This window comes from Triplophysa dalaica, chromosome 1 (assembly GCF_015846415.1).
Source record: "Triplophysa dalaica isolate WHDGS20190420 chromosome 1, ASM1584641v1, whole genome shotgun sequence".
NCBI lineage: Eukaryota > Metazoa > Chordata > Actinopteri > Cypriniformes > Nemacheilidae > Triplophysa > Triplophysa dalaica.
Genome location: NC_079542.1, coordinates 7,351,428 through 7,495,606, shown reverse-complemented (window position 1 = coordinate 7,495,606; position 144,179 = coordinate 7,351,428). Strand labels below are relative to the sequence as shown.

General features: G+C 38.7%; 4 protein-coding genes across 6 annotated transcripts; 3 read left to right on the top strand and 1 right to left on the bottom strand.

Annotated features, from left to right (window-relative positions):
- The first annotated feature begins 4,283 nt into the window (after positions 1-4,283).
- fgf4 (fibroblast growth factor 4) lies at positions 4,284-7,948 on the top strand. Its single transcript, XM_056749116.1, has 3 exons — positions 4,284-4,924; positions 5,902-6,005; positions 6,654-7,948. Exons 1-3 carry the CDS (start codon positions 4,618-4,620, stop codon positions 6,828-6,830), a joined length of 588 nt encoding a protein of 195 aa, XP_056605094.1. The 5' UTR covers positions 4,284-4,617; the 3' UTR covers positions 6,831-7,948.
- An 8,648-nt stretch (positions 7,949-16,596) lies between these two features.
- Positions 16,597-19,737, top strand: fgf19 (fibroblast growth factor 19). The gene is made up of 3 exons (XM_056749558.1): positions 16,597-16,882; positions 17,243-17,346; positions 18,290-19,737. The coding sequence occupies exons 1-3, from the start codon at positions 16,681-16,683 to the stop codon at positions 18,608-18,610; spliced, it is 627 nt and encodes a 208-aa protein (XP_056605536.1). The 5' UTR covers positions 16,597-16,680; the 3' UTR covers positions 18,611-19,737.
- Positions 19,738-19,951: 214 nt separating this feature from the next.
- Positions 19,952-21,857, top strand: lto1 (LTO1 maturation factor of ABCE1). Its single transcript, XM_056751203.1, has 5 exons — positions 19,952-20,084; positions 20,185-20,290; positions 20,785-20,855; positions 20,932-21,049; positions 21,165-21,857. Exons 1-5 carry the CDS (start codon positions 20,026-20,028, stop codon positions 21,234-21,236), a joined length of 426 nt encoding a protein of 141 aa, XP_056607181.1. The 5' UTR covers positions 19,952-20,025; the 3' UTR covers positions 21,237-21,857.
- A 3,183-nt stretch (positions 21,858-25,040) lies between these two features.
- On the bottom strand, positions 25,041-129,791 carry ccnd1 (cyclin D1). Of its 3 annotated transcripts, none has more exons than XM_056750795.1 (6): positions 129,597-129,791; positions 123,534-123,617; positions 30,441-30,656; positions 29,903-30,062; positions 28,334-28,482; positions 25,041-28,256 (listed from the first exon to the last, which is right to left on the bottom strand). In XM_056750795.1, exons 2-6 carry the CDS (start codon positions 123,564-123,566, stop codon positions 28,101-28,103), a joined length of 714 nt encoding a protein of 237 aa, XP_056606773.1. In that variant the 5' UTR covers positions 123,567-123,617; positions 129,597-129,791; the 3' UTR covers positions 25,041-28,100. The 3 variants fall into 3 exon arrangements, with proteins under 3 accessions (XP_056606773.1, XP_056606781.1, XP_056606763.1); XM_056750803.1 differs by lacking the exon at positions 129,597-129,791 and adding an exon at positions 129,100-129,442; XM_056750785.1 differs by lacking the exons at positions 123,534-123,617; positions 129,597-129,791 and adding an exon at positions 31,962-32,390.
- Positions 129,792-144,179: the final 14,388 nt, after the last annotated feature.

Below are 144,179 nucleotides of genomic sequence, written 5' to 3'. Positions count from 1 at the left end.
AATGTACGCATATAAAACCTAATCTTCGTGTATTAAGTCTAATCTTACATAACGAGAGTAAATTATTGAAGCAAGAAGAGACAGAGCCGCGCTTTTGAAATCTATAGGAGAAAGAAGACGTGTTATTCAATACTTCGCAGGTTTGAGAGCTTCCTGGCGGCCACAAAGGCATTTCTCTGGGGGAACCTGGGAAGCCATGTCGCTTGAGACATGCTTCTTCCTTTTTCAAAACGGCGAGAGCCTGAGATCTAAAACAGGCAATCCCCGATGAAAAAAAGTGACTTAGAAATTGTAACGCGTTGTGTAGTTTATGAATGCCAAACTCTAATATTACTCAACAGGAATGCAGCACTCAAGATTAATGGCACTGTTTGAATAACCCTTTGTGCTCACCGCCTGGTAGACTACCTTATTTTTTCACACAGCCATTCAAATATGCACACTCTATTCTAGCGACTATTCTATAATCGCACATCAAAATACTGCTTCATTTTGAGATCAATTAACAGCTGCATTGTAATAATACTTGCCACAAATAATACAAATCAAATACAAAATAAAGCCTAAAAACGCACGTATTCCACAGAAACACTGCTTATTTTACCCACGGAAATGTATGTTTAACCTGCGCGCAAAGTTTTTCTTGTTCTTTGGGCCTCGTTCTAAGTACCTATTCAGGCACACGACGCCCCTATTAGTTCAGTGGCATATAACAAGTAAACAGAGACCCAGGGGTTAGGGTTCAGCGTCCCGATCGAGCGACTTCTGATGACCTGCCTTCAACAATGATGCGTCTGCCGCCATGTCAAGGGGATATGTAGCGCTCATTAAGGCTGCCAAGAAACTCTTCAGCATCTGGGTTTCTTACAAATACAAACTTCGATTATTTGATTTGAATGGAGACATGTCTGGAAGTGCACAAAACAAGAAACATAAGGAAAATTTGATTTGAACAATGACTGATTTTAAGCCTTTTGACAGGTGAATTACTCAACGAGTGGTTTTCTCAGAATTTACTTAAAGCCCCGCGCTTGTAAAAACTGCTCCAATTAAAACCACTGAGATTCAGTCCCTTATTCTTCTCTGGCCTGAGGGCCTCAAAGGGTTGTTCCTCGTGCCCATCTAATTTGTATCGTTAGGAATTCCTCAAGTATTGACCCAGCAAAGCCTGGGGGGCTTTGTTCGTACAGACAGGCCTCCTACCGGCCATCTTTGTAGACCTTGTAGAGTCGCTGACCTCTGAACTAACATCCCACAATATTGCTTCCAGCGTTACCGTTTTATTAAGGGAAACTTTTAGGAACGAATGATAACCATATATGGAAAAATAACATACAAAATGTAGACAAAATGTGACACGTATTAGAGGTAGTAAAAAATACAGTTATTTAGGACACGACCATGGAAGAATTCGAGAAAAAAACCTGTGACTGACCACCAAATGGCCAAACACATGTTGTTATGCACGGGTTTTCATGATAAAGCAGAGAAAATCTATTTAAAAGCTCATCAAAGTAAAAACATTTGAAATAGCATTTTTTCCTTTATTTATTGTAAATAGGTTTGTATATATTTGTCTCTATTCAGTCATTTCCATTATTAATCAAACCTCAAATGTTTTATTATGCTTAAGATTAGACTACATAAAAATAGACCTCACTTAAAAGTTATGAGTGAGGTTTAACGTCATATCGTTTTTAAGTGATCAAAATTTGTAAGCGCTTAACTGCAATTTCCAAGACCATCCTATAGATGGAAGCACTGACTTCTAACGAGTCTCTGTGAATTGAAGAGAACATTACCATAGGCTTGTCAGAGCCACTTGTTTCAGCAATAAATCTAGAACTTGACTGTCGCCTCATGGGTTTTATAGCATTGTCTGCTTTGAGGTTCAGAAAAAGACTGGTCATCGTCTTTACTAGCAAATTGCTCTTTGGACAATTTGCTCTTTGGACACATGTGCTGTGGCAGGGCTAAATTGAGAAAAGACTTCCCAAACAATTATATCGTAAAACAAATATAGCCTAAATTGTGATAATTTCAGTGTATTACTTTGAGATATAAAAGGTAAACCCATTAATCAAACTGCAATCAACAATTGTTGAAGCGAATCCAACTAGGCTAATTCAGTATGCGTTGAAGAACAGAATAAGTTTGTAATACATGTCATTTAATACAAATATATGAACCTTGTTTTATTGTTTAAACAAGAAAACAACTCCTAAGTCTCACTTTTTATTCTATAACTAAAAAAGTTAGGGTTAGGCCTGTATTTCAGCAGAATCATTCAGTTACTTCGCCAGCATAAATGTTATTATATTAATGTAAATGTCATAGTTGTCATTAGAGACACCTTAAAAAGAATAACCTAAAACTATTTATGTACACCATTTCAGTAAACAGTAGAGGATATTAAAATAGGCGGAACTCATGCGATCGAGCGCAACTGCAGCACCATGGAGAGCGGCTGAGCGCCCCGTTAATAAAAAATTCAATTCATTCCTCTGCATGCATTCACAACATTGGTCTGTCATTTAATTGAGCACAAGTTGGGTGCTAGTTCTGTAAAAATGAGCTGTTTTTGGAAATCGAGTCCTGGTTACTGGTCCTCTACCAGTTAAATTATCCCTATTGCAATTACGAGTATCCATATGCGTCTTAAAAGTTGCAATTCTAGTTCACATTTTTAACAAAGACAATTTTTTCTCATTACAATTTAACAATGACTGTTTGCAAAGTGTCTGTGCTTTCAGCATATAAACCTATACAAATCCAGCCCACACTTAGATCCAGTGAACCGCTTGACAAACGATCAATTCTTGTGTGCACGATTACTGAACCGTCAGAAATGGAATGGAAGGGATCGCCTAGCTACAGGATGAGCAATTTGGGTAACAGGTTCATGGGGTGTTCTCTCTTCTTTGAAGTGAGAAGACGGACAGACAGAAGTGATTTATATTATAAAATGTTCTGTATATAAACTGTTCCTAGGAAATGCAAATTCAAATTTTAATTAATAAGATCTTAGGGACTTTGAAACAGATCACAAATGTGTATTTTCCATATTGCATAGGCTTTTTTAATCTCAATTACGTTTCTTTAATTTTAAACTAAATATGTAAACAAATTATGCAAATGTAGTAACCGCAGAGAAATGCTCAGGGCATAGAGTTAGAACGTCTGAATTTAAGAACGCTTTTCTCTTAAAACAGATGTGTAATTAAGCCCTCAATCTGCTCCAATTTAGTAAAAACACCCTCAACTGTCACTTAAGATAGACACTGAGCATTGCAGGCGGAGAGTTGGAGAGGTGTTAGTTTTTTGAGCATGATGATTTCCAAGCACTTAGCATCTTCAAAGGAGGAAAACTAGATGTCGTACTTTAATGTTGATAAGTGTTTTACCATCCCCCGTTGTCTTTCCGTTTTTCGTGGCATCCTCGACACAAGCAGCAGGGAGCGCGCATTACCCGGGGCCGCGGAGAAAGCTTGACTCACAGTTTGATGTTTCCAGCGGTTTACATTTTTCTCCCCCACAATGCAATGACGCACAACATTCACTACTGTACACTCGTAAGAAGTCAGCTACTGAATTGGCAGGCTGAATTATCTCAAAGCATTTAAGATGACAGTTGGATATCCAAGGCTTAAAACTTCATCTCAAGTGTGATGTGATATAGGCCTATACTTCTGCAAATTAACAATCATCATGTCATTTTGCTTAGAGTTTAATCTCAATTTGTATGTCTACAACATAGATATATACATCTCGTTTTCCTATAGCTTTTTCACAGAAGCTATTGTTCTTTCGGAGAACATGCTGCATTTTCTTTTTAAACCCCTCTTCAATCAATATTTGCAATTCGTTGAATTCGCCTTTTGTTGTTTTCCTGTTATTGTTCATTCATAGACATGTCTCCTGTCATACACTGAAGTCTGTTAACTTTGCGATTTCCTATTTAACATCCTTCCATACATAAATTACTTTATTTCTGTCCGATTATGAAGGAAGCTTTACACAAAGAAATGGCAACCATGGCCAGTCTATTTCTGAGCAGCAGCCCCTGCGCTGATCGGAGATTGATAAGGGCATTACTCGCTCAGACGATACTCTTATAATGTTAACGAATGTTGTTTAAATGTTGTGGGGGATAAGTCATGACGTTTGTCGCACCATCTCCCTCTCACACGCGCGCACACAGGCGCGCACTGCCCCACGGCATGGACGTGAGCACATTATAAGGAATCAGTGTGTTCGGAGTGGCGCAGTGGTGCATGGTGCTCCGTCATGCACAAGGTAGTGTGTGATGTAATTTCACTGCAGATATAAATATCGTCGACAAGGGAAAAGAAGCATGGCTGAGCGGGGCTAGCATTCACGGTCAACATTTTTTAACTTTTGTGAAAAAGAAAAACAGCTTGGACACAAGTCTGAAGTGTGGTCTCTAGAGAGGAAACCCACTGAGCGCGACTTAATGCAGCTCACTGGGGCTGACAGTAGCTCTTTCCGCGCGTAAGCTATTTTGGCATTTGTGCGTCTTTTTGGCTGAGGGCATAAATATAGAAAAAGCCGGTATTTTTAGTCTTCAACTCCTTCAGACACTCACCCGTGTCCATAATGGTCAGAAGGATGAGTATTCAGTCGGCCCTCTTACCAATGCTGGTGTTGGGACTTATGACAAGCTCAGTGCGCTGTGCTCCGCTGCCCGGCAGGCAGAGCAGCCCCGTGGAGCGACACTGGGAGACACTCTACTCTCGTTCCTTTTCTCGAATCCCTGGGGAAAAGAGGGACATCAGCAGGGACAGTGATTATCTCACGGGCATTAAAAGACTCCGGCGTCTCTACTGCAATGTTGGCATTGGGTTTCATCTCCAAGTATTACCGGACGGTAAAATTACCGGCGTGCACAACGAAAACCACTACAGTAAGTTTTTTCGGTCATTTAACCTTGCACGTTGAGTTGTCTGTTGGATAGTTGACAACATATAAAAAAATGAATGTAAGAAACACAATTTAGCCTACAAAATCAGTGAACTGTAAAATATTGATGTTATTGTTAATAATTGCATAACCTCACCATTATGTTGACACGTATGGATAAATAATTTTGTTAATGACACCGTAATTGCAAACAGCATCATTCCGTTCTGGAAACAGCGACAATGCAAACCCTGCTGTGAAGCCTTTTCATTTACATTTCTCCGAGCAAGGCAGGTGTGGTTGTGGGCCAGCATCTGGCATCCATGTATTATAATACGCACGCAACAGGTCTCAGTAACAAGAGCAGGCTCGGAACCGAGCCAAAATCCCATGCCTAAAGTTAGGAGTGAGATAAACTCATCCTTTACGGTACATTAACCCTTTGGCAGTGCGTTCAAATGCTTGTAACCAGCAATCGCTTTAAATGTCTATTTCCATTGACGCGCTTTTTTAGAACAATGTGCAGGGCAGTTTCCCTGTTTGTTGATATTCCATTTCATTTAATAGAATAAATATATTTAGTTCAATACATAATGACCGAACTTCTGAACACTTTATTAGAGAGGAAAACATCAAAACACAATATCAAGCACTAACAAAAATATTTCCAAAGTAGGCCTAATGATAAAAAATTGTTTTATTGATTTATTTTTCATTTTTCGATTTAGTATTGAAAATACAAAAGCATTTATTGAAATACTGGTGGTTAGCTACACAGTTTAAATAAACAAAATAACTAAAGAATAAATGCAATGGGAAATTTGAAGAGGCGGAGGGTGTCATTTCCTTAAAAAAGGATGCTCTGGCAAGCTGAACGTAAACACTTAGAATTTTTAGAAAGCCAGTCATCATTGGGAGTTGCCTGACAGAGCTAAAGATATAAGCCAAACAAGGTCATTTATTTCTTTTGTTGTGTTTCAGGTCTTCTTGAGATATCTCCGGTGGAGAGGGGAGTTGTGACACTGTTTGGCGTCCGGAGCAGGCTATTCGTGGCAATGAACAGCAAAGGGAAGCTTTACGGATCTGTGAGTGTATGAAATGATTTACAACAAGTTTCCGCCTGTGAATGTTCTTATCAGAGCTCGATGACATATCCCCCTGTACTTGAGATGTACCCCCCACACCAACACACACCGCCCCTTCCTAAAGTCTCCGACAGCGTAATATCGTTGGCCTCAGTTATGGCGTTTGGTGGTGCAGTGGTGTTTTCATTGTGGGCATGACAAACCTAGAACCGTAGCGCAGTAGATCATTGAGACTACGCATTCCATTCTTAGCATTGCCAGCCAACACATGCACCTACTGTTCTTCCAATATGAACTGGCCAAAGAGGACCACCCAAACTGTATGCTGCTTATCCTTAATTCCTTTACGCACAGACCAAACCACAGAAAACTTCATTTTCATCAATCTTCATTTACCTAAGCATCATACTACGCGTAATTTGACTATCGATTTCATTTTAACCCGATCTGAGCCTCTTGAGTTCTCAAATAAAACGTTTTATGGCTGACCATTATTTTCACTGTGTTTAATAAATGAGATTCAAGCCAATGGCAATGATTTGGTTCCAAATAATGTACCTCCATTTGTTACGCTATGAAAGGAAATTTCCAAATTAACGAAAATAAATGTCAACTGTAATAGTAATTGCTGTTTTCCTTTATGTTTAGGCGCACTTCACGAGCGAGTGCAAATTCAAAGAAAAGCTCCTTGCAAACAATTACAACGCGTACGAATCGATGGCACATCCTGGGATGTACATTGGACTGAGCAAGACGGGCAAAACAAAAAAAGGAAATCGAGTAACAACTGCCATGACGGTGACACATTTCTTGCCTAGAATTTGAGCCCATTTGGAGAGGGGCAAATCTCAGAGCGAGCTGGGGAAACTCCGGGACGATGCACTTTCTGCAGAAGTTACATATGAGGTTGTGTGTATCGTGTCATGTATGTATATATTAGACTATTTATAACTGTTGTTTTTAATTTCAACGTCCTCTTCACCGAGATGGAAAAAACAATTTATTTATTTGTTATTAAGTTATCCTCGTTGCTGCTACCACGTGTTTCTATACAAGTGAAATTCCTCCGATATGTACAATATGTTTTTGCACTGTTTGTGTTGTTCTACAACCGTTTTGGAGAGGTGACATTTGTCCCTCATTGAAAAGTAATATAAAAAGTCTTAGGTCAACTCGTTAAGGTGTATCAACCCCCATAGTATTAGCACTGGAGCAATTGTCCAATGTCTGGGCTCCTTTGTGCAGAGCTCGGGCCTAACTGAAGCAGTATCGGCTTACTCTAGCTTACTGAAGTTCTACCCCTTCAAATCTGTTTTTAGCTCTGCTGGGGGTTGAACTTTGAACTTATCCGCAGTCAATCTCTGTCACATCTCTAGGGCTCCGTATAGAGTGAGACGATTTCTTGAACATACAGAAAAGAATTTAAAAATTCAAAGGCATGGCTGTGCGCTGCAATGCAGGCAATGCAGATCCTGTACCCCGAGCCCCTTTAAAAAGACATACCTTACATCGCCAAGTTCAAATAAGTCTTTTACTGCATACGTCAGGGGATATCAGTCATGTCGAATATCAGTGTTCTTCTACATTGTGGCAACACAAAAGACAGTACAGTGTTGTGGTTTGCGAGTAACCTTAGAGTTCACGTAAAAGAAAAATGCCACAACCTCCACAGCGAGTTTTACTGCTCCTTTTCTACCTCATGCCGTTTCCAACTGATAGTTTCCAACTCAGCTGACACCAAAGGTTTAGCTCGACGTTCTTTTTTTCCGAGGCTACTGACACACTGAAGTTCTGGCGGCCACTGCGTCCTAGTTGCGCCTTATCACGTTTGAGATATTTTACCCTGTGATTTACTTTTAGAAAGGATAATCATGTTGGAAATATTTGCAGACAGCTGTTACACTATACTATATGCTAAGTAACCCTATATTTTTCTTTATATATTTTGTAAATATCATGTGGTGCAAAACTGAGAAGCTGCTTTTAAATCTGGTATGTCATGTAGGTAAAATAAATATTAAAATATACATTCATGCAGGGAAAATAAGCCTTCCACATTAAACTTTTCAAATATATATATATATATCGTATATACATATATATATATATATATATACTGTATATTTGAGATATTATCTTTAAAAGCATTCCTTATTGTCATCATCTTGGGAAGAGGACTGTAGGTACATTAAATTGAGAGAATCTGAAACTGTACCTCAGATGAGTCTTTCTATGTCAATGTCAATGCGTGTAAAACAAGACTGGAACATGGATTGCCTCGTGGCCTGGGTAAAAAAATTGAGAAGCAGGTTAAGTTTACACAAGATTGCTATTTTTTTATTTTACATACGTTATTCTCAAAGCTATTGTCTTTAAGCTATAACATGCCTGACTTTGATACATTAAATGTGTCCTGCCTGGATGTGCAGATCAATTAGTTTCACTTCATGACTGTGAGCAAAGCAGGAGGAGGGTTACTCTGTGATTCTTTCCTTTTCACAGCTGTGCCAAACCTCTTTACAAATGGACATGATTTGCATCAGTGTGGATGTTGTTTACAATAGACCCAATGGCCACTGAAGGCAAATTATTCCTCTGACCCTCATTTCACTGTAGAACTGACACAAATCACTGACCTTGATTTGTTTAACCAGAAAATGCAATATCAACAGACTTGAGCCGGTAGCCTGAGAATAGTGAAAACAGAACTTCATCATCTTTCGCACGAAACGCTCCAAAACAACAACAGCAAAAACGTGATGTACCACAATAAAACACTCTACTATTGTCTGTTATTCCCATTAAGGCTGTATCATCCATTAACTGCCTGTCGTTTGCTCTGAATCCTGTTGACATTTACCAAATATTGTCTGTAGTTTTATACAGGTCCTGTTGCATTCTGTGTATGTGCTGTGCACATGATAATACCCTAACTTAAATGGAAGTTAATAAATATGTAAATCACACTTGTTTTCTTGTTATTAATACCTCTCAGCAGCTAAAAACGGACCAAAAATGGCAAAACTAGAATATCTCCTAACATAACTATAGAATGGGGCCTTTCCCTGGCGACGCTAAAAATACGCCCAGATACTTGTGCCACTAGACAGCGAGGACCCGCCTGGAGCACCGTGGCTAATTTTCTTACAAGGCCAGGCCTGCCAAGACAATTTCCTGCTGTTGTTTACTTTTTCAAGGCCTAGCATACATATTGGGTGGTTTTGCCGGCCACGCCGAGAAAAGAGGTCACTTCTGGAAGTGGATTCCTCTCATTTACTTCTGTGAACTGCAGCACTAAAGGTTCAAAGGAGGACTCCTTTCCAGCCCTTACAGGCCTTCAGTTCCCATGAAAGGGGAACCCGTTTTAAAGTGGTACGGGCCCGTCCTTTCTCTGTGTGCTGACTAATGAGGACACACTGTATGTCGGAGTGGCTTTTGTGACACACCAAGCCGATCACGGCGTCACAAAAGCCAGTGTGACATACAGATCCGATTTCTAGATCAGCGGCCAATGCTATTGTCTCTCTCGTATACAATCCGCAAACTGACATTTTATGCAAACAGAGTTATGCATTTCCATGTTATCCTGGCACGTAAGCTTTGGATTACAAAAGATGACGCGAATGACAAAAGCTGCGCTGACATCCACGACTCGATCACTCCTTTGGTCAGAATGGTTTTAGTTGTTGCAATAAACTTCTGTCATTAATGATGAAGGAACATTATTTTGTTTTGTTTTAGTCAGATATATAATTTAAGATGATCGAATGGACCTGTCTACATCAAGTTCTACAATTAAGTGTAATTGTAGGGGTTAGATCAAGGAACAGAGCGATATGTAAAGGCTTTGATCTACTAAAAATGCTTGTAAAGAATACTACGCATAACCTTAACAGTTAAAGAGCTCATTCACATAATACACAGGTGAATGTCTGGCAGCATGCCCTCCTCCCACCCCCTAAAGAGTCTCTCATTCAAACTTGACAATACACTGCAGTACACACTCAGTCTATTCAAATAAAGCTCACAGTGAAACACAGGACAGGCGAAGTGAGACAGGTGTGGTCACTTAATACACATTTATTCCTGGCCTTGAGCTCGGGCTAAATGGGGCCCTATCATTGCCTAAAATAATGACAACTTTCTGCTCCAATAAACTCTGCATGCCATGCATGAGGGTTGCAACGGCCCCCTAAAAATAGTTTTGTTGCACCACCTATCTGCGTCACTTTCATTGTCTGTCAACCAAATAAACATCCATGCTCAAGTGCCTCTTTACCATTAAGTTGTTTGGCCTAAAACTGTCTTTCTCTCATAACAGGCCTTTCAAGTTCTTGTGAGCACAAAAGCTTCACAGGGTAAGCCAACAGTCTCACAACAGTGTGTTCGCTAACAGAAAGTATATTGTGAGTAATTCACTGGCGGATGCTCTGGCAGCCATGTGCTGGTTTTAAAGTGGAAGGGAGGGACAGTAGGCAGAGGCGGAAGGTGTAACGCGGCATGACTCTCATACAGCCGCCTGTGGTCACAAACGTGGCTCATAAAGACTCTGTGATACATGTTAAGCAATGCAAAGGCAGGTCAAGATCACAGCAGGCTCACAAATCATTTCAACACAGTACATGAACTCAGGCATTTATGCTCATAGGATTTCCTACAGTATAAATAAAAGAGACAGCATTCTTATATATCGATGCTGTCTTTTGGGAACCCCGGATGTCCAAATTTGTTGTTTTTCAGAATTTCATTCTGTATGACAAGGTTGTCAACCGGAAAGCTTATTGATATCTGAATCTTTTGAGACATACTTTTTAAATGATTTAATATTGTGTTGTCAAAGTTGACAAGAACTTTTAAATACTTTTTAATGATAAAATATTTGCAAAACCCAGCGACAACACAAAGTGTGACTAATGATATTTGATTTATGTCAAAAATAACAATAAAAATATGGAGGTACGTGGTTTCAGAAGGACAACAGTGATTTATTTTATTATTTATGTAAGTAACAACTATAATATTATAATATTAAAAAAAGGGCATATAACTGTCTAGAAAAGTTTCACAAAAGCTTGTAAAACTGAACAGACTATGCTATATTTCAAAGCGTGGAGTCAATGACATTTTAGTTTTCTCTATAAAAATGAAAGGCCAATAAGTATATAAATGTCAAAACTCAATACAACCATAATAAGATCAATGTTTAAATTATCTATTTGCATCACAGTCAGTTGTTGTAATGAATAATCAATTCAATTATAATTAAAATTTTAATGTAATAGTAAATATAAATATAAAATCATATTTCAATAATAAATTCAATACCACTTTCCCAAAACTCAAATTCTCCTTTAGTATTTTTAATATAGTAATTCTTCCAGGCCCTCTCTTACAAATACTGGTGTTTCTGTAGCCGAAAGCACTTTAGCATCAATTTGATTCTCACATTTGGACACGCATCCTTATAAAATGTATAAACTGTAATGCATTGTGAATTTGCTTTCGTTAAAAGCATCGGCCAAAAGTATTAACAACAAATACAAATTGGCCGGAGCGTATGCCAACAAGCCTTAGGAGGATGGGCTCGGTAAAGCAAATAAGATGCATAAAATTCAAATTCCTACACCTGGTTTGAACCGCAAGCAACCACCTGAATGCATCTGCTTCAACCTCCACTGACAATCACTGTTACACTAACACACACCTGCTATCAGACATTTACCAAAAGAGAACACGCAGGGATACAGTTGTTAAAAACAAAAGAAATATCTCCAATAAACTCTCATGAGTTATTAAAGAGCCATATTTTCAGGTTTCTAATCATTATGTGCATTTTTCCAAGCATGTGTAAATATGATCACCGGATGATATTTTGCTGTGTTTTTGCATGTTTCTGGAGAGCATAGATAGACGGCCTGAGGCTGTTTGCCTGAGAGGGGTGTTTAGTTAGGGTGTCTGTGCCTTGTGCCATTTTTGTAAAGCCAGCTGTAAGTGGTCTGTTTGGGGTACTCCAGATGTTGCCTATAAACACAAGGCACTTCAAACAGCTGCGAACAACATCCTATATCCCCCCGCTCCGTACACCATGTTTAGAGGTGTACGCTTGTGCATTAGCAGAGGGGAAATGACTCGAACTCTTACCCTGTAATCATGAAGCAGGCTGGCCAGAGTGGGGGGGTTAACCTATTCCGCCAGTCACTTTCTATTCCGCATCTTATAGCATTGAAGGAAAGCCCAGAGACTCCCTGAAACCACCAGTTTCTCACTTTTCCCTTGGGAACTTGAACTTGAATCAATGCGTTCTTGTCTGGGAACATACATGTGCGGGCGAAACAAACAAAAAAGTGATAGAACTGGCAGATCTAACAAAGACATCCAAGTCAAAAGAGTCAAAACGTTTTTAGACGTAACATTACAGGTTCTTCAGTTCAGCACAACTAATAGACAGTTTGCAAAAAAAAAACGTTATTTCTAACACATTTAGTTGTAATTGTTCCTCACATGCTAACTCATATCGTGCCAGTATTGTGATTGACTCACAGATTTAGAAATGAAAAACATACTTATTTATAAGGTTGGCCTTTTATAATTCCAAAGATGTTAACATGAAGTTCCAGAGTTATGGATAATCGGAATCAAAGAATGAAAGGCAAAGTAAAGCTCTCGGATCTTTACAGCTTTTAGGAGACAGAATCCAAGAGGATTTCACGTAGCTTTAATTAAAGCAACACCAACAAAGTGACTCATGTTGGCACAACAAGGAACAAGACACACAGTCAAAACATACTAACAGACCTTCAAAGCGAATGATGACTACAGCACTGATAGGACAGCAACATACTGACATGCAAATACTTCAGGCCTGTTTCATCGACATAAGCACAACAATCTACCTGGGTCTAGCCACAATAATTTACACATGGATACATTTCAGACAAAGGTGAAAAACAGTGCGAACTAGATTGTTTTTAATGTAAAAAAGCCAAAGCCATTGAAAGAATGTGCGAAAGTGTCCCACACAACATGAAATGTAGGAGAATAAGATATTTAGGGACTGGAGTCTCTGTCTGTTCTGCAGCATGAACTTATAAATACGGATGCACCGATATGTAAATTGTTGGCCGATAACTATAACCGATAATTCTTGAACATCGGAAGCCGATAACCGATATATAGCCGATATACAGTCTCTAGATATTAATATAAAATTCCCTCAGACTGAAACAAAAGGCAAAAAGTAGACAACTGCTTTTAATTGAAAACATTGACTGCAGAAAACAAGGTGACCATTAGTTCTCTTTTTTCCCCTGAAAATCATGTACCAAGCATATTTTACACTCGTTAACTATTCTTAAACCTTCAAACTTTTCTGGTATATTTTTTATGTAATAAACAAATTATAGATGTTCTTCCAGAGCAACCCAGAAAATGTTTCTTTATAGGCACATGTATAACAGGTCTCAAAACAGACAGCATTCAGACAACAGATAAATTCAGACAATATGCTTTTGTTCCTATAATTTACACATTTATAAATACTTTATCTACATACCGTACCTACATTTTGCGAATAGCAGTAAGGGAATGATCACAACAGAAAGACAGTACAATGCTGTATTTTAACTGTGAGCAGCGTGCAGCTGAAGAAGTTTAACCAGAGGAAATTATTTAGGATTTATCGGGTATAATATATTGGTATAAATTGTATTATTTTTAGTAACTTATTAAGTATGGATGCAATGTGAATTATCGGCTATATTGGTATCGGCCGATAAATGGTGATTTTTAATGGTATCGGCCGATACCGATATGGCAGACAATTTATCGTGCACCCCTCCATATAAAATTACTATAGGACAGTTAAACCAAAAATGAAAATTCTGTCATGAATTACTCAACCTCAAGTTGTTCCAAAATTGTATACATTACTTTGCTCTGTTAAAAGATAATTGAAAAAAATGTGAGCAACTGAGATTACTGGAGCATCATTTAGGTCATAATTTTTTTCCGTAATTCTTCAAGAAATTTTCTTTTGTGTTCAACAGAATTAAACAAAAACTATGGTAGTCAATGATGCCTAAAAATCTCAGTTACTAACATTCTTTCAAATATCTTTCTTCATGTTCAACCAAACAAAGAAATTTGAACAGGTTTGGTACAACTTGTGGGGGAATAATTTGTGGTGGACTATCCCTTTAAGGGTTTAGCTTTGTGTTTCCACAAGAGGGCAACAGATAGGCCAAGTAAAAATGTGTGTGTACAGATGTCAAAAACATGGCAAACAAAACTAAAACACACATTTACCACTACCTTAGATAACACTATATGAGTTCAACCAAAAGATTACAAGCTTCCACATTTACACATTCACTATATTATTGTAGTAACGCAACTGTAACAGTTCCTTAGAAACAAAGAATCTTAAGTTCCTCAAGAATCTGCAACTCCCAATATTATTCTCCAAGTATGATTCTTAACAATTCAAATGTCTGAAGCATTCCACTCACATAACATTTTGCTGCTGTCCTTCTGAAACCTCCTATCTCCTTTATTTTTATGTTTATTTTTTGCTAAACATCGTTAATATTCACCCTTTATGTTTTTCCCTACGTTGTGCAAATATCCAACCAACAAAAACTATTAAAAAGTGCTTTTCAACTTTGACAATCATTTTAAAGTGTACAGTGATTTTCCATTTACAATTTACAAGGCAATTTTTGATATACAAGGTTTCAGAAGGACAGCGACGATTTAACAGATCACAAACAAAATGTGATTAAAGATTGAAAATAAACACAATAAGGGACCATCGCGTACAATGTGTTTGCCTTCAGAACTGTTACATTCAACTTGAAATTGACTTCAAACAGAGCTGCTGGAGTAAGGTTAAACTGTGTAAACCAATGGCAATATGTATTTTCTTTGGCTGTGCGTCATGAAGCAGTATCGACCCAAAGGTAAACACTCCATGTCATTATCACCGTTTAGTTTACAGGGGATATCCCCACGTAGCTCACACACTAGTCTAATGTATGTATGAGCGTGCACATTTGTGCAGAAAAAATGCTTCTCTCAAAATGTTAAAAGAGATCACAAGATTGCAATCTTGTCTACTCAGAATAGAGTTTATTAACAGGCAATGTGATGCATTACAAAATACATCCAGACAAAGACCTTTGCTCCATTGGGTCTGCATTACATTACATAATCATTTTCTCTAAATATGTTGATTTGCAGAGTCCATTGATTGGCTGGAAGCTGTCATCTCTCATTCATGAAAAAAAACAGGGACAGGCCATGAATGAACTTGCTGCATACATGTAAGTTTTCCTTCACACTGTTGAACTGCAGTAGTGTTTTTTTCCTAAATGGAGACCTTAGGTGTCCAAGTGACCACAATGGGTAGCAATGGGTAACTAAAATACCGAAATGCAAAACTGCTTCAAAAAATGAATAAATCATCATTAAATGAATATATATAAACATTTTGTCAGACAGTTCATAATACTGTTCAAATGCTTACTTTAGATGTAGCCAACTTAGTGTCAATTGATTGTGTCAATCTATTTTGTAAATTCTCAACACCTTGCCATTTCTAAAATTAATGTATGAAAGAAATTGATACAATTATATCATTAGGAGTTTTTTAACATTATTATTAAAGACTCTGTGCAATCGTACTTCTAGGCTATTTGAAATATGGCCCAAAATCTAATCAAGCTACGATATGTTTTGATAACGAGAATTAAGAATTAGATTACGAGCGCCATCTTCTGTTAACCAGTATGATTGCAAGAGTCTTTTGAACTTACTAAAACCTTGTCACATCTCTTATCTAGAGGACCTTATGATCATAAAATAAAATTGCATACAACTTCTACTAGCCTATATGAGCATTAGACAAATTAGATACCTTGCCCGTATTATAAGGCTAATTTAAAGAAAAATACAGACCCTTCCACAGCCAGCGCATTTTCATGAATGAGAATATTTACACAAAATTACTCTTTAACTCTGAGTAAATGCAGTGAGTATCATTTGGTTTCGTTGATTCACAAATGGTCCACACTGTGTAAATAAGTATAAACACAGAGAACGTGTGTTATAGCTCATATTGACCCCAGATTAATTCCTAGAGGGTAAATTGAATTTAGGAAAATAAAGGAAATAATAATTTGAATATAGAAAATGTTTGGATTTTAAATGCATATTTTTTTGCGTGTAATGATATAACTAAAGAGAAGACAAACTTCTTTTTTTAATAAATGTCACTGTTAAAGCGCAATAAAAATGTTTAAGAAAGCATCACCATGAGCAATGTGCATTTCAAGTTCAGATTGAGTGTTCGATGTAAACACGATTATACAGAATCCTCATAATACTTCGTTTTACGAACGTTAATAATGTCAATGCAGCAACAATACCAGCCAAATAAAATATTCCATATCAACGATTTTGTTTTCATCATCTGCTGGATGTCCATTGAGGTGTGTTATGAACCTGTTCTCAGAACTGCCAAAGGGGGAAAAGGGTTATCGATTGATCTGATAAGAGAAGTCTTTAAAGGCCAGTGGAGGTTTACGCCAAAACACAGAAAGAAACGGGAACGATAGTGTGCGCAGGCGTAATATATGTATACAAGAGAGGGTTAACCTATTTCAGTTAATACTCAACAATGCTCCTCTTATTCGTAGTCACCGTATTGGGATGCAGCATCGGCGCGAGGAGCATCCCGGTGCCCGACTCTGGGCCACATTTGGCAAACGACTGGGGACAACCTGTCCGGCACCGACATCTGTACGCAACTAGACGCGGTTTACATCTGCAAATAAACACAAACGGGAAAATAACTGGATCGCACGTGCAAAGTCTTCACAGTAAGTGATCACTTCAAAGCTCAGATTGGTGTCGCGCGTTGATTACCGTCGTACTTGCGTTGACACACTTTAGGCTACTTATAATTCACAGCAACATATTTCATACATCATGATGTTTTATCGTCCTATGTTCACTACATTATCCACTTGCTCGACTGGTCCCTAAATGAACCTCGTGCGCATTTTCCATATGCAGCCTCCGCGTAATAACATTCCCATCACTGTAAATGCATATGAATTCAAAGCTAAATACTGCAACTTTTGAGTCGTCATGAAGTCTGCTAAGTCTCGTTTAAAACCTATATTTTAATTGTAGGCTATAATGTTTCATGACACATCTCACTTTATTTTCCCCTGAAGGTTTGGTTGAGATATGGCCGGTGGACACCGGCTGTGTTGCCATCAAAGGTGTTGCAAGCTCTCGGTTTCTCTGTATGGAGAGGCATGGAAAATTATATGGATCGGTAGGTTTTACTCTACAAAATGTTTCTTAAAATGTTATTTAGTGATATTTCACTTCAATTTAAGAATTATTTTGTGGTTTAAATGTCATTACTTTTGCGCTTAATTTTACCACTTATTTTAAAAAAATATTCATTATTTATAATTATTCACCAATAATTCCTATAGTCCTTACTACCTGATGATAAGTTAATTTGAATTGTAACAAGATTAAAGGGTACATATTTTACTTTTACTCATTTTAACTCTGAGGCATAAGCTTCTAACATCCAAATGTTTTATCAATGATTTTAATCTTAAACAAGGAACTCTGACAACAATTATAACAGAACTCCACATGTTCATCATGCTAACCTTGTAAAGGTAAGGTCACCTAGTGATGTCCTTTATAACTGGGAAAGTGTAGACAAGTTGATTTCGCCACCAACATCTGCCTTTATTGACATATGCTCTAAGTTCATTCCTCTCAGCCAAAGTTACAAGTCAATTCATAATTTTAGGGCAAGACCAACGATGGGTTATAAGAGTTTAAATACATAAACACGTAAATAAAAATCATTTTCCATTATGCACTGCACTGAAAAATGCCCCATGTATGGCAATTGAAAATTAATAGCACAAAATGAATAAAAAAATCTTACAGCGGTCGAGTGCTTGATTTGGCTGTTGAGCATAGTTGGAATAAAAGTAATTCCTCAAATATGCAGATTTGAGTGATGTCATAACAGCAACCTTTGGCCATGGCGGGGTATGTTTGCACAGCTAAAACCTCAGCAGAAAGAAACAGCAATGACAACCTTGGCCCCTGTATGTGGTTTGCAAACAGCTATCAAGGAAACACAGGCAGGGCAGGTGAACCTGGGCAACGATGTCCACACTGTGACTCAATACATAAATTTGTTTCTTTGCGAGTTTTCACAATTATTTCTTTGGCTTCTCTAATAGGATATCTACACGCAAGAGGATTGCTCTTTCATAGAACGAATTCTGCCAGATGGCTACAGCATCTATATCTCAGGCAAACATGGAGCTCTGGTAAAATTGGGTGGTGGAAAAAACAATAAAGATGGGACTTCTGTATCCCAGTTTCTACCCATGGTGAACACACTATCTCAGGAACCTAACAAAAACCATCAATCAGGGGAACAGCACTCTCTCATTGACCCTGAACACGACCTTCGGCTAGGCCTTCAGATTGACAGCATGGACCCTTTTGGAAAGATCTCCCAAATAGTGATCCAAAGTCCCAGTTTTAACAAAAGATGAGCAGTCAACCATCATTTGTGGATGTTCTGAGGAAGCGACCCAGAGAAAGGTCTAGTTTCTAATGCAGAAACAGAAGACTGTGTGAAATCATTCCGGCCATTAACCAGAGCACGGGGAAAGACTTTCAAGACCTCTGTTATGGCTAACTTTGCGTATGGTCATGGAATCGTGGAAGACGCAGCGCCACAGATTACAGACACACAAAGAACTAGCACTCCACATGTTGAGGGTCAGTAATATCAGCCATAATGCTATCAAAAGCAGATTGGGTTTATTTATTTTTTTAATGTCTCTGTAATGGCCCTGCTCTTTGTATATTGTTTAAAACTGTATTTACTATGTCATTTAATTAAATGGAATGTGACAACAGAGACATCTTACCTTTATTTTTTATATATATATATTTTCTTTTTTATTAATATGTCATTAGTCCATGCAGTGGTCTTAAGTTTTTACCCTCTCTTTTCCAAGACTACACAAAATGGTAATATTTATTTTCTTACTGCCCTTGGCTGAAGGTGATTTATGGAATATTAATAAAATGAAGAATAAATTAATAAATCAATCAATAGATTATTAGTAAGAGGATGTTAGTAGATAAAAGAACATGACTGTGTGTACAGTTCTCTCTAAATGGGCAAACTGATAATGCCATCTCTAATGCAAATAATGCTTTTACAAATAACCAACGTTGACAGGAATGTTTTTGCAGTGTTGTGGCTCCCTCTACTGGTTTAGAAATGAATTGCATCCTCAGAAGGTCCCGTTAAATCATTACAATGTCCATTAGAAAAAAAAGTTCCTTTCTGTTTGTATCGTGTTTTAGGATTATAAAACGTCACCTTTATTTTAACTTAAAATAGAGACAGTTATTTTGAAGGTTTTATTTTCATTTATAATTTAAAAAAGCCAGTACAGAAAGACCTAGATTAAACTACAAGAAAATAACAAAATGTTATTTTGTTATTTTTGTTAAGTGTATTAATGCATTTCATAGTTGCATTACAATGCTTTTAGTTTCTATTTTGTATGTATTTGTACTGCAATTTTCAATATTTCTCTTTTCATCGCATGTTTCTTTTTACCCGTTCCTCATTCTTACACAGCCATCTTTTCCGAGTTTAAATAAAGGCTGAAAACATTAAAACCGACAACTGTGAACCTGTTTAAATGGTGATGAAATGGAAGGTACGGAAAATGAAAACAAAACATTTAAAGACAAAGCAACCCCTGGATTTTAATAAAGTATAAAGCCCTTAAAATGTAGTCATAGAGTGACATTATCTTTCTAGCAGGATCTGTAAGCGCCAGAAGGTGGCGGTGTAGCTCAAGCACCTCGATGTTACAATCAACACGAAGAAGAAACATCAGCTAGCAAAACATTTTGACTGAAAGATAAACCGTTTTATATAACAATGGCTAATTTCTCTAATAACGATGATTTGTTTGACTCGATTATAATGGCGGATAACAGGTAAAACCAGCTACTTACACTCATATGTCGCATGTGTTTGCCCTGGTATAGTTCAGTCGATACTGTACAGTCCCATATTTTAGATTCTCCTTTGTTTTAGATTTCATAATGAAGCTTATCAAGAAGGATTTGATGAGGGAATTCGACAAGGAACTATCGAGGGCAAAAACCACGGGCGTCTGCACGGAGCAAAACTCAGTGCAGAGGTGAAATATACTCAGTGATATATTCTTTACCTTTATATTTAAGACGGACCAGTTATCATTTCTCGTGGACAATAGTGGGAGAAGTCTTCGTAAATTTGACATATTTTCGTTGGCTGTACGTGGTGCCCACGACATCTGCCTAATTATCAATGCGAGTAACTTCTGAAAATCTACCGGCAGGTTTGTGATCTGCAGCTATGAGTTCTGAAAGATGGCGTGTAAAGGTTGTCCTCTCAAAAACGTAAATATTTATTTAAGAACACATTTGTGTGTGTGTCTGAGTTGTTGAAATATCAAATAACTAAGTTTAGAAATGGATTAATATCGATGAGGGAAAAAATAGCATGAGACATGCCAATATATATTATAAAACGTGTACACAGAACATGGCACAATTTTAAATGTATTTATTTTTTACCTTTATTTTTTTAATTGAATCTAAAGTGAATGTATGATGTTCCATGTCTTCAACCATGCCTGCCATCTTTCTTCAGGTTTCCTTTTATTATGGATTTGCGTTTGCATGGAAGTGTCTCCTTCAAGACAGTAGTGATATTAAAGCAAGGTATGTTCTACCAAATGTAATATTAAAAAAACTTATTTTTAATTAACCCATAACTTACTTACTGGGTATCTTCCAGGAAGAGGCTAAAAGCTGTGGAGTCTTTGGTTAAAGTGATTCAGAAGTATCCATATGAAGACCCACAGTATGAAAAACTTCAAGAGGACATGACAACAGTGCGGGCCAAGTTTAGACAGGTATCCTATTAACAATATCCAGTCATCTCTGTGTAAGGTGACCATAGATGCTTTAAGCCTTATCATTAGTAATTTAATACAGGAACATCTGATAACCTAACATGTTTCTCTCCAGGTTTGCTCTGTACTGAATGTTACAACAGACTTCAGAGAATACGTGAATGGATCAACAGACATGTCCTTCTGAGACTCCAAGAGCTTTTCAAAATCTTTGGAAGAAAACTCTTTGGGGCCTCGAGTACACAAAGGTTACCTGCTGACCGCCAGTATTGGGGATGTACTGGGTGTAGATGTGGATGAGTAGACACATCATTCGTGTCGGCCGTGTTTCTGAATGGTTAATTAAGCAGAGTGATTGGATGGAATGGAAAAGTTTGAGTGTCCTAACTCAGGATTTTAATAATGGCGAGGAATTTTAAAGTTATATGTTTTTAGGAAAAATGGCACAAATCTGATTTGTTGCTCAGTTTGAGTAATAGACGACAACTTAGAAAGATATTAAATATTTAGCCTTTTCCTAAATTACTATGATGGTGAAATTAATTGCCTGTACAAGAATGCTGTAGTGCCATCTTGTGGTGAAATTAAAGAATACTTCAAATTAAGTGGCGCCGCCTGCTGGCTTGACGCAAGTACTGCGGGGTTCTCTCTTCATGAGACATCCAAAATGTATGAGCATAGGTGTGGGATATTTTAAAAAGAAATGTTTAATCCGTTGTACTAATTATTTTCATACATTTAATAGAGTTTTTTTACTTTTTGGTATAGCTGATAGACATTTCATAATAAAATGACATTCGTCCCTAAATGTCTGAATTCATTTTATTTATGCCTAAATTAGTTTATTATTGGTAGTAGTATTATTTGAACATTTAATACATCTTCTCCCCTTGTTAGTTGTTTTACAATTCAAAGTAAATAATATAATGCTAGAAAGCAATGTACATGAAGCAACTTGTCCCCTTTCTTAATGTATTAAAGTGATTTCATATTATAAATACAAACACCTGCTGAAATCCCAGTTACCTTTTGTTATTAATAGTTAACAAGCCCTAAATCATAAGAAATTCCTCTGCCGAGGTCCTCAGTGTTGTTTCACGGGTGGTCAGTGGTGACAGATAATGCTCCTCCCCTCTCCCGGGCCCAGAATGGGGACAGTTGCTGTGGACACAACAATGCTGCAATGGGGCCCGAACGAAAGACAGAGGGCTGTGCGACAGGCTCCGGTTTTGTTCCGCTCCCCGTGTTTTTTAAGTCTGAGGTGCAGATCAGAATTCAGGCGGACAAGTGTTGGCAGCATATTAGAGGATGGTTTTGGAGATGGCAGCTGGTCTACGCCGTGGGCAGCAGCAGGTAAACACTAGGCCCACTGGCGGCACCTTTAGAGGCTTGACAGATAAAACCTCACTCCTCCCTGAAGACCTCCAGCCGGACACTGCAGGGCCCTGCTGCTACAGCACATATTTTCTCAGATTTATGAAATAGTATTATGGGTTTCCGTCAAAGACTGTAGAGACAAATTTTCAAATTGATAAGAACCACTGATATCCATTTAAAGTGTGACCAAACTGTATTTGTACACATGAGCCACTGATAGTTGACCAAGTTGGAAGACTTTTTCTTAGAGGTCAAAATGTAAAAAAGTTTTTTGAGCTATTTTTGTTCATTCGGTGTCAAACAGAGCAACCACAGGTGTAGCTCATCACATTAACCATAGACATACTGACGTCCAAAAAGTGTACAAATACATTTGTTTTGTCTCTAAAGCTTGAATCTAATACATTTCTTTGTGGGAAAACATGAATAGATGATAATTTTATCTGAAAGCTGATTGGGTGTCTTGATTGTAGAATGATACATAAAAAAACAGAACAAAGCAGGATTTCAGAGTCAGGTGTTTCTATTCATTCCACGATCTTTAAATGATACATCATCTATCTGAGAGATTGTGCATCTGCGAGCGAGCGGGAGAGAGGCTAATTCCACATGCAGAACAGAAGAACATGAACTTGGGGGGTGTAAGACAGAGGGCTGGGTCTGTGAAAGAGTTAGAGGAGCCGTGTTTCTTTGGTTTCCTTTCACTCGTGGAACAGAGTGTATGGGGCCAGCGAAAGGGGAGGGGACAAGAAAATGAAGCAGGACGAGGGAAGGTTTCAAAAAATGTTCAGGAATTTCAGGAGCAGGTGGCGAGTGGTGACATGAAAGAGGAACGTGACAAATGTAACCGACGGGCACTCGAAAAAAGGCCTCAAGTTGAATGGTGGCATAGTATCTCCCTTTTTTGCCCCGGTGCCTCATACCCCCCTCTCGTTCCCCTACACACACTCGCACAAGCTGCAATCTCAGCTTTGAGCCGCTCGCTTCCTCGCATGGTTCATGATGTGGATGATAAATGCGCAATTCCTATTCACAGCACAGACAAGAAAGCTTCGAGCACTTCAGTCAGATGAGGGTGGGGGCTGTGTGTGGCCGCGAGGGAGGCTGTTCCAGTTTTGGCAAGCCGTCACAGACTGTATACGTCTACTGTATACATACTCTTTGGCGTCTGCCAAATGAATAAATGTATACTGTAATATAATGTTTTGCTTCTAATGTTATGTGCTGCAAAGAACTCACTGAATATGGTAACAATAAAACAACATTGTTTGGGTAAAAATTCTGTTCAGAGGCATCGTAGGCTTGTATGTCAGAAATAGGACCATGCAGTTTTTGAAAAATTCAACAAGATCTGATTTATATAAAGGTTAGTTTAAGAGTTTAATGGTTAGTGTGATGAACCTCACGTACTCATACGGCTAGGACACCTGTTTGTAGTTTTAACAACAATTTGTGCCCAAATGTCTTCATTTACTCATCCTCTTGTCATTTCAAATCTGCATGACTTTTTCTTCCGCGGAACACAAGGGTCAAGATTTTTTGAAGAATGTTGGTAACCGGGCAACGGTGGTACCCATTCACTTGCATTGGTTTAGCGGCTGTACAATAGAAGTGAATGGGTTCTTCGAGATTCTTCGAAATATCTACTTTTGTGTTATGCAGAAGAAAAAAGTCAGACAGGTTTGAAATGACAAAGGGTGATGACAGAATTTGGGTAAATTATCCCCTTAAATAGCATTTGAACCTGCAACCTTTCAGTAACCATCCCAGATCTTTAATCACAATGCCACACAACCCCATGACCAAGAATCATTTATTTTTCTATGCGTAAAATGTCAGGTGTTGAAAAGGCAAACACTTAGTAGGTCTTGGAAAGATAACACATCTCAAGCAGACTTCAGACTTCAGAACAGCGTGTATGAGGAGAGCAATGTTGCTTCTCACTCTGAAACCACAAACACCAAGATGCCAAAAGCCAAAGACACAGTATTATCTCAAACCTCAGTCAGTCGCAGAGGTGCGTGAAATAGTCAGAGTTCCTTCTGCCTAGCAGTCTCATCGCTGATACCTGGTGGCCTGTCTGTGGCAAAACAAAACATCAAAGACTGTCTGTTATGAAGACATATCATACTTTGACAATAAGAGTATCACCCTCATGATACATGAGAGCACACTGCATTTATTTTATCAAGCACCCACACAGCCATTTCTCACTTCTGCTGTTCAATGTTTACTTCCTTACATTTCAAACATGCAGAACACAAAAGAGGATATTTTGAAGAAAGTTGGTAACCGAACAGTGCTGGCCCCCATTGACTTTTCTTGTATGGACATAAAACCAATGCAAGTGAATGGGGGCCAGCCAACGACATTCTTCAAAATATCTTCTTTTGTGTTATGGGGAAGAAAGAAAGTCATACAGGTTTGAAATGACAGTCATGAAATCATTTTGATTTATATGTGCACTATCACTTTAAGTATTGAGGTTTCTTTTAATATTCTATTGAACACCAAAGCATTTGTACTAAAGCATTTTTATTCCAGATACGGTTATTTCAGCAAATGGATTTGATCAAAACCATCATCACAAAAAATACAAATCAGACGAGACAAGTGTTTTTTTGAAGTTTTATTCTAGGTAACCTCATGGCTAAGATGGGTCAGCAAGGAAAGATTGTGCATTTCAGTGACCAGTTTGTGAAAATAAAAACACAAAACTCAAACAATGACATTGTGTTTCAGGATCAACGCCACATTTTAGTTTGATCCTTGCAAATGAATACCATATTAAACAAACAGACTCTACGGGTCTGTTTATAACAGAATTAAGACATGAGGATACAATTTTTATACTGAGGGGATGCATTCTCTTCTCTGTTCCCCCTAAACATTCAAGAGTGAAGACCCCTCACAAACATCATTTCATTGATTGCAAGAAAGTCTCTTGGTTTGTGTGTTTGTATCGCACCAATACATGCTGGATTTCATCGTTCAATTAATTTTGTCTTGAGGTAAAAAAAACTTTCCTGATACTACAGAGGATAATATAATTGTTTCCCCTGGGTCCTGAATCACCTCCACCACCATAACTAGCTTATAGCCACATCTCTTCCAGAAACTCTAGTCTCAATGCAAACATATAGCAGCACCATGTTATAGACCAATGTACAGAAAAGTAAAGATAAAGGTGGCTTTTCAGGTTCCTCTCTATTCAACAAACATCCAGGTAAAGAACTCCGGAGGAACTGTAGATCCATAGGCACAAAGTCAATTGGGCTAATAAAAAAAATCAGGTCAAGCGTTAATGATGATTGTAGCCGAGTCACATTTATTAAGACGTCTCGAAGCAGACATTTTTGTCTGCGCTGTGTTAAATTACTACAGGACAATACTATGGCTTTGTAAGTATACATGGCAGTCACAAACTCACAATGGTGACGTTTTAAACAAAAGCTTCATTAACTCATTAAGATGGGCTAGAAGAGGCTTTAGTGGGTATATAGTCTCCTTTAATGAAACTGTGAAAATAAACTCACAAGAGTCAATGTTTATGGCACCAATTCCATTCAATGTGCTTTTCTACTCGCTCGCATCAGGACCCAGTAGGTTGATGATGATTTACATGATGATTTGCAGTTTACAACAGGACTAACAGGCACGGTACAACCACAAAATAAAACATAACAAATAGCACTAAAGAAAAGTCCCAGACTAAATCAATGCTAAATCACTGTAGTTTGAGGTATCGTGGGTACAACAGAAACGTTTGTCTATTTTTTAAATCTGCTTTTATGTGTTTTTTGTCTTTTTTGTTTTGGGAATAGCATAGCGTAGAAATCACATTAACAAAAATTGATCACATTAAAAAAAAAACTACCAAAAGAACCAAAGTTGTCAATAATATCATAATTTTCTATGAGAAAATTAAAACCTATTACATGGCATCGTATTGACATTTTATATAAACAAACAAAAACAATAGCAGCAAAACAAGACAAGAGAAAGAAGCATGTCTTTTTCATTTTTTTTTCGTTTTCTCATTTGAAAGTTTCATTCTTGCTGGAAATCCCTCCATAGCAGCTAAATATGAGGAGTGTCTTCCCGCAGCTTCTCCTCTGTTTTTTTTTTGTTTTTTGTTTCATACATCTTCTCAGTTCTGCTTTAACTCTTTGATGTCCAGCCATCGCCCTTTTTGCCTCCCTCTGCCGTCTAACATCCCTCTTCATCTTTCTCCCCTTCCAGAGATCCATTAGGAAACTGACATCTCTGGGTTTGTGCAAAATCTACTTTGTTGTTTGCTTTCCATACAAATTCTAGACCAGAGTACATCAACTTTAACTATGGTGTTTCTCTGTCAATCTTATTTTAATATACATACCACAAACATAGGTACACTTGGGCATCCACGCATACTGGCCTTACGGGGGAACAGATAGGAATAAATAGTTTTCAATAGTGTTTCTAGCGCTCTGAATGCATCTGAAGCTAGAAGGTGCCCGAGCTTCTGTGGGATTGCACTTTGAAACGTTCTCTAGCATCCGTCCATTCAGGCGGTAGGCGATTAACCCTTCAAAGAATAGATATCTTCTCAATGTCCCCCCCTCACGCTTACTCTTTCAGACCATTAACACAATAGATAAAGAGACCTGCTCCATGCTGCAGACGACACGAGTCTATTCCACCATTCCATATTTTCCCCCCTATTGTTTTAACAACTGCGGATTTCTTTCTTTTTTCAGTTTTTTTGTAAAAGTCAGCCTCGAACGACGGACTAAAAGTGCTTTTTCTTTTTTTTAAATGGAATGGTTTTAGATAATACATGAATCTAAAGAAAAAGGCAGACTGTGGACTGCACCGCAAGGTAGAAGATAAGCTTATTGTGTCACGGCAGTAATAGCATTATACATTAATGGCAGTGAAGGCAACGATTCGTAGGAATGGTTGTGTCTGGACTTAATTCAGATCCCGGGCAATCCACAGCCGTCTAAATCATAACAAAAATACATGCTTAAAAAATATCCTAACGTTACATAAACCATTTTGGAAGAGAAGAGAGAATCTTGTTAGGGAATCTGTCTAGGAATTATAATAAAGTGACTAGACGCATAGCAAGCGGGGATATATTTACAACGACTACACTGCAGAAAAAGCAGGGCTCCTAGCAAGTGTAACAACGTACTATCTATGAGAGAAAGAAATCAAACATAACAAATAACGTCTCTTCTCTTTCAAAAATAGTTTTTGACACACTTTAAAAATAAAAAAATACCCCGCGTTGTCTGCGCAAAGACAAGTTAAGGCAGGTCTACAACAACTACTGTCGTTGTTATTTGCAATTTAAAAATCCTAGATAGCCTATGTTTCTGTATTTTTTATTTTTGACTCGAGGCATAAAAAAGAGAGGGATCAATATAGAGAAAACTTCCATTCGATCCCCGTCCTCCGCTGGTGATCCTGGTGGGCCAGAGCCCGGTCATCAAAACCGCAGGGATGCCGCTCAAGCGGTCAACAGTCAGGGCACGCTGAGGGGCAAGTTGCGATTGGTCGAGGTATTGGTCGGATGGAGGGGTGCAGGGGGGAGACTGTTTTCCCTCTTTTCCCATAAAGCTTTTGGCCAAAGCCCATACCCAACAAAAACAAAGATGAGGAGATTCATCGGTGGAATGCCATCCGCTCAGATGTTAATGTCCCTGACGTCAGTGGGTGTGCAAGACAGGTCCTCGTCTTCCTCCACCCGTTTGGTCTCTGTGGAGATGCTGTGTTGCTGAGCTTGTCTGAGACTAGATTCCAGCAGGGACTCGATCTGTTCCTGACACGACCGCAGGCAGTCCTGTAAGGGAAGATGGAGGTTAGCACGATGCAAATGGAAGGTACATAGTGATTTACTCGAAAAGGTGGCACACTTACAGGGTCGCTCCTGATGACCTTCGAGAGAAAGTGGGTGAGGTTCTGCGACGAAAGGGAACTGTCGCTGCTCTTCAGGTACAACCCCTGCACTGCCGCCACCACACTGCCCGCCGCGATCATGGAGGGAGGGCATGCGATGAAGTTAACATCTGAGAGATAAAACAGCTCTTATTAGTTCACACATGGACAATGAAACACAGAAAAAACAATAAAGCTGCAGTACAACTAGTGGGTTAAGGAATATCGGAATATCGGAAGAGAGGCAGTGGGTGGTGACTGAGCTCATAATAAAGCATAGCATGACTAAACTATAATGAGAGCAGGGTTGGTAGGGGACAGTCTGTGATATTTGGGGCCGACACCATGGCTTTAAGCCTCTGGGTATTCGGGGGGAGGCAAAAACTTTGCTGTAGGTCCCGGGCCTGCTCCAACTACCCCCTACGGTAGCTCTCTCACCCTCGCACACCAAACATCCAATAAATCAAGCTTTTATACACCCACACTCAAGGGTAAGGGCAAGTGCACAAAAATCCTGGGGTTTCTGTGACTTGAATGTCTTCTGCAACACGCTCTGCCACTTCAAAACTCTCTCAAGACATATGTTGACGTTTGTTTTAAATTGACTTCAGCTCGCATTGGCCATAAGAGGAGATTATAAATCAAAGCTGCCTCTCTGCCTTATATTCTGCTTTGCCCACACATGGTGAATAGAGACACACACACAACTGCCTTTCTTATAGGAAGTTGTCTACCATCGCTAGCCCGCAGATGAGAGGGCAATTGTCAAGACAAATTGAGCATAAAGGCACAGGAGCCGTCACCCCGACCCATTCATTTCATTCAGCGGCGCCCACCCCCCTTTCCAGGATCCGTCCAACCACACTCTCCCTGGCTCGCGTCCCAGGCTACTTCCCAAAGAAATGCAGGTCATAAACATAAAAGGGGAGCGAGCTTTAGTGATACCCACCATGTAAATGGGGAGGGGGTCGGGGGGACAAAAAGAGAGGAATATACAGCGCCAGATCCTTCCTGAGACTATACAACAGGTGATAAAGCGATTGTCATAGGTCCCTTTACAATGAGCTGCAGAAGAGAAGATTTTCTGCCCATCACGAACATCTGAGCACATGCTCTTAATCAGACAGACCTGGACATCTAGACATCTAGGGAAAATATCAGGTTACAAAGGCCCTTTCACAAGGAAAATGTCAGCAAACAGCTTCCTCTTCTGGTTCACACGCACGGCATGCGCAGAAATACTGCGTGATGCAGGCAGGGCTCCTCAGGAGCCACGTTGCAGTCATAGCAATCGCCACAAAAGGACACAGACTTCCTCTCTCTCTCATGCAGAGGCTCAAAGTGGTTTACAATAACTCTGAGTGAGGAATTAGGACAAGAAAGATGACTCTTTCCATTGCAATAAAAGTCAGGCCGATAGCAGCACTCGGTTGAGGTAAATCAGTACTTTTTGCACAGCCTTCTGTCCTGAGCAGACGTACTCAGAGCGCATAAATAAAAACAAGGCACAAGTGTACAGCTGCAGGTTGAAATATTTATGTAGGCACATACCTGTTGCACAGAGGGCCACAAATGTCTGGGCGTGCTTGCGCAGTATCTGCTTGCTGCTCTGATGTATGGGCAGTTTGGCGAGAAAGTGTTCAATGAAATCGTGCGGTGTGACGGAGGCTAGATCCCACTTCAGTTTATTTAAGGCCAGCAGTTCCATTTGCTGCGAGGAAGATAGAAAAAGGCGTACGTTTATAAAAAGCCCAGACGACTTTTTCCAAACGTTGCACTCTTTGACCGCTAGATGGAGATGACGAACAGTTGCACACTCTCGCAAGGCCTACATTCAATTAACGGGTAACCTACTTAAAATGTTAAAACTTTATAAAATTGATGTAATTGTTTCAAATGCACGAGAACGCCATTAGGCTTCACTGTACAATGGACTAACACAGGCTATCATAAATATCAAAGCAAGCATATAACCTACTTCCTTTGCAACAATTTTACATGACATTTATTGGATTATTAAATACTGTAACATGTGACTTTAATATCGTTTCTTTAAACAAGAAGGCTATATGGAATATTGAATAATTACCAATAATTCGCCGGGGCGGATGGAGTTGTCCGTGTATATGCACAACTTTTCTGCTGTTAGTGGCACAGTCTCTTTCATTTTAGAGGCCAAAAACATACAAGTGGCTCCTAGCAGCTGTAACCTAGTCTTTCTGGTGGGCTCCACCGATAAAAATCTGTCCAGGTAATTCATAGCCAATGGGAAAACCTCCTCTTCACATTTCTGCTCTTCACAGACCTGTAGACAAAAGAAAGTGCATCATTTATACAGCTAACACACATTTGGCTCTATGAATTCGCAAACTGTATAATCAACAAACTAACGCGACGCTTTGATCTAATCGAGTTATCCCACGTGTTTAGCATCTGCCAGATAGCTGCACGTGCAATTCGAAAGGGTTAAATTATAATCGAATAAAATGCGACTGCTAAAAATAACATTTATTCAATAATTGGATCTCAAGATAAGAGTTTTGGAAAATGGAGGAATATTATTGAAATTATCTGTTGATGCTAGTGGTCGTTGCTTCCCGAGGCAAAAAGGTGGCGTCTAAGCTAGGCTCAGGAAACAATTTCCTAGTTCGTCATCTTTTCAAAAAATATTTAAAAATATAATAAAATTGTTTTGCTGTGATTTACACACCTGTAAATGTGTCAGAACTTGTGTTTTATTCAATAAAAGTAAAACATGTCGAATTTAGTGATTATAACGGCGTGAAATTAACTGAATTCTATAGCCTCTATATACAGCTAGGCGCATGCGGCATTTAATGGTAGTGGGTATTTCAAAAATTAATATAAATTATTCCGATCCATCAATTCTAATGTTAAACATCTGTAAATCCAAATTAATCGATCTAGAATATAATCCGACCATTTAGAACACGATATTGACTTTATAAAGTTGAAAAATATCTTATTTTTATACCGCCGTGCAGGCGCTATGGCAAACTGAAACAAACTTTTAAGCCTACAAATATTACGTTTACATGTACAATTTTGATTTAAATGATAGTTGTGAATTATAGGTCCACTAACGAGCGCCTTAACTGACGTAATGTCAAAAATGTTTCCATTGTAGAATTTAGAAATATAAAAAACTTAAACTAACGACAACAAAGATGGCGTATAACTACTGGCACGAGTGAGAATGCATACGTGTACATTGGTATTAAATTGAAATAAATTCTAAAATTATTTATATTTTCTTTAGTTAGCTGGTCAACGAAATATATAGGCCGAATGGGAAAAAATAAGCGATATAAAACGATACGAAAGTAGGAAGTACAGAAAACCACGTCTGGCATTATTACTTTTGTCATTTCATTTTTACTTCAATATTTTAGTAGAAAATACTTGTTGTTGCGTATTCCTGTGAGATGGCTTTAGGGTGAGCGACAATGCTGTTGCACTCGGGTTACATTTAAATATATTTACGTTAATAAAACATTTCTTCGGGTCCAAAGAGCATGAGCAAAACCATCATGAGGCAAACTTGTGTAATACACGCACACATACACAAACAAAAAGATCCGAAACAAACCTCGAGCATCCACGTTGCGACGATTTTCCTCATTTTAGGCACAATTTCTTTCTGAACGCACTTGAAATAATTTGGTGACGGAAGATAGTTTTCCTCAGCTTTGAGCATTGTCTGTAAAACTCGATCATTCAACAGGTTGGAATCGTGGTAAGCTCTTTTAATGGTATCCACTTCGCAGCAAAACAGCTGGTGCTCCATGTCTTCGGTGTTGCCCGACTTTTGCGGATGACAAAGTAAGAGAATTGGATCTAAGTTCGGACACGGCTTCCGTGGATGCTGCGCTGCCTCTGCTGAGCTCTCTAACTCTCGCTCCGATTAACAAAAGTCCCCTATGACGTGACTGTTGTTAAGGGCAGATCAAAGCTGCAGCGAGCCTGTGAGAGAGAGCGAGGGGGAGTCTGCTTAGGGCGGAGGAAAAACCTTAAAGAACTATGGGCTCTTGCGTTTTGGGTCCTTCCTTTAGCAGGATGAAAATAGGAGGTCCTATTCCGAGTTACGATTGACCAAGGAGAATCAGTAGGGGGTAGGCTGGGGGTGTAGGTTTTTTTCGGGAGTGGGCAAGCTGCTGGTGTTGTGGTCATGGAGGGGGGGTCTTGGTGGAAAGACAGGGCAGTGCGGTCCGGTGTATGTGTATTGGTTAAGTATTGGTAGGGGGCGGCATAATAGCCCAAATCAAGGTGCATGCTGTCCCATTATGAAACTCAGCTGCCCAGTGTAACTATGAGCGTACATTAAGTCAACCTATTAGAACCACAGATCTCTCTATAGGCAATTTTAAACTTGGTTGTTTCACGTCTGTGGTCATCGAATAGTATAAACTGTTAAGAAAGAGTTAAAGAGGTTTTAGGTCAGTCTCACAAGACAAAATAAATGTTTATGGTGGTTGTAAAAGTTAGACAGGAGTTATCAAAGCTCCGCGTCGCACGTGCGTAAAGGTTAAAACTGGAGTGCGTTTTCCGTAAATCCGAATTGAAATTGTAGTTTGCAGTGTTTAATGGAAACATCGAAACTTCTTTGTGTACCCCAAAAGTAGGAAGCAGAAATTAGCCTGAGCCAATGAGCGAGAAGTGCAGTTGCCAGGCAGAACTGCGGTACGAGCTTTCATCTCGTCTCTTGAAAATGTATAAGAAGCATTACAATTGTAAACTATTTATACAAATTGTAACATACACAAATCGAACAAAAAACATTCGCAATAAGCAAAGGCAATCTCTCAATATTGTCAATAAAAAGGTTACAAAGAAAAAGTACATAAATGTAATGAAAATGCATAAGAAATTTAATCTTACGACTTCATCTCTTAAATATTGATTTTAGTTTTTTAGAGAGTGTGTTACTGGAATTGGACACATAATATCCACGTAGTTTAAAAGTCAACTTGGTAATGGTTTGATACAGGTTTGATCGAACAGGGGCGCTCTCTCTTTAAACACCTCGCTGCATCACTGCTGTCGCTTCAGGATGAATTGGAGCTTTGCAAATTCTTCACATTCTTGTCTCGACACTTCCACTACCGTAAAACAAGTAATGTGGCTGTGTCGAACAACTTTACTGTAAAGTTGCATATCTAGAATAAAGGAAAGATTAAAAGTCATTTAAATTACATTTAATAGCCTATTTATCAAAAAGGTTTGAACATATTGGTACATGCTGAGACCTGAAGTATTTAATGCATGTATATTGTTTAAAGTGTTTACAGAACAGTATCTATGTCTAGTATAAAACCAAATATAACTTAAATTATTATTTTGTACAACAATACAGAGCTCTTTAACATGTCATTCAGAACATGCTCCAGATACAAAACAATTTATGTGTTTAAAAAAACAAATGTGAGATTTTAGAATATCTTGTATTATATTTGTATTTCAAATAATCGTGTTGAATACTGTTAAATACTGGTTCAAGAAAATAGCACGAGGACTTTGTAACATGCTACTTTTTATTAATAAAATAAAGAACAATTTATTGACAAAACAGATTTTTTACTTTTTTCGACATGATGTTTAAAATTAAACTATCAATAACAATTTGCAAAAGTCGTCCCTTCAAAGTTGTCTCTTTAAACAAAGCCTATAGTACATAAACACTAAATAATGACTTCAATATGGCAGAAACGTTTCTTGGGCTACAAAAGTGACTGAAGTGTTGCTAACAATGAAGGCCCGACCATGTGAGTTTTTGACTGTACTTCTATTACCATGAATACGGTAGACGACTAGGAAGTTGTAGTGATTCTGGCCAATCGGAAATCCTTCTGTTCTGTAGGAGCTCTACAACAGTGTATGGACATTTAAAGTTCGGTTTATATTTTACTACACAACTTCTAAGTTACTTATACAAAATCAGAATTCAAGGCTTACTTCTCAGATTTTATATTATAGATTAACAGATAATAGATAGTACAAATAGATTGTAATTTATAGTTTTAAATGATTAAAAAGAATTGTATAAATAGTAGTGGGCATCAAATAAACTCTTTCACTTGGTACACTTTAACCTAGTGTACCTCATGTTTAAATGACAGTCATTTGATTTAGGCAGAATTACTGTCATACAACACCATAAATATTGTGAATATCCTCAGCTTCAGTCAGAGAAAAAATTATAAAATACCTTTTCCAGAAATATGGAATTATTGGCAATGTTTTAGAGATGCATTGACCAGAATGTGCATGTCAATGGATGCACTTTAGTCAGTTTAAAATACATTAAATGACTTTTAAACAACACTCTCATACTCTCATATAGAGCTATGTTCATATTGGGTGCTTAAAGCTGCTTTTGGATCCTGCAGACATACTGTATTTATATATTATTCATATTTTAAAATATAGATACTTTCAATTTATGTAAAAATATAGAATCAGAATCAGAAAGAGCTTTATGCCAAGTGCATTTGCTTCCAGTGCACATACAGGTTAAACAAAGGTAACAAAACTTTAAAATAAATATCTAAGAGACAATACACATTTGACAAAGATACAATATAAGACAATCAAATAAATACCAATATAGATCAAATACACTATTCTCTTGATTTATGTACATTTGCCGAAGAATGAAGGAATTCTGAATATCACAAAGCAGCTGACTTGTCTCCATTCGGTAACAGTCAGGTGGAGTGTTAATCGCACTTCCCATCAGGGAGGTTTTCAGGTGAATGTGGATGTCTGCGTATGAATGTATGGATTAGGGCACAATAAATAACTCTCTCTGGCGAACCAGAGGCAAACGACTCAGACCTGGTGAGCACTGAGATTAAGAAACAAAAGTTTTGGAACAAAAGCACTGTCCTACTGTGAGGATTAAAATGGGGTGTTGGCCTAATTGCCAATGAGGGCCCATCCCCTTCCCCTAACTGTGGATCATTTATACCTTTATACCTGTGCATACATACCCTTTGTGTGTCATCCACACTATTATCACCATGATATCACACACAATCCTTGATGCAACACGCAGATGTCACACTTTAAGAACATAAAAGTGATAGGTCTCCCAAAAATAAAATGCTATCATAATTTGATCAATTTTGCGTCATTCAAAACTTGTATGTGACTCTTTCTGGCAGAACGCAAAATATATTAAAAAAAACTGTGTCGGTTATTATGTGTCCATACAATGAAATTCAATGACTTCCAATTTTGCTTACTAACTTTCTTTAAAAATCCAACAGGTTTGAGGGTGAGCAAATGATGCCAGAATTATATTTTTTGGTGAACCATCCCTTTAATGCAGGAATGATCAGTTAATGATTTTTTCTTTTTTCTATATTTAAAAAACAGCTTTTGAAACATTTCTCTGTTGTAGGGGATGTCATGCATCATAAGCAGGTATGCTGCTTTATAAATCCATACTATAGCACCCTGCAATGTCTTGGTCATGTGAGTAACATGAACAAATTTACAGTATATGTAATGCTCTTATGTTAGTAGGGGAGCTGTGTCTGCATGATGAACAAATTAGTTGTCATCAATCACATCCACCACCATCACTTTTACCTGCAGGCTCTCCCCCCTTATGTACTCTTCATCCTTCCTTACTTTGTATGACCTCTCATTAGGCTCTGTCTGTTTATGCCCTTAGGTGTACAAGTACTCATCTTGTTAATCCTGCAGCCAGCAGCACGAAACAAGCCAGTCATTTCTGTTTACCTGAACACTGGTACTCCCGAAAAATGGTTTTATTGTATCTCAATTAATTCTTTTTTAACAGCAGTGAGCTCGTAAATGTAAACTTTCAGAAGAGATCTCAATGATGTCACAAACTTCCAAATGAAATATTTGTCATCAAATTTGACACCATATTTGTGTGTGTTTATATTTTTCCCTAAAGAAAGAAATCTTTGAGACAAACCTTAAATTAAACATTTGAAAATTCTATAATTCCTGAGCAGCGGAAGAGCGACCTCTGAGCCATAAAATGTGTCTCTTAAACATCATGTTTTAGAGGAAAGTTCTCAATGAGAATCAACAATGTTGAAAGACAGAAATGTGCAGGACTTTGTTCACGAGGCCTTTGACCAGCCCGTGAGCTAAAATGTGTCACAAACAATACATCTCGGTCCTACCCAGAAACATCAGGACAAATGACAACTATATAATGGCAAACAGGCTACGCAGGTAACACACTGAGCTTTAGGTATATGAGATTAAACAACAACAGTTTTAACACAGCGACATGATACAGTATTTTCAAGCCCTAACAACTAGTTCTTTCACAGCTGATTTCTGACTCATCTGTTTTTTTGGTGCTAAAAGGAAGGAAAAAGAGTTTCCCTATTTTTCTGCTAAGCAAGCATGATGATATAACACATACACAGGCTTTCTGTGTTCTGCAATCATTTCACACCAATTCTGCAACACCCTTCGTGTTGTTCTTTAACGGAACTAAGAGAATTTCAAGAAGTCTGATGAGGGGTCCTGTGGTCTCTCTGGCCCTAAAACCTCTTTGTGACCATCTCCATTCCATTACTCCTGCCGTATAGGCTACCTTTTATTTCACTAATGGTGATGAAGATGAATGTTGTGCCAAATGGAAGCAAATGGATTCCCCAACACCCTTGCAGGAGGTAGAACAGCAGGCCCCTGGCCTTCAAAAGAGATAAAAGTTGCTTTTTCAATACTCAGCTCTTTTCACACACTTTCTGACATTTACCAGGGTTTACTTGCATGCTATATGGTCGCATATATTGATTTGGAGGGGTATACAACAAATGAACAACAGAATTCCACAGCACTGGATTTTAGTAGACGATTTGGGGTTGTTATGTAAGAGCATAAGGCTTCAACCATGTCTGTGTTGAAAGTTCTGGTCATCCTAACAAAGACAGTCTGTGTAGATGATAAGAGGGTCCCTGGACCCTTGGTCCCGGGAGATATGGCATTGCGCATACATAGAAGAAGCATTATGCCGTGGCCACTGTTTGACACCAGAAGTATCTGTTAGTTCAAGGGCCAAGATGTGCACTGATGTACAACATGCATCCAACCTTCATTTCATTGGCTGCATCCTCAAATCTAGAGAGGAATTCATGCAAGTATGCATAATTGTATGACTTGAGTCTGTAATTTGCCGGGTGGGTGTTGACAGGGGCATGCGGGGTCACCTCACACTGCAGAATGGCCCTTGTTCTTCAGTGAACAGATCACAGACAATGTCTCCTAGTGCAACTGCTTGCCTATGAGATTAAGTATTCACAATTGGTGAAAGCAGTACTTTGCTTTAGACCATTTATCTCACAATACTATATTTAAGAATGCTAATAACTTTGTATTTGCCTATCACATACATCTCATTCGGAAATCTCATTTGCAAACAGTGCATGCATAAAAATGGCAGTGCTAATGTGAATTTACATGCTAAACGTATGCTTTATGTACTCTACAACAACCGTGTGAAAAATATAAATTTTGATCTGTACAGGCCTCCAAGCAGATGCATCACCATTTGTCCTCACTGTCTGACCTCTGATCTTGCCCTGAACACTTGGCTGGGGGAGGTCACTGTCACCCTAAGTCCATCTTCAGCTTTGAAGTCCTGACTCCTCTTCATATACTTGATATGTCCCTAAAAAGAGACAGAGGCCTCGCAATAACAGACTTTTGGGGTGAGGGGGGTTCTTTTACACCATCAAAAACCTCCCCACCCACTTCCAAGGAAAACCCATCAAAAGGAAAGGAAAGATCGGGCAAGAGAAGAAAAAACGTTCCCCACTGAAAAGGACCCTTTTTCTGAAGCCAGGGTGCCACCACAATAGCCCATGAAAAGATGGATAGAGTGATTGTCCTGTTTAGTGATCCGCAAAAGAGAGAAACAGAGTTCCGCCGCGGCGTAGGGGTGGCCTGTGTCGGGCCTTCACACGCACTGAAGCCAAGGGCATTGAGACTAGGAGAAAACCCCGGGGATAATAGAGGTCCCTGGAAGAGAAGGAACATCACCGGGAGGACTGGCCCCTGAGGGCCATCAGAAGACCAAACAGGGTGGACAAAAGCTTAACATTTCCTTTCCTCTGAGCATGTCTCCAAAGGAGCTTGTAGGTTTAATTCGATATCACAGACAGTCAACTTTTAACTTAAACATGGACGTCAATGTCCGCACAAAAACGTTGCATACATACACCCAAACCAAACACAGAGACACACACAGGCACGCAGACCGTATTTACACATGTGCTATAGCGGCTGAATGTTGGCTGATTGATCAGCCAGACTTATTCTCTCGGTCAGAGTCGCCACTGTTCACTTTCCACCCGGAATGTTGTTTACGTTGTCACCTCCGAAAGGGGCAGATGGAGGATTAGAACATTCAAAGCCAATTAGAATGGAGGAATTGTGTCATCCATCTTGTTTTCCAGTCACCCTGACAATGCCATAGTGGTCTTATTTGGTCTCCTATTTGCATTTCAAGTTTTCAGCGTGTTGCAATTTGTAAAATATTGTTGCCATGCTGGGCCTGATATTATCTTTTGAAAGAATGTCAAGCAGGCATGTGTGGTCACTTGTTGTTTAAGCCCTTATTAGATAAGTTGTCAAACCACATTTACAAACCATCAATTAGAGTCTGGTCACTTTGATCTCTTCAGACCCAGTCTGACTCTCAATGGCTCGTTGTTTCAACTCGACTAGTCACACTTGTTCTTCTGCACATATTACACACTATCGCACAGGAACGAATAGTATTTTGCCCTTTCATACCATTTCTGGGACATTATTGACATTTTAACTGAAACACACTGAAACAGGAGACTTAACGGGTCATTTCACACGAAAATACAAATTCTTATCATTTACTCATACTCATATCATTCTAAACCCGCACAACGTTCTTTCTTCTGCAGAACTAAAAAGAGATATTTTGAAGAATGTTGATAACCTAACAATATTCCCCACCTCAAACTTTCATTGTATGGACACAAAACCACTGATCTCTTTAAGCAAAAGTCTAATTTTGCTCTCAGTTTAAAGGGAATGCCCAAAAAATAAAATTCTATCATGAATTACTCAACCTCAAGTTATTCGAAACCTATATATTATTGTTTGATTGTACACAAAAATATATATTTGAAAGATTGTTAGTAACTTGGTATCGTATCTTTAAAATGAGTTTAACAATAAAAATGTACAATATTTTTTCTACTATGGTAGTCAATGGTGCCCAAGAAATGTCATTTGCTAATCTTCCCAAATATCTCACTTTGTGTACAACCAAAAAAAGAAATGTATACAGGTTTGGAACAACCTGAGGATGAGTAGTTCATGACAGAATTTTATTTTTGGGTGGACTATCCCTTTAATCTCACTGTTATCTACAAAAAACAATTCAAATATTAAAGTGATCTAACTGGAGTTTTTATTCTTGGCTATAGTATGAGTTAGTTAAACAGCACCATGTACATCAACTTTAAAAAGTAAGTTGACAAGCAACCTCTGCCTGCCTCGCTCTTGCCTGTGGATTCCCGCACTTCTGTTTCTCTCTGACAATCTCTGGACGGTGGTCCTCTGCTCATTTGCTTCTGAATGCCCTTGTAACCCTCTTTTTTTCCTGTCTTGAGGTAGACATACAAAGAGCACTTGCATTCTGGCACACACACACATACACACAGACAATATGAGCATGCTGAGAGAGGGGGCTGGAGAGCGTTATCACCTGCTTCTTCTCCCAACAGCCATTTGAATATCCTGCTCAAAGGCTGTCAGTGTGCCCCAGGTGACCTGATAAATCTTCATAGCTCTCCGTCTGCGCCCCCAATATTTCAAGGGCCTCTTCGTCTCCAGACTGAGTGTATTTACATACATAATTGTACTCATTGCTTCTTTGACCTTGTGTGATAAGAAAAATAACCAATATTTCATAAACACCAAGAGAAAAACATTAAAAATAAAAACATAAATGTATCGTCTCAGACAGGCAATGTTTACAATTGGCTTTTTGGTGCCACCTGCCCTGATGACGTGATAGAACTCATCAACTGGACACAACTCATAAAAAAGAAAAGTTACAAATAAAATCTCTTTAATACCTTAATTATTTCTTATAGGCAACAATGAGATTGAATAGAGCACAAGTATTCTGCATCTCAAGAAAAATACCAAGGAAATGGTATTAACGTCTCCCTTAAAGTTTTAGATAAGATCTCAACAAAGTGAAAAACTTAGCCAAATCTGCAATCAAAAGTCAATTTGTTTAAAATCTCAAAGTGAACTCAAACATTTCACATCAAATGTATCCAAATCCAGATGATCTAACCTAAACGATCTATTTTAATTTTACAACTTCATACTTAATGTATTTTTTCTTCTTCCAGTTTTAGCAGAAACACCTGAGACTAAGTTGATTCGTTGTGGCACGTTCCAAGCAGGTCATTTGCATAATTTTGCATGAGATTTGCCTTGGCTGCCTGAAGAAGCCAGTCTGTTTCTTGATAGTTTATAAATGAGCCATTTGAATAAACTGCAAGGGAATTCCGTTGTGAATGGCTCTCAATCTCACTCCCATAGAAAAGCATCAAAAGTAAAGCACATTTTATTGCGTGCGGAGCATTTAAGATATCTTCCACGGGATCTTCTTGATGCAATATTCAATATAATGCGCATGGCTGCCAAAAGAAAGCAAACATGTTTACGATAAAAAAATAAAAGGATAGTTAAAGGGAATGACCCTTCTTTGTATAAAAAGGAAGTTTGTTCAGCATAGAGAGAAGATTTAGTTTCTAAACAAAGAATAAACGCTGAAAAGAGCTTGTTTGCTTTACGTCTTACAGACTTATGACTCATATGTCAAGTACAGGTGCTCTTGATAAGAGTGAAAGATGTTTAATGTACATATGACTCAAAGACCCTTCTAACTGTGAATAGGGAAGATCTATTCAGGATGCGTCTATAGGTGTGACTGTAAATCTACGCTGGGGGCTATGATCTTAAACTATTGATTTAACTACTGCGATTCTGTGTTCAGTGGTTTGCTGGTTTAATTACCATACGACAGTTGTGTTAACACCTGTGTTTCAACAGAATTCTCTTTTAGCTGCAGGTCTCTCGACAATAGCTATTATTTGCTCTCGACAATTATGCATAATTACTTTGCTCATAAACCTCACCTTTCATGCTTTGTCGATATTGTCCTGGAGGAAAATTGTATTGTTTAGGGCCTTTTCTATAATCGCACTGACGACAGCATGGAGATCTTATCTTGTGTTTTATTTCAATTATTGACATTTCTCCTGAAATTCCCTGGAAGAAAATGACACATATGAGACAGCTGTTGACCTACACACATAACACATCTGTGTTTCTCAAAGGAAAAGTTTGAGATGAAAGACTTAAGGAAAAACTTCTTCTAATATTCATTTGAATTCATTGCCGTCTAGAAAAAACGAATGAGATATTAAATAGATCTCATTTGTGATTCTTCTTTCCTCTATGATAGTACAAGCGTATGGGAACAGAAAATGTGCGTCTGTACCTTACAACTCTATAAGAGTTGGCCCTGCGCAGCTCGACGAACTGTGTCTGTAGTCCGTACAGTGTGAGTTATGTAATAAAATGGTCTGACAGCTGTAAGCTGGGACTTTTTTGCAAGCATTGAGCTTTGGGTATTGTTTGGGCATGGGAATGTGCATATTTATATTCACTCAAAGCAAGCAAGGGCCTCATCTCTACTATCTCAGATAATGACACCGTCCCTCACTGTGCTCCTCCTGTGATGTGCCCTTTATGAGCCATAACAGGCCATGAAGGTTTGATCTCTCTCTTTCTTTTCCTGAGGCGCCTTTCTGAGTCTTTTCTACTGATCAATTCACACTCTTGTCTATTTGAAGATGTTTAAGAATGTAACAAGCACATCGGACAGGCTCATTTTCACCAAATTTGGAGCTTTCGAAGCTATAAGCAACCCTTTAAACTTCAGTAAGACTATCTGTTAGTAGTTAGAAAAAAAGTACTATACTATACTTATGCTATTTAAAGACACATTTTTTAATTTAAAACCCTCAGATTATATTGAATATTTTACCATATTAAAAAAGCAATAGTATGTGCTCAAAAAACAAAGAGAAGAGAGATTCAATTCTCAGGTGTGCAGAGCAAAAAAAATATGTTAAAGAAGCAGCTAAAATTGTTTGTACACTGGAAACATGCAAAGAAACAAAAACAAAAAAATTAAAATATAACTTTTATTTCACATCGTTATTGTGCTTCTGAAACCTTGGACGTCCTAAATTACAGACTTTTAGGAGAAAAACGCTGTGCTAAATAAATTCCATGTTGTAAACAAGCTATTGGTTAGATTTTTATAAAACCCAAACATAAATGGTGACTAATAATAATGATTTATGGCAAAAAAGTATACAAATATGGAGATATGATGTTTCAGAGGGACAGCAGTGATGTGTAAGGTGAACAAAGTGCAAAAGTTACAAAGTGTATGTAACATAAAATGTTACATAAAAATAAAAAATGTTTATAGACTCTGAATGTTTCCAGTGTCCGGACAATTTTGGCTACTTTTAAAATATTCAGCTGATATTTTTACAATGTAAAATGTATTTTATTTTCACTTTTTGTCCAGCTCTATGCTGGTAAACATGAATTCTGGTAGTGACCAGCAGTAACCAGCAAAAACCAACCAGGAAATCCATACTTGTCTGAGCTGGTCTTTCAATATCAATCAAACAAAAAACACCTAATCTTCAAAAACAAAGTGGCAGAAGTTTAACCAAATATCTGTAGAAAAGTGTGGTAAATTTCCTATAAATGATAACTAATATGCCAAAAAGAATTTGATATTATAAAGCCAAAAGATAAAAATTTGTTTTTCATTCTTAAAGGAATTCAAATGAATTTAGTAAATTAATCTGATTTATATAAAAGTTTGTATGAGAGAGAGGACAGGTGATTATTGGCTGATTATTGTAAAATGTGTGACGAAAGCACCAACATTGTATTCTGTCATGGAAAAATATATTTTTTAGAGAAAATACACAATGCTGCAAAAATGTGGTTAAGCTAGTAGCATTTCTCCTTGCAGTTTGTCCCTCCCCAACACCGCTCATTACCATCACCCTCATTTTAGCTTTGCTATGTGATTGTTGAGCAGCCATTGAGAAATGATCTTGTTCACGGAGACGTAATCCCATTTGAACCTCTCCCTGGGTCAGTGACAAAACGCATCGTGCATTCACACAAAGCAGAGTAGCGATACGTGCCGCTAATCAGGTTAGCGCGGGTCCCCAGACCACGGCCCGCAGGATGCTGGGACCTCAGCAGATGAGAGCTGCTGCACGGCGGGGATTCAATCGTCTACCGTTACGGCCCATAATACAGCTCACAATGTGTTTATTAGGAAAACAACACAGGAAAGCCTCATCGCCAGTAATCCCAATTATGTTAATAATCTCAGAATACTCAAACACTTTTTGTGCTCCCCTCTTTAAAGTAAATCTTCCCTGACACCAGACGCAAATGGAATTGGTATCAAAGAAACATCTTCCCTGAAAAAAGGCTTGGCACCAACATTATCTCTTTAGAATGCATAGTTATTCACACTTCGTGTGGTTTTAGCACACAACCATTTAGATTGAAGACTGAAATATCAATTATTTGACTTTTTGCTAGTGATTTATGTATACACTCAACACCCAAATATTTTTGAATATTTCGAGGGTCATTTAGAATATTAACCTTTTTTGAACTGTTTCTTTTATGACACAAAATGAATGACATACACTCACACAAAAATAGGCAAGTAAAGATAACTTCAATCGTCTGTTTTTTCCTCAGACAATAATTGAATGAGTCTCTCTGACGTTGTTCATATGTAAAAACATGTTGAAGATATGATAACATGATTTTGTTTCTTTATGGATTATAAATTAAATTACAAGCAAATTGTGTTATTACAAATTTTCACAGTTTCTATGCCAAATATGTTTCTTTACATTTATTTTAATAAACAATGTTGAATGTTTGACTACAGAGTGTGAGCCTACTTTTTTCATGGGATCGTCAGTTAGGTTGTCGATCTGGTATTAAAACCTTATAAATATTAATTATTCCAGTCTAAAGCCAGAGAACGCGACCTTTGGCTGTGAATAGCACAAACGTTCTCTAAGGGGCTTTTAAGCCCACCCCAGTTCAAAGTGATCTAAAGATGCATTCCATGGCTGGCTCCTCTCCCGTAAAACTTCAGGAACTCTGCTTAAATAAAACATCTTTATTTGGAGTTTTTCAAGGTAACCCCACCCCAATGTTTCCCTGGCCATCCATGTGCCAACTGCTCTCAGGTCTTCGATCACCCATTGGCAATTTATTGTAATGCAGAGTGACTAGATCCATTAACGGTTCGGTTGGGTGAAAAGTGTAGACTCTCCTTAAAGTGAAATTCCTGTTTGCTTGTGTTTCTTTTACCTTCCTAATTGGGGCCGTTGTCACCCAGTGTGAAACCCTTACTTTCATTTACATATTGACTGTGTAAACACAGGCAAGAGACACGGATGTGTAAACCAGAGGAGCCAGATTTCAGGGGTTTGTTGACATTATCATACAGTTGGAAGGATTAAGGTGAGAATGGTTGGGTTAGGTTTCCTCCATTCACATTTCGAACATGCATAATGTGTCACTTGCCTCCCCATGGCACAAATTTAAATCAGGATGAGCCTTGCGAGGTTTAAATGACATTTAATTCAGATGAATAACAATAAAGTGCCTTTTGCATGTCAATCATTTAGGGCCCTATGTTAACCATCTAACCACATGGTCTAAAGCGCAGGACGTAAGTGCATTTATGGCATGGACAAATTCACTTTTGCTAGTTTAAGGACGGGAAAAACGGTCAAGACGCCAGACGCATGGTCTAAACGGATTGCCCCTATTCTCTTTATGAGTCATGGGTGTGTTTTGGGCAAAATATGCTGTAAACCAATGAGAGTCTCATCTCCCATCGCTATTCGCTATTTACAGGGCAGAATTTTTTCGAACATGGATTACTGTTTTGTAACAAGGGTTCTTAGTTCCTTATTTGAGCCTGACTTTTTCCAGATCTAATCCTACAGCTGTATCTGTTCTTTTATAAATTTGATCGAACTAAGACTCTTCGAAGATACGACATATGCAATACTACTGTATAGGTACTCACGTTTAATCTGAGATTTGCAGAAACTGCTTGTGTTACCTCATCTTTAATCAAATTCCTATCGGCACGTCGTTTATATTCTCATGTAGTAGTTAAAATGTTGCATGTGATATTTGACTTGGTCTCCCTCCAAAACCCACCTTTCGTGGTTTGATGTAAGGAAACGTCCAAAGAAGCTCTTGCATGTGGTATGCGTTGACATACTCAGGTTCAACCCGTGTCAGAGGGTTCTGGTGTACAAAGAGTTGTGGCTTTAACCGCATTTATAGTTCCTCCTGATAGACGTTTACAATGTTGAGCACCAAAGAGCAGCAGCAGAAGCTAAAGCCATCACAGTCCGGGTGAGGACTCCCCCCTTAATGGCCTTCAACCTCCGACACAACCGGCATCTCTGGAAGAATGAAAAACATTCGCGAGAAGAAACATGAATGAGTTGTAGCAGCGAGAGACCATATATTCTGATGACTTCTCTGTTTGCTCTACCAGCATGAGAAATGAGTGGGGAAAACTATGTCACTTCTACCATTAGCCTGTAGCTCAAAATACCTGGTCTGGTTGAGCAGAAAAGCATAGCAAAGTGGTACAGAAGTCGATTAGTCTAAAATCATAACAACGAGACAGTTGACTGAACTAGGAAATGGGTGTTTATTTACAGATTCAGTTGGAGACTAAAATTGGTCCACAGCCTAAAAAGAGGAAACTTTGGGAAAGCCCCTTTCGGTCCATCAACATTGAACGTACAGGCACCATCGCTAGATATGTAGACAGATTATGTTACAGGATTTACACAACACGTGTATTTTACATAAAATACACAAACTAAATCTAACGATTTAGGGTTTCCCTCTTAACCTCCAAATCCAAATGTTCGCTAAAAGAAAACATAATATTTTGTCTAATAATTCTTTCATTTAGATATGAAATAATATATTATTTACTAATCAGCACAACTATTTGGTGGGAAGCTGAATTTTCGGTTAACTAAAATGTCTGTATTTGTTCGTTTTTTTATACTTTTGTTAAGCTTTTTGGATCACATACAGTCCTAACATTATTTGAGAATTTTACAGAAAGTATCTTGTGTACTTTTCTTTTTTAACATGACTAATGTTACAAATGTCCTTGTGTCACAAGTGATCTAGAAAGAATAGAGAAAAATTTATGACAAAGGGCTTTCTTCCTCTGTAAATCGCTTTGGATTAAAGCGTCTGCTAAATGCCTAAATGTAAATTAATCTTTATATAACATGGTAAGATTTCCCTGTTTTTATTTTTTATACTTAAAACACTTATAAGTACAATTAAAAGTTATTTAAATTTAAAATGTAAAAACACAATTTAAATCCTAACACTGTTTTTTCCAGGTTTTACATTTAAATAAAAAATTTAATGGAAACTGATGTGGACTTTTGAATCCCACTGTATTAATTTATAAGTATGAAGAATCTCTCCATTATTTAATTATAGGTAAGCTCACACACATATGCAACAATTTACAATTAGGTTTCTATACATTTATACATTGCGGGACTTTCCATAGTCATAATGATCTTCATATTATATAAACTGTTCAATCTTTCCTCGAAGACTCCTGCTACCCCTAAACCAAAAGCTGACAGAAACTTTTCTGCATTTGAATTTTTTAAATAAGCATCAGATGGTATGTTTTATAATCCATTTCCATTTTGGGGGCCGCTGGATCAGACTGTAACTATCCTTATGGGAACCCCAAAACGACAGATAAACCTGTACACACATTCACAGATACAGTATATATTCAAACACATGAATTACATAACTGCTCAAATACTCCTACTATTTTAAATTTCCATACGTAAAGACCCCACCGTTGGACCTCAGTCCAGTTTTAAACCAATGTTCTCAGTGTTCCCCAAAAAGGGGCCCTCAAAATCTTGTGCCGCTGCCAAAAATGTCTATGGCTGGACTGATGACCTCCGGATGCCACCTGGGCGGGAAATCAGCCATGGCTGGGGGAGGGTCAGTTCGTGTAGGCTACATGGGCCTCATACTCTGATTATTCTGGACCCCCGGGGACCCCAGAGCAGGGCTACTGTGAACTTCTGCTGCCCTGCTCGGTTATAGCGCTGGCCACCCTAACGGCTGCCATAGGTGTAACAATAGTGAGTGCCAACTTCTTGCATGACATCAGTTTACCTTTATTATAATAACAGGGCCTTGACCATATGTTCATGAGTACACACAGACATACATTTCTATGCTGACAAACATTCATGTTCCCGTACAGTACATCTAGAAAATAATCCTTGGAAGTGTCTAAACCTCTCTCATCCCCTGTTTCTCCTCTCTGCCTAAAAAAAAATCAATGACATCAATGTGAATAATTCTCAATAACAAGCCCGCACAGGCATGGCTCTCCAGAGACATCGGACTTTTGTTATTACTGGCTGCCACAGTCAATCTTACAATATCCTGGCGGACCTAAAAATGGGGGGCCGATATAATGAGGCACGTCCAACCCCCCAAGAACCAAGCATTCCTATAGGGTCTTATGGGTTTCTAATGGTGGCAAAGAGCTTTTCATTCTTTTCAAAGTCAACCTTTTTCTCTCTCTCCTCTTCTCCCTAACACTTGCTCGCTCGCCCCTTGAATCCCCACTAAGTGGTTTCAGATTTGGTGCACCGCACAGGGCACAATCTTAATCAGGTCTGGTACGATGAAAGAGAACAGACCAAGCATGCTTAGAGAACAGACAAAATGGTGTATGTATGTATTCTCATACCTCCTTCTTTTCTGTTTTGGTACATAATGGCGCAAGAACTACCTGTAATGCCAGTTCAGGTATTACTGGTGTGAAAACCTGTTAAATTTCAGAAGAAGCATGCGTGCTAAACTGCTCTTTCCATTCATGTCAAACTGTTAAAACAAGCACACATGCACAAACACCAGCGCACAATACATGCATTTTACACTTTTTTTTGTACTTTTTAAAGTATCAAGTCTTTGTGTGTACAATCATTCCTTCAAATACTTACATGCCATGCTTTTGAAACTCCATACACTGTAGTGGATGTTTTCAAATGCAATAAAATAATGCAGATAAGGATGCACATGCCCATGCAACTAACTGCAAGCTTTGGTGGTTTGAGGTCAAATGCCTTTGTACAATTTTGAGGTGTTTTAGTAACATCGTGTCTAAGCAATACATTTTTTGTATTCCTTTTGTTCAGCTTAAGAGGAAACGGAGGTATGGGGGCCACAGCTGATGCCATGGGGCATTTACCTGTCACACAATCATGTGCACCTCTGATGTGTATTGAAGCCAGACTGTGCAAAACTTCCTCTCTGGCAGTATGACACCGCCAAACAGACACTTTTCTTCCGAACACTAGTTTGATTGCCCCCCCTCCCCTGCCCCCATTGTACTGTTTCATATATTTTTTTTGGGTCCGAACCGCGGTTTGTTTGTGTTGTCATACCTACAGCTGTTTACCCTGTCGCTTGTAACGACGATGCAGGAGAAGGTGGTAAATTGCATAACATTGCTTGCTTAACTTTTATACATTCATGTTTTTGAACCGTTAGTTTTGTTTCCAAAGCTTAAGTACATAACGGCACTTTCGTTTGTGAATTTACTGCAAATGCTCTTGAGAACACTGAAAGCGAACAGAAATGAGATATACAGCTCTTTGCTGTGAGCGTGCCAGTCATGCTCGCGAGAAAAAGTGTGTGAAACACACACAAGAGCACACATTTTACCAAATAATACGTCATTAATAGCGGTTCACTTCCGCGATTTGGTATGCTTGTGTTCATTTACATTTAGTTATTTTGCAGACGCTTTTATCCAAAGTGACTTACAGAGAGTTCAGGGAGCAATAAGCGATATGTCATACCGGGGCAATAATACAATAGGTTGTAATAAAAAGTTACTGGTTTAAACAAAAGCTAGACCACGACCTGTTGAAACGTTCATATCAGCGGCGAAGCATACTGTAGTTCAGATGAACCGCACCTAGACATCCCATTTTAAGAGGTTAGGAAGACAGCGTTGAAATCACCCAAACGAACCAAACTCTGAAGTTATTCGAACCCGTGTGCGCACCAAAAGTGCTAATGTAAAACCACCCTTTATTCTCCCATAGCATTAAAGACAATGCTTTTATGATGTCAGTCTTGTTTTGTCTCAAACATCAAATGGTTGTTTTGAGACGACATCACAGGTCCCAAAATTCACTAAAATGTAGAAAAAAAGAATCACGGTTATTAGCTATCAACCCACTTAATGTTCTATTTTTACGTGTGGAAAGCTGTTTTCCTTTTGTGAGTGTTTTTCCTTGAAGGGACACTTTCTCCCCGTGACCCGAGGTAGTTCGGATAAGCGGTAGAAAATGGAATGGGACACTTTCTGTCATCATTTACTCACCCTCGAGTTGTTAGGAAAAAATTCAATGGAAGTCAAACGTAACCCATAGCTATTTGCTGTCTTAAATTCTTCGAAATGTCTTCTTTTGTGTTCAACAGAACAACAGAAAAGAAAAAGCAATTTTCCTACTATGGTAGTCAATGGGGGGCAAAATCTGTCTGGTTATAAGCATTCTTCCAAATATCTTTCATCAGAACAATGAAATTTATACAGATTTGGAACAACTCGAAGGTGAGTAAATGATAATTCTCATTTTTGGGTTGAAGTATCCCTTTAAGTGAATCAGGTGCTAAAAGAAAGCAGTCGCAATTCAATTTGAGCAAATCCCCCCATTATGTTGCTCGTGCTGCAATTGAAGTTTGAGCTAAATTGTGTCTCGTGCTATGATGAGAGGCTAAGCTACTATTTGAGGCAATTTGGTGAAAGCCATCATCCGGTCTAGTGGAGCTATACTTTGGGGAGTCAATACCAGATGAAATCAGAGCAGCTTCTTGTCTTGCTTATCAAAAAATTGCATAAGCATGTTTTCCAATCAAAACACGTGGATTGCAAACAGACACTCATATGCTTGATGTTAAGGATTCCTATGTAATCCACACCAACCTCGCGAATAAATGCAGTCGGAGATTGATTTTTGGGAAAGAAAAGCAGTGAGGGTGACCGCGTTCCTCCTTGTCAGACATGTTTTTGCTTCATGCAGTATTGATCAGTTATCAAGTTTGTCTCTGAAAATCTGCACGTGGCTTTGTCATGCTTTCGCGGGCAAGACTATAATCAGGATAATAGGAGTCTCCTCATTGTCTGTATTGATTGTGACTAATGTTTGTCTGCAACTTAACCAGGCCATTTGCTCATGTGTCCATTGATCTATCAGTTCTAATACGATTAAGTCAAAGAAAGATATTTGCTAAGACACAAAGGAGATCATCAAAACAAATTGCTTAGATTTGCCCCTCCGTTTCGTTGAGAATGTTTGCGGTATGCTTTGAATTAAGGCTGCATGATGTATATGGATTCATGTGCTGTCGAAAAAGAAATAAACCGAAATCTCATACTAATGGTGTAGATCTGGCCAGCTTGCACTCCTCTTGTAAACAATCACATTTACAGAGGCTTCGTATCGTCAGTCTGGCAATGCTACCATTTCACCAGAAAAAAACAAACAGTTGCTGCCTCTGTGGACGTCTAACCAGATGAAAGAGAACAACACATGCTGTTTGGGAGGCTGGCAGCATCTCTCGGCATATCCATCTAGTGTGGCAGGAGAAAACCATCATAGCCATAAAAATCATTGCGCCTCATATCGTTTTTATCCTCGGCCCTTTTAATGTCTGTCTGGGAGATTGGTTTAAGAGTGCGGTGGAACACCAAACACGCAGGGGAAGCTTCCCACCAAACATGTGCATGGAGCTGTGTAGACGGGGTATGGGAACGGGAGGGGAGGGCTCATATCCTAGAATGGAAAACGTAATAGCACTGCTTTGTAATCTCAGTCCAAGAAGCAAGTTTGCCCGCAACTATTTTGCGGTGCGCTCTCAAATCATCTCCTCTACCTCATCCTTTTTATTCCTTTACTTCCGTAGAACGGTGAACTGGATCTATTTCCTTAAAAACAGAGAAACACGGCATTGGCATTCACAAAGTAAACTAAAAATAAAGCTAACTTGATCACCCCAAAGTATCACAATACTTAATGCATCACACAATTTCATAACCACTAATCAGAACAATATAGAAAGACAGATGACTCCTCCATAATACTCACGACACATATAATGATGAATTGCATTTGTGAAGTCCTGCATTGAATGCAGTTGGGGAGCATAATGAAAAGAATTGAAATAATATGCGACTTCATAATCTGGGTTTAGCATATTGTTTAAGGATCACATTGTTAGATAAAAAACAAATAGGCATCGGTCATGACTGAACGATGCTGTAAGATGCAGAGCACAATGCACAAAGTGGGAAAAAAGGTTAAAAAAAACCCAACCCCTGACATTAAGATCCTCACAATGTTAAACAAACATTAAAAAAGGTTAAATTAGGGGCAAATAAAGGCCGTCATGCCTTTTGAGAGCAAAGAATGAGGTAGAACTCTTTCCCAAAGCACATCTCTGCAAAGATGAGAGCTGATTATAATAACATTTTCTGCAGCGTACACTCCACCCGCCCCCCGTTTTTTATGATTTGTTTCTGTTTCTGGGAGTCGTTTCAATAGTAACAACTAGACGGCCCAGAATGCCTGCGGCGGGCCCACTTCCTCCCTGGGTGCCCCTAACTCATCACTGATTGGCCCTGCAGCCTTTCATCTGCGCTCATGCCCTAATCAGAGGGGCTTGTGTGTTTTTACTTTTTTTCTTGCCTCTCACTTTTGGAAATGAGGTTTGTGTTCCTCTTCCAGCAGTTCGGCCTGCTTGGGGGGCCGGCCGGCCGCCACACTCCGCTAACACACTCTCGCAGAATTGGCAGCAGTGCAACGGTGACATCACACATGCTCACACACACAGAGCGTGTTTTAAAATGAGTTCTACTTGTGTAGAGCTTCCACATGCCTTTATTCCTCTTTTATCCTTCTTTTCTTGTAGCTTCTGCTTTTCTACCATTTCTGTTACTTCCATTCCGACTTTGTGAAGTCATTGTGATTACACAAACAAAAAAATGATGAAATTTGAGGCAGGGGTTCTTGCAGGTTTCTTTCTGTCTATTAGGGTCTGTTCTGCTGGAAAACCTTATATATATTCTACACCATAGTTTAAAAATATTTGGCAAAATCTAAAAAGAGCAATACAATTTCCTATATAGCATTCTTAAAGGAAATTAAAGCTATGACAATTCCTCTTCAATAATTAACTAAATTAATTAAATAATCAGATGAAGTAAAATATATATATATTTGAAACATATTTGTTGTGAACTTTATCTTTTATTCTGTGCAAAGATGAAGAATATGGCATAAGAGAAATGAATAAGAGAAATGAAACAATCACAATGTACATTTCCAAGGACAACGGCTCAAAATACATCAAAATACATATAACAATATTGCCAAATCAGAATAAAAAAACATGTACAATTTGTAATGACCACTATATTATGTACAGCCGCTGACAGAAACTATTTCAGATACCATTTTTCTGATTTAAAAATGTACAATTTATAGGTTTGTGTTTGGGTAAAATTAAATATTTTTCATTCTATAAACTACAAACAATATTTCTCTCAAATTTCAAATAAAAATATAGTTTTTTATTAGCATTCATTTACAGAAAATGAAAAATGGAGAACAGGTCAAAAATATATATAAAAATACTGCAAAGTAAAAAAAGTCATATTCACTTTGACGCAATACAACAATTGGGGTGAAGTAAGGTCTAGGTTAGCATCCTAAAATATGCACGAGTTATTTTGATAACAGGTTATAAATATATAAATGTAAATACAAACGCAGTCTGTGTATTGAAAGTCATGCTAAGTGACACGAAAAGAAAGCCGTGCTGAATGACATTAAAAATGGTCGTGCTCACTTTCACGAAAAAATGTCCATGAACATGAATTAATAGATTCCAAATGTCGTGTCTATGCTACGGACTGCCGTGAGACTGGGTTAAAAATTCAATCAACACAGGACCCGAATGGCCAATATACATCTGGAAATGTATATTAGAAAGGCACTGGACTCGAACAGCCATATTATATTGTACACCCACATATAGACGAACACAGTGATGCAAAATATATACTAAAGGACACATGACCCTTCATGTAGCATAGGAACATTAAGTGAGGTCAGAAGGGCAAAGGAGTGTGACTCTCCAGTGGCAGGTTGTGGACTGAAGTCCCCCCTTCACAGCAGCTATATGATCAGGGCATGGGCCCAATAATTTCAATGCCCATCTTCCCATGAATCCCATCCAGCCACTAATAGGATTAAACACAAATGTCAACTGCAAAAATCTGCTACAGCATTAGCGCTTACCGCTAACTCTGTTCCCAGAATGCACCAACCTGGTCCATCTGCCAAGACACGGGTCTAACCCCAAGGGGATTAGAGAGGGATGTGGTAAGTGACCAGTCCACACTACCCTACGTGCTGGGCTGTGTCTGAGACTGAGGATTTAGATGGATAATGTGACTAACCCACCACTTCATCATAGACAGTTTAATTTCCATTGTTTCCTCCCTTGCCTTTTGAGGTGAGACGACCAGGTGGAAAAGCCAGCTATCCCCATTACCCTCCCTTTAGAAACAGCCTGGGCCAGCCAGAATGTCCCCACCATCTGGGCAGCGTGCAGCACATATAGTGACTCAATCCCCGTTGTGCGCCAAAAACACTTGTCAGCAAAATTACCCCAGTGACAGCAACACTGCAAAATGCAAATAGACAAGCATCAGCATATACTACACAATGCTTTGCACTTTGATTAGCGAAATTGTTCTTATTTAGTTTTCAACTTGCTCCTTCCTAAACTTGTTCAAAATACAAACACTTTATCGTCATTATAGTTTGGGAGGACCACCTCCTTGCGGTCATATAGTGATAGCAGGCCTATGATATTTACATTTATGCATTTGGCAGATGCTTTTATTCAATGCGTAGTACACTGTGCACTTTCAATGGGTATGTGTGTTCTTACATTGCCTTAAAAACCACCAACAGCCTACAGTGATGAAGTAAAATGAACTATATTCAGATAACAAATAATATCAAACTGAACTACTTATTCAACATGCAGGACAGTAGAAAAATAATAACTATGATATAAGCACATACACGTCAAACGTCTGATTCCAGGGCGATAATTGCGCTGCCATATGGTTCCAGTGTGATACGAGACACAGAGGAAGAGGCTGCGGGGGAGAGGGGCGTCTTGGGAAAGCGGAAGAATGTGAAGTGAACACTTGTCAGTAACATGCTCCCCGCTCTACTCTGCTCTCTCGGCCCCTCAGAGAAGCTCTTTCCCTGGCCATTGTTGAGAGTTCCTTGGTGCTTTTTTTTCCCCGCTGGCCTGGTGTTATGTGACCCCTGACCTTCTCGCTCTTTGTGCCTGTGAGCTGTGTTTATAGTCCGGGTGCTTCTGAACTAGTGGCTCTTTATCACATATTTTCCCACTAGAGGATGATAAAAGGAAGGGAAGCACTTTTCTGTTTTCTCTCTCCTGTCGTCTGTTCAGTTGGCTTACCTCCAGGGCCTTCCACATTTCGGCTAACCCCACTTCCACAAACATGCACACTGTGTACGCATACACACAGGCACTGACGCAAGAAAAAAAACAAATAAGAATGTAAAGATGTAGAGACGATAAGAGACGGGTTGCTGAGCAGGACCAGACAGTAACGTACGGAAGTGACAGGCTAATGCGTTTGATCCTTGAGCCGCATTTATGAGAGCAAATATTTAGGGCACGCGAGATCAACGTTTGGGTGTATTACTATTTTTCCTCAGGTCGTATCTAAGAGGATGTTTTCGTAACAAACTTTGTCCTCCCAACACAATCTTTTTATCATTACAACACACTTTGTGGCCAGATGAGCAACACCCAGCAGTGTCATTGTTTCTCATTGGCTTTAGTGTCCTATCTGGTGACACAGAGGAAAAAATTAACCCCTAAAGACTCTTTGTTAATTGTCTTTACGTGTGTTTATCATTTAATTCCAGAGTATGTCGTTCTTATAATGCGTTGCTACAGAGTTTTAGAAAAGTATTTTATGTTAAAACAACAGACATGATATAAAGTAGGTATTTTCACACACTTTTTTATTGTAGCTTTGGTACATATGAGTTTGTTTGCAAAAACTTCATGTTTTAAGTGTGCATTCCAAGTTATATCAATCAAACTGGAGTTGTGTTGTTTAGATTAAGTAGTAATAACTCATGAAAATACACAATACACAATAAAAACATCATAATATTTGAAAATGGAAAAGAAAACGAGTTATCCGTCTTTGAAAAATCTCATCCATATATAGCTTTGGCAAGTTGTTTCAAGTATATATGGAACAACTTGCCAGAGCTACAATAAAAAGTGTGTGCAAATGTACAAAACCTGTTTATGCCAATACTCATTTGATCTTGTTAACCAAAATACATGGAAATAAACTGATAGATATATGGCATTAAGAGTGACTAAAAGCTTTCCCATTACTGTATATTCTGTCTGTGTTGGGCATCTTGGAGATGTTGTCTTAGTTTCTACGGATTTAAACACAGTTTTTTGCATCTTTATGTTATCCATGTGGGCTACATCGTCTGTTTTTGGAAAAAAATCCCACTTTAATCACACGTTAATGGCACAAAAATTGTTTGAAAATCCATGTTGATATTTCCTACAAACTGAGTGTAAGCGATACGATTAAAAACATAGCTTATTCAAAATATTTCATAAAACGTTTGTTAAGTTTCAAATTATGAAACTATATTATTTAAAATGTAGACAGTATTTAGAGACTTTGCATCTATGAAACTATAAATATGATGAAGTTCACCTGTGTGGTTAGTTTGCAAGGGCACTGAGACCAACTGATTTCATCAATCTACTGAAAATGACCTTGGAACCGAAAAGTCTCAAGTTTGAAAAAAGTTTAATCTAGAAAAGACCTTTCAAAGATCAAGCATTTGTTTCCAGATGCCACATAGTTTTAAGTCATGTTATCTATGCAATAATAATACATCTTTAGTTGTGACTAAGTACTTCCCGGGGCCATTTAATTCCTGTTGACACTGTATTCCTGAAACATTTAAGCTTTTGAAAAAAGTTTGAAATTAACAATTCAATTCCCAAAATGCTTAATCAACAGAACAAGCAAGCACAAAGACCTTCGTTCGAGAGACCTCAGCATGTCCCGTGCAGAGTGGCGTTGCTCCACGAGGACATGCGGCTAGTGAGAGTTGACCTCTTGTCTTTCTTACTCTTCTGTAGATAGGGGGGTGGCTGTGGGGACAATGGTGTCTCTCTCAGTCCTTGCATGGCTCACGTTCGTCCCACATTCCTCTTGCCCACACCCCACCCAGGGCGAACAATGCCTGGCCTTTTTACAGACCCCCTCAGACCGTTGTCTTCAATGGGACGACCATCGTTAATGATGGCACCAAACTCGCAGCAGGGAGTGATTCAAAAGTCTACATCTCTTTAGCCACAAGGGCAAAACTTACAAAGGCCTCCATCGAACTAGAATAACTTCATGAGAACGGAGAAGTGCGCTGACGACAGTCCGACATGCCTTTATACATGCAGAGAAGTGCAATGGTTTTTGATAGTCATCAGCAGATGGTCAAAATAAACCGAATTTCGGTTCAATTGTATTCGATTGAAAATAGGGTTATTTATAAAACAAGATATTCTGATGAATGAGGTGACAGAAATACAGTACTGTTGTTAAAAGACATGAGCAATGTTGTATATACACAGGAGAAATGGTTATGTTCCATATCCTGAGGCATTCTTACATAAGTAACAGCATTCATTTGGTCATGGAGCGTTCAGGGGGTTTGCTGTTTACATTTCCCCGTTCCAACAATACCTGACAATCAAAGGAAGGTGAAAGATCTCGTCCTATGACTTCCTTCATACATTTATGGTTTATACAGATGGCCACCTCAACATCATTGGCTTAGGGTTAGAGTTGACATCAACTCCAAACCCAAAATGATGGCCAGGAAAAAGACAGTAATAAGTAAAAAAATTCAGTTGGTGGTCTAGCATTACAATAATCATACTTACCGACTAAATAAAGGAAAACTATTTTATTATACTTGTGTGCATCTTTCGTAATGACATAAACACTTTTCAGTGTTATTCAAAAATAAAATACAGTGGCGTTTAACATAACTCAGTGTCTTAAATTAGTCTTAATGTTTAGTGATACTATGACCTATGCTCGATTGTTCAGATATTTTAACTTTTCGTTTTCCCCACAAGAACAGATCTCAGTTTATTTTAAAAAGTTCAACAATGGCAGAGGAAAACAATTCTTTTAAAAGAATGATTGGCTTTGAGAATTTGTAACTACTACACAAAAAGGACTAATATACCATAGCATGTCACTGTAAAAACAAAGAACAAAGAATTTTATATTTAGAATATGATGTGTGTAATAAAAATATGCCTCCCTCGTGCTGGAGCCACTTCATTGTTTCTATTGCGTTAGATTTGAGGGACTATAACAATAATCTTAGCACAGTTTTTTTATGCAGTATTAGATGCACATTTTGCAATGCATGAATGCATGAATTCGCTGAGCCAAGCGTGGCAAAACTTTATTAATTATATTATGGATAAGAACCAATTAAATCGCATTAAAGTGCTTACTGATGGAGACTGAAGTATTTTAAAGGCTTTATGGCTGTCAGCCACATTGATTATTTAATTAATAATATTACAGTACTTATGTCTACTCAGATGCACAAACTGGCTCATCGCGGCCCATATCATTACAATACGTCCCCTAAAACTAATCCCACTACACAGATGCCAGACTTATTGATTATCACACGTCTATCAATTAATTTCTAAATTTCCAGCAAGGACGCGACTGTTTCAGTCCCTTTAATCCAGGATCATGAGGTAAAACAGGGTATTGTATGAACAGGGTTTAGTGAGATTATGTTCTCTCTGAAACAAACGCAAACAAATAGTTTTATTCTTTGATTATCTCGGTTCAAGATTAGGGGGGATTAGCAGAAGGTGGGGCTCTCGGCTGTCTGTTGTGGCAATATCAGTGGTCCATAACATAAACTTAGTTGAAAAATTGTCAAGATTAATATACAGTGGCAGTATACAGACCGCATATCTTTTATTATTCATGTACAGTAAGTAAACATACGCTATATCATGTTGCCAGGAGAGAGACTGTATGGAGGTTTACCTCGCCGTACCTGGAATAACATATGAATTTATATATTCATTTAAAAGCTCATAATGATGGAAATGTCAGCCATGACATGATATAATAAACAAGACTGGGCTCACTATCTAACAGTATTCAAATATTTGGAATAACAGATTTATTCCCAAAACATTTTTTAAAAACATTTCGCATTTTCAACTTTTTATAGAATTGACAACATTGCTTTAATTGAATCTTCTATATAAAATATTAATAAAAATTGTATCGGACTGTTATTGGAATAAGCTGAATTTTATAATAAATAATTATGAATAAATAAGGAAGCTTAAACTCTAAGAGAGAGCCTCATCAAGCAGTTAAAGCACAAAATAATGCAAATATTATTTATGTAGACACAGGTCACATGTTAGAAGCACAACAGTTTAAACTTTCATCCTATCTTAAAAAAAAATATCGCTGTTAAAATACTTTTTTCTATCACGATATACCGTGCCTTGATATAACAGCACGCCTATACAAAACATGATCAATGAATTCAAGACAAAAGCTGCCTTTGTTCTGAAGACAATGCATTACGGATGACCCTCTGAAGTATTGTATCCAGTGAAAACCCATAGGGTCATGTCCGTTTTAAAACTGTCACTTCGTTTACATGTTTGTGTAGTTTTCTCAATGGGTGTCTAAACATATGTATGCACACGCATCATGTTAGTGATCACCTTTTGTTGCCTAATTTATCATCTCAGAGCATTTACACAATGGCCTCTATTTCTCCAAACAATTCAGCGGCCACTCCATATTGTTTCCCAGGGGTCACCATACAGTTACATAATAATAATATGCTCCATATGCCCACCATCACTAATTATATCCCTGGATGCAGATTAACCGTGGCAACTTGGGACAGTCAAGCTTCTGTGCCCCTATATGCTTAGTCGAAGTTTTTTTAAACCACACCACCCCTCCTTTTTCAAACAATCTGCAGTTCAAATTGATTTTGATAGCTCAGGCCCTTGACCTAGTTTGGAAACAATAGACAAGGTTCCAAAATTTATGGATCGAGGAGCACATTGCGACCGCTCCCCCACCAGAGGTCATTCAGTACGTGAGGCCGTAGCTGCGTCCTTTCCTGATGGTAAATACAACCACCGCTCCCCCAAAGTACTCGCCCCACTGCTTTAGATGTCTACCACGCTCGCACCATCAGCCCTGCTGAGCAGTGACACAGTCTGACAGGTGAATGCCAATCGCATTTTGTGTGGCCATTTCACCATCCAGGCTCACTTATGAGCGTGAGACATACAACAAGAACAGAATCTTACCCAGTGCAGTCCTCTGGATGTAAGTAAGGTGATACCACAGGCCACAATTATAGTCAATTGAAGCTGATCAAAAATGCCCTTATTATGAAGTGCATAATAAACAGTGCAACGGTACTAAACTTACTCTGGCTGTGTCCATTACTGAAAGCCGCCTCGCTGCCTAATGAGTCAATGACATAACACAGTAACTTCATGTCCTATGATCTATAGCATATTTTATGACTGCCATCCTTATTTATGGGTAATAATGGTATGTTAAGGGCTTTTCAAACCATCTTTCTCCATACATTATCCTACACCAACAAAATCCTGCAAGGATTGCAGAGTGAGACTGGATGTGACGATACAAGCACCTGAACAAATGCATAAAGTGGAGGATGATGTACAGGCAGCCGGTTGTTATCGCAGAAATAAGCCCTGACAGAGTGATCAGAAGCGGAGGATCTCGAATCACATTGAAGTGGCTTATTTCGTGATAACAAGTGCCTGCTTGTACATTATCTCGCTTATTACACGGCTACTTGCTACGTGAGAAAAAACTGGACATGAAATGTGAATCTGAAATGATTTATTAGCCAATTTTTACGGAACGCAGACCTACAGCCAGGAAAAGCGGTTTACTTTCCGAAAAAACAACAACTTTCAAACGTCACAAACAGGCAGTTTTGTTTAATCCTTTGTAAGTATAATGTCATTTAGGTTAGTAAAAGACATATTAATATAAAAATTGTCAAAAAAAACTTTCAATATGATTTGCTGCATCCTGGTTACCGTGTGTTATTATCTTTCAGAGTTTGTTATCTGGGAATAACGTACTTGCAAATGTTGCGACTGGCCAATCAGAATCAAGCATTCCAACGAGCCATGTAATAATGGTTAATAATTTAATAGCGCTGTATCTCTGTACATGTGAGTACAGGACCACAAAGAGTTTATTTATTTCACTTTTTCTTCTTCTTTTTTTTACATACCGCTGTGTCATGTACTAAAATCTTAATACAATATACACAATCAAATATATTTTTAATAGTAAGAATATACTATTATACATCTATATATATTATACATCTGTATAATTATTTTTCACAGTGCCTCATAACAGACCTTGTCATCCTAAAATAGCCTGCTAAAAAATAAAGGTCTTTATATAGATGAAGACCCAGCCATCTGGACTAATTATAATTTTGTTCACTTTATTTTATGCATCTTGATATATTAATAGTGGCACAATAAATCAGGTAATATCTTAATAAAGCAACAATGCTGCTGTACACAGTGGTTCTGTACCAGCACATGCTCAGTCAGACACATATAGCCACATGCCATTACACTAAATATCTTATCTTCAGGAAACTGCCTGCAGAGACCTCCATTTGTTTTTATAAGAGTGACAATTAGTCATTTTTGCCACACAAAACATCTTCAAAAAAATAAAAACAAAAATCCTCACATCCATTACTTATCCAGCACACGTCTCCAGGATTTCCATGGGTGGAACTGCATAAAAGGAGCTCATAAAAATAAAATGCTAAACAATGAAAGCTCACAAATGAGAAGTATAAACAGACGTGAGGATTACAAAGACAATGGAAAACATGCAATCAGGGAAAAGAGTTGCTATAACGGATGGGAATGTTACATTATCCTAGATATGTATCTAGATATCACTTTACAACTGTACACAACTGAATAATGTCTCAACTTTGTCTGTCAAGACTGGAGCATGTTTGAACCCCATTATGCTAGAAGCCTGCGTTCTGATCATTATCATTATCTACATGTCTTCACAAATACTCGGCTGTTTTTACATGGAATGCACCCCAGACAGGTTTATCCATTCTTAAACTGAAAAGAGGTGTCACCAATTTACATAAAATTTGTTAAAGAAATTTAATTTTCTTATAACCTTTCTCATACGAGGTCAAGAACGAAAAGAATTGAAATACTTGACTTGAAATTATTTCAGACAATTTCAGGGGAAGTGAAGGGGATTCTGGGAAAATACTGTGCATCCAGCCACACATATTCCGTGGGCGGGAAGTCAGAAATGTGACAAAGTGCATATGCATGCCAAAAAGAAAGAAAATACCAAAGTAGAATGGTATGTTAAAAGATCCATTCTTTGGAAATTCTTGATAAATCACAAATGACTCAGGCATATCAGTGCCGGCAATAAAAGCAAACTAAATCTTTGACGGAGGTTCAAATAATTTGTGGGAAATGCAGACAGATGATTTTAACCATCATAGAAAATGACTTATTTGCATGAGTGAGAGCTAAGGAGAGAGGAAGAGAGAGAGATGTGTGTCCGTACTTTTCTAAAAAAAGAAAAAAATGAAATGAAATAAGCAGAAGTGCTTCAAAAGATACTAGGAAGTTAAACTCTGAAGAGCTGAATGAAACAGCCGGTGGAGGAAGGCGTGCTGGGGTGTGATAGCCTTCACATTCACGCCACATCCTGTTTGTTCAGCTACTCAAACTAAGTCCAGCTCAGTTTTTCATGAATGGCTCTGAAGTACAGCTCTCCTATTGGCTAATCGCAGACCAATTGGAGCACAGGAAGGTGACCACACAGTGAGCACGTGCAGCAGCAATTTTGGGACATTTTCACTGAGAACATTAAACTGAAGCGCAGCCACATTCAGCAGGACCCACAAAGACAAACTTTTGTTTTGAGATTTATGTTGAAGATTATATTTTAAAAGAAAACATGCAGGTTTCTTGCACGTTGCCGAGATGCCTTCATAGAAAGCAGAAGTTAAATTACCATAAATTTACGCTTGTTGCATGTGGCTAGTCTGAACTGAATTAGTTTTACAATCCAGATGCTTTTTCCTCCTGTTGACACTTGCACACAAGTCAAAGATAGTTTTATGCTGCTTTATTTCAGTAAGTTGTGTAAAACGCAATAAAAAGATTTTACCTGGAAATTCGATTTTCATATTTGTGTGAAAAAAATCCTTGGAGTGTGGATTCATCATTTCACAGCAAAAACATAAAAGACGTGTATCTGCAAACAAAGTTTCCTGCTAAAAAAAAATGTAGCAATATTCTCAAAAAATAGTTATAAAATTCAATGTTAACAAACTTATGTACTTAAAAGTGATGAACTGCTGAGTGAGAGACCTCATTAAAAGTCCATTAGTATGACTGAATCCTCGTGTCTTTACATGGAATGAATGACTTAGATTATGCTGGTATTTTAGTTGCTGATAACTGCTCTTAACATGTCAGGACAGCTGAAATGTGTGGTCAGTTATATACTGCATGATGAAGCTCGTTCGGTTACAGGCACAACTCATTTCAGCAACAGGTTTTATCACCTTTATCAGCTTACAGTTTATAGATAGAAAGTGTTTTTTGCATGTCCGAATCTATAATACATGCACTGCTGTCAACATGTAACAATGTATGAAGAGACATAAAAGATTAGAAAAAGAAAAGCATATTTATCCAGAGTACATGGATATAATAAATTAGCCAGAATATGTAAAAAAAGAAAATGTAAGCAAAGGGGGAATCTGGGGGGCTTTAAATTCATAGGATATCAGCTTTCTAGGGGAACCTCTGCAGCCATTCAGTGTCGGTAAACACTATACGACTCCTGTGTTGTGGGACACAAGCACTTCAAAGTAGGTACTCGTCCGATGAGCTTGACTGCTGCGTTGTCTTTCCTCACCCTTATCAAAACTTCTGGGAATGAAATCAGGAGACGTGCCATCCCAGACTCCCACTTCAGTGCGGTGACGGAAAACTTCATTGGTACTGCACCGCCTGAGAATTTCAGGACATCTCATGTTGTATTTTAGCTGGAGGCGCAGGACACATCCACTGTTACTGTAACCGTTAGCAACAGTTGCAGCCCACCTGTGAGGAACAGCATGATGGCTGCAGTGTAATTAGCCATGTTTTAGCATTCCTATTGTAGTACATGTTTCACTTGTGTTTTATGAGACACCTGCATGTTATTTCCTGATGTGTTACATGTGGTGAGACCCTGCAGACTGACATTACAGATGGCTACGGTAACTTCCCTCTAAACATCTTTAAGTAACACTTCACAGACAAGTGCATATAAGACACTGTTAATTAATTTACACAAAACTACATAGAAGAACAAATTACAGAACAAATTTCAAACACAGATTTTTTTCTATCAGATACCGTTGTGCTATGTGCCGCAAATAAGCACATCAACTTTCTGCTTTTTAACTCATAAGTGATGTTTTTTTAATAAGGTCGAGATACCCTGCCTGGGCTTTTACTGCATTTATGGCTGACCGACTATATATTATCCTGCTTATTACAGGTATATTGCTACTTTCCAACACATTAATGAACACAAAATATTGACATAGCTTAAAATATTAAGAAAAAAGTAACTTGCATAGTGTCAATAAAAAATTCATTAAAATATATGATTTCAGAATGCTGCATTTATCAGAATAATGTGCATGAATTCAAAATAAAAGTATATTCGAATAAACTACATAAACTATATGCATTTTAATTTACATACATATTTGTCATAATATCTAAAAGCTCCAAAACCACAGCCCCTGAACCTCTAAGGGGAAATTGGAAATCCCATTAGAATTTATGTACAGCAGTTTTAAATACAAAAGTTTGAAACATTTTCGAGGAATCTCAGATCAGACATGCAAACGCTATTATCTGCCAGTGTAACTTCCTGGGAGATTTTAAGTTTCATCACACAGCTCTTACACTTCCGCTTCAGTTATTCAAATGCTTTAAAGAGATTACAGAAGACAGATTGTTCAATTATGAATGAGCGTGCATGTGTGGGTGTGGTGTGCTTGGGATTAATATATTAACCAGCTTTGCATTAAGTATTCAAATGGGCCTCAACTAAAAATATGACTCAACTGATCCCTAATCTAATTAATTCATTTATTTGTTTACGGATACTACAACATATGCAGACGTATGTGTCAATGTGCCAATCCGGACTGCGTCAAGCTTATAACAATTTGCAACTGCACAATGATGTCATAGGCCCTTCTAACACTAAAGGAGAATGCATACCAGGTATTGTGCACAGCCACAAAAAGGGACCCCAATTTTGGAATAATGGTACCTTATGCCATTAAAGAGGAAGCAGTCGTCACAATTGCTTGAAAGTTCACCCTAAACTTCCAATCCCCACACCCCTTCAAACCCCCAAACACCCCGGTGCCCCGGCAGGACCCCTAAAGTGAATCTCAAGGAGCAAGAAGACCACCCTGCGGGTACTCATAATGTAGGAGCTCGCATTCCACTGGCAACCTATTGAAACACAAACAGTTCATTTAAATTTGCTCCTTGATATGACCCGGACGGGTCTCCCTTTGAGGCCAGACAGAGCTCGCTCATTAGGGTTAAGATGGTGGAACGGTCGGTGTTGTGCCGATGGGGGGGGGATGGTGCCTGGCCGAGGGAGGGGTGAATAGGAGGTGGACCATCTGGAGAGTCGACAGGAGAATCTAAAGGTATTTGCGTATGCATGGATGTTTTTCATTTTAGTAAACACAGCACCGAGCCCACAAACCTTGCCTAATTGCCGAGCGTGTAATCGACACAATGGACACCAAATCATCGTCCCTTTTTTCCAATTCTAACTGGCCTGGAGTATTCGGGTATCGAAAGCGTTTTAACCAAGTGGTCTCCCATTCACAAACTCCACATTCATTTACACAGCGAGACGGACTCTATTCTTACACTCACTCATGACAATTAACACCACCACACAGGGACTCCTTAAGCAAATGTGAGGATTTGTCTGAAGCCTCGATACAGTCCTGTGTCCACACGTAGCCTTGCCTTTGTTGTTGCGGATGTGTGCGAGTTCTCTCATTAAAACAATCAATGGCCATTTGTCAATGCAAATACGCCAGGATTTACACAGGCTTTAAAACAAAGCTAGAACACATTCGGGCGAGCTCTAAAGTAATAAGGGCATTTCATAAAACAGTTTAACATAACATTAACAAAGTAACCTCTTTCTGTAAACAGGCCCTACACATCTCTGGCCAAATTCCCTAAAGCTTCTCGTTTGTATTGCATATTCCAGGCAGATAAAACTGGCTCGGTCTTTGAACTCACATAGGCTCTTGATTGCGACACATGGCTTGTGTTAATGGCGTAATGGCATTTACTTACAATAACAAATATATAAAATATATCTGATGTACTTTCGGTATGTTTAAGAACCAGTCTATCCATTTATCTAATTTGAGCTTTTCTATTAGATACTTTCCTTTTAAGACTACCAACCACACAGCTGGCAGACATATAGTGAGTATGAAGGTCAGGATTTTGAGGACCATGGTCAGAATGTGTGAAAGAAACTGATAAGAGTAACTCACCAGCAAAGGGCGGGAGATGGGGTCAACCGTCGGGGTCAGCCACTAACAGCAATGAGACCACTCAGTATTTTAGGCTTGGGTTTGGCTTAGCTCTTCGGCAATTTAGATTATAAATCAATGCCAGAGAGCATAGCAAAGAGGTGAAGAGTTACTGAAGTAGAGAGAACCGATGATGGAGATAAAGTAAAGAAGGGAACAAGGTAAAGAGAAAACGGGCCTTTAACGACATTATATAGGCTTAAATACTCCACATTTAAATTTATACAACAATGGCCCAAATTGTAGCATATTTAAAAAGTGAAATGTGTGGTTTTTACTCTAAGTGCATTGCTTTGCCCATAATTCCTTGTAGTACAGAAAGGATAGAGTTTCTGGTGGTTTTCTTTTGACATTGCCAGCGTTTCTAAACATATGAATGAAAAATTCAAGTGGATCTAATGCCATTAAATAAGCTAGCCCACTCCAACAAAATTAGCAATTATTCTTTGACATTCTGTGTTCGGTTGTGTTCTGACTCTGTTTAGGCCAGAAAATATCTGTCTGCATTTTTAACTGAAATATGAATTACACACTTTCCCTTTATGGCAATGCACTTATCTAAGCCTTAAAGGGATAGTTCACCCAAAAAATGAAAGTTCTTTTATCATTTGCTCACCCTCACATCACTACAAACCTGTGCAACTTATAAAGTCTCCTGCCCTGCACAAAAGAAGTATTCTGAACAACATCGGTGACCAAACACATTGGGGCCCATTGACCTTCACTGTATGGATACATCTCAAAATATCTTCTTTTGTGTTACACCAAATAAAGAATGTCATACATGTTTCAACATCATAAGGATAAATAAACAATTTTCTTTTTGGCTGCACCATCCCTTTAAATACAAATGCACACGAACTGCCTGAAAAAGTGGTCACCGATTCCGTCACCATATTTGCATACTGTTTCAGTATTTTCAAAGTTTGTTCTTTCCTGTTACCAGTAATGTATTTTTAGTGCTTGGGGTTTGGAAGCAGAAGTGTACAGTTTGTGATGTCAACACATGCCCGGGGCCACAGCTGTCCCCCTGTTAAACTGCAAAACCCTTTGGGTGCCCCCTGCTTTCACATGGCCTGCTTAGTTGTTGGGCTGGATCAGGCCCGGTCCAAATCACACACGCACAAAGAAAATGCTTTGATTGTGCTGTTCTAAATCTGAATGGCTGTTCTTCTGCATTTATTTAAGCTTAATGTCATTGTCTGTTCATTCAACAGCTCTGCTTCCCATCTCTGCAGCACGCAAGTTTCTCTCCCATTCTCTTTCTCCCTCCACAAGCCTCTAATGTATACAAACAATTTCTTCTGTCTTAAACCCCCAAAAGAAGATCCAACGAGTCATCTCAACACAGGAAAATATCTTTCAGAACCTCACTTTGTTGACTAATATTTTTTAACCGCTGTCTTGATAATCGGATCTGCGTGCCAATATCACCGATTGCTATTGTTATCTTACATCCAGCCCTTATTTCCTCTGTCCCCCACGGTGGAGGATTTATTCAAAAGGCTTGGAAACCTGTAGAGTTTCTTCCTTCAGTCCCTGATCCCTGACAAAGCAAGGTGGCCACAAACTTGATTATTCCATTGATGCATCTGAGTCCTATTATGCAAATCTCACCATTTTTAAAGTAAAGAGTCTATTAGGTACAATTAATAACGTGAAGATACTTAACGCCCTATGACCTTGAAAAACAAGGAAACTGAGGAAATAGAATATGGATTTATAAATGTGTTGAGTTGATATTGCAATTGCTTTTTACAAAGAGAACCCAAAGTCTCCTGCCTCTGATGTTTCTCCAGAAAGAAGACCAAGAAATTTTACATAAAAATTACAATAATGTCACAAATGAGCTCAGACGTACAAAATGATGCCATAAATCTCACCAATACAAACTCTATATCCTACAACAGCGGTTCTCAATCCTGGTCCTCGCGACCCCCTGCTCTGCATATTTTGTATGCTTCTCCTACCGCTTCGGAGGTTTGTTTAATACTCCCATAACAGCCCTGCGAAGTAAACATCACTAGATATTCTGCCATAAATCCCGTTCGAAATGTGGATAATGTTGCGCAAATCTCAAAATTACGGTTAAATTACCCTTCAATCTTCCGTAGTAAGTTTTGTTCTTCGTGTTCTTAAATTAACGTCAGCCGATTTCATGTGTGCAGGGAGTAGAGAGCAATGAACACAGTTCAGGGAACACGTCAATCGGAACGCGGTTCATTCATTAAGCTCTCTTCTAATGAGCTAGAGATTTAAATCAGGTGTGTTAAACAAGAGAGATACACAAAATATGCAGAGCGGTGGGTCGCGAGGACCAGGATTGAGAACCGCTGTCCTACAATACCAGTACCAGTTTATACTACAAGGAAACAACAAGAAATCAAATAACGACCTCTAAGCAATACAACTTTCTTCTAGGAAATGGTCAACTTTTGAGGCGTGGTCTGTTTTCTCTATGTTTGTTTGTGATTGGCCAGACCAGTGTAGGGAGCCAGGCTTGATTTCCTCAACCTGTTTCAAGTTTGGGGACTGTTTGTGTAATCTATAGATCAGCATACATTTCAATAAACAGGAAATCGAGGTCACAAAGCTTCTTCCACATAGTCTCATCTTTCTCACTATCCTTCCAGTTCTGGTTCTGTGGTATTTATGACCCAAGCCCAAGGCTTCACACTACTGTACCGTGTACTGTTAGACAAACGAAAATAAAATAAAAGAGTGTGTTGCTTATTTGATATTTGCTCATCTGGAAGTGTAAACCCGATGTCACAATGTACCTAAAGTTTTCATGCTATAATTATGATACAATTGTACTTTATGGGTGAACCATTCCATATCATCTGGAGGCTTGTGATAGAATAGCCAGTTTTTAAAATATTATTTAACACCAAAGGATATTAATTTGACTTCACAAACTGTCAAAATAATAAGTAATGAGGTAATTTAATCATGTGATGGTTATTTTGGAAAACTTGAAGCATTATTACTTTAAACAATATGCTGAATGTTTTTCTGTCAAGCTTAAATGAAACAAGCAAAAAATTTATCCAGCGTGATTTAGGGGATCAATAGTAAAAAAAAATCAATAGTTTCTAATAAATGCTCAATTGTACTGCAGCTTACTTTAATTTCAGTAAACTCTAAATGTTCTTTATGTCCTCTCTTTTCTTTAAATCCCCTATAGATCAAAGCTGTAGATGGAGCTGGGATGTTAGGCTGACCTGAATTGGGTCTGAGCTAGACAGTGAAATTACAACAGAGGAGGTGTAGACATAAAGAGACAATGATGCCAATTCACAATAGTATAAGGTAATGAAGGGACACTTGCATTCCTTATTGAAATAAAAGGTTGAATTGAACTGCAACAAACCCTTGATAGCATTGAAAGAAATGACCAGAGGATAACAGTATGTTAAAACTGTAGTCTCAAATCATTCATAAAATCCCATTTTCATCTGACAGTTTTACGCTTGGCATTTTGTCCTAGAACTCACACGCTCAAAGACACAGTTCGTAATAACATAACATGACTTTAGCCATAAACGGTCTACACGAGGGATGCCGTTTGGTTCTTTTCTAAGAGGAAACGTCTGAATGTGATTATTGTGGTGCATTTTGAAGTGTTGAGAATAAAACCCACTTGTTTATTTAATGCAGCTCCAACTGGAAGTGACATTGCGAGCCTCAGACAATGAGCCAGGAATCACTGGCTCTGCTTATCCAAACAGTGTCAACATGTTCGCTTTCACTAGTGGTCTTTGACTTTCCTGACAGACCCCATCTGCCATTTTTACAGGCTTATGGGCTATTTAACAGAGCCTCTCTGTAGCCACCAGAGCAGCAATGAAAGAAGATGCCGGCATTCACCCGTAACTCTAGACTTTCACTTTTCAGAATCCAATGATTTGACCACCTTGAAATCCGAGACTCTTTAAATCCAAAGGAGCTGCTGGAATGTCCCAGACCCGTATGTAGCCCCCTTTTCCAAACTGCGTGCCTGCATGCTCGGACGTTGAAAGAAAAGAGGCCTTCTATAAAACTTTCGTAAGCAATCACATCTTGCCTTCACAATGCCCTGTTGACGCTGGTCGCTACGGGGGTCTGGGAAGCACCCATCGTTTATTGCTAACTTTATCTTAAGCACTATTGTATGTTACTGAGTAAGCGGATGTTATATGCAGGGTGGGCCAGGCTGGGTCATCTTCCATCTTGACTTAAATTGCAATGCATCTATGAAAAAGTTTTTTTTTTTCTTGCCTTTTCTAAGTTCAGCACCAAAAAACAGTGTACTATGGGAATGAATGTTAGATGCCAAGGTATATAACATGCAGCAAAGATAATTAGATGCCAAGGTGACATGGAACAGAGATTAGATACCAAGGTATATAAAATGCAACAAAGATTAGATACCAAGGTATGTAAAATGCAACAAAGATTAGATACCAGCTTTCCTGTAGCTCAGTGGTAAGAGCATTGCGTTAACAACGCAAGGTTGTGGGTTCGATCCCAGGGGATTGCAAGTACCTATGTAAAATGTATAGGATAAAGCAATGTAAGTCGCTTTGGATAAAAGCGGCTGCCAAATGCCTAAATGTAAATGTAAAAAAAAATGCAACACAGATTAGATGCCAAAGTATATAACATGTAACACGGAATAACTTTAATTAAGCACTTCAAGAACAAAATAAAATTTGTATAAAAAATGCTAATAAATAAAGGTAAAGATGGTATAAATTTAACAAGCATGTGTGAGAAAACCCATGCCGCATGTTGAGTGCCCCGCTCATGTCACCCGAACGTGTTGATTCTGGAGAGTAATGAACAGTCACAAAATGCTGACAACAATTTATTTTTCATTTCCTCCACTCCTTTCTGATTCATACATGATCGAGTATGTGATGATTTGGAAGTAATGATGTGGAAGAGTAAATATTTACAGATTGGTAATGAGTAGTGAAGAGCCATCCAACCCCATACACCCCCCCCCCCCCCCCCAAGTCAGTAACCATCCCTCTATAACTCCGCCCCACCAGCCATACCATACATTCCTCCCCAGATCTGAAGTTCATTGATGGTAAATCCAGTTTGCAATGGTGTCATTCCTGCCCTGTAGTTTCACTGACAGCAAAGCCCAGTGACTGGACCCGAATGAGGTGCTAAAAAAATAAAGTTGCAGGAAAGGATTTTTAAACTATAGAAGACCTTTCCAAATTTCTAAAAAGGTAGCTGACAAATAAATGTGTAAATATGTCATATGGTGTGACTAAAACTAACATTGAAGATAAATTTCTCGTATGCTATTTTATATTGTAAATCCCAACATTAATTACAATGCTTTGACAAAATACCCTTTATATTGTTAAAGGAATAGTGAACAATGAAAATTCTTGTATAGTTTCCCTACACACATGTCATTCCAAACCTTTAGGACTTACTATCTTCTCCACATCACAAAAGAAGATATTTTGAAGAATGTTGGTAGCCAAACAACACTGGACCCCACTGAATTCCATTGTGTGGACACAAAAGCACGGACATTTCTTCAAAATATCTTCTTTTTTGTTCTGCAGAAGAAAGAAAGTCAAACAGGTTTGAAATGACATGAGGCAATAGTGCGAGAATTTCCCTTTTTGGGTGAACTCTCCCTCTAAGACCTCAGCCGTGCTTTTTAGGTGTGAGCACAATAACTGAACCCCCAGAGATGCAGCTCAGATGGTCCAGGACGATGGGCCAGATGACATGTTTAGCTCATCAGCTGGTTTTCCTGACTCCTGACAGTGGTTGGAGCTTACATCTGCATCAAAGGACATTCCTCATCATCCAAAAAGACAAGGGTCTCTGCTTTCAGTCCTTAGGCCAAGCGCACACATGACCTCCCCTCCTCCCAAAGCTCTGGCTATCCCCCACTCCACCTCTTCAACCAGACGGGCCTTTCATGACTGCCCAGCACAAAGCCTTGCAGCATGTGAGAGGAAGTTTCCAATTTCCAATTTTGCATGTGGGAAAATATGTACGTTTCTGAGAGGACCTTTTGTCCGTTGCAGTAATGGCAGCAATTGGAGTGGAGAGGTCATAAAATGCAACGTGTCATCGACACTACGCAGGCATGCATGGGACGTTTTACAAGGTCTCACTTAAGACTGCAATGCAGGGTGACTTCAGTCCTATGATTTGTTAATCTGAGAGGTTAAATATGTTTTAGTACATCGAATTATGAGCATGGTGCGTTTCTAACTGACGAATACCAATAATAAGTATGCAGTACATTTAATACATTGGATACTTTGTGTACATGTTCTCCAAGTCAACTTTTGAAAAGTAGCAAAAATAAATGATCAAGAAGACCAAATGTCATTGAAGTCCCATAGGTCTCCTCTTACGAAGTCATTTTGTCCTCCTTTTATTGACCACCGGACTCTGTGTGAGAAACAAAAAGAAAAAAGGAATCTTGTAAATTCCTCACACACAAAAGACCCAACGACACTTTTATTTTGAAATGTTAACAGCCAGTTGCTGTGACAGTGGCAACAACAAGAACATGTTTAATAAAGAATACTTGGGCTGTGTCCGAAAGCTTTGGAGGCTGACTTGTAGCCTCGCTGTCTCATGGGGCTATGCCGTCGGAGGCAGCGTTTAGGTATGAAGGCAGCTCTGAGAAACGCATTCGGACCGCCTTCAGAGGCAGCGTAAAGGAATTCTGTTTGAAATATAAACAGAGGGCACCTTTGTGGTAATTAATCGAATATTTAAAAATTTCAAATTTCTCGCTAGAAATGCAAATTTAAGTAGTAAAAAGAAAAAATTTAACTTTATCTACAAAAAAAACTGCTCTAGTCGCTTTATCGGACGCCGTTTTATTCTTTATTCTCGACCAATCACATTACACACGCATGGAATTGTGGGAGATAAGGCAGGGAAGGATACATCTACGCTGCCTTCAAAAGTCAATGTGATCAAGGTATCTCGGGAGACAGGAAGCAAAGCAAACATTGGATTCAGATGTGCCCTGATGCCTTCCTACCTTGAAATGGTATCTATCTATGGTAAAAAAATAAAACCACTTATGAAATCTTTTTAATATCTCCATTGTGTCTCCTAGACAGCAGTGACATTGAAGAGCAAAATTTTCTAATTTCTCAAATTTCATGTTTCTCAAATTGTTCTCCTGTGACACAGACGCCATTGACAATTTATATAGTGCTATTAATGAAGTCAATTGTCTAATATCTGTCATTTAGATTTTTTATACAATTTTCAAAGACACATTTGGAACGAAGATGATACTTGCATGAGAGCACAACTGAGGTGTCCTGAGCAATGACAGAGTAAGCTTTAGGTAGATATGAACATAAGAACAATGGCTACTACTGACTTCCGCCATCAAAATGTTTAACTTTTGCTTCTGTCCAGAATAGTCACGTATGTAGTTAGCTTTCACTGGAGCCCCCCAACAGGTTGTCCATCCTAACAACTAAAGACACTGCTGGGGGGGCAAGCTTGGTGGTCAGCGCTCAGTGCAGTGTCCGATCCCCCACGCTGCCCGATCTCAGCCCCTGTAGAGTTTACCCAGTGATTAAAGGAATCATTTCCCGTTCAGAGGCTTGCGGGACACAATGCAAGTGCCTTGAGAGGCTCACCACAAAAGAGAGAAAATCTTCCCACAGCCTCAGCATCTCTCACTCTGCACGGATTTCACAAAATGTATCACCATATCAAAAGTGCATTCTACCTGACCTCAGTCCCCCCCGACGGCGACCTCGAGCTTTAATGGCCGCACCAAGACAAATGGTCACTACATGCCCTGCGCTGCTAACCTTTTGTCTCACTTACATCTCATCACTCCAGCTCTGACAGGTATGGTAGCTGAACCCTTTTTTCTTTTGTTTTCATTTTTAATAATTAAAAGAACAAGACCTTTCTACAAACTTTGACTCTGTGACAGAAAATCAATGAATGAATGAGCATGCCAAGAATAATGACAAAACATGTCGTTTTAGCCATTAGAAAGAAAGATCGCAAATTAAGTCTCTTTTGATATCTCAACTGCTTCTCTTAGCAATGAGATGGAGACTTTTGCTTGAGCTCTAGCAAACGTGATCTCAAACATGATATTCTATGTCAATAAATAAGAGCTAAACTCAGGATCAGGACAAAATGAAACGTTTAGGGAAAATGTGAAGCATTCTATGGATTCTGAGCATGCTAATATCTCATCATTTCTCCTAGACATCAAGGAGATGAAGAGCAGAAAAAATGGAAACTTCTGCGAAAGTCCGTTGTGTAGCTAGTATTTCATTTAAAAAGGTTCATACATGTCTCCATTAGAATCTCAAATAGATAGACTAATATACAAACCAAGCTCAGATTTGCCAAGTCAATATTATTGAAGTACTCAAACACTACTCATCAAATTTACCAATAAACAATATACATTAATATTACAGCTTCATGCACATGTATTTTATGATCTAATCTGGAAAAATAAACAGATTTTAAAAACACTTTAAAAACGGGGAACTCCAGCAAATCTCAAAAGCTACGAGCACATTTGAGCAATAACATTTTCCTCTTCGGTCCTGAATAATATATTTCTTAATGTATAATATGTATTTTGCAGCATATTTTCACAACTTTATGAAATCAAACAAGACATTTATGTTTACCCCTTTCCAATGGCAGTATTGGGGGTTGTTCTCACTCACTTATCCCCATTGTGAAACCATTCCTGTCATCTAGCCTGCTGATTTTGTTGAAAAGAGGGATATTCTCTTTCATTCATTCATTCTCTCTCTTTCTCCATGTTGTCATGCCAGTTCTAATAGATAAAAATCATCAGTCACTGGAATTTTGTTCCTGCCAAGTCAAAAATTATGAATTGGCAAATCAAATCACAATATGAGATGCTTTGAAGCACTTAATACTATACTCTTTATAATACATTTATATTAAGTAACAGAATGTGTCCACTTGGATAACTGGACTTTTCGGTCTGTCTCTTTGATTTATATAGATTTGGATTTATTTATGTATTTTATCATTCTGGAAATGCAGTTTTGTTAAGAAAGCTTGTTCTCTTATACACCAGCTAAATTAGTATTATTTCACTGGAAGTTTAAATATTTTTTTCCAACTTTACAAACCAATCCAACATGACTTGAAGGCAGCATTTACTTTAGATCAGCGCCAATCCACATCTAGTGGTCAGTGGGAATGGACACCTGGGCTCCATAACACAGAATGGCCCCCTAGAGGAGGATTCCCATCATGCCCTGCCTGGACCGTCCCACCCTGTCTGAAATCACCAGCTGCAGTACATCTCTGCCTACTGTCAATGGTGTAGAACAAATGTATTACGACAAACATTGATTGTTCCCATAGAGAAGGGACGAACACAGCACTTTACACAGACATGGGGCCTACCAAAAAATGAAACGTGTTATTTTATTTTTTACCTTTATGACTTTCTTTCATCCTTACAGAACAAAAAGAGACATTGTTAATAATTCTGACTGTGTTTATTCTACACATTAAAAGTGAAGGCCGGCTGGGCTTGTCTTATCACTAACATTCTGCCCAACATCATGAATCATGTCTGCCTATTGGCTATTTTGAACATTATGTTTTAATGAACTATTCAATTGAAATTGTCTATTGTACCTATAGTTCAGTTTGTTTCAGCCATGATTCAGCTTATACAAAAATGTCACTTAAACTAAATACCAATAAAATAAACATTTCTCAGCTAAAATGTTGAATGTTGATCACAATAATGATAACAATTTATTAACGCCAGCTCTGTGTGCGGAAAAATCTTGGATAGTCTAAATTGTTCAAATTTAGCTCAAGTTGGGACTAACAATTTGGATTTATCCGAAAACACTTATCTCAGTTTAATGTGCTAGTGACCCAAGAACCTTCAGGGCTGAATCCATTGGATTCATGACCAAATAAGCCAGAACAATTTTCTGATGGGACTCCTGAAAGACAAGACAGAAGGTTTGGTTCACCATTTGGACGTTGCTAACATGTAGAGAGCGAAAGAGAAAGAGTGCGAGGGGGGAGATGGAAAAGAAAACGCTCAGGCATACTCAATACAGATAAAAGACTCACTCGCTACAAAGGAACATGTTGGAATGTGGATTTGCATATGGTGCAACCAGAAAAAACTCTAACGGGCCACACAGAAATCCAGTGGCTCGACCATAATACAAACAATCCAAATAACTTTCTCTTGTTTCACAGGTCAGAAGACAAAAGCTAGTTGCAACACATCCTGTTACTAGACACTAAAGGGTTAAACATTTAACTTTCAACCAGTTAACAATTTTAAGCTATCACTGAATAGTCTCTCATTTTGATCTAAACGGAATGAGACAGAATTTAAAGACGTAAGAACGTAAAGTGCAATCGCAGAGTGTCTTTGTCAACACCTCGGGTATTTCCAGTAAGGCCAGAGACTTTTGCCAGACAGCAGCATTCTTTACCTTTGTTGACAAACTGGCCAATGAGATGTCGCCCTGCAATGAGGGAAGTCATGATGGTTTTGAAAGCCCTGTGGCAAGAGTACAGCACACTTCCTTAACAATAGCACTGCCATTATAAAAAACATCCTTAAACTAAGTGTCCCGGCAAATACACGTGCTTTGTGCTAAATTCACGGCTCTTGGGTAAAATATTGCCCGGGCACACTGACACCAACACAACGGGTGATGGATATGCCTCCTTCTGTCTTTCTGTTCTCTAGCGCACCAACTTTTGAGCAAGTCTTTATGCTCAGAGTTCCATGACAGGTGAAATGCGCGGGGGCAATAGGGACGTCGCAGCAGCCGATCAAAAGAGTCTCTCTTCTCTGCAGCTGTTGCGTGTAAATCAGGGGCGATTTCCGCACGCTGTCCGCTCCTGAGCACCCAGAGAAAAAGGAGGGGGGGGCTCTCTCGGGTACTGCATCTGCAGAAACCGAAGACCCCAGCGAAGAGATGTATCGAGGGTCGTATCGGGTTGCAGCCTGCAGGAGATGACGCAGGGCCCACGGGCTCCATTGATCACGGCGATGCCGCGGGGATGCGTGAGGGACAGCTGGAGGTGAAGCGGCGCTGGTGTGACAAGCATTCCAGGGCATGGTGATCATGTGCAAAAGAGGTAATGGAAGTATTTCACAGAGGCGCCTGTGTCTGTTGAACCTGTTTCCAGTCTCTTATCCCAATTAAACTGCCCCAAGAGGGAGGGTTGGTTGAGAGAGGTCATGTAATCATGACCATAGAAATATGTGAGAATGTTTATTCATTCATTCATAGGGTGTCATAATGAATGTGTGCAACAATATAAATGTACATGTCATGTCATGGGGGAAAACAGGTGTTATGTCTGTGACATAACTTCCTGTTTTATAGATACCACTGTCACATGACGATACATGTGTATGTTGAATACACAACACAAAAATCTTGATTCAATGAACGTGCATTAATATTCTTGAAAAACGACATGGCTGCTTCCTTAAAAAAAAAAAAAACTTTGCCTAAATGATGACAGAATTTTCATTTTTGGGTGAACTATCACTTGAAATCTAAAAAGAAATGATTGACTAATAAACAACATAAATAAGCCTAAAGTTTCAAATGTTATTCCAGATAAAGCCAGGAAAGGATGCTAATGTCAAATCGTAGAAATATATGGACCAATTACATGCAGGATAAAGTTACTGTGCTACAAATTTCAACGCTATAGATCTGATTTGCAGTGAACAGGTGCATAAAATCATAGGAGGTTTCGTAATGCTTTCCATTTCATTCAAGAGAGCAAAAGGGAAGCTTGTGGCTGTGAAGTTCGTGGAAACGGCCGGCTTTATAGCAACAGCCGCAGAGATGGCAGCTGCCTGGCCCTCGGGGACTGATGTGACAGAGCGGAGGACGGTCTACTCACACCGATGTGAAAACGTGGCGCTGGCATACAAAAGTTGACAAAGTAGCATACAAGTAGCTTTGAGGGGTTGTGGCACATCAATGGATCATAATCCGTAACGGAAAATTACGTTTTCCTTGCGATATGTGGTAAGGATGTGTGCGTGTGCTCTCATGTGAAAAGGGGTGGGGGTCAAGATCGGATGAGGTCCATTGGCAGGAGGCCACTATTAGCTATTCAAGCAGTAACGGCTAGTGGTGGAAGAGAAAAAGAAAATGAGACGTGGAGAGGTAGACAAAGACAGTGAGCCAGAAAAGCACACTAGGCCTGAAGTAAGTCACTTTCAGGGGTGACAATAACCCCAGGAAGAAAGATGTCGATGGCTGCTGCTAGGAGACTTCATTGAGAGGCATGCGGACAGCGGGCCCCAAGACCCCGAAAACATCAATGGGCTCATCCAATCCTCATTAAGGGCCTGAAATGATAGAGATATACATGAGAAAAAGCCCATTAGAGATTGGACAGAAAAGATAATCATGCCACCCAGTGAAGGCGCTTGCGCTGGCCAGAAAGCCCAGTCAGACGGCATGCGAGTCACCAAAGACCATCTGCGAAGCAGGAGCCTGAAGGCGGGAAAAAGGTCTTGTTATTTGTTTGTCTGAAAGGGACAAAATTGTAGGAGAATATGCAAAATGATGACATCCATCAAGCTGAGATGCAAAGCAGACGCGTTAGGAGTAAAAAACATAAGGTGCTTGTCTGAAAGGGATGGTATTAACAGAGAATATGCAAAATGACTAAGCTGAAACAGTCATCCCTTTATTAAGACCCACAACTCTTGGAGGAAAATTGTGATACTTTGTTTTTGTCAGTTGAGAAAGGGATGTTTGTCCAAACTTCATTCTAATAACTTCCTGATTAGTCATTAAAACTAACAACTGAACCTGGGATGTAGAAGCAGAATCACAGACAGTAAGTCAGCAGTTGTCAATGGGTTGTGGAATAGTTGAGATTACCGTTAACCACATTTTCACACATGCCAGAGCCCAGTTCAAAACGCAACGAGTAGATGTAAATCCTCATAATATAGTCATGTAACAAACACCCTGTGGTCTAAAAATCAAGGGTCTGGATGTTTCATATGGCAGGAGAAGAGAGCAATACATTCAGTGATAAACTCTGGAACTATTGGTGACTAAGACTTCTGATATGTTATGGCTTACCATATTAGTGAATAGATAGACAAAAATCTTTTCTAGCCTTTTTGCCTGCTTGAAAGTAAAGCAAAAATGGATTATGAGTCTAGCCAAAGTTTAAAAGAAAACAATACAGTAAAATGTCAATTTCTCTACAGGCCCACATTTTAATTTCATAAAGCAAATTGAAATTATAATAATTTTTAACAATTTAAAACAATATAAAATAATACATACCATATTAACAAAGAAAATAAGTAAATACGAAATCTTATCAATGTAAGTATAGCAAGTACTCTTGTCATTGTTGAACATCCCGCCATTCACTGTATCCAAAATCATGTACTGTGACAGTACATACTGAATTAAAAGAAGTACCTACTAATGACCATTAAATCATTTTATAGCATTTTTAGGTGCAAAATCCATACATTCTTGACATGCTACATCCTCTTTTCTTTCTATTTTGTCATGTGACTCATACGCTTGTCTGTCGTGCCAGCTACAACCAGCAAGTCATTTAAACCAATTTGAAAGTACATTTTACCACAAAGAACACATTTCTTAGTATCAATATCGCTTGCACTTAAAAATAGCCAGAGTTTTCATGTATTTTTATATAATAATGAGTATAACTATAATGTCAGTGGCTCTGCAAGGTATCAATTTCTTGCATATTGTTTTTGTATACAGATTTTCGAGTACAATAAAGAATGGAGGTAGGGATTTCAGATATATAGATTATTTTAACGTGGTAACTTTGATATCTGAACCTGACTAAATCCAGTGGAATTTATGGGTGTAGACTTCGAGCATAGTCATCCTCCACAGCAGCATGCCTGTAATCTAAACAAATGTATCGCAACATGTCTTTTTAACAAGATGATAAGAGGCAGGGCTGGTTTGGCAGTATACGGTGTGATAGTGGACATAGTGGAGTGTCAATTGCTAGACGGTCTGCTGTACGTAGATATATTTACTATAACTGTATATATTTTATTTCTATAACTTTACAATCGTGAAGATTCCGTAAACAATGACAATAAAGTTATATTCTATTGTATTCTACTCTTTTATATTATATTCTATGTGCATGTAGAGCTCATTTTGTAGACTATCTTTGGTGTGGTTTAAATAATTCACTTTTAAATTCCATTTTTCAAACCGTCTTGTCTTCAAGCCTTATCAATGATAATAATAAAGCATATTAATGATAGTAAGTTTACATTCTTAAATCTTTCTGCATTATCATGTTCCCCCCGATTCTCAGCACCAAAACCATGACTTCCAGCCCCGTTGCCCTATTCCTCTCCCATGGCTGTCCACCTGCCCACCTCTGGTGCATTCCTACGTCCACCTCTCTCACAATTGCACGGCCACCAGCTTCTAAGCACATAATCCCCCATAGCAGACCCACTCACGGCAGTCCTACAATCTTGAGAAGGGAAAAGGAAGGGGAGGGTCCGAGAGGAAGAGCTGTGGAAAGGGGGTGTTCGGTGTGAAAGGAAGATGGTGACCGAGAGCAACGCTGAGCGAGGGAGGACTTAACGAGTGGAAGACGCGTATGAAAGAAGGGAAAAAGGGGGAACCGGGGAGAGAGAAAAAAAGTCAAACCCTGAGATGGGGGAAGCAATTGTGCAGGAGAAAAGAAAGGATTAGGTGACAATATTGGACAGAGGCAAGGGGTCAGAGGACCAGGGGCCCGATCGGCCTCCATTGAGAAAGACAGATGAAAGAAAGAGCCCCCTTCCCATGAATGAACATGGTTCAAGTGCAAACGCACCTCTGGAAGGGGGCATCCTGCAGCGGCCTTCACTAGCCCTCAGGCCTACTGCCTTAGGCACAGGCATACGCCCCTGAATAGAGTTCCCTGATATGAGCGTTAACATGAACTTTTCAGTTTTGATAACATATTTCTTGGTCTTATTAAAAGTAGTGTGCTATAAAATATCTTAATTTTTGTTCTGCAGAAAAAAAGAAATGTATACAGGCTTTACATGACAAGAGGTCTAGTAATTGATTACAGAATTTTCATTTTGGGTGAACTATTGGCTTTAACGTCCTACTTACATCTTTATATCTGACCTAGAATCTTTCCATTTTTATTGAAATCCATATTACATATAAATACATAGGAGTCGACTAACTAAAATGGAATAAGATCTGCATTTCAAGTCGGCACACCAGCTCCACAAGTTAATTTAATATCTGATTCTCATAGATGTAACCTTTCACGCAAACAGGCTCTTTGTCATATGATGACTTAACTTGCTATTCATAAAAAATAGCCAACTGCACAATTCTGCCAGGCTATTATCTGGAATACTGTAAGAGTTTTTTTAAGTGCATACCTGTAAGTGTAAGAGTGAAAGTGTCTCTTTTATTACAGCAAATTTTTAACCATTTTCTTAACACTTTCATTAAACAAAGGATACATCAAAGGACTAAATAGATAAATAAGATAAGAACGGTAGTAGTTCACAGCTGTTAACTGATAAAGCATGGCTGTTGTCTATTATCTTTGACATGCTCTTAGAGTTCAGAAATGTCTGACAGCACTGTAAACTGTTGCATTACAATCGGATTCAATATTTTAGCTTTAAGCCCCACAATCTGGTTCAACTAGATTTTTTGAATCAGGAGGCAGTCATGTACAGTTGAAACATATGCCTAAATGTTGTTTCGGTTTATTTAGCTTTAACTTTATTCTATAACAGCTGGAGAAAACCATGCTAAAGGGATATTCTACACATGCAGAAATTAAAGTTGTTTTATAATAAACCCTCATATCATTCCTAAATGAAATGTATGACTTCCCTTCTTCTACAGAACACAAAATTAGATATTTTAAAGAATGATGGTAACCAATACTGGCGCCAGACTTCCACTGTATGGAAATAAACCTTCTTTCTCGATATATCTTCTTTTGCATTTCACAGAAAGAAAGACTCATATATGGGATTTGAATAACATGAAAGTGAGTTTATTTATTTTTGGGTGAATCGCCATTTAAGAAACTGAACTCTTTTTGGCCGGGTGCACCAATGAAAGACTAATAAAAGGTGCTAAATCCGCGAACAGCATGTGCAAACAAAACCCACTGAAGTTTAAGTAAAGTTGATTCTTTAACAATAACAGACCTAAAATAATATGTTTTCCAACTAACAGTAAAAACATTAAAAAAGGCACTACAGAAATTTTGCACAAAAAGGTAAAGAGAACACTGACGTGTCAATACTGATGTAACTGCTCAAACACACACTTAACCGGCCCTTTGTTTATCATTCTAACTGTAGAAATTGTAAATGGGTTCTTTGGAAAGCTGCTGGTGTGGCCAATCTGTGATGCCGCAGAGGTGGAGCTGCTGTTGGAGGTGCGATAAGCGCAGACAACAGTCAAGATATCACTGGGGTTCACTCCTACACTCTCTCGCTTGCCTTTTATGCTTTTATCTTAATCCAGTTTTTGTAAACAAACAAAAAGCTACAATGCTCTTCCTTTCTCCCTGGCTATTTCAGGAGTAGCAAAAACAGCCACGTAATGTCAAAGCCACGGCCAGGAAGCTTCTACTTTACGCAATTTGCAAACAATAGGAGTACGAGATATCCCAGTTACAGTGACTTTGTGTGTGTGTCCGTACCATATCCTTAATACAGCAGAGGGATTTGCACTATTGCCCCAACACATCCCACAATCCTCTCTGCTCAGTCGCTGAGATCACAGCATCGGGGGACAGTTAGACCTGCGCTCATTTGTGGTCTGCGACAGTCTTCCTTCCTGGCTGACAGACAATAGCGGGGGTAAACATGACTCCACCCTCATCCTTCCTCGCACACGACCGCACGAGTCTTTCGTCCCCACCTCTCGCCCCACTGCTCCTCATATGCACTTACAGTTCACACAAAAGGAAGGCAGCTTTTACAATGTGGTGCAGCAGGACATTCGCTGCCAGGGGATGGCATGTTTGTGAATAGGGTCTGGTTTATGGAGGATGTGACATCTATGGGGCTGAAGGAACTCGATGACGTTCACAGCTCCATGGCAAAGTCTACGGAGAGCCATCTATTGTGATAATGTCGCAGCCCTGAGGTGATGGAGGTGTCAAACTTGGCGCCAAGACCCTGTGACATGCATCTCCCTTTTGCACAAAAACACTTACAAACAGCATTCGAATAGTCGGCCTCCGCGTGTTAATGAGTGACAGAAATCAGAAAAATATGCACACATGTAATCTACATTTTTGTCATTTTAAAAAACATGCTGTAAATAATAGAGATAAAAAGGCCTTATAATCACATGTTGGAGTTCAAGGAATAGTTCTTCGAATCAGTCGAATTTACAAGATTATTAGGGCTCAAGGATATAAAACTGAAAATTATATAACATCCATACCCGTTTTACGTTCACAGTCTTTGAAAAGAAAGCATCACTCTTTCTGTTTTTGCATCGATCTTAAACCTAAATAAGTTCATAAAGTTATAAAATCATTTATTTCAGACTATCACAGTGTTGCCCAATTACAATATATTACTAATTATATATATATTGCAGCCCTGGATTATTTAATGAATATTCAATTGGGTGCATTCAATCCAATGGCTGTGCATTATTATTTTCTTTAGAGATTTGTTTTTACTTTTGTTTCACCAAAACCGATATGAAGGTAAAATGATCAACAAGCATGCTGCAAATGGTTCCTTGCTGATACTCCTGAGTGATTTATCAAGCGTTTCAATGAGTCGTACCGTAATTGTATTAATTTCACCCAACCAAATATTCATTAAATGATCTGAATTTGTGTTCTGCAGAAATAGAAGGTCATGCAATTTTAATCCTCACAAAGAAATGTAATTTTTGGGGGAATGATGACCAAATGTGTGATGTCAGGCACTAATAAAAACACTCTTCTGATGTAAAACACACTTATTTCTTGTCATCTCCTCAAATTAGCAGACAGCAAGCATGTGTTGATGTGACTTATAAATAACAAAGGAGAGAAATTTGACAAGCTCTGCGATCGTATGTTACACTTTAGCACTAAGGCACAAGAAAGTGGGGGTTAATCATCGAAACCGTGAAAAGCCACGGTTTCCATGGCAGACAAATGTCACTAAAAACAATAGATTGGCAAATTCGGAAGGAGAATAGATCATGCTAAATGCTCAAATGAGTTTAACCTCAAGCCAGTTTCCTGTATTATACCTCTACACTAAGACAAATGTAAGCAAGGCATTGAGAGAAAGAAAGAGTTTGAATGCACCTTTGAACCTTTCCATGTACCTTGACATCTGTTCATTGCAATATCCAAAGCAAATGACAAAGACAACTATTTGCCAATATAATAAAGGGTCAATTTATAATGAGTTAAGTGTCAGGTGTAGCCACGCTCTTTCATTCTGATCTAATAAAAGGAAACTGCTGTGTTACAAAGCATCATGCTTATTTTCTTTCAGAGCCCCTTTGAAATAAATGCTGCAGGTTTCAAGTCGGCCTTGTGTGGAATGTGAGGGAGATTTGTGGAAGATGAGGGGTATCTGAGACACACTGACCCCTACCACCCTGCCACATGTGTAAGAGGTTCATCAAACCAAGGTCAGAGGTCAGGAGGTTAGGATTCTGTTTCCTGTTTCACACAGGCCGCTGCTTCAATTGGGTCCAGATATCAGGGCCTCCATCAAACGCCTGACAATGGCATCCATTCAAGAAAGGGCCCATTACAGCCCAGAGACAGAGTAAGTCTAACAATTTCACTCTGATTATGACGAGATGTATATGTCAGTACACTTCCTCCCAGGGTAATTCTCTGACAGCATTTCATTGAGCTACAATGATCTTTCGCATGTTTATTTATTACTCCAGTCAACCATCCAGTCCATTTTACCAATGCGCCGTAATATTCTTTAAGATTAAAGGTGGTCTTAGCACTATTGCTTTTAGTTGTCATATTTTCTTATGTACTAATTCTTTCGCTATTTTTGCCCAGGCAAAAAGATACATTTCTTTGATACATGACATATTCTGACATTATCAGGGTTATATATATTTTTTAAAGTGCTACCTTATACAGGCTTTTGTGGGCTTTCTATCAAAATGCAAACAGTGAAACAATTATGAAAAAGTTTTTCAGCCGAAAGCTGAAAACAATAAACAGCATTAAAATGAAAAAAGTCAAACCATAAAATGTTCTCACAATGTTCTCAAAAATCTCACATTTTCTGTTTTTCGCTATAGTTTCGAAAAATATGACAAGAATTTAGAGTTAAACTGAGTCAAAGTCAGATAACTTTGAATAATTTTTGGTTGATTGTAAACTATTACATACCTTTCAAGTATAATATAAATTTAGTGCAACCAAATAGCAAGCAATGCTGATTTTTGTCTGCGATGTAAAAAGGTTGCATTAGCATTTAAATAAAAACACTTATGCAAAGCATGGTCAGGTCAATTTTTATCAGTTTTACTTACACCACTGCGAAGAATTAATAATGATAATAATAATAGTCTGAATGATTCTTGGTTTGACTAAACAGTATTTACTATCAGGGTTGCCAGATCTGCAGAACAAAACTAGTGCAATTCCCTATTAAAACTAGCCCAAGGAGCCCATCCCAAAACCAAAACATGTCACTCCCATTCCTAAAACACATATTTTACAGTAATTATTATTATGCATTTCACACACTTCAATTTCTTTTTGAAAATCACTAATTATTAGTTAATATAAAAACCCTCTTTCATAAATACTTCTTATAGGCCTACATCTAACTTTAGATGAACAGTTCAGACAATTATTCATCTATATAAAAGTCATCATTTATTCCAACCAAATTCACTTTGTCACTGTGTGAATTACCTTCATTTGCCAGAGAGATTAATAACAAACTTGCAAAAGGATGATTCAGGGATAGAGGTATGTGTATGACTCAGATATCAAAGAATTCTTGGAGGTTTGGTATGACATGATTCAACCCTATATGTAAATAACAAAACTACACACACAAATTCACATTAGACACATATTCACTCACAAAAATCTCAGGTCATTGCAAGCAGGCTTCAGTACTTCCGTACCATGTTTTAGATTCGACCTAACCCAGAGTCAACAACCAGCGCCAAATCGAGGTCAAACTCCTGTGATTCTGAGAACCTGTTCGCAATGTCTTTTGGCAAAGACGGATTAATATAGAGTAAATACATATTTGTAGATGGGTGTGTAGAACCCGCTCGTTGCGTTTATGATTACAAAGAAAATCAGCTGTGGTCTACATTTATTGTTGATGACTTAGGAAAATAAAACTGAAGAATTTGCTTTTGCCACAGGCAACAAGACATAAGTGTGGTAACACTGGTCTGGCTTGAAGATTTATTACACTATGATATCTAAAACTACAAATTCTCATGCTGTACAAATAAAAGGCTTGTTCTTACAAACCATACCTTTACATATTCATGTACTATCACTATATGTAGTTGACAATAAACCATACTTGTGTACTGTGGTGTGACTAACAATGAAGATAAATCTCTTTTTTATAAATATTAGTAATATGAAAAAATGTATTAGTAACAGTTTGCTTTCTACATTTTTGTTGTAACACCATAGGACAGATTTACAGTTTATTATTCATCGGGGTGTGTGCATGTATGTATTTATATACTGTATACATATACTGTATATATGGCTCTATTTCCAAAGCACTTTGTTTAAAACTTTATGAAAATTAACATTTATTAACATATTAATTAGGGTGAAACATATTTGTCTATAAACATATCCGTAACATAATTGCAACAGAATAAAAACTGCAGTTAGTAAAAACAAATTGGGCAAAACCAATCTTGTTTTTTCTACAGAAGTTTCAGCGCCAACAACGTAAACAAACGATAGGTCGCCCACACTTTACTTCCGGTAGACCTCCGTTAGACCTCCTAACCCAACAATTAATATATAATAAAATATGTATTAAAGGTGTCATGAACTGTCCTATTTTATTGATGTCTACTTATGATGTTCACGTGGTTCAAAATCATAAAAATCAATAAGTAATAGGCTAATTTCTCCCCTGGTTTGAGGCCGACTAAAGAACCACTCAGTTTTTTTGGGTGGGCCGCATTGAAGACTTGGAAGTAAACGATTACAGTTCCAAAAGACAGCAGTCTGCCATGGGATGTACATTTCTGTGTGTCTGTTTGACAAGCTACGTGCCTATTTGGAGCCTTCTGCAGACTTTGTTAGACACGAAGTTAACTTTGGGCCAGGCGCATGCATCTGAAGAAACCATCTATAAAGGTTACTGCTTGAATTAAAATCTTTTACTTGTAAAGGAACAGGGATCATATTCTGGGAATGCGGAAGAAACATGGATTTTACTGCACTGTATCCTTCCGAGCGCCACCATAGCCCTTGTCTCATCACCTGGCTCTGGTTACGGTTCTCAATGTGTGACTGACTGATAGAGACACCATTCTCTCCATTTCCCCTCCCTGTCGGCAGTCTAGGTGGGACGGCTGATAGGGGCCAATGGTCTCGCACCACTGCGCCTGATAGGGGCCCATAGTTAGACCTGAAACACGTCTTATCCTCACAGCAGTGTGGCAGGACCAGTAGTTCTGCTAAATTCTTCACCTTTGTGCGGCCCACATAGAGACTATGCAGACAGTCTGTCGTTCTGGTCAACATAGCCGACAGTGGATCATGACACAGGGGCTGATGATTGCAAGTTGCAAAAATGCGATGCCATCAGCTTGTAATATTATGGTTCTTTCTTATAAAATGTTTGTATTATTTGGACCACAAAAAGCACCACAGCAGACATGATTGACTTTATGGTTAATTTTTTACGGATTATATAGAGACGCAGAAAAGACAAAGACACCCTCTAAAGAAAAATATCTGAATTTAATTTTTATAGGTAAAATTATTACTTTTGTTTTATTCTGTTAACTAACAATATTTCTCCCAAATTTCAAGAAAAATATTATATTTGCATTTATTTGCACAAAATAGAAACTGTGTAATATATTGTGGTGAGGAAGGCGGGACGGGAGCAGTGAAGCGGGGCTGGTGGCGTGAGTGATAGCTGGAATCAGCTGTGCGCACACCGGTCCCGCAAATTGGGAGCATAAGAGAACGAGCGACGGGACTGCTGACGAGAGAGGACAGGGACCGGACATGTTTAAGTTTGTATTTATGTTCTTATGTGCCGTGAGGTGGACTGACACCGACCACCTTAAAGAGCCATCACCTGGCTCTTTAATGGTAATAATTACTTACTAATTACTATGTATTTAGGAAAATATCAATATTGTTTTATGTGATAAACTCGCTTATATTACAGTTTCATGTGTCTTGTTATGCTGTCAGTCTTTCAGATTGCTGTTGGAAGGCCATCAGCCCTGGAGTTAGATTTATTGAAATTCACTGGCATCTCACAATAAATGCTGAATAAACAAAAATTTTGAATGGTCTATTTTTCGTGGCTGTAAATGTACATTTTGTGTTTAATACAGTTCCTCATACTTATATGCAACTAATAAGTCATTTTAAACACGTTTTATACACGTTTGGCAGATGATTTTATCCAAAGGAATCCCCTCAGAATGTAACCTTTGACCTTGGAGTTACTAGAGTTACTCTACCTGCACATCTCCAAAAAAGCTAACTAAAGACTACTTTACCTGTAGAGTTTTGTTAGGGAGAGACAGGGAAAGACACACTTGTTCCTTCTCCTGGTTAAAGGGCTTCAGAATTGCTCTACGTGGGCTGCTAATGGGTATGGCAAATATGAACATGCAGTTCAAATGCCTACAAATACAAATGAGTCTGACCCAATATTATATAACAATCTGAACGTCTGAACACCCACCCACATGAAAAATCCCAGATGATACCTCCTTAATACCTCAGTTCTTTTTCCTAGACATCACTGAGATTAAATGGAGAGCAAATGGAAACTTTTGCTTGTTTTACAGATCTGTCTTTTGAGAGAAATCTCACACAAGTCCTTCCTTGAGCTTTAGACGGATCTCAACAACATCATGCGATATCAAGTCTACGATTAAATGTGAATATGACGGAAGTCTTCAATACAAATACAAACATTTCTTTTCACATTTATCCAAAACCAGATTAGGTTAACCATACAATCAACATTAATTTTATCGCAGCATTGCAACAATCATCTACGATGTTTTATATGTAATGTCATTAAAGATTACACACCCACATGTAAACATGAAGACACACACAGAGCGCAGAAGAAAATGAAATGGGAGGTGATGAGATTTGCGTAGGTGTACTTTGGTATGACCGGTCTCATGTGAACACACTTGCAGCGAGCTGGGAGGGATCAGAGAACCGCAAAGAGATTAGGGTGCGCCTGTCTATCCATGCATTGCTGAACAATGCCGCCAAAGAACTGACAAAGGTCAAGAAAGAAACAGAACGAGCGTGCCATCTTATCGCACTAATGACCAACAACTCCAACACTATATGGCATTCACCCTAAAACAGGTGCAGCTGCCTCTAAAGAATAAGGCAACAAAGTCAAGCTGGTTCCTGCAGAACCTCTCAAACCTTTACCATGTAAAAGCTTATGAATCCATCATAACAAATATGCAGAGCATGCTTGGACTTATGCAGGAGTTTTAGACACGCCTGTCGACAGAATGTACGTCTGCCCCCTTGCTCCTCCTGGCAATGCTGCTTTCAACAAAGTACAATTAGCTTACGGGTTAAAGACAGCCTTCCTGTTGAGCTGTCAATGGTAGTTGACACACTGAGGTTAAGAGAGGCTATGAGAAGGCCTGGGAAATCTGTGCACTTGGGGTTGTACAGTAACAGCGCAAATTTCATTTCAACTCCCACCCGTGCATTTCATATTAAAAGGACTGTTTCCAAGAAATCACCTGACTGACTTTCACTTTTATTTATGGTTTGACCACTGTGATAAGTGGCAGCGGTATGAACTAGTCAGTGAATGAGTAACATGTATCAACTTAAGTGTGGGTGGTGATCAAGCTGACCGCAATATAAGGTGTCCTTTATGTACACCGCATGCCAAACCATTAGATCATTCATTTGTCCCGATCAACCAGGCACAGTGACAAATGGAAGACAAATTCTTATGAATAGGTGGTTTGCTATGGAGGAATGTTTAGGTTAGGCCAACCTCCACATCATCTGTCTAATCAGCAGCACGGAGCAATAATGTCATCCAGATGCAGAAGGACGCCCATAGGGCACCCAGAGAACCCTGCCGGGTCAACTTAGCATTAGCTTTCTCCTGCTCTGGAGAGTTTAGCATGCTTAAGATTGGGGTTGGGCGATGTGACCAAATACATTAGCATGTTACGAAAAAATTTTGTTATAATCATGTTTAATATCTCTCAATATCTAAAAAATGCTGGGATCAGCATTGGGTCAAAAAAGGAAGAAACCAAGCCGCTGGGTTGTAAATTGACCTATTCTGGAATGTACCCCAAAATGAGAAGTTGTTTTAACCCATCGTTTGGTCAAATATAACCAGATTCTGGGGTATTTTTACCCAACGTTTGGGTTTACCCTTTTTTGACCCCATACTGGGTGGAAAAAATAACCCAGCATTTTTTTGTTTGTTTATAATGTATCAACATTTATCATACAATTGTATATAAATGATTTATATAGTTTTATTTTATATATTTATCTTTATTATACTTATATCTCAAGTAAATATAATAAATAAAATATACAATACAGTAGATAAAACCGATAGAAAGAAAGGATATAAATGATTTCAGGTTTCTAATAATACACTGAAAAATTATTGGTTGTTTCAACCCATGATTGGGTGAAATATGGACATCTCTTGGTTAATTTGCCAAATGGTTTGAACCAACCATAGTTTAAAAACAACCCTCCAATTTTTAAATGTAAAATCAAGCAGTCATAAAAAAACACGTAAAATTAATAAAAATAACCAAAGTTAAAGTAAAAATGTGTAGTCTTTAATAACGATAAAGTTTTTTTTTAAGCTATAACATTTCAGTCGAAAGCTGTGAGTGGTTCAACAGGGTTGTGAGTGGTTCAACCTATATGACCAAGCAAAATGTATGGATGTTGATCTAGTACTCTCTTTAAAAAAGGTGCTTTCTCTCGACGGGTAGTGGTCTAGCTTTTGTTGAAACCAGTAACTTTGTATTGGCACCTACTGTATTTTTGCTCCTCAGTGACATATCTCTTATTGCTCCCTAAACTCGCTGTAAGTTGCTTTGGATAAAAGCGTCTGCTAAATGACTAAATGTAAACGCTTCAAAAGGTTCTTCAATGCCATAGAAGCACTATTTGGTTCCATAAATAACCTTTAACATCCGAGAACCATTTGTTTCACGAAATGTTCTTTGTGGAACCAAAAATGTTTTTTTATGACATTGCTGTTAAGAACCTTTATAGTTATAGACAGCATTCTGGATGCAGATCAAATGAGGCCTCAACCATTTTAATAAAAAGAATAATTTGAAAACAATGAAGCTTAAAACAGCATTTTATCAACGGTATAAGCTCAGAGCTCAGAAAGGATACATGGAACAATGGCAACAAAGAGTTCTTACTGTGCTCAGCATGCTAGCGGCTTCACGTGTCTCAAACTTAAAATGGATGCGCCGAACAGCGCTCCTAAACTCAAACAATGAATCCATTTCCTCCACTGGAAATACATGGGGAATGATTTTGGATGTGGTTAATTACAAGCTGGAAGGACCTGGAAAGTTGAATGAGAAAGAAATGAGCAACATCTCTGACTTGGTCCACAAGACACTTTGTGTTGATCTGCCAATAAGTCGCGTTTGAATAAGAGGCCGCCTTTGTGGCGGCCTGAACGGGAACCTCTGTGCTGCCAGAAGGGCTCTGATGCCACAGTGGCATCATGGCCTGAGCTGATGAGAGCAGGGGGCAAACACAAATGTTCAAAAGGGCCCAGAAAAAAGAAAAGGGCCCCAGTAAGGAGAAAATTCCAGCCTGGCTTGCTGTGTTTGTTTCTGGGCTTTGTGCGGAGAGGCCCATGGTGAGTAGTGTTGCGTAAGTGGGCCGCGTGGCTGCTCTGGCATGCGGGCGGCTGAATTACTGCGGCAGATGGTAGAGCCGCTCTTGCGGGGGCCCAGCGTGTCGTGCCAATGTTCCGGGTCGGGTGGCCCTTTCCCCCCTCCCGTTGCACTCTCTAACTCAGTAACACACAAAGGCCCCAGGAAATGGCGATGAATGTTCGGCCAGAGGAGCACGCCGAGGCGCGGGCCACAATTGGAGCTTTCAATCAGCGAACGCTCGTTAATGCTGAGCCACGCTGCTGCTGCCTTGCTGTCTGTGTGCGGGGCTCACGTGGCCCTCGCACCCCTACCCCCTTTGTCCTGGAGCGCGCCAAAGTGTGGGGCCCATTCTCCTGATTATTTAGAAACCAATGTTGGCTGGCAGTGTTGTGCCTGTGTTGCTTTGAATCGGGCCTTGCGCAGTCCAGGTTCAAGCTCGTTTGCTGTATAAAGATCCCCCTTCTTTTTATAGGGCTGATGCTTTTGTGTTGATTGTGAGCGAGTGAGCACTGAAATCTGGACAGATTTTTTGTTGTTGAACAAGTCATGATTTTTCTTTGCTTAAAACACTTCACTGTAACATGTAAAGACAATGCATTTTGTCTGAAATAATGTCAAAAACAATGTGACCACTTTATTCCAAAACCGGCATCCATCTGATAATCTATTAGAGAATACATAGAAACATATATTAGTAACTATGTCGGTTATGCACGAAAACAGACTGCTTGCTATTGGCCACACGGTTTAGATTGCAAATCTCATCCCCCATTGACTCCCATAGTATTTATTTTCCCCTCTATGGCAGTTAATAGGGGATGTGATTGTTTGGTTACTGACATTCTTCCAAATATCTCTGAATAAATCAGAATAAAGAAATTTACACTGGTTTGGAACAACCTGAGGGTGAGTAAATGAGACAGAATTTTTCTTTTTTTGGGTGAACTATCCCTTTAATGTGTGTTGATCCCCTCATGTAGTAATTTTATAGACATTTTATCGGCAGTATCCTTAGTTTTTTTTTTAATAGTTGTTGCACATGTGTATTCTTTATACATTGCATATGTGTATTTTTTAAAACATTCTTAATAAAATTGTTTAAAAAAAAGTGAAGATCGATTGTCTAAAGTTGGACATCACTTTTAGCCAGTAAGCTACTTTAAAAACTATTTCACAGAGGCAAAAACAGTGCGTTTTAAGCATTTCACAGCACAATCAAAGTGCAGTAAAGTATACGACAGAAATGCCCTTGAACAGAGCAATGCATGTGGTCGCACAAGTGATGATGGACCGGACTGACCATTATTTTTTATCGGGATGTTACAATGCTGTAAAAATAAGTGTTTATGGATGACAAACAGATGTTTTCACAGAATCATTCAAAGATCCTAAAAATGGCCTCCGGACAGGAACAAACAAACAGCAATGCATCTTAAAGTGCTTTATAATGGGGCTGATTTGAAATGACTGGCTTTTTTAAACAGTCATAATCCCTTTTCGCAGGCCGGGGAGCTACCGCACTAAAAAGAGTCATTGTGGTGGCGTCGAGCTTGTGGGAGTGATTTACATAGCTAAAGGAAGGTAATCAGCTGGCACTGCGGCCATTGAGGAGGGGGTTCAAAGGATGTTTGATTGAAGCCCGTTGAGGAAAAGCTAAATAGATTGACAGTTAGGCCTCCCAAATCAGCCCCATGTTCTGGCTTGGGAGAGTGCACAGGGCAAGAGGTCATATTTTAAAAGGGAAAAGGGGAAACAGGACCAGGTTAGTAAATGGCCCTCACTTGAAGCTCGCGTCTTTGGTGTTGCCAGTATGTGTGCCGAACAACGAGAGCTAGCTTGTCTGCAAGCAATCACTTATTCCAGCTGAAAATTTGGAAAATCTATAGACAGACGTAGAGATTTACTTCAAATTGTAAACTAAACGAACAAACTGGCCCTTTGTTTGGATGCTTTGGTGAAACTGTATGTATATTGCTATTAAAGTGACAGTTCATTAAAAAAAGAAAATTCGGCCATTATTTACTCACCCTCTTGTCATTTAAAACCTGTATGACTTTCTTACTTCAGCAGAACACAAAAGAAGATAGTTTGTAGGAAGTTGGACACAGAACAGTGCAGGCACCCATTCACATGTATTGTGTGGACACAAAACCAATGCAAGTGAATGGGGGCGAGTTAACAACATTCTTCAAAATTTCTTTCTTTTGTGTTCTGCAGAAGAAAGAAAATCCAACCGGTTTAAGATGACAAGAGGGTGAGTAAATGATGACAGAATTTGTATTTTTGAGTGAATTATCTCTTGAAGACTAATAGCACGAATGCACTAACAAGTTCAAACCCAGATTTTCTTTATTTTTTTCTGAATAAAAAAGCACTTGACAAACCAACTGAGCAATGAACTGGTCATTGTACGTGTTTGTCTTTCAATTACACTCATTCACAGACTAAGATAACAAGAGATTTTATTGCAGTCACATTCAGCCAATCAGACACTTCCTCTTGGACTCCTTGCCAATCAGAAACCTCAAAAGAAGTGTTATCAGTCCATTCAGCTCTTTCAGTACATTGGAAGTGCCGCTGGTTTTTATCTGAGTTTAAGCACTTTACAGCTTCGGCTTGCCGACAAATTTCCTTTTCCCATCATGACTAGATGTTACAAAATGCTGAATGAAGATAGATTTGCATCCTGGAAATGAATGATTTACACATCAAAGAGTCAGTCACAAGCTCCCTCTTTGATGTCTTTCATTATAGTCATATTTAGATGACAGGTGGCTCTCATCAGCTCATATAAAGCTATTTACCTCGATAACTTTGGCTTTATATCCGTTGTACACAAAGGTTAATCAATATGTGAGAGTTTAACAGAGCTTTTCTGTTGCATGCTGTTAAAGTATGTCAATGTGTTGAGTAACACAAACTGTATTGTAACCAATTGACTAATGCAACAAATTTATTTCCCAGAAGTACACACATACACATTCAATGCAGCTGTCAGACCTCACAAAGCACAGCCTGTAATGTTAGGAACAGCCAGCTGGACACAGCACACGCTCTTTTCGTTTGCTAGTACAAAACTTTACCCCCCTCTTGGTGCCCTCTACCACCTTTACACTAATTATCACATGCCTAAGTATTTGCCAAGCGGGCAGCTGTCTGCATGGGTGGCAGAGAGCGGATGATACAATACGAAAAAGAGAAATGAAGAGAACAGCATTGACAAAGTTAGAACGAGAAACTGCCATTCAAAAGGAAACATTGTTTAAAAAACATACGTTGGGCAATAGTGAAACTTTTGGCTATATGAGTTCAGAGAGAACTTGGTTTTTACTTTTTCTGAAGAAAATGTGAGTGCTTATTCAACTCTGGGAGGTTCCCAGGAAATTGCAATGCGGTTGCTATGGTGTTACGAGTAGTTGCAAGGGGGTTTGTTAATGGTACAAGTAAAATATTCTGATCTCTAAGTAACATCGGTGTATGAGATTTTCACACGTTTTGTCGACTTCAAGGAAACTAAATTGTGTCCAATTTAGAAGTTTAACTAGTTCAGACCTTTAGCTCTAGCTATGAGATATATGAGAAAGAAAAGGTTAAGAGCAGAGCAGAGCAGAACAACACAGGATAGGACGTCTTACACAACTCATTGCTTTCCTTCTGCTGAAGCAATAGGCTTGTTAACGTCCCTACAAGCATCTTAATTGCCACCCTATTGGTCACGTACGTGGAACCCACCACACACCCTGATCTCCGCCCACATTCCTCCATTTCTCTTTTTCGGCAGCCAGACAAGTACAAGACAGTCCTCCTCTTGGGACTATTACAGCACATTAGATGTAATTAGGAGCCTTGACCGAGGTCCATCAAAAGGGTCACAGGTCCACTGAGGGACGCAGTCATTAAGCAGTTCGTACTCCATTTCGTCCATTTTTGTATCACTGCTGTCTCAAGAAAAGTTAATAACCTAAACGGCAACAGCTTTACCGTAGGTAATGAAAAACAAAAGAAATCTCTTTAAAATGCGTGTTGCTTCTGAAAGAAATTAGATTTGATTAGGTAAAGAGAAATTGAAGACTTCATATACACTGCACCCAGTTTTAAGTTACAGTTTCTAAAATATATAAAAAAATATTCAAATCATGCTCAGATTTGGTTTGACAAGTCTGCAATTGACAGTCATGCCTCAAATATATGTTTAATAAAAAAATTGTCATTCTATAAAAAAACGTCTAATTGGTGTCTATTTCTATTACTTTAAAGAGAATCCCCTGAGAAACAAATTGAAGTAAAAGTGAAACTGAAGAGAATTACAAGTCGTGAGCAATAAACTTCTAAGCAATAAAATTTTCTTTCCGGTTGTGGCTTTGTTAAAAAATCTCATTGCCATAGTATACTGATATGCACTTCTTGAAATACACTTGCAATACATGCATATTTTTTCTAAAGCTATACTGTTCGCTTTCGAATGCATTCTCTCATCTACTTCATCTTATAAGTCAGAGCTTAAATTTGCTTTTGGGCCGCATTGGGCTGTTATCAGATGCTGTCTGATAATAAAGTCTGTGTGGATGGAGTGGTCCCCATGGGTGCGGGTGCAGTCAGATCATAACAAGCGATGCTGCCATTCCCTCAAAACGGCACGGCCCTGGGCAGCTTACTGGGTGGCACACAATCAGCTTAAGAGACAAGGACCAAGAGGTGCGGTTTAAAACAACACAATCTGTATTTCAAAGTTACATTTCACACAAAAATGAAAATTCTGACATCATTTACTCACAATCTTGTCATTATCAAACCTGTATGACTTTGTTTCTTCTGCAGAACACAAAATAAGATATTTTGAAGAATGTTGGAAACAAAACAAAGACGGTACCCATTGACTCGCACTGGCTTTGCATCAATACCAGGGGAATATATTTTCTTACAAACGGAGGTCTGGACAATATGTTTTTTGAAAATAAAAATGTAATCAATTTAGTCCAGTTGGATATATTGTATAAAAGATATGATTTTATATCAGGCCATTTATATATATTTTGATATCCACAGTTTGTATGTATTGTAGGCTCAGTGGGTTTAGGGGAATGCCCTCTTTATAGAAGTCTGATCATTAAAATTTTCTAAATGAAAAATAACTACTTACAACATACAAACAGCAAACGTAATCTAAAATGCTCTCATCATAAACAGAAAACAAAGTTACTTACTAAATAAGCCTTTCCATGCCATTCATCCCAGAACTATTTCTATCTTGGTGTCTCACTACTGGAAATGATCTTTAAATCACAAAATATGACCCTGCTTGTGAAAAAGTATTTTTACTGTTTTTTACACAAAGAAATCACAATACAGAATATTCTGTGAAAATATGACAACAATATCTTCAATATTGACTGAATAATGCCATTTTAAAGATTGAAATGAATGCTTGAAATTAATATTTGATGCTTTGATCTTTAGTCTGGGTTTTCACATGGCCACAAATGTTTACATGCTGATCAATAATGTTAAAGCTAAATGTATATAAAAACGTTATGGTTCATAAAATATCACAAATAATGCCGAAAGGTTGAAGACCTATAACAATCAGTAAAGAGACTGACAGATACAAATATCTTTATACCGGTGCATTTTTCTTACCGTTCTGTGTCCATTCACCTGCTCTGAGTGTCTCCACTACTGTTGTTAAAATAAGCACATGTCTTAAGCAGCGCGCGCGGAGCGGAAAGAGTTAAAATGAAGCATGTTTCGCTAGATAAAGATATTAGAGGCTAAAGCAGCAAGCTATCTTTTACATAAATATTCCTGAGAGATGTCATTCTCCGTTGTGTAGACGCAATTTAAACAACCAAAATAGTCAAATGTTTTAAATGTTTTATCAGCCTATCTCTTGCGGTCCGGATGGAAGGAAGCGAAGGTGTTTTTACACCATGTATGTAGATAAAGTTATTGTTGGACACTCCATAAACCAAAGTGTAACGGAGGCAAGCTAGTGTAGAGCTGTGCAGTGTGTAAACCTCACTTCCCGACCTCAAGGACTCCCTAGCGTCTGCGGTCTTCAGCCTCCTCGCTAGAGCGCCCGACTACCATGCCGAACCGACCCGGATCGAAGCCCGCCTAGTGCAGGTGTGGTTCGTTCCGGTTACAAAAGCAGGACCTTAAAAATGACAAAATATTTACTCTTAAACATATCCTTGAGTGTGGTTTAAGTGTCCTGCTTTTTACGGTTTTCCTATGAGAAAAAGTGCATCTTTACATCGTAGCATGATTTAAGATATGGAAAGTTTGTAAAGCAAAGACTTATATTATTATATCTCAATTATTTAAGCCGTTAAAATTAATTTTATACCATTTGACCTTTACTGTTAGTCAACAATTTTGTTTGCCGAGAATATTTTCACCTAAGATTTTTCAAGAGAAAAATCTCAAAGTTGATGCTTTGTTGATTGAACAAAGCACTATTAAGCCACCACCCTGTGCTAGCAAAATCGGCATTAAGATGCTAACCAACTAGTTGCAACAACACTGCTTTAATCTGAGAAGAATGTCTCCCAATATCAAAATCAATGGCTACACAATGCAGCAAAAGACCGAAGATCATAACCTAACAAATAATTCACCACAACACATCACTTAAATCATAGAAATTATCCAAAAGTCTCAAAAAGTCCAAAATGATAAAGCAGGGAACAAGGCAATAAAACTACTTTGAAGTTCCCACACAGAGTGAAGTGAGGGATCTTTGATTTACGATGTAGCACTCTCATATTTGTCTGGAAATAAAATGATGATTCAGAATTGTGGATATCTGTACAGTGTATGGAATGTGAATGCCTGAAGCCTCTTCATGTTGCTTCGTGTTCCCCAAATCCACCCTTAATCACTTTAATGTGAAACACCTAGTGGAAGAAGACCCTCTTTAGATCAGCTGATTCAATTAAACATTACAGACCTGAAATGGCAGCGATTTCAAACACTGATCTGGGACCAGAACATGTCTTCTTGAACATTGGGTTTGAAGAGAGGGTAAGTGGAGGTGGTTCTCTGAGGCCTGTGTGTTTTCCCCCCAATATTTAGACAGCAGTCTCTATAATTGACCTGCGTTTGGACAGAGATGGTTAGTTTACATGTGTGTGCAAGAAAATATATTTGGTGAAAGAGATATCCTTGGTATCTAAAATTTTTCTCACAGACAGTAATGGAACAAAACAATACAAAACAGAAGGCGTGTAGTTAACTGCACTCCAATTTGCCAAGATATAAAAGTCTGCGATCAAAAATTTGGGTTTTCAATATAAACATACACATCATTTATTCACCATCATGTCATGCAAAACCATTACTATTTTCTGTGTAACTCAAGAGAAGATATTTTGAGAGATGCCTCAGTGGTTTTGTGTGTTTGGTTAAACCAAACACTGTAGTTGTGTTCTGTTAAACAGTCTTGAAGGTTTGTAAATGATGAAATAATTATCATTGTCATGTGCTCCTTTAAGCATCAATTTGCACAACTTCTACATAGCATTCTTAAAGAAGCACACAGTCTCAGTATTTATCTTTTCAACATTTCCTTTGAATTGGAAGCGTTTTCGTGACAGGGTTTTCGATATTCTCATCCATATAAATAAGAGTTTGCTTGCGTCTAAATGAGGAAGACTGGGGTCAAACCAACCAAGCCTGCACTTTGTGAGATACAGTCTCTCTGGGTCGAGTGAACCCATTCAACTTATCGTACATTTTCTGAGTTAAAGTGTTCCACACTTTCCCCACTAAGCTCAGATTCCTTGTGTTTCTATGCATTAAGACACTACTGAGCCACCAGTCTCAACGCATCGCTAAACATGCGCTTGGCTTTTAAATATAACTGGCTGTGATTAAAACAAACTGATCAAGCACCATCCACAATGACATTTGTGATCTTTCTCTTGAAATGACTCGGATGACCGCTCTTCTAGACAAAAGCCCTGCAGAGGTTATCTAATACAGCTGGAAAACAAAACAAAATTTGCTTGCTCTCAAGAATTAGTGTTTCCTGTTGTCTCTCAGACACACTGTACATCCACCGGCTCTGTCACCATCCGCATTCACATCAGGATACAGTGAAAGCCTGATAAATATACCCCTTTCCGCCCTTCCTTATTTCTGTGATTTTCAGGAAATTCCCCTCTGGATAGGAAGCAGAAGTGACAAAGCCTGAGCCAGACGTCCTGAGGGAGCGAGGCACTGATCTAATGTGGTCTCAGCTGGAGAGGACGACTGATATGTCAAACCACGCTGACTTCATTTGTTCTACAGCTCTCCTCCTCAAGGATAATGTGCTACGCCGTTTCACAGCTATTGCTTTCTCGTGTCTTTTTATATTGGTAAGCTAGTTGTAAGTCACTTACAACTACTCGGGACTTTGATCACATCTTAAGCGCACATCAGTTGCGTTTCTTCCCATAAGCAGTCTTGAATATGGCATTTGTTTAAAAGTTTATGAAACAAGATCATGCCCATCATTTTAAAGGCCAAATGTACCTAACTACAATGTACATGAAATACTGATAAAAAGGTAATTAAAATAATTGAATTCATACAATAGAATCACATATATTGCCTTGATGAAAATTATATAAATCTGTACCGTACATGACAACGTAAACATTAGAAGAGTTGCAAGAGATGCAAGTCTCTAATTTAAAAGAAAATTGAAATGGGACAGAGTTTTTATCAAGCTCCTAGGTTCAGTGATTTCACTTTAATGACAATGAACACGTCCTATTTGCCAATATAGTGAAATAACTTGTAATATAAACATCCAAGCCTGATAAATAGAATCACTTTAGAAGAAAAATGTCAGATGGCCCTTATAAGGCTTTTGCATCTGAATTCTTCCTAGTCTTTTGTAGGGGTGTAAAAAGATGTAATGATCCAAAATAGTATGATATTTGTTGCGTATCTATGCCTTTTTTCTTCACAACATGTATTTCATCCTACTGATTGGTTTAAATATGCCATCAAATCCTATTAGTGACCTGTATCAATAGTGGTTTATTACGTTTTTATTTTTTATATGTTGCGCTTTTACTGCATTAAGAAAAAAACGAAATAATGAAATGACAAAAGCATGTAACAAAATAGCTAAGAATCCAACTTAAATTAACAGATTAATAACTATTTAAAAAAAAAAGGTAATTACTAAACTACAATAAAAATAAAAACAAAACTATTATTACTCTAATAACAAGATATACAACCAAAAATAGTTTGGTTTAAAAAATATATATATATCATAAAATTGTAGTTTAAAATAACCTCTCCCAGGAAATAAAATTGCACAAAGTAAACTTAATTCAAGAACACTTCAATAATATACTGAAAGTGCTATTGTCACACATTTATTTTTGTGCTTAACATTAAAACTATTAAAAATAGCACAGTTAAGAACACTTTTTGTTTATCTTGGGAAGTACTACATTTTTTTGTATATCAAGTACAAAATTAGTATGTAAAAACAGAGCACAAGTACATTTAAGTGTATTGTGGTGCACTTTCTTCACCTTGGCAGCCAACTAACAGTTACAACTTTCCCCTTATTCTTAAACATGCTTTTGCTCGGAATGTGGAATATAATTTTTATAAATTTGCATTATCTTTGCATGATTTTGAATAGTGAACCTTACCTGCCTGGTTGTTGTGTAACCACAGGGCACAGTACAAAGGACTGTGTATCAAGTAACACAATCCGGCAAATCCCTCATTTCATTTCCTAGTCAGAGAGGTTAACAGATAACTATCACATGTCTTTATAAAGAGACAAGCGGGTTTACAAAGACTATTACGGAAGACGTAAATGCACTTTTTCATCAGTACACACAGAAAACTTCTAAAGCATCAGTTTTGGCATAAGGCAAAGGTTACAGATCCCTCTGAAAAGAGAGTTCCTCTTTAAAAGGCGCTGATGCAAACACATAATCCATCAAGGCTTGTCCAGAGCCCTTTTCCAATGAGAAACTCTGCCTGAATTTGGGGGGCATTTATAAACAAAGCAACTTTTCACACATTAACAAGATGCTTTTAAAACATCTCAAAGGGTACGACACAGTGACAGAACACACTGGCAGACTCCAGTGTGCCAGCTATTCTCAAAGCCCCAAGCAAATGAGTACAGTATACACATTAAAAAAATCTCTCCCTGTCTATGCCACTCAGTGACGGAGAGCAGAAATCTTGGACGTAGCGTTTGAATAAACAGACTCTCACTGTCTACACTTTCTCCATCACGTTTTTGCTTTCAAAGTTGACGAATGCTTTGTGGGCCTTATTAAACTCTTTGACAAATATTTATCCTACCAATTTCTTTTTAAAGATTTCAATAGGTTAAAAACTTTAAAAAAGAGGAAATGTTGATTAAATTGGAATTCGAACAAGATCTGCATCTCAGTTCAGTTCATAGAAAAGAGCTTATCATACACATGGTTTACGCTCAGGTCTGTTAGGTCTGGTAATGTTTTCTGGTTTAACCAGAACACAGGGTTGAAAAACAACCTATCTGGGTCATACACCTAAAATGAACTCTGTCAGGAACCTGTCCAGTTTATATTGTAGTGCAAAAGAATGTTATATTAAATGTATCTTTTTAAATCTTTTAACCAAAAATCTGTTGTTGAGTTTTCTTATAATTTCTAAGGTTTTTAATTATGATGTTTATTATATTGTCATTCTTGTAAAAGTCATCTTTAAAAGTAAAATACAAACTATTATTCATTTTTGTTTGGTTTGGGTTCAAAATGCTTTTGACAGGTTCCAACATGCCCGTCCGCACAAAGGATGATGATGATAGTGATATCTAAAGAGATAAAGTTAAATCTAAATTTATGAGAATATCAGCATCCACAACTATCAAGATAACACAGAGGAATGATATCAATGGGATCACTTTCAGAATGATTTTTCCAGATGATGAGCGCTAAAGCATGTTAGCCACTCGTCGGTTCTGTCAATAGATCCTCCAAAAAACACATTGGACCTTAAATATCCATTGGTGTGGACGCTAATATAGTTGTTCTTGGTGCAAACGGGGCTATTCTCCAAATTTCTTTGATGGAATAAAATGGAGCAGTCATGGCCTAATGGTTAGAGAGTTGGACTGTGACCAGAAGGTCGCCGGTTCGATTCTCAAGGCCGTCGGGTAACGATTGAGATGCCCTTGATCCCAGGGCGCTGCAGTGATAGTTGCATACTACTCCGAGTGTGCGAGTGTTCAATACTCACTGGATAAGCTAAATGCAGAGACCACGTTTCGGGTACGGGTCACCATATCTGACGAATAAGTCACTTTCACTCAAAAAAAGGTGATGAATATTTTATCAGTGCACCTTATTTCGTTTTACTGCAGGTCAATCAGGTTAATGTCCTCTCATCTCCATCATCTTATTAAAGAAACACTCTAAATCAACATCGTGTCTCAACATCAACATTCAGTCTCAAACACGTGCATAACTAAGTCACAAGATAGCAGGGTTTAAAGTGTGTTGGCCAATAGCCAATCCCTTCAATTTCTTGAGGCAGAGGCTTGTAGCCTACAGATCGACTCTGTTGGCTGTTCTTTAAAGACAATTAATAACCATCACAAGTGGTTGGTAGGAGTGAGAATAAATGGGATCTAAGGAATTCCACTTTACAATTCAGGTTCCTTAATGGTTTGGTAAATAAATAAGTGATTTTAAGAAATGTTCGAAAAAAGTCTGTTGCCACATCGTTCCATTTACTTTTTCCATATTCCATCATAACACATAAAAAACTGAAAACATATCGATTGAATATCTTCATACTTTCACCTTTCTCCAAGACGAAGCAAAGTGGGGGTGGTCGTCAGATGGGAGGTAAGCACTGGTGTCAATGTGACAGGCCAGGTCACACTTGGGTAATTTCTTTTGACAATGACGAATCATCCTCAGACGTTCAAATTTCAGTACCTATAGCGAAAGGTGTCGAAGAGAACAGACACTGATCGTCTTAACACTCATTTTTGGCATATTAGGCATTAGTCACTGCTCCCTCAGTTACATATTTCCTAAAGGAGCACAGTGTGCTTTGATTTGGTTTAGGGATGACTGCCTCCCCGTACAAATGAAGGAAATGAGGTCTGCTTTAATGCACATACCATGTAGATTCAGCCCAGGGGCAGAGCGCTTATGATGCCTTCCCACCACACTGGGGCAAAAGTCATTCTGACAGATCACACTGTTAATTCCACAAACAATGAAGGTTTAAATGTGTCAGTGTGCGAGCAGATAGAATACAGGGGCCGAAAATGTCAGAGAAAGTAGAAAAGATACTTCACTAGGCCTAACATGGGAGGTGACGCATTTTGCCGTCATATTATTTTACAGAATGCCTGTGCCTTTCAGCTTAGTGTCGAGCTGTACTAAATTACATGGTTGTTCATAACCTAAAGCAGGGCTTCGTAGCTGGAAAGATTGACTGTCAGAGATGTCTGCCCAGGATCTTTTGTTTTAAAATACCTGAGATAGCCGGTCTTTGGGGCAGCGGCTCATCATTTTTATCTTCTTTCGGTTCTTCTGAGGATTCTTGTTGAGATGAAACGTTTTTAACACTTTATCCCACCCACTCCAACACTTGTTGGGACTTGTAGTGAAAATGATAAAAATCTCATTTTAAAGCATAATGTGATGTTTGTTAAACCAAACCCTGAACAACAAATCTAATTTGATCACTTAGTGTGGACAGTGCTAAAGATCTGAATTGTAAACCAGGATTAATTTACAATGTAAACAATGCCAGAGCGATTTCAACTCTGCCTTACTTTTTTACTTCCCACGTGTAGTTACTGCATGAGAACTTGCCCTTTTGTAACCCTCTATGAAAAGGCTTTTAAAGCATTAGACCAGCACCGTTGCATTTCACTGAGAAAACCTATGTATACAGCACACAGGAGACACCCTACAAACTACAAAACAGGATTTGAGATAAAACAACGATACCCTAAATGACCTAATCTTTTTATGAGCGAGGGAGGAAAGCATTCATTCACAAAACTGGATGGGTAGAAACCAGTTGCAGCGGCTTTTATTTTTCACTCTTTTTTTTCTTCCTCAAGCAAACCTCCCTCTCCTCGGGCTGATTTTGTCAGCATGTCTGTCGTTGGTTCCCACTTAGAGCCACATGTGATTTCCTACCGAGTCCTAATGACATTTGGCTATTTTTGTCAATGGCTTTGTGCCTATTGTCCCTTATAACCTCAACCCTTCCTCCTACCCAGAGCCAACAGCCCAGACCTGGCGAAGACGAGGCCTCCAGGAAGTCAAACCCAGCTGATGTCTGGGACGCTTCGTTTTGCCATATGCGTGAAATAAAAGACACAAACATTTGCAACAAGATAAGACAGGAGAGAAGCATTTGAGACTGTTATTAATCTAATTGGTTTCATGTTTCACGTTGTTAAGTAAATAATACCTTCATAATATACTATGATAACTGTTATTATGACCCGATAAATGGCTGGGTATGAAAGTGAAAGAATGTGTTTCCCTACAAAAAAGTAAAAAGTAAATATTTATTTAGTTAGAGAATTCTTAATCCATTGGCAAAAATGTTAAAACAAATGAAAAACACTTATTTTTCATGATGTTTGGATATTTATGAATAGAAAAGAAAACAAAGGCAAGGTTCATCATTTGACAAATGCATTACAATGCATGCATTCAAACTTCTTTTCATTTTCACATATGGACTGCAACTAATTCTTAATTCCCTGTCTTCCAATGCATGAAAAATTAGCTGGGAGCTGCATTTACTGCAGTTACTTTTCAATTGACATACATATCCCTTCAAGCTAAGGAAGTCTGTCTGCAACTCTCCTGCCCTTAAGGACAACAGCCTTGTTTCAACTTATTTTCAAGATCTGAGACCCTAATGAAACCCACTATTGTACCAGACCACACACCCAAACAAAATAAAAAGGGATTTGAACCTAAAGCAACTTTCAGTGTTTCCATGAGGTGCAGATCCTCTACTTTCTATAACTTACAACAACACAGACCTCATACGGCTGATCGTGAGAATAAGCTTCAACCAACAGATGACTTCAGTAGCCCAGTAGCTGCAGCTGGTTTTCATGGGTCTAATTAAAATCCTTTTTATAAATTAAATTATTTTAAAGGTCCAGTGTAGGAAATTTAGCAGCGTCTAGCGGTGAGGTTGGGAATTGCAACCAACGGCTCCCTACACCCCTCCCTTCTGAAGTACTTTGAAACGGCTCTTTAGGGCTAGTGTAGAAACAACACAGCAAATTCCATGTAAGGGGACCTGCGGTGTATGTAGTTATAGAAATAGCTTATTGTAAGGTATTAAAAACATTACGCTTCATTATGAAAGTTCTTTACACACCTCTGAAGACATAGTTATGTATATTATATTGCATTTCTGACAAAAGATCCTCCAAATAATTACACATTGGACCTTTGCAAAATCCAAAATGATACATATAATGTTTCAAAATGCTTAACATGCTTACATTTTTTCTATTAAAATATATTTTTTATTTGCACTACGGGGCAAAAATGTCTAGAAAAGATATGTATTTCAAGGTGTTTACACCAAAGTTACACCACTTGACATATTAATTGGAATGTAAACTATTTTTAATAAAATGTAGAAAAGCAGCATGAATGCAGCAAATTTGTTTCCATCTTGCACGCCCTTCTTCGTGCCATAAGGGAAAAACAAGGGGAAGCAGCTAGTGACAAGGTCCAGATATCCACAAAAGCAAGGACACAAGTCAGAAGAACAAGAGCAAAACAAACAACAACAATAGAGACCCCACAGTGGATGCAAGCTGCAGAGCAACATTCCTGCAGGTAAGACCTAAGCAGCTCATTTCATAATTTTTCACAAGAACGCGCCACATCAGAGGGGCCTTAGCTGGAAATCAGATCCAATCAGATGTTCCCGAGGCTTTGAGAAAGCTGGTAGAAGTCACCCACTTGATATTTGATCAGATTCGCCTGCCCCCTTTTACCCCACTAAACCCACCCACTCTCTTTCTCTCTCTCCACACTTTCTCTATCTGCCTCTCTTTCTCTACCCTGCTTAATGGGAAGTAAAAGATCAGTAAGACTTGTGGAATTCGGGACTCCTGTTACACGAGCATGTGCTCGCCGTCTGGACAAGGGCCTTTTTTGCTCTCTCTCTCCCTCTCCATGACACCCTTTCTCGCACCCCAATCATTTTTTCTGACTGGTCTGTTCTCCTTTTCAGGGAGACGAGACATTGTTTTGGCTAAGGGAAATTTCACCGCTCGCGCACACTTCAAAATCTTCAGTTTCTCTTTGTTGTATTTGCTACAGTCATATCAGCCCTCTACAAACAGCTACACCCTTGAGTACTCGGCAGAGCATGTCCCTGGCTTGCAGAAGCATGATGTGTCATAACTCAAGTATCTTAAAAACACCAAAGCAAATGTCTTTTCTTTCAATGTCAGGAGCTCCAGCAGGAAGGAAAACGCAAGGGCTTTATATAGGTCAGAAAGGCAAAAACACAGGAGAGCGACATGTTGTGGCTAGGCCTCTATTATTTATTACCTCATCATTTTCTCCCATTGTACATCTCATTTTATCTGTACATGCACGATTCAATCCTCTACCTCCGCCCAAAAAAGATACTTTTTAAATAACTATTAAAAACTTGAATTTTACTGGAGCATTCTAACATTTTTATTTACAACAGGTCAACAAAACAATAGACTTATTACTGTTCTCCGCAAGTCAACGAATACAGAAACATGTCTGGTAACACCAGAAATTGTTCACAGATGCCATTGCCACACATTGTTTCATTGCCACGGTTTCATTGTCTATTTGGTTATTAGCTGCGTACGAGAAGTAAAAAAATGACAAGATTTTAAAAGCCACTGTCAAGGCAGACCTGTTAGGTGGCTCTTATCACACTTCAAAACATCCCACCCAAAAAACAAATGTATAATCTACTGAAGCTGTACAAACATGTGTTCTATGATATAACTAAAATACTTGCATCCAAAATGTTAAGTATCATTAATACTACAAGGACCAGCAACTGATAAACCTATTAGAATTAAAAGAAATAAAGCAAAAACCACACACACAGTTATAATTACTTACTGTATGTATAGCCGCGAAACTTTACTATGCTAAAACAAGTAACAGGAAAACAAGGACTTATTAAAAGTCTCGTGAACTGGCCTTGTTTATTGAATTATACTGTTGTATGAGGTCTAGTTATGACATTTGTGTGATTTTTACATTCATTTTACAAACATCAAAATCAAGAAGTAAAAAGCTATTTTCTACATTTTGAGGCGAGCTATTTTGAGGCCAGCTCTGCGAACACTCGGTTTTAATGGGCGTGCCACATTGAAGACTTTATAAGTGAACGCCCACTGCTTTGATTGGATAGCAGTTTGCCTAGTTTGAGACCTCTATTAATTTGGTAAGAGATGTAACGTCAGGTTACACATTAGCACCATTCACAGTTTTCGCACGGCATTAGTATTATCTGGAGACCTCCTGTGATTTATAAATTACCTCCCCACATCAGTATTTTATGTGACGCATTCGCAAGGGATGATTTTACTCAAATTTACGGACTTATTTCCCGGATGTGATGGCAAGGCTTTGCGTATAGTTTGTATAGCCTATTGTTGTATGGTGTTTAATGATATATGACCGTACCTGTCAGCATTTGAGACCCATGACCGCAAACCGGACAAAAGATCACTGCGATCGCAGGTCTCAAATGTTACGAGAGTTTCCATGATAAATAAACAAACGGGAGACTCCTGGTAACTTATCGATATCACCCAGCACCCGAAATGATACCAAATCAGCCTCCATTATTCGCAAACGGCGGTTAAAACCTTGAAAGATTATATATGAGCCTGCCAAATCATAGAGATGCTGATTCGCACAAGCTTAAGATCATGTTACTTTACAATTGTCATGCACGAACCAGTGTGCAGGACTAGATATGTAGTCGTTGATATTTTTCTGTAGAGGCAGTTGTTCAACCTATCAATGTCGCCAGAAAGGTGCATTCAAAAACCTGGCGTTCGCTGGGCCTGGTGTCAATAACAGATGTAATCTTAGAAACAAGGGCGTTTTTCAGTTCAAACACTTACATGATGTTCGCGTGAATAGGATTCCCTCTTATAAAACAAAAGCTCGGGTTAAAATTGTGATTTTAACTCATGCCTCCTTTAAGGTTATATCTTAAACTTGAAAGACAAGTAACCTTGGTCTAAATAAACATTTAACCTGTAAAACCGCTAGCTACAAATACAATGACAGTTCTATGTCAGCAAGGAAGATGTTTTTGATAAGCAGGACTGTTGCTTAACCCAGGGAAAAAAATGGTTCACTAAAATACACTTTATTTAATTACACTTAAAGTGCTCCATTTTCACTCATTAAAGGAACTGCTCACCCAACGGAATACTGCATGTAACCAAACAGTTCTTGGCCACCATCAACTACCATAGAAGGAAAAATATCTTTGTAAATTCTTTGTTCTGTTGAACACAAAAGAAGACATTTTCCAGAATGTCAGAAAGCAAAAAGTTGGTGGAATGTTTGACTACCATTGTAATTTTTCCTACTATTGTAGTCAATGGTTGCCAAGAACTGTTTGGTTAAAAGCGTTCTTCCAACTAACTTTCTGTGTGTTCATCAGAGCAAAGATTAGGACCAACTCAAGGGCGAGTAAATGATGTCTTATTTGAGGATTTATTTTTGGGTGAACTGTCCCTTTAAGTTTGTACTTGCATTTAAAAGTAAGTATTTAATGCTTCTAAAAATAGCAAGATCTTCTTAAACATGTGCGAGACCCATCACTGCGAGTAAAGATTATAACCCTGAAACCTTCAACGGAATCATTTCCTGCAGATCCACTGTCCCACTTTTTCAGGTCAATGGACTGTCTCAGAAACAAGATAGCAAAGGTCCCAACAAGGTCAGAGTTGAAGGGTTATAGCGGTCTAAACCCAGAGACAAAGTACAGACCTGAGACATGTGCGAGTAATCCTGAAGGTTAAATACAAATTTAGCTCCAGTGCTTTGGATGCACATTTTGTTAGATCAGCGAGAAATTAACTGCATTTATGCCAAGCTTCTTTAAATGAGAAACAGGAAGGAAATACTGTATCCACTGGACTCTAAATAAACATAATCATTCATAATGTACCTTCTGAAGGATAGCAGAATAATTACCATCTGGTTTTCAATCGTCTATCAGTTAGCATTTCACACAGAAGTGCAAAATCCCCAAATTAACCCTTGACATGAATGTGGTCAGACAAAGGAAGCATTTAAACCAAATTTCCTCTTTCTATATTCTCGATTTCTAAACGGCAGTAGAAACGGAATAATGATCTCCTTTTCCTCCAGAGGAGAGCTCTCAAACTAGGTGGGTGCAAGTTGAAAGGATGCATTTCACATGTCTCTTGCAGTGTGTATCCTTGAAGTATGGGAACACAACAAATCCATGTCTCTTTGGCCAAGGGCAAAAACTTCTTCAGTCATCCAGTCAAAAACTACATACGTGGTTGAAGGAACAACCAATCACAGTCGAGGATCATCACACCAGCAGTTTCTTATCCCCATCCCCATTCACAAAATGCTGTAGGGTCCTTTCACATGTGCCATTTGTTCTTCATTGAAACTATTGTGCAACCACTTTAAAGGAATCAGGAACTGAAAGGCAAAAAGCTGTGCAAGCAGTAAAGCCCAGCATTTCCATTTTTGCTCATTTGTTTAACTGCGCAATTCAACCAATTCCTACATTCTGGCAATCTTTTAAAGTGTATATTGCCAAGGCATAATGCCAATAAACGCATCAGAAGATGTAATACAAATACAATCTTTAGCATCATTTAACCTCATGCAAGTCTCCAAATGTGCACAAAAAGCTATCGCATTTAAAACACTTTTTAAGACTACTTCACTTTCTACAGACCTTTCATAAAACTTTAAAACCTGTCAATGTGAATCTCCCCTTTTTCCCATGGAAGAAAGAAAGTCATACAGATTAGTCATTTATTCTCTATTCCAGAAGAAATCTCTGCAAAAAACATTAAATCTCAAATTTTCCTCAGAAGCGACAATAGAAGGATGCATGTGGGACACGGACAGCAGAGCGGGGTTTCAGATTGTCTTAACAGGACCTTTCTGTACAGTCTTTTCAACACTGCCTGGTGAATGCTACGCACTACCTCCCACCCCCCCAAAAAAATGAGGAAAAAAGACCAAATGACTTGTGCGACTGTCATAAGAGGAGTCGATCTATAGGGCTCATATGGGCGGAGGTTTCAAAACCAGAACAATCCTTATGTGGGAATGATAACAAACACGCTTCTGCAAGCACACACTTGAAAAGAGAAAGATTTGACGATAATCGCTCTGTTGAGTGAAAACTGATGGTTTTAAAGAATTGCTCCTGTGCACTGTAGTGGAATGAGGAGAAACATTATATCTCACATCCACCAAAGCATCCAGCGGATGGAAATTAGGATAAAAAGAGAAAGAGAAGATGGGGCGGCTTAGCACAAAAATGGGTTTCTGAGATGGACATAGGAAGTTGCGATGCGCTTTAAGAATCTCCTGACTTGTCTTTTTCACATAATGCATACACAAATCAGTTTTCGGCAATAATTTGTCCTAAAAACGACATGCTGTACAAAAATGTCCATGCATGTGACCATTACCTGATCAGGTAACGAAGCACACTGGACTGGACTAGGGTACGCGACAGAGCACGGGCTGCTGTGCAATGCGCTGAAAGCTTACGTGGGAGCATTACACTGCCTAGTGTGTGGGCTGAGAAGCCTTTGTTGTAGATTACCGTCCCATGAGAACCTGGAGAAACAACCAGGCGGGGGAAGCAGCCTGCACGAGGGAGGGGTGTACGGAGACAGGCATGCATCAACCAAGGAATGCTGTCGAACCCCGCCACCCCCATGCACACGTACACACACATATACACACACAGCACCGTTTCTCAACAAAAGGCACATTTGAGCATAAAGTAAACAAACTGATGAGAAAAATACGTACGGAGATTCTCTTACAAATAAGTGCGTGTCCATAAGACATGAAGACGATCTCCAGACTCACTGAGGTAAAAGGAAGGTTCCTTGAGCTTGCTGGCAGATACTCCTGTCTGATGAAAGATCAATGCTTGAAATTCCTTCAGATTTGAAGCATCTTAAGGTAGAGATGGGGGAAAGTCTATTTATATGAAGAGTAACAAGCTGGTTTTGGGAAAAGCTTGGAGTTCATGAAAACTAAATTCCACATTCTGTTTTGAGCTTGGTGAAGAACATTGACTGGTGTATTGTAGTCTTACTGTGCTTCTGGCCATTATTAGGGATGCTATAGATTAAGGGCCTGTTTGAGGTCACGGCTTTGTACTTTACACAGTGAGAAAGAGAAGCATGCACACTGTAGTTTACAAGAAGGGTTACTTCACCCAAAATGAAAACTTTCTCATAATTTACTCGCCCTCTTGTCGGTTCGAACCTGTATGACTTTCTTAAGCAGAACACAAAAGAAGACATTTTAAAGAAAGTTGGTAACCAAACAACACTGGCTTCTATTGATTTTCACTATGGACATGAAAGCACATGGAAACATTTCTCAAAATATCTTCTTCTGTGATCCGCAAGAGTCATATACAGTACATGTTGTCGATGACATAAGGGTGACAAAATTATGGCAGATTTCTCTGTATTATTCTCCTTTGTATTGTAAGTGAAACGATCCCTGAAACACGTAAAAACTTACAAGCGTCTATCATGCTTTTGTACTTTACGTCTAGTGTTTAGACTGGTTCATGCATCTCAAGTCCAGCACTTCATTGTGTGAGGCTATACACTAAAACAGCCTACTTCACCTGAACAAAAAACTTTAAGAGGTGACATTGAGTTTGTGACTGCAATGTGTGTCCTACCTTCTGTCTAGTTCATCTTGTTCAGCCATCTAATCAAAGCAACTGGAATACAAGCACCACCTAGAGGACCTTTTGTGAATACACATACGTCGCAATATCTGGCACAGTGAATTTCACAATAAAGAAACTCGAGTATGTCTGTTATTAACTGAGGAGACATTGTAGTTTGTGCCCGTTAGTAAAAAAAACACTGCCAATCTTCTATAGGTGCTAATCTAAACAGGTTTCTTGTTTCATGTGCACCCACATATATAAACAAAAAGAAGACATTAGTATCTATTTACTCTTGCAAACATCTCACATCTCAGTACAAACAAGCCAAAAGAAGCTAAAAGACAATAAAGTCTCAAGATATAAAAGTCCTAAAAAAGTCAGGCTCTGATTTTAAAAGTCTTGGAATAAAGTCTGTATTATACGGCAGACAAGCTACGCAACATGATGCTACACAACCAGAATGCTCCATGTAAACTCTTTAACTTATTTTTTCGTTATAACTGTAATCAAACTAAAACATTTGGACATCTGGAAACGCCAAGAGCGTTCAACCTTCCACTGTCCCACCGAGGAAAATGATTCATATCGTGTTACTGCTATCCAAGCTGTGACATGTGATGATATCAAAAAAACTCATTCCCGAGAACCGCAAGAAAGGGCTTTAGCTTTGCCAGTCGCTGATAAGCACACACCACAAACCACCCAACACCCAATTTTTTCAGTGGGTGTGCTCACTGACATTGCACTAATGATGTCCTGATGTTACGTCCTCTTCTGTGAGGGTCTGCATTCGGCACGATGTAGACTGTGCACTATGAGAATCGCGGTATTGATAGTGATGTCTAAAGCTTTCTTTTTTTTTTATGGTTACCAAGATGTCACATCAGATCCTCCTCAGAGGTTATTTGAAGTGACGGGTCCCAGGTTCAAGATTTGCAGGCCATTGTCTTTTACTGCCTGAATGGGGAAAAAACGAGGGTAACATTTAAACTCAAGCCCCCATCTTCCAATCGTGGGTCCTGGAGAGTGGAACTGTTTTTGTCTTTTCAGGGCTTTTCCTGAATAGGGGAGGGGTAATTTGGTTGGTGTGGTCAGATTTACAGATTTGTCCTCTTTGATACTGTGGACATTTGTTTTTAATTGTTGAAAAAAGGTCTGGCTGATGTACCATGTTCAATAATTGTAAAAATGTATAAAAAAATGCACACATGTCCAAAAGCACATTACTGGGAACATTTGCCCATTCAAGGTGACATTTTTATCTCGCTGCAGTTATGGAAAGGTTAACGAGACAACATTTCCATCTACCACGAATCTGAGCTACCGAAGCAAAGTGTGAGCCAGCCACTGGTTTGATGTCAGATTCGAGCATTTCCTCAGAGCAGTGGGACAGCTGGAACCTCTGCATGACCTTGGGAAGATGTATGGCACAAGACAGGGAGGGGTGACAGGTCTGCAACGTTTGTTATGGCTCACCTCAGGCCAGCACCCGACGGGCCTGCGGACACACAACAGAGCAAGAAGCAGCTGCACATAATTATGAAGAGCCACCAACAAACAAGGTTTACATTACCCCTAAAACCAGGTGCAATCTGTCAAGCAAAGGTCGCAGAGCTGACCCGAGATCAGGCTCTTGTTTGCATGACCAAAAACCTGAACGATTCGTTAAAAAGCCATTTCTGACGCAGACAAAGACGTCGTGTTCTGTTTAGGCGGCCATTCAAATCATCCTTCAATCTGGAGAAGAATACAAGGGCAGGTGATGAGAGACACGTTCATCATGACTGCTTTGTGTAAATATGACAGGGATTTTCTTTTCTCTGAGACGGACTTGCACATGCACAATTAATGGGCTTTTGTGTGAACACGCCCCGTAGTAAAGCATATCTGCAGACAAGAAAAAACGTTGGTGATAAAAGCCACAGAAGTGTCCTCTAAAATATCTTCAGTTATGGTTTAAATGGCATTCAATTTCACATGCATTACCAGCCGCTACGAGAACAGGTGTTCCAGGTTACATAATGCACGATAATAATAATAACAGCAAACCAATTGACTTATGTCAAATCAAACACGTGCAGTGCCTTGGTTCCAGGTTATGCTCCCCTATATGTCTTGATCAGCTAAATGGACCCTCATCTTCCTCTCAGATCTCCCCGAGGCCAGATATACTGTAGGAGGAAATGATGAGCGGTTTACACTGTTTGTATTGTTCATCCGGTATGTTTAATACATAATGAAGCAAAGCTAAACATTAATAATAGAACTAAATGTTTAAGTTCCGCTGCGTTGGCATCCGCCCCTGTTTGAACAGTGCAGGTCAGGTGACTGATGGCATAAACATTTGTGAATGAAGGAGTGAGTTGCTGATATGAAGAGTCCTCCATTCATACATTCCAGACTGTAGAGAAACATGAGCCAATGGCAGAGGGAGGGCTTAAGGCTATTAGTTTGTTTCTTTGAAGATCACATGAGCAACTGTGTGTAGAAAAGAGTGCAGAATGAATGCATGTATTAACAATTAGGTTAATGAGTAGTTTATTTTTTGACTAAATGTTTAAAAGAATGAATGCATTAGGTGATTGAATGAATAAACAAAATAAAAATGTAATGAGTGAGATGGAATGGTCAGATAATAGATGCAACAAGCAGATCTTCATCAGTGCTACAATAAACAAATGTTTTGAGTTGTTGCTGTCCAGGACTAACAATCGAGTCTGTTTATGGCACGAACATCTGTCCGCATATGCTTGACAGTGCTGGTTTGTCTATTGTACAGTATGAAGGAGGTAACCCAACTCCAAAGCCAGCTGTTGCTCAATGGGTGTTCTGAAGTCAGGAGAACATTAGTCTTCACACTGCCCCCCTTTAGCCTGCACTTCTGAGGAGCAGTTTATAAAAACCGGGGCACTGTCTCAACAAACCAGCTCGTTCCTCCACTCCTGCCTGACCTCTCCAAATTTAACCTTTGGCCCGGAAGGCCAATATTAACTCTTGGCCAATTGTGGGGGGCTCCTGACTTCCCCTGAGCAGCCCGTGAGAACATTCCAGGAGTGGTTGCCTGGCAAGACTGGGTGTTAGAGCGTTGACCTCTAATATGTCCCGGGTTACCCTTGATCTTCTCTGCTACCCCGTGCTGGCCCCCGTGGGTAAACCCCCCCTCGCCACCACCATTTAGAGGAACTATTCAGTCTGATACGCAACACCTTTGCAATCATCCAATTATCATTTAACATCTGCAAACATTTTTTGGAGACAAGAAAAACACATGCATAATCATCCTTGTGCAAACACTCACTGTTAGAAATACAGCCGATGCCCTTTTGGTGCCCATGAGGAAATATCTAAAATGCATTAAATGGAAATCTGTCATTTTTGTCAATTTTTTTCCAAAATACAAAAACAGTATTTATTATAAACATATTCCAAGCTGTTAGATTATATTTCCTAAACCTGATTTTTTAAAACCACCTAAAGCAATAGCATTATTCATGGTGCATCGGATAATTACAAATAAATATGTTAAATTGTATTCCGTCACTCGGGTATATAATCTGTGGGAGGAGACATTTTGCCAAGTCACTTGTGCCTCGGACTGGGAAGGACCTCGGAGAACAAAGGCAATAGCCGCTCTATTGCTCTGTGGGTGGATGAAAGCCTAGTTAGCTCCTATCAGGTCTGAGCTAAGGGCAGCTGAATTCAGCTGAGATGAAAATGTCATTATAACACAACACCCATTGCAACACAGCAGTCAGGTGATAGAGGTCTGCCTTCGGAAAAAAATGTGTTCGGTCAGCGACACGGAGTGTAAGGTTTCCCTCAAAGTGACAGGTCAGGAAACAAACCATTTGAGCACATTTAAGTTTTGCTCATTAGACTGACAGCCAGGCAGAGCCCGGAACAGCCGGCCAGAACAATGCAGCATTGACGAATTATCAACACTAAATGATAATTTGTCAACCAACTAATCAATTCTGCCAAGTTTAAGATTAATATTATCAGAGGACAGCACAGTTCCGTTTAAAATCAAGGCCTGTGCAGATTAAGTGCAAAAGTATTGAGACTCGTACAATTGAAACCAGTTCCACTTAAAGAAGTGTCATGATGAAGTAGATTAAGCTAACTATACTTGTTGCATAATAAAGGGCAATATATTATACCGTACAACCCTTGTACAAGCTGCTTAGGGATTAGCTGCGGCAAATATAAAAGGTGACAAACTATTCCTACTGTAATCCACCCACACCACACCACCCAAGCAACTGCATGCAACATATTAAAATACACAACTAATTCAACAGCATAGCGACCACCCTGCAAACACCGATGCACTGTCGCTCAAAAAAAATAAAAAAAAATAACAGTTAATGTACATGATGTTTTGAGAAAACAATGAGAATGTAGGACAAATTACATAACCCGTTTGTCTTATCAATAAAGCGCTTATATCAATACGAACTGACTTTTCTTATCAGGAAATAAAATGGATTTATCATCCTCTGTATCATCAAACGGATACTTTCTGTTTCGTTTTGTGTAAATAGACGCACCATTCATAACCTTCAGAATAAAAAGCTGTACAGCATTAAAACATTTGATAAAGTTTATTACACACATTCCCAATAAGCACTAACTTCTGAAGAGAATACAGCTTTTAGCACATGCTAAAACTCATGACCCATCAATCTATGACATTTCCACAGCAACCCAGTCACTCATTCACATGTCCAAATCAGCTTCCGCATAATAGAAATATCTTTAAAGACTTCTATAAAGGTTAGTTAATGATAAGTTCTCACAGATGTGAGCGAGTGCATTAGATATCACCAGCCCAGGTAGATTGTACTGTGAGAAACATGGAATAACGTACATAAAAATAACCGCAAGGGACTTGCGATATTACAAAACATTTATGTTGTGGCTGGCCAAAATGAATTTCACACATTGTTCATTTGTGTGATGGTCTCTGTGCAGGTCACACTGTCTGTGCGAACTCAGCCCGAAATTTGGTTCACAGGGACAGAAAGTAAAAATAAGAATATTGTTGAAAAACTTCCTGCCTAACGGACTGCAAGCAGTAGTTGCATATTTAAAATTAAAAGAAAAAAAAACATTTGTAATAGGCGCATGTTTAGAGTCGTAAATAAAAATGTTCTTGAACAATTAAAATGTATAAAAAAAATTGACTTACTTATAATGGCAACAGGATAAACATAAGTATGATCTTTGCGGATGTTACTGACATCATAAAGTAACTTTAGACTGTGGGGAAGAATCACGTCGATGATCTTTTGATGATGTGACTCATTCACACTTTTCTTTATGAGCCCAACAGGAAAATAAACAATGAAACACATTCCCTCAAAATACAATGAGGCAAACTTTAAAAAGGTCAAACTATTTTTGAAAACAGCCATTCACAGCTGTATTTTGGAAATTTGGAAAGTTTACTCTGGCAAGTGCAAACTGAAAGTTGGCCTCCTAACCTTTGTATACATTACACCTGGAAGGGCTACAAAGAGTCCTGCGGTGATGCATCAGAGGCTCCATGGTCAGGCCGAATCGATCACAGGGGAATGACCGCCAGGCTGGCACAGCGGTTCTGACTGACAGCTTTCTGAAGGGGAGATGCGAGTCGTCACAGTTCTCCATTCTTCAGCCCTGAAGAGCTTATGATCAAAAGCATGAAGGTGGGGACAATGAGGGCCAAAGAAGCTGATGCGAAGCGATCACATGACGTCTCTTTCCCTGATGTTTAATCATAGCCTGCAAACAAATGGCTGCAAAATTGTAAAATAAAGTTCCATCAGCTGACTGCATACAAAGAATGTTTCCAAAGACAATTCTCAGAAAATGAGGCTGCAAGCATTCACAGCAGTCAAAGGTTTGAACACTAACAAGAGTAAAACTATAACACATTTTCGATTCTTTCTTTCACATTTCCTAAACAACCATTCAGTCATGTGACATGACGGTGAATCTCTAAAAACGACCCTCTCTCTTCACTGGCGGCGCTCATGTTAAGGCATTGAAGCATGTGAGACGTATCAACTCGATTAAAGTGCAAAGTGCTTCCAGTGAGAAAAGCTTAACCCATGTTTGTTCAACCAAAAATTCACTGGCCAGGTGAGAAATACACTGAACTGTGGAGCCACAATGTGCTTTAAAGAAAGACATTCCTACAGTCAATGATTAAAAGACCTGCCGCTCTCACGGCTTCTCAACTCCTCACATGGCTTCAGACGGCTGTGATCGCTTCAAGCAGAGCCCTACTCAGTTAATGTACACAGCTCTTTTGATCACATTTTATAGAAACAGCAAAAAGTAACCTTGTTTTACCTTATTTTCCCTCGGTTTGAACATTAACCTCCTAATAACCAGGCAAGGACCTGACCAACAAATGGGCAAAGTCAAGCTTTGTTTTTGGAGAGAAAGCTGGTGTTTACGTAAGGTCTCTTGAAGGGAAAATGCAAAGCTTTGTGACATCTGTAGCATTCGAAGATTTTGGTGCCAAAATAAGTCGTGCTCAGTCTTTTCATGACAATTTCACTTTATAAATTGGCTTTCTTTATTCTTCGTTTCACATTTAAAGAGATTGTTCACCAAAAATGAGATTTCAAACCTGTAAAAAAATATTTTATGTTGAATACAAAAGAAGACTGAAACCAAACGGTTCTGTGGCACCTTGTTGGATTTATTGCTCCCTGAACTTAAGTCGCTTTGGATAAAAGCGTCTGCTAAATGACTAAATGTAAATGTAGACTATAATAGTAGTTTTTTTCATATTTCTTTGTGTTTAACATAACAGAACACAACATTTTTGGGTTAACTTTGCCTTTAAAATAATGCCCATTTATCTTGCAAAATAAACAGCACCGAATGGCTTTAAAAGTTTCTCCATCCCATTTTAAACCTGCTATCCTTAAAAAAAAAACACCCTACTTGAAAAGTCCGCAAAACAATGTGACAGTATCACACAATATTCAATGACCAAAATGTGCTGAAAATTCTGTAGTCATCACAGTAAGTAATTCAGGTTTAGTATAAGATGAAGATGAGTGAATAAATGTCAAATGCTTGTTTTTTATGTTCTGATTTTAGAGTATTAGAGGGTTATCCACAGACAGATCGGTACAGCAGAAAATTTGATCAAGTTACCAACACTTCCTAGATCATTAGTTATTAAAGGGTTATAGCTATAATACGAACACAAAACCCACAATAAAAATTTTATCTCAAAAGCTTCGATTCTTCATTTTATGACTCCTATAAAAAAAAACTATGACAACTAGCGTCGACAAGAATCCTTCAAACAATAAAACAAGTATAAAAAATAAGCATCAAAGGCAAAGGTGTGTCAGGTAATACATTCCCATTTTAATATTATGTAATTTCCACGGGCCAATCAAAACGGCAAAGGGAAATGAAAGGAGTCTAATTGAGAGGGTGGCGATATCCCACCCCTCTCATGTTCAGAATTAAGTGTTCCACATGGCCAGCTGTTCATGTGCAGAACCTGATAATCATGCACCACCCCCTTGTATCAGCTTGGGCTGGACCATAGATACGAGAGCCGGGCCCTATGATCTCAGATGAAAGGCAGAGGTGGAGAGCTTTAAGCCTCACAATGCAACTGTGTGATATACACCTTATCATCAAAAACGCAAAAGCTGTCCTTTGAAAAGAAATACGGCCATAGACGAGCCGGCAAAAGGCAGTTTAATTGTAGACCTGATGTGAAGACAGCTGTAAAGCAATACATGGCTTGTTCAGCATATATACGGTCCATATTAGGAACTGTCCTGTTTCAGTTTAATGTTTGACATGCATATGATATTTAATGAACTCGTAGAATGCACTTTATCACCAAATATAGTTAATGTAGTGAATTTTACTTTAATACAGACCATTACGCCAAATGGAACCCACACAGCTCCAATTGATGATTTTTTTTCACATAAATACTTTCAAAAAAAATTATGTAATGAATTACTAACTCTCTAGTTTACATTTCTTACAGTTCTTTGTTTGGTTGAACACAGAGAAAAATATTTGGAAGAATACTTGTAACCAAACCATAGTAGGAAAAAATTATAATGGTAAAATCAAATACATAGAGTATATAATGGTATACAATGGGGCCCAAACTGAAATGTGCATCTGGACCAGTGTTGTGTACAGTCTCTACATTAAATCTACATGCATCAAAGCAACTAATGTGGGTGATCGCAACTTTGTAGCTGTGGGTGCAGCATTTTAAAGCAACACTTTTACGTTTTTCGACCTTAAAATAATGTCTGTAAAATTATTTCAGTGGTAGAACCATTCTTAACTGGATGAATTATTCTCTCGCTGCAATCTCCTATCTGAGCAGCCTCTTAGCAGCTACAAGCACACTCAGTACACCTGTCCCCTACCTGCGGAAGGGTGTGGTTTCCAAATAACGTTTCTGCATTCGCCAGTTTCATCAGCTTAGTCAACAAATTTACGTATATTGCACTGCCCACGGGGAAGCTTATACAGCGAGATTATTTACAACACTGGTAACAGTCACACGATGATGAACTTCCGCTAAAATTGCTGCCAACTAGGTCACTTCCGCTCTCATAGCACAAAGGGGATTTTTCGCCAAGTGATAACAATCTGTGTTCGGGTAAGAAAACTTTCAAATTTCAGCAAACTGACAGCACTACAGTGAGGATTGCTAAGTGCCTCTGTGATCATGCCCCTAGTAACTGCAAAAGTCCAATTTGATTTTTTTCATATTTGTTTATGAATCTTGAAACGGTGTGTGGCTTTAAAGCTTAATCAATAAATTCTGTCAATATCCTTTTGTTGTCTACAAACACCACTACTGCCATTATGAAAAATAGTTTACACACAGGAAAAACCTGCCCCTATAGCTCATCCTTTACACACCCTCTTGTCATTTTAAACCTCTATTACTTTCTTTCTTTCTTTCGCAGAATATAAAAGATGATATTTTGAAGAATGTTGGTAACTGGCACCCATTCACTTGCATTGGTTTATTGTCCATTCAATTGAAGTGAATGGGTGCTGGCACTGTTCGGTTAACAATTTTCTTCAAATATCTTCATTTGTGTTCTGCGGAAGAGGGAAAGCCATATAGGTTTGAAACGAAAAGAGGGTGAGGATACGATGACAGAATTTTCATTTTTGGGTGAAATATTTAGGGAAAACCTCAAACATTTAGATACCATATAATGTAAAATACTATTATCAAATAAGAGTTAACACTTGTAAAATATGAACTGCATACATACGTACATACAAAAAGCATCTTCATCGCAATGTATTATATTGCACATTAGGGTCAAGACTATTTTGCCAGTTCAAGACTAAAGCCCAGTGAGCATGATATTTCGGAATGACACAGACCGGGTTTAAACCTACAGTAGATCCACATGACAGCTAAATGGCACATCATGTTGTAAGACTATGCGCAGACCACTACACCAAGCCTCCGACAGGGAAAATTCTACAGTATAAAGATGATAGAATGCTTCACTCTAGAGACCCTTTATGAGCAATTATAAGCAACAAGGTACCACAAAAATTGTACAAAACAGCCAATAGCATCCATCAAACATTGTTTTTCTTATCTCACATGAATAGCAACATATTAATGTGGGGCAGGACCAGGTTTCCCGTGATCACCAGATCTCAGACTGGCTCAGTGAGAAGAGACAGCACCGCATGAGCGAATGAGAGCAATGCATCCTGGGGCATGAAAGAGGACTATCAAGAAAACCGGTGACCCTGAGCTGGAAAGGTTGCAGGTCAAAGGTCATGACCTAAACTCACCCAAACCATGTAGACACAGTGAGATGGTCCCATAGCCGTTTAGACTAGTAATGTGTCCGGATGTACAAATGATTACTTCCTGACCTGTTAAGAAACAATAAACATGGCAAAGTGTGTTTAGAGTTTCAGTTTACCTTAATGAAGATTGATATTTCAAGACCATTCTTTAAAACAACAAAGTCATTCTTGTAGTGGCATTAACACCAAAAAGTTTCATAAAATTGAACGCATCAATCATTCATTAAACATGGTTCATTCATTCATTTCTGAATTTCATTATTCTCACTTCAAACACTGCCATACTAAGTAACAATACATGTAGTAAATCACTAGCTGTCATGTTCTTTTGTCAGGGGTGTCACACTGAATTAAAGGAACACAAATCAGAACAAACTTAATAAAACACAACCACTGAATTCTATATTAAACACTAATACAACTGAAATAAATAAAACACTTTAAATGATAAAACTGCACACATGCTGTATAATATAAGCACAAGGACAAACACCATGTTAAGGCAAAACATTTTTAATTTTTTTATTAAGTGATTAATTTAACACATTTCCGAGTCATTGTTATCTGTACAGGTATGCAATTACTTATTTAATAGCTGTGCATATTTAGACTTCCTGTAGTCCGTAACTGAAAATCATTCTGACTGTTTAAATGGTTTATCTTCTTCCAAGCCTATATTTGTTCAACAAACATGTCTTAAAAACTTCCGCTGTGTTTATTATGTACAGAAGAACAGATGGTTAGCGCTCGTGCTCACATGTTGAATTATGAAGTAGTTATAGTCTAAACCCAATTGGGAATCTACCTATCAACTGCAACCGGGTCTTTAGGTTGGAGGTCAATTTTTATGAGCATGTGCGGAAATTCACCACACTTTGAGGAACTCATATTATTGACATAGCACTGGTTGTTGAGACAAGAGTTCACCCTATTCATATCTATTCATTTTAGCACCCGTCAGCCAAAGGTGTTACATTGCAACTGAGATTAATACAAACTAGAGAGATTAATGATTTTACGGTGTTGACATCACCTTATTTTTTCCTTGTTATCAGAATTGTGGCAACAACCAAACAAATCCTTCCTAAAAAAACATATGCAGTATACACAGAAAGAAAAAGATAAATTATTTTTAATAAGGTATTCAATATTGACAAGGTTAAATTAAGCATTAGTCTTTCAACACATTGAGCTCGAGTATTTAAAAATAATTATGAAGTATTCAATATTATAATTCATAAAGAATAAGACAAAAATAAGTCCAGACACAATTCAACCACTATATTTATAGGGGAAAAAATATATACAAATAGAAAACTATTTAAATGTCCAAACATTTCTGCCATATTATATAAAAACATCTGCCCCAATAAAGGTTTCATAGTGCTGACTCAGGATTACACCGATGCTAAACTAAAGCCAAAGAAAAGCCAAGGTCAAACTAAAGCATAAATTAATATAATCTCTCACCCTGACCAGACCATGGTGGTTTAAACCAGTTATAAGGACTTCCAAAAACATTAATTTACTCTCAAACACACACCGAGATCCAATTCACTGGCCGGAGTTTCCCGCTTTCCCTTACACAATTCAAATTGTCATTTTAATTTCCAGACCGGCACTCTGTCGAATTACTTCTGGCTCAGTGGCTGCGATCAACAGGTTGTGGTGATTCATAGGTGGCATGTGACGCGCGCGCACACACACACACGTGATGTCAGCAATCACTAAAGACGGGCATCCCGCGGTTTGCGTCTATCTTGGGCAGCTGTACTCTTCTCCGTTTGTGAGTGTGTCCACTGTCTGTACGTGTGGCAATTGGGGGCCGCATGCCACTCACATGTCAGGGGACAATGCGACGGACAGGACAGATATTGGTGAACAATGGTGATCTGTTTTCGTAGCTCAGAGACAACGCGCCCATTAAAAGGGCCTGTCAAAATTATTCAAACTAGCCCCATGGTCAGATGAGCTTTTGTTTCTGTGAATGGACAAGGTTGAGAATAATGAAATGCTGCCCTCGTTTTCAAACTCAAATTGAATTACATATTCAACGTATACTTGTACGTCTTCAAGCAGTACACTATACAACTGTCCGACATTCATGTCAATATCTTACAAAAGAATGATTAAAACGGCCATAATTTAGACAGGCTAGCTAACACAGCTGTCCTTCGTACAAAAGCCTGCTTCATCACACACGTCACATCAACCTGTACTGTACACGGTCTTGAATAAATCACAATAAGGCTTGCGGTAGGCTCGCTGCCAAGAGCAAGCTCATCACTAGCAGTCTAGAGTCTTGAGTTCAGTTGTGGGCCTGTAAGACGAGTATGATCATTCTCAAAAGGTAAAACAGGTGTCCACAATGATCTCACTCACATGCAAATATTGCATAATCGTCTACATGCTGTTTGAATGGGAGATGTGAGGGGACCGTGTTTTTGAGCGTTTGACCTCTGCGGTAGACGGTGGAGGTGGGGTGGAGATCACTCCTCACCTGGAAACACGATACACAAGGAATGCCAACCTCCCTAACTGAATGCATCCAAATACTCAGACTCCGGAGAGGTAGTCATGTGAAGCTGCCCAACTCAATTCACTCCTGATCTTCGGCACAGATCCCTCTATTGTCTGCTTCAAAGCACTCGGGGCAAAAAGAGCACAGACCCATCTGGATGAGCCAGGTTTGCAAACACGTTGCAGGTTGGGGATCAATGTTAAGCAGTTAAGATTTTCTAAAAGAGTTTAACCTTTTTGTTATGCTGTCATCCATGCTGACATCCATGATGACAATGACCATGATGACAAATTATTTGACGAGGGGTTAGTTCACACAAAAATTGTATTCTGTCATCATCTACTGTTGCTCACACAATGTGCGTTTTACTTTTCTGCGAGACACAAAAGAAGTTATCTAGCAGTACTGGTCTTTGCAAAAACAACAGCAAAAGTACCATGAGCTGTCCATGCAGCTGAGGCATCAACTTTGCGTGAGAAACTGACATTTAAAGTCATTATTTAAGTATCAGGATCACAGAATTCTTTTAATTTTGGGGCAAACTATATCATGCTGTATCATTGTCAAACAACAATTTTGGCTTCTTAAATTCTCATTCACTACATCCATCACCGATAGGTCAAATGTTTGGTGTTTTTATAATATTTTGAGGTCCAATTAGGGTCCAATCTGGAAAGCCATTAAATGGACAGAAGGACCTTAGTTCCAACTAATTAAACACCTTCAAACTTTTCCGATGTTGTTTTTGTTTGAAAGTTCCCTGACATGATGTGAAGCCAGCGCGTGCCCCTCATTAACTCTGTGGACCCTGCCAAGCATCTGCTTAGCCGCCGCAAGCCCAAGTTCAACCCCTTATCAGTGTTTTCCACGCTTCACTATACAAAGTGTCACTGGTCATTGCCCACTCTAAAGAGTCACCTCCTCCTGTGACCAATCCAAACCGGACCCTCCACCAGTACGAGGTGCTTGGCTGGTCTGGTGTCTGTTCCACCTTCTCATCATCTGCCATCTGTTTCGGACCGAGGCCGCACACTCCAGTAGCCCGCCGACCGTGCCAGAACCTCACAGCCATTCATACACACCAGCTTTAATTGCCTTTGTTGTTCCTAACTGTACTGAGGGGCTGACATTTGTTCTGGAATAAAAGAGGTCCTTGTATCTTTACTCAAGGGTGGGGCTATGGTGCAGCCTTGGGAGGGAGACACTGGACTGGTGTTTGTTTTACATTTGTTTACCAGCACTTCAGAGTAGTGTGCATCAACCTGCCACCAACCTTTCTGACACTCATAGCTTGTGTCTCTGCAACTTTGTGCCAACGGCTCCTCAACCAGAGGTGCTCTTCAGCAATAATTCCAATCAGGCACAGTTCAAAGGCTGCAATTGCTCTAAACAAGTCAAGAGGACCAGATAACTGGCGTTGAGCCATTTATCGCCGACAATAATGGTCATTATCACGCAAAAGGGTCCGTTTGTTTGTCAAGCAATAAAAAGCTATATCTACTGATCTTATGGGGTAAGCAACAACGTAGCACACTAAATGTTTGTTATCATAAATTACTCAAATGTTCCTGACAAAAAAGGATTTTCTTTTTAAATTCAAGCAAATTTAGATTGCAAAATTCGTAAAGACAAGATTTTTGTTTACTGATTATACAGAAGTTTGTTAGACAACGAAAGAATGCGATTCATCACAAAATCACTACAAAAAAATAACATTTATATAATTTAGAACGTTTCAATCTCCTCAAACTAACATTCTACATGGGATTTGTTTGGACGTCGTCGCGCCCCAGGAGTCTTCTTAGAAAACTTCATTAAAACAAAAAAATTTAGCTAAAAAACAGGACAACTCCACCAACTTCTCTACCCCATCCAGCTTATATTTTGATATGTCTACAGCTGGCGACTAGGGCTGCTCGATTATGACAAAAATCGTAAGATTATTTTGGCCAATATTGATTTCCCGATTATTTAACATGATTACTTATTAACTTTTAAAAAAACATGGAAAATTTAAAAAAAACTTGGCTTTATAACTGTGAATTCAACTGAAAGATAAATGTAAAGAAATAGCACAAATGAAAGACTGTAAAGGAAGGAGTTGCCCTATGGATTTATACCACAAGAAAAGAGAGGATCCTAAAATATTTGTTTTACCTCGATTACTTTGTTTTTGTAATTGTTGAAGTCCAAAATTTTCGATTATTTTCGATTAATTGCAAACCCTACAGGCGACTAGAGTGTTAGAGATGCCTATTAAGTGTTTAGGAGGGTAAAGGGGTCCTAGGAACGAGGTCAACCGACTGGGCAGAATGGTTAAGTATTAAAAAGTTTTGACAGGCCTGTGTCTTCGACGAATTGTGGGTCGCAGTCCCCCACTGGCTTCTGTCATATCTGCTAGAGAGAAAACTCATCAAGTGGCATATTGGGGCTGAACGAGTCTGATTATGAAAGTTGAGGGGGATTATCAGCAACAGAAAGTACAGAGTTGTTTTACTTCTTTTCCCTTCTTTAACAGACGAGACTGTTTGTGTATCATCTGCCTGATGAACGTGTCTGATAAATGCTTGCCAGGTGCAAGATTTCATAAACTCATACATTGTGTGCAATATGATAATACACAAATATGCAAGAACGTGTCATTTCAAAATGTTTGTAAATGTATCTTTCTTACACCAAAGATACAGGAAAACATGAAATCGCATCATATGACTTCTTTAACTTTTGCTAAAGAGTGAACAAGTGAAAACAATAAAGCACACTTTCAGGGAAGAAAATTCAAGGAAAAGGTCCAATATACAAGGTACGGTAGAATTTGGCCAAAAGGTTGTTCTCTTTGTTTACAGAACAACATTATTTTATTTCACTTTACAATTTGTTGGATACACTACTGTGGTGTCATGTTTAGACTTGTTTAATTGACTGATTGATTCGTGTTTTATAATGTTTTTTTATTTGTAGCCTACTGTACATTTTGCTAAACGCCAATAGCAGTCTGTTTAATAGCATGTTCCACTGAAAACTTACCCCATTTACTGTGCCAACATTGCCCAATCTTACTACATTTAGTAGTTTCTTCGTGGTGACATTTCTTGCGGCAGAACGTCGAGCGAAAGAAGCGTGCATTTGTTGGCGCTTTGTGAGTAATGCGCAAACTGCGCATGCGCTTTCAATCGAAATTGTGCACACCGGTTTTTGCTACAAGGGATTCCATACCTCCACTGGGCATGCGCACTTCAATGCCTTATCATTTTTAATTAAGGTTAATTACTTCTTTTTTAATTGAAAGGTTATGTGTAGGGTAGGTGTAGGCATTAGCTAATGTTTTTTATTTTATTTTTATGACGAGATTTTGCATGACTTCCGACCGTAGTATCCCCTCTAACGTTAGCCACAACCATGCACACATGTGCCAGTCTAGTTCGAGGAGCACAATCTGTTGTTTTCTCTCATTTTTTCTTTTTTAAAATAAATATATTGCTAATATAGCCGAAATCACAGAACAGTGCCTGTTTTTAACTTACGTGTGTTGTTCTGATTCTGTCAGAAGGCCTCGGTAATTTTAGCAAGTGCTAGAATTCAGTGACTCGTTCGCTGTCTGACAATATAGAAATACGTTAATAAACAGCTTTACTGGGAATTGGGGAGTATAAAATAACATATTTGAGTACGGCGAGTTACAAATAAGCAAAACAAGCAACGCGCTAACAGTTGGCAGAACGTCCGGGCCTGAAGACCACGTGGATATGCTAATTAGCGCGTGACGTCAAAGCCATTCTCTATTATGTAATCTGTGCATTATATTCAAGAGCGACTTCGTATGTACTTAATACGATTATATTCACATGTAACAATGACATTTCCAGGTAAATTCTGAAGTAGTCAAATAAAGCTTGGAAAGGTATGATGTTTGTTTATTGAGCCATATTTTTTCTTGGAAACTATTTCCTCATTTATTAATTTAAGTACGTTGTTGTCCATTTCCATAGTGTATGTATAGGTTTTGACGATAAGATTGTAAAATATTTGTCATGCCAATAAAGCACACATAAAATACAACTGGCATTGAGAAAATTTGACAACAAGGTTCACACGGAAAACTTACATCCGTGCTCATTTGTTTGCACAAGAAACATATATTGTCTGGACCTTTTCATTCATAATCCAGTTGTTTCTGGTGTCATATCTATGAGATTATGTCCGTTATAAATCCTCAAACACATGTCTAGCATGCCTGAGGCCTCTCACATCAGTGAGCAGAGTGACAGTGTCTGTCCCATTGTCTGCAATCAGCTCTATTAAAACAAAAGAAGCACCTGTCAGATTAGTTCCCTGATGACCCATCAACAGGGACGTGTATCCCCCACCCCCCTTGCCCGCACTGGCCAGCCATGCGCCGGACACAAGGCACTCCTTGTTAACCCAACCACCCAGTTCCCCATTTCCAGAAGGCCCCAGGGGACTGAGTTCAGTATGGCACACCCCAGGGTTATACTGATGGGTTAGTTCAGTATGGGCCACTTTGGCTTCATATCAACAGCTCCCTCTGGGGCACGGACACATTGGGGTGTGTAGAACACATGCATGTGTCCTCCCCTCTATAACAAGCAATAAAGGGAGCATTATGAGAGCTAAGTTACTGTACAAGTGGCCAATCTGTCCACAGTCATGGTTTTGTGTCGATGCATTGTGCCCAGGCCCAGAGGCATCGCGTGCAGGTGCAGGTGTCATTTTCTCCGTCCGCTGCCAAAAAGGTCAGCGTGGACCAAAGCACATATGGCACATGATTTGGCACAATGCTTCTCAAAGGAAGTTATGTCACACACTTGTTGCACATCTGTCTTTATCTCTAATACTCCATATTTTCAAAATGCTTCAGTTTCAAAGGCTTCCTCTTGTTGTATTTGCCCACTTCTCTCAAAGACAGTAATGTGTTAATCAATAGAACCATAAAACCCCAAGAATCTGTGCAAACATGCGTTTCCCTTCCAGGAAAATAACTTTCTAGGTAACGCATGCCCCAGACGGACACACAGACGACAGATCTTTTAAATTGGTGACTGTAAAAGTTTAAAAGAAAACCCCCGGATGTATCTCTAGCTCAGGATGTGTGAAGAATGTAAATAGATCATCGTAAATTATCTCACTTGAGTAAAAGCGAAACCCCGCCCTTTCTGGGCTGGTTTTTAATAGGCAGTTGCCATACCTTGCATTGTGTTAATGCCTCTTTCATCATCTGCAGTGGTGTTTCAACATTGCATTGTAATCTCACTCCGATCTGCTCGCTGGTGATGATTTTGTCGGAAGACATGAGCTACTTTACATTGTGGTACCGTTCTACAGTCAAACAGGCTTTTGAACTGAGGAAATGGAATAAATAAACTGACAGACCTCCACTACTTGCAAATGCCACATAATGTTTAAAATGCAGATGTGTTATGAAATACTTCAAAAACATGTGCATCACCTGGAAAACAGAAGCAGTACTAAGTGTGGACATGGTTTGCAGATCGGCGGCTATTTCAATCAAAGTTGCACAGTGCGTCAGCTGATAAGCTGAACTCAGAGGTCAGCATGCTCCGCGGCAGACTCAGGTGCATGCCCTCAGTTGCGTTCTGCCGCCCACGCCGTGGTCACAGGTTAGAGGGTGCAGTCAGCCCGGAGCCGCCTCAGCAGAATGCCTATTTGTTTTGGAATGTACATAGAGACCAATTACCATGTGATATCTTTGATCAACCCAAAGGTGGATGCCTGCTATATTTTTGAGGGCAAAAGAAGTTACCTGGATTGATTATCGACTGAGAAGAAATTAAAAGCACTTTTAAGAAATGTTTCGAAATGTTTTATATTTCAAAAAGGGGGTGTAAGCAAACAGTGGGTCAAAGCTAGGGTTAAAAGGAACAGTTATTGGGGTTTAGAAGTCCAGAGGGGTCCAAAATATTTCTGAATGGTTCAGAAGTTCAGTTTGAAAAAAATTGTAAGGGATAGTTCAATCCTTTATTCGTGTATTCAGCATCATGTCATTCCAAACCTGTATGGTCGTCTTTCTTTTACAGAACAGAAAAAACACGTTGTTAACACCATTGACTTCCATTGTATGGACACAAAATCACATTTCTCAAAATATCTTCTCTTGTGTTTAAAAAAACCAAGAGTCATACAGGTTTTAAACAATATTAGCTTGTATAAATCATCACAGCACTATACTCATTGGGTAAACTATCCCTTGAAGGGATACTGTAGACTAGAGCAATGTATATGGGAACCTGAAGGTAATATTTTAAAGAAGATGAGCAAAATCTGAGAAACATGAAAAAAATGCAAGAAATGTTTTATAGATCTATTTTTAGTTGAAAAAGAGAAATATGTTTACAATGCCTGTCTTGAAGTAACAAAACCTTAAAACAAAGTTTATATACATATGCAATGCATGTTATTGCTCAAAACACACACTGTCAACAAATGCAGTCAGTTCTTTTGTAAATGAGCGCCACCCATTGGCAAATGAAAGCATCGGCCAAACAACTTTCCAAAGACACATTTACAGGGGTTCTGTTGCTGTTGAGCTTTCTCCCAGACAACTCACAACATCAGCACACAAAGCTCTTTTCTCTCAAACAAACATTTAAAGAAACGATGAAGGCAACAGCAAACTAGACAAATATGCTTTCACCAGAGGGAGTTACTGAACGCGTAAATCCGCCATGCTCTTTTTGATAGACTTTCAATTCAGAGGCCAATCGTGTAACGACAAAAGCGGCAACAACCTATGCACCCCCGCCGCAACCTCGTGAAAAAACACAAGATCTTCTGATGGGCTTTGAGAAGATGGACGAAAAAGAATGCCATCTTGTGTTGCTCTGACAATCAAATTACTCTAATGCAAGTGGACAGGCAACCTCCATGCTATAGTCAGTGCGGACAATGCACTGTAATTACTTATTCACAAAATGCAAGCATCTAAAATGTAGGTGCAGAAGAACTATAGGCATGGAAAAACGAAAACAGGCTGACACAAGCGTGAAAGTAAGCAATCTACCCTCAACCCCCAATAGCAAACCGGGCCCAGTGTGCGCAGTGAATAGCTAAAAGTTCGCCATGATGCACAGTTCAGATAAATAAACTGATTCGGTTCCTTTTACATCTAAAAGGTCAGCATGAAGAATTCAAAGAGGCCCAAAAGTTTACCATGTTCTGTGTAATGCGGCTGGTTAGACATTGTACGCTTTAAAAAGAAGTGCTTTCCTTTCATCAGCTGAAGAAGGCCGAAGGACGTGAAAGGATAAGTTATAGCCTTTTAAATAGGCATGTGTACATGCATATAAAAGAATAGCAAATAAACTTTTAAGAAATCTAATGTTTACCCAGAATGATTCTATCAGATAAATATTTAAATACAAGCACATGCTATGAAACAAGGGTGTAAAAGATATACTGACATTGTGCATGCACGGTGTATTGTGTGACAATGTTCCTCAAAATAAAAGGTAAAATAATGAACAAAATAGTTTTCTCTGAATATGAACTGTATATGTACAACTGGATGAAAATTTTGGTCAATTTTGTCAAATGAGATTAAAATCTATAAACCTGGTAACACAATATAGTTCTTTATAGGTCATTGACCCATTGGTTGTTTTATTATAATAAGAAAGTGCGATTAGATTGCGTGACTATTGTTCAGTAAGATTAAATATACATAGAAAAGGACAACAAGATCTTTAGTCTGTCATAGAGTGGTGTAGAGATGACGTATTCTTGTATGTAAAATCCGAAAGCGAGCTAGCATTTTAGCACTTCTGGTTCCATCATCCCAAAGTCTATATCGATATTTTGAATGGGTTTTTTCAGATGCCTGAAAGAAGGTCTATGGTTAACAAAACCTCTACGTTTCTCATAAAACATAAACAATCAGTTGTAATCCACGTTTGGTTTTTAAAGCCTCATCTTGTCTTAAAAATGATAGCTAACAAGTTGCTAAATGCAATTATATCCTTCGGCGAGGAAATCAAACGTCATCACACACAAAAAATCTCACAAATAATGCAACATGGGCACAGATCTCTAAAATTGTTGATGGAGGTAGTTAGTTACCAGGGAACACGTTTTTAATAAAGTTTGAAAAAGTTGTTGGAGGCTTGGTGGTGGTGACGATGATCAAGCAACCTGCTGTTATAGCCTCATTATTTAAGCTTCTAAAATTGCAAATATTGTGTTCATATGTAAATATTATCTTGATAGAAAAATCGTGTAAGTATCATAAACCTTTGTTAATCACAGAGCTTACTTTTACGATCCAAAGTATTTGGGAAGTACCAATGCTTTTAGAGAAGCAGTGAGCAGAACAAAAGTTTGCTTTTGTCAATAAAGAACAGATTTTTAAGACATGCTACTGTTTTTTATTAAGGAATGAAAGCTGAAGAGGGTCTATATTTTCTTAACAGATGGGTATTCTCCTATGCTAAGATGTGAGGGTGTAGCCCTTGTGGTGTATATGTTCAGAGATGCAAATGGAGGCCGCTGGCAGATGTGGATTAAAATAGCGTCATACTGGGAGCTAAACTGCTGGAACCCATGGGGCTCAGGCCCAGCCAGGACTCAGGGGGAGGGAACGACCCACGTGTAAATAAATTCATCCCTCTCTTTGGGTTATAGAGTCGGTTCTACGACATTAAGGCCTCTCGCGCTTGGAGACAGAGAGCTCGTTGAAGGGGAAGGGAATGGTGAAAATGTGCGTTTAGCACTGATGTATGAAGAGTTTCAGGGTGGTATTGTGATGGGGGGTGTTCCCTCGAAAAGTAAAATAGAGAGAGGGCGGTTGTGTTTAACTGAGTGGGATCTGCACAAGATTACAGGGTGAATGATGCTGTATTGTAAAAATCAATGTATATTTTTGGTTAGTTGATAAATCAACATTCACATCTTTTCGTTTTCTGTTATGTGTTTCAAATAAGCTTTACAGCACAGAAAGTTTATGCAAAAATAGAATAAAACTCAAACATAAATGGGAGTAATTATAGACAGAACTACACATATTTAATCACCAGCAAAAGCGTTATCCTGAAGCCCAAAACTGCAGCAGGAAGTGGTAAAAGTTAAATCAACATTTCTGTCGTCTCGCGGTCCTTCAAGGGAGGCCTCTCAGATGCAGCTCAAATGGTCCGGAAGATTCTCTTTTTTCACCTTCTGGATGGAATTCCCATTCACAAAAAGATGAAATGTTGTGAAACACAGGGAGATCGTCTCATGTTTCAGAGCCTGATGAAGCATTTCAGTAACAGACCTGTGACAGGACGGTAAAGACGTCAATTAACAACAGAGAACAAAATATGCTATTCTAACGTGACAAATTTGGCCAACATTTTGGATTTGTTTAAATTCACTCCCCGTAATTCCAAAAAATATATTTTTCCAAAATCAGGAGATTATTAGTAAAAAAAATATTATAATTTTACATATAATTTTCCTAAATAAGTGCCATTTTGTGATCACTAAACAGCATATGAACATGAAATCACAAGAATTTGTGTAAAATGTCTCTTTCATTTCTTTCATGTCCTGGGGACCCAAGAAACGAAGGATCCAGCTGTGGAAACATCCCCTTCACAATCTGTGGATCATCTCACGTGGACACTTGCAAACATTAGTATCTGATAGATAGCACACTCCAGCTCCCAGACACTTTGGAGTCCATTACACATTGACCATTAGGTCATCTGAACAAGATGAGAAATACAAGATCCCAACAGCACTTCTTTGGGCTTTGTTGTGTTTTGTTTGACTGCGTCTGGCCAGAACAGCTGCGCCCGGGGTTGAAATTACCAAGAGCGCCTGCTGTCTAGGTCATTTTGATAAAGATCACCTGCAGAAATGCAAGGTGAGACATGACCCCTTCCGAGCAGATAAGCAAACCGAAAGGATAAACTAAACAAACAGTGAAATATCTCAGAAAAGCAGGCGACATACTGTTTACCCCTGAACCGCTTTTAAGACTGGGCCTACATCTGCTCATGGTTTCTGTAGTAGGTCAGAGATGCTGTAAAAGTAACAGACCCCTTTGAGAAGCCTACAGGTTTACGTCCTATAAAAGAGGCCTCAACTCCATTCATAAACTCATTCCTTTCACATTAGCATTGTCTGGATGGGTCATGTGTTCCCTCTATCTGAACACTAAAGCTGTGGAAGGCTGGTGAACAAGCGGACTTTGCTACAGGCAACTCCCATCTATGGTGGTCCCATTAGGGGCCATTAGTTTTACTGACATTTTTTAAGACATTGGCATCCGAGTTGACCCGTAGCTAAACTCCAGGCTGGACATTCACAATCGCTGGCCTTTCCTATAAACATCGCAGGAGACGCTAACGCCCCCCAATATCATCAAAGCACTGGGGGGGCTGGCTTTTTGGACACTGCTCCGGATCGGTATCTCTGGAATCTCTTTAAGGTTTGTTTAGTACTGTGAGAGGTGACAAAGACATCAAGACATTGTTTGAGGAAGTCAGGGTGAACGGAAGACAGTAGTGAAAAGGATTACCATGGATCGTTGGTCTCGTGATGGTCAAGTACACCATCTTCCCCATGGTGTTATTTAACTCCACAAGCTGACACATCTTTTTGCCATGCACTACAGTTTCATGGACTATAATGCATTACGTAACTATATCTGTACTGTGTGCACTATATGGTTGATCCAGTAATACATGCACGTTCATGTGTAGACCTGCATATTTAATGTGTATGTTAAACGTCTAATGTGAATATCTTCTGTATATTGTGTAATACTGTCCATATGTGTATTATGTATATTGTATTTTTGTACAGTCTGTCTACATATACTTTGCACTGTTCATCTGCGCTACATACTGTCACATAAGTTTGTAAAGTCATATAGTTGTTTGTCATACAGTTGTCTGTCCAACTGGATTCTACTTTATATGGAGTATGCACCCAAGACTCACTCTCCACACGTGGTGATGTGACAATAAAAGTGAATTGAGTTTATTTAATTGATGAGACTGAGAGGGCAGTTAAGTTAGTCCACAGTATTACAAAACAGTGTTTCTTGAGTTGCCTAGTTAACGGCTAATACCACAATGAATGCATAAAATTATGAGAGCAAATCCTGTTGTCAGGTCCGCTGAAACGAGAGAAGTCGGTGTGAAGACTAAAATGCAATGTAATTGCCTAAATTTACATGCTGTAAATCTTCTTATCCTTTATCATTGTGTTGGTGTTTGTCCCCACTACAAATCTAAAAGCACCTCTGGTCAGTACCATTTATACGGAGCAATTTGTATGAGTGTTAAGTTCAGGGGTCTAGTAATCCTACCTGCAGGGCAGGAGAAGGATAAAAAGCATTTTAAGTCATATTCTGAGAAAACAGAGGATACTATACACATTTCGAATGATCATTTATAACAAATGCATTAGGAGCTAAATAGAAGAGCATACACTATATGATTTGATCTACTAACCCGATGGCAGTATTATCCTACTATTAAAGTGAAAGTTTACCCAAAAATGAAAATTCTTTCATCAATTATTCACCCTCTTGTCATTTCAAACCTGTATGATTTTCTTTCTTCTGCTGAACGTAGAACATATTTTGAAGAATATTGGTACTTGTACGGACACAAAACCAATGGGAGTCAATGCGTTCCGCCGTTGTTTAGTTACCCAACTTCTTCAAAATATCTTCTTTTGGGTTCTGGTCTTACAGGTTTGAAATGACAAGAGGTGAGTAAATGATTACAAAATTTATGTTTTTTGGTGAACTATGCCTTTAATGCTCAGGTGGCACTTGACATTCCTGCCTATCAAATCACAACCACTAGATTTATAACAATGTGGAATTCAGTTCATACCATTGTGATGATAGATCGTATTACTTCCTCCATGCACCACTGGCAAGATAAATACTGAGGCCAAGAATGGCGTAAAGGTCATAACTTACTCCCTTAGACCCTCCACAGAGTCTTTCTGAATGCAAGACCTTCACTAGATCTATGAAAATCGAAATCTAACCATGTAAATGTTCAACAATTCGTCCTGAATCGTCCAGTAGGAGATACAAACGAAGTCAAGTTGTACTGTAGCGATATAGGATTTAACACTATCCTGCAGTACATCAGGTTTAAAGATATTCCTTTACAACGACACTGAATCAGGTTTAGTTATCTCAATATATAAGTTACGGTTTAGTCTTAACAAGCAGAGACCGAGGTTAGGCATTTCAAAGGACAAGCCCTTGACTTTGAAAGCCAATAAAACAATAAAAACACAAAGGCTGTCACTAAAAACCTGAAGGAGGGGAAGTGGTGACACCCACAAGTGTCACAATGCAGGATGCACTTGCACTGATCACTTGGAGCTGTATTGAACAACCGAGGGCCAGTTTCATAATATAAGTCACAGGACAACAAAAAAAGGGTCCTACAAAGCCCCCATTCTTAACCCAAATGAGGTATAAATGCTCTCAAAAGCCATTTGTAGAAGAAGAACATCCCAAGGAAAAAAGAAGAGCATTCTTGTCTTGACATCCCCTCGTAAATACGTTGATTCTCTTTGTGTGAGTTATAGCGCCGTACTCCTCAGTCATTTAAAACAGACTCTTGCTTCACGGGATATGAACAATTGCCAATATCTATCAACACGAAATGAGAGCGTTTTAATGCATTAACCCATATATGCATGAAAAGGAAAAGGAAGCAGAAGAATTCAGAGTGGAAGTTGAACTGTGTGGTACTAAAGGTCTCACACCTTTCAGCGTCCATTGGAGCATGGACGGCACGGCGATCAATCAGTGCGAGAGGTCAAAGCCCATGTAAAGAAGCACATTCCACCGAACACTCTCCCATGGCTAAGCTCACAATTCATTTACACTGTTAACTATAACCATTCACTGTATCAGTGCATTGCAAACTGCCCCTCACAAACCACATATATGCAGGCAATGGCCTTATCAAGCAGACCTTCACTTCACGACCTCCACGCCTTTTCACTCTGATGGCTAAAAGGTAAGTGCTCATTCATAAAAGATTACACGGGTCATTTTTTGATAAAGTGATCATTAACAGAATGGGAAAACCCTGACAACCTCTATATTATGATTTAATACATCCACATTATTGTAATTAATGCTTTGTACAGCTGCTTGAAAAGAAAGTGTGACTCTACCTGTAAAGGACTTTGTAAGGTGGCTTGAAAAGAAAGTGTGACTACCTGTAGAGGACGTATTAAAATAAACACAATATTATCACTGACTGTATTTATTTAATAACAAACCTAACGCAAAGTATGACATGAGATAGAACAACGCTTTTGTGTATGAATTTGTGACAACTTCAGTTACTGCATTCAGCCACTGCAGTGACCTCTATTGGTGAAACCTGTATGACTTTCTTTCTTCTTTAGAACACAGAAGATATTTCGAAGAAAATTGGTAACTGAACAACGGTGATACACATTCACTTCTATTGTATGGACACAGAAAAGCAATTCAGGTGAATGTTTACCGCCGTATTTCAGTAAGCAACATTTTACAAAATATCTTTTTTTGTAATCATAGTTAAATAGGTGTGAAATGACTAGAGGATGAGTCAAATTCTAGTTTTTCGGTGAACTAGAAGTTTAAAGGATGCAACATCTTTGGGATGTTAATGAATTGATAAATAAATACAAAAATAACATTTTCAAAAAAAAAGCTTTAATTAATTGTTGCATGTGCTACAGTTCATTTATCTATTTGGTGTTTCATATCATTGGTTTTATAATGAACTCTAAAGCTTGAGTACAATAGAATACAGACATCAGGGGAAAAAAGCACATATTCGGAACTACGTCTCTTATTTATTCCAAATCTTCTGTTTTAATTTTAGCTTTGGCTTTCTTGCTAATATTCTGTCTCCCACAACAAAATATATTCCATGTCATATAATCCTGCGACACGTCAGTAAAACTACCAGTATGACCATAAGAACACAAGAAAACATTCTGGAACAGTACGGTGCCGGTTAACGTAGCTTTAAAATGCCAATTTCTCTTTCCCCCGCAGTTTGCCTTGATCTTTTCTCCTCCTCTGTGCCCGTTTCAATGCCAGCGCTGGCCTGCCAAACAAAGATGTAGGAGTATTAATTCTAAAGGGGGGCAGGAGTGGGTACCCAAAGCAATGTGATCCCAGCTGCATGCCATCCACAGGCGCGGGCAGCTGACAGGGCCGGGTTGGGTTGCTGTTGCTGTGTTGTCAGGATGTGGTAGTAGGGGGTTCGGTATTGGGAGGGGGTCCCGCCACACTATTGAGCCCTGGCTTTACCCACTTCAACCTGCTAACAATGACAGCTCTGTCCTAGAGAACTCCGGAGCGAGGCCCAGGCCCCCTCCCAAAATAAGAGCCCTGATTTGTGGAGTGTGCCCCGCTCCCTCTGCGCTCTGATCCCTTTTCTGCCAGTCCTCCGCTCCTTTCTTTGCGCGGCACTGATGTAATCCAAAAACATCCAGAGGAGCAGCTGCGAAGCGACACTGTTCTCGCTAACTCGCTCTCTCTCTCACTCAACTGCTTTATTTCCTTTCTTTCTCCAGTGGCATGCGAGGCTGTTGTGGGGAGGGTGCGATGGGCAGCGGAGACAATCAGAGCCTTTTTTCTTCGCTAAAATGGGCTATCACTTCAAATCTCTTTCGCCATCTACCTCTGTATCCTGTTTGAAGAGCCTCGGGACGTCTGGGTCGAGGGCAAAATGAAAATCCTCAGGCTGGAGTTATGCCTTTGCACAATGAATAGGAATTTCCAAAATGGAGCAGAAAAATAAGCAGAGATAAACTAGTCAGTAAGTGATGTAAAATATGAAGACGATTAACCGTGCCCCCTGTATGTAAATTACGTAATAAGGGATTTTCCAACCGTCATAGTAATTCAAGCTTAAAACGCCAACCTCCATTGCGAGTCTGCGGTCAGTTACCGTCTGCACACCTCACCGAACCACATTTATGCACGATGCACCATGAAGAACGAGGCATTCACGCATGTCAAGCTGTGTTAAAACATCATTAAGTCAGGATGCAGTTATTAAAGTGTGTTCAAATACTTTACCATGACGCACCTTTGTAGAAATATATGGGACTGGAGTCTAGTGACGCAATGACCAGCAACCCTAAAAAATATTGAATGGAAAACAAAAACAGGACCAGCATATCAAAGCCAACAGTTTATGTAGCTAATCCGAGTCCTACAAAATATGATAATGGGGTTAAATGCTTACCACAGAAACAGAAGACCTGAAAAAAGAATGAAGCCAGAAGCCACCGAAATGCTACAGAGAGCAGCTGGTGACAGAATATAAGTCGTAGATGTGACTCATAAGCTCTTGAAGTGACTTTGCCAGCTGTATCTGTATCACAACTTCAGTCAGATTGCAAATCTTGTTCAAACTGTATTCAACTATAACTTTAAATGTTTAAATTACTTCCACCCAAGAGTCTTTCGATCTTTGGCTAAACTGGATGCCTATAGTTTTTTTGTCATCATTTTTTCACCCTCATGTTGTTCAAAACCTACACAGTATATGACTCTATCTTCTGTAGAACACAAAAGACAATATTTTGAAAAACGATTCAGTGGTTTTGTGTCTATACAATGGAAGTCAATGGGGGCGAATGTTGCCCCCCAAATATTTTCTTTTGTGTTCTGTAGAAGAAGGAAAGTCATGCAGGTTTGGAAAGACATGAGGCTGAGTAAAGGATGAAAGAATGTTCATTCCCTTATCATTCACCATCCCTTTAACTATCCAAGTGAAACTTTATTTTGATTTATGGACTGTTACAGCATTAAAGACAGCATTCTTTTCTATTCTTCTTCTAAAATAAGTAAAACAGCACCTGATTTCAGGATTCACTCTCCCTATACACTCCTGTACAAAGTATTCTGGGAACGGGAAATTCCCTTGCGCTTCTACAGCAATGCTGTGTTAAAGTCAACAGAAAGTGGTTATATAATCCCATTTCAAATGCATGAAGAAAACCCCTGCTTTACATATTTAAATGGTTTGCATGCAATGACATGACGTTGTCACAAACTGCTCGAGATTTACGTTAGCTCACTGTAATTAAATCAATTTAGAAAGCAGCTAGAATCTTTGTTTTTTAGTGCAACAAAGGGTGTCTTTCTGTGTTTTCACATGCAGTTAAGCTATTTAACTCGGGTGGAAGCCCTGAGGGTTATCCTGTGTGGCAAACAGAGATACACAACATCTCTTAAGAATCCCACAGGAGAAGCAGATGTGTGTGTGTGGTAAATACAAAGCGTATTATTGGGGCCCCGCCTCCATAGACCTGAAAACATTTAAATTCAAATTCGAAACAAATTTGTAGAACAGAACACCAAAGACTGAACGTGCAACATAGTTTCTGATTGTTTTCTGATTGACATGTTATTTTAGTCCGTATTTAGAAACCTGAAAGTGATAGTTCACCCAAAAAGTGATAGTTTACCCAAAAAGGAAAATTCTGTCATCATTTACTCACCCTCTTGTCTTTTCAAACCTGTATGACTTTCTTTTTTATGCAGAACACAAGAGATGATACACATCTGCTTAACTACTTTTGTGATCTGTAGACGAAAGTAAGTCATACAGGTTTGAATTGAAAAGAGGGTGAATAAATGATGAATTGACAGAACTTTTATATTTGGGTGAACTACCACTTTAAACTCTGAAATATACACTCATAGCATTTAATATATAGCTATTTGGCCATCTGGAGAATTGGAGACTTATTCATATACATTTATACAAAACTTTACGTATCACTGCAGTGACGGTTGTGTTTAGTGATGGATCTCCATGCTTGCTTTTTTGTAAAAATCCAAATGAGATCTCAACCTTGTAAAGAAGTAAATTTTCCTGACAAAACAGGATAACTCTGTTTTGTTTTTGAGTTTTTAATACTTAATCAAATCAATTCAACTGCAGTTGGATTGATATTTAAGGAATAATTCACTGAAAAAAATGTCCCCGTTGACTTTCCATGGTAGGAATAAAGATTTCTTAGTAAATGGGGACCATTTTTGGGTGAACTATTCTTTTTATTGGAATGCACAATAAAACACGATTTTTTATCTGTTTTTTGCAAATAATCTCTTCAAATATAGTCTCACCCTTTTGACCTTCTCGCAATTTGAATTTGATGCATAAAGTCCAAAGTGGCAAAAAACAGCCCTAAGCTGGTCCAGTTTTCACTAAACCCAAAATAAATTTCTTATTGACCCCAGGTACAAATGAAAAGAACATAATTTATGGTGTGACCTGATCAGGAAGCACTCTCTCAAAATGTTTGTCTGGGAAAATCTTCAGCGGTTAATTGATGCTTTTCACAAAGTCTCAATCCTAAATGCTTTTTAATACAACCAGAGTATCAGGTTAGCCTTGCTGTCAGGTAAAAGCTTTCCTGTGGCTCTGTGGTTAGAGGATGGTGCTAGCAAAGCCAAGGTCATGGGTTCGATCCCAGGGGATTACACATAGTCAGAAACAAATGTATAGTACAATGCAGTTATAGTCGCTTTGGATAAAAGCGTCTGCCAATGTATATGTTAATGTAAAACTGAATCCATCTTAAATATTATAACTTCAGCCCCTGAGGTATTTACCAGTAGTCAAATGAAATAATATTGCATTCCAGAAGTACAGTGAATTTCCAGGTGAAGCAGAAAGCTGGGTGAGGTTGCCTGCAGTGGCTTGTTCCATTATCAGTCTCTGATCTTCACACGCCCAACATATTCAGGATCTCCAATGTCCTCCCCCACATATTCCCTAGGTCAACACCTTCTTCCAACTGGCACTGAGAATCTGCATAAACAAAGAGTAATCCAAACACAGACGTTCCCCTTTTTCTTCAATGACAGCTATTTACTGTAGATGCGATCTTCAGTCGCTACCCATAACCTTTAGCCTTGATTCGCCATATCACCACTTAAAAGAATGCTTGCATAACATCCATATCATAGCTGAATATACCAAGACAATAAAGGTGGGCGACACACAGAAAGGAAAGACAGCCAGAAGAAAAGACCCGAGTTCGACTGGCAGAACTTGACAGGGTTAAGGGGCACTGGGGCTCTA

What these genes read in the sequence shown, in the direction of transcription:
- ccnd1 (XM_056750785.1), bottom strand. Translation starts at nt 32,159, where the DNA reads ATGGAGCACCAGCTGTTTTGCTGCGAAGTGGATACCATTAAAAGAGCT. An exon ending in TCCGCCCCGGCGAATTATTG is followed by an intron (nt 30,063 to 30,440) that starts GTAATTATTCAA and finishes TCTTCCTCGCAG; the next exon opens with CAAATGGAACTGCTGGCCTT. An exon ending in AGGTCATCAGGAGCGACCCT is followed by an intron (nt 28,257 to 28,333) that starts GTAAGTGTGCCA and finishes CTTCCCTTACAG; the next exon opens with GACTGCCTGCGGTCGTGTCA.
- fgf19 (XM_056749558.1), top strand. Translation starts at nt 16,681, where the DNA reads ATGCTCCTCTTATTCGTAGTCACCGTATTGGGATGCAGCATCGGCGCG. An exon ending in GCACGTGCAAAGTCTTCACA is followed by an intron (nt 16,883 to 17,242) that starts GTAAGTGATCAC and finishes TTTCCCCTGAAG; the next exon opens with GTTTGGTTGAGATATGGCCG. An exon ending in ATGGAAAATTATATGGATCG is followed by an intron (nt 17,347 to 18,289) that starts GTAGGTTTTACT and finishes CTTCTCTAATAG; the next exon opens with GATATCTACACGCAAGAGGA.
- fgf4 (XM_056749116.1), top strand. Translation starts at nt 4,618, where the DNA reads ATGGTCAGAAGGATGAGTATTCAGTCGGCCCTCTTACCAATGCTGGTG. An exon ending in GCACAACGAAAACCACTACA is followed by an intron (nt 4,925 to 5,901) that starts GTAAGTTTTTTC and finishes GTTGTGTTTCAG; the next exon opens with GTCTTCTTGAGATATCTCCG. An exon ending in AAGGGAAGCTTTACGGATCT is followed by an intron (nt 6,006 to 6,653) that starts GTGAGTGTATGA and finishes CTTTATGTTTAG; the next exon opens with GCGCACTTCACGAGCGAGTG.
- lto1 (XM_056751203.1), top strand. Translation starts at nt 20,026, where the DNA reads ATGGCTAATTTCTCTAATAACGATGATTTGTTTGACTCGATTATAATG. An exon ending in ATTATAATGGCGGATAACAG is followed by an intron (nt 20,085 to 20,184) that starts GTAAAACCAGCT and finishes CCTTTGTTTTAG; the next exon opens with ATTTCATAATGAAGCTTATC. An exon ending in AGTAGTGATATTAAAGCAAG is followed by an intron (nt 20,856 to 20,931) that starts GTATGTTCTACC and finishes GGTATCTTCCAG; the next exon opens with GAAGAGGCTAAAAGCTGTGG.